We start from the raw sequence: 115,030 nt of genomic DNA, 5'->3' as shown, positions 1-115,030 counted from the left end.
TATTCTTATCTAGTAGTCTACGTTTGTTATGCAATAATATTTTTGGAGGTGATAAATCAAACATCTGTTGATGAAGCCGTGACAGCCGCCACATGGTTTAGTACACCCAAGTGTGAGGTGGCAGTTTGCTGAAGCCATCAGGGCCACCGCAGTTCTTTTCAACCCGGATGTGGACCATCAGCCGGTCCATTTACCCCGTTGAAATTCTGTGAGGCATGATGACCATCACGATGCTCAGGGTCTTTGGTCATACAGACCGCAGTAATGTGCTCTGACTTTCCACACAGCAGACCCCCCAGGACTGATTCCTGGAGCAGTCAAAGTCCTGCATCTCAAAGTCACATACAGCCATTCGGAGGCATTGGCCTGTGCTGGTTCTCTGTCCCACTGTGGCCTGTAATTGATCCCATCATTGCATTATGGGGGATCTAATAGGCCCTAGGTGAGGTGACCTACGCTCCACCAGGTCTTTAACGCCCCTTTTCTGCCTGTCAGTTCTCCACACCATCATTCGTCTATCCCTTTCACCATCTCCTGCAGTCCATTTCCCCCTTTCTTCTGCTTCACGCCTCCACTCTCCTTAGATTTAGCGGCCATGTTGAGCTCAGTGCCATCTCAGATTAATGAGCGAGAAATGACACAGTTTATCGAGATCAGAGACACGGTGAGAAGCAGGACTACTTTCATTTTTTGTTCTCCCCTAGTTAGGCTCCAGGATTGCAACTGGCCTGTCATGACGAACTCATGACCAGGATGTAGGGTTAAGCCAGTAACCAGAAACAACATGGAAGAGAAGGCATATCTATTTTTTTTTTTTAAGAATTAGAAACTTTATAGTGTTGAAGCCTGTATATACTTCCAACTTTTTCATTCGTCTTCCATTCCCGGTCGTTCAAAGCTGCATTGGGGTTTATATTAGAGTACTTTGTATATTATCTTTAGCTGGAGAGTCTTCCTAGAGACCTCTTGTACTTGTACAAAAGCCGAATGGAGCAGGCAGGGGGAAGGGTCACCTATTGCAGGGTGACCTCTGCTCTGCAGGGCCAAATGATAAGACACTTAGGGTCAAGGAGAGCACAATGGCGAGAGAGTGTCCACTCCAAAGACAACAAGCCGCAGAGCAGGAATTTGAAACTTTCACTTGGCTTCAGAAAATCACTTGAGGAAAAGCTTCGAGAAGAGACGTTATCCTTTCATTTGGTAAAACATGAGCCAGATTAAGGATGGAAGAAGCTCAACCTGCTCTTACAGCTTGCCTTCTCTTTTGGGAATATGAAAGATGTGAAAACTTGGAGAGTGACCTATTTTTTTGCCCTGCCACACACAGAGACAGAGTTTGTGGTCCCAGTTGTTTTGCTTTCTAGTTTTCACGGGACAGTTTGATTCTATTAGCTATTATCCATGGCCATGGATTCTCCTTGAATGTTTTCCCATCGTCTTGCCTTTGTGTCTACGGTTTGATAGATCTTTACAGTCTTTTCTCTGAGGCAGATACAGTGGAACAAGCAGAGCCTAATTGATCAAGGGAGAAGCAAATCTCAGTGCCACAGTCTGGGAGTCCAACCCTATTATATTTACGACGTGTGTCCAAACAGCGCAGCCTGGCAAGATCTCCGACAATCCCCAAGATCCCAGCAGATGGATGAGAAATTATTGCTACCATTTGTTGTTAGAGACAGACACATAGTTTTATTCATGCATCTCCTTGAAGTAAATCTGCACTGATCATTCATGCAATCTGAGAAACTGAAATGTCTGCATGTTTGCCTGGAAAAAAAAGACATTATTTGCAATGACTTTTATATGGGATGTTTGCAGCTTGTGAGGAATGGTCTGTGAAAGGAGGCTGGGGATGGGATGACAAACAGGCGATCACGGTATAATGAGAAATTAACAGAATAATGACACATATGTTCCAATTTTACACCATTCATTGAACTGGGACGATATTTCAAGGATTAGAGATAACAGGCCGTGATAGGTTGTGTCCTGAGTCAAGGGATCATGGCTGCATTCACATGCAAAGAGACTACACACGCACACGCACACAAACACACACACACACACACACACACACACACACACACACACACACACACACACACAGACTTTGAAGTTAATGTTTTTACTCCTCTTTCATATGAAAACGAATTTTGAATGACTGGCAAGCACAAAAATGGCGATCACAATCAGCCATTTCCCACCAAAAAATTCACAAGTTAGCAACGATGGCATCAATGGCACGCAAAAAAAAACGTAATTAATAGAAGCGCCATCAATTAATTCGCTATTGCAACATCTGACAAAGAGAGTAGAATGGCGAGTGCATGAGAGCAAGAGACAGTTGGCAAGGGTTGCCAGTTGAGAAAGCTCTATTCAGTCTCCCTGAGGTCCTTCATACTCACAGAGGGGATGACAAAGAGCACCAGTTAATTAGCAAGAAGTAGCATCTCAAGGAGGACTGGGAAGAAAACCTCCATTCAGTGTCTCTGCTCACCTCTCGCTTATGAGAAAGACTGAAGGGTTGGAAGGGGGGGGGGGGGGGGGGGGCTGCCTGCATGGGGCTGCCTTGCTTGATTTAATTTGGACAGTCATTCCTTTAATTTGCGAGGTCATTGTATCTAACGGGGAGTTTCTATTGAGGCCGGCGAACAAGTGAAGACCTTGGAGTGCAAGTCAACGATGTCTCCCTTCTGTCTGATGGACGAGATGCGGCTGCGGCGGAGGGAAGAGGATGAGAAGAGTAGGATAAAGTGGAGAGGGGGATTTGGAGAGAGAGAGAGAGAGAGAGAGAGGGGATGAAGTTTTAATTAAGTCACTTCTCCGTTTCTAAGCAGACTTAATTTAGCCATAGTTCCTCACGAGTGTACAAGCCGATTGAAAGAGGTGAGGGAGAGGGCTGGAGGGTAGCCTATATATTAGATCTATTGTGGGAGAAGATTTTGAAGTGCCTGAATGTGTCATTACAAAGAAAGTAACAGATGGAGAAAAAAAGACAAGTAATCAGTTGGCCCACTTTCCCTCAATAAAAAGAACTGAACAAAACCTTTACTTTCTATTTAAAAGATTCACTAGTACACCATGCAGTTTGATTTCAAAATTGCCAAAGGCAGGTAAACTGGATGTTTGTGGTGAAAGTGCAGATTGGAATATAATGTAAAGACCTGAGGAATTAGCATTTACCATCGGACCAGGAGCAGAAGGGCAACAGCTTGCAAATAAATCTCCAACGGGAAGGAAACCTGGTTGGTTTAAATGCTGTTTTTGTTTCACTTGTTTAAACGGAGGCCTGATCAGAGCAAAGAACTCCCCGAGGTCCACAGGCTGAGGTGCAGACAAAGGTGGGCCTGCCTGTGCTGAGGTCCCAGAGGACTGAGGAATATGCAAAGCCCTGCACCTCCACACTGAGGCTGAATTTGAATGGCTCAAACCAGGCTGCACCATAAGGAGGCAACATTCAGCTCCTCTAGCCTCTTAGCTTTACATTTAAAGGTTACAACATGTAAATGTAGGACAGTGACTGGGAAGTCAGGGGTTTAAGAATGGAAATGTGAGTATGTATAGTGTCACTGTTGGAAAAGAGGAAGGCTAATTATCAGGCAAACAAATGAAAAATGAATGAATAACGTAATTCATAATATGCTAATTCCTCAGGTCTACATTATTTTCCCATCTGCACTTTCACCACAAACATCCAGTTTACCTGCCTTTGGCAATTTGGAAATCAAACTGTGCATGGTGTAATAGTGAATCTTTTAAAAAGAAGGTCAATATTTTGTTGGGCCAACTGATTCTTTTTTTGGCTTTTTATTTAGTAGATAGACAGTTATTGGGGGACAGAGAGAGAGGATGACACGCAGCAAAAGGCCACAGGTCGGATTCGAACCCATGCCGCTGCCAAGGACTCATCCTACATGTGGCGCATACTCTACTGGGTGAACTAGAGGTCGCCCTTACAGTGCAACTTTGTTTTAAATTCCCCTGATACGTAACCCGGGAGCGAGAGGACAGTTAAAAAAGAATGAGAGAGTTGAGTTCATTGCCTGTGACAGACAGTGTCAATCAAACCGCTGTGTGGAAAGTCTCGCCGCCCAGGTCTTTGAGGACGCATTGACTCTCTGTTCATCTTCACTGAACAGTTTTACACCGTTGAGAGACGACCACATGGGAGCTGAGCTGCATTCAAAATATCCGTTGGGCTCTTTCCTCTGTTTTCTTCTGCAAAACGTATCAATCAACAGTATAAGAACTTTCTTTTTCCCTTTTTTTTAATTTCTTTGTTATTCCTCAAAGCTGTTTTGTATTTTGACCAGTTGCAGTACTGAAAGTTGTACACACCACTATGAAAAATATTCTATCGCAACTAAAAGTGTTGTATTACAAAGTACATTTAAAAAAATATATATCAGAAGCCTTCATGCATCAGAAAAAAGAAAAAAATCATTGTGAGAGATGCTTCTTTTCAGAGTGTTAAGAAAATAAAAGTCCCCACCCTCTGTAAAAACACCCCTCACAGCTCCAATTTGGGGATTTTCTGCTCTCAGATCAGTTGAAGGATTTGGGCCTTTCTCTAGTAAATTTAAGACTTTACTCCCATGAAAATCAACAGCATGAGTCGTTCCAGCAAATCCCTAGGAAATGTTTACTTTCAAGTGACAAAGCCCTCTAGCGGTGGTAGGAATTCTGACTCTTCTGCATCAGGAACAAAGCAGGAAGTAGTGGACGTTGTTATAGAGCCACCACAAGGATGGGCTGGACAGAGGGCTCAACAAAAACACCAGAGAGAGTTTCCTACCAGCAGTAAACCATTATCGTGTGGTTATTACTGTAACGTCTTGCATTGCCAGACCTTCCTCCACAGCGCTGCGGAGGAGGGACTGACTAGTCCACACAGCATTCTGGGATGGGAGAAAAACATACTCCGGTTTATTGGCATTTCTTTAAACCAATCACAATCGTCTTGGCCAGTGGAGCAACGGTGCCTCAGCCTCGGGAGGAACTTGTCATGGTGGAACATTTGTAAGGTTGTTTTAGTCGTGCTACAGAAAACTCTGATTGGACAGATAGTCTAGCTAGCTGTCTGGATTTACCCTGCAGAGATCTGAGGATCAGTTAACCATAGTCCTCTTAAATCAACCAGAGTTTAAAATTATAACACAAAGAAAGCAGAAGGTAATGGACATCCGAAAACGGACATCCGAAAAGAGTGAAATCCGGCAGAATTTCCGGCAGAATGAGAGCAATCCCGGAAGTGGAACGTCGTAGATACGTGTAGACTACTGTAACCATGAAGAAGGTCCCCCAACTTTAACAAAGCACATTAATCTGAAAAGTAATTTTAACCTAAAGCCACGATCCTTCTCCAAACCTTACCAAGTTGTGTCTAAACCTTAAAAGACACATTAGTAGGAGAATGTGTAAAATATGAGACTCAGACAAAAGTAATCCCTTTCAATCATCACTTATGACTAGAAGTGTGTGGCAGTGTACAGAGACCCTAACCCTCAGCCTGTTTTTTTATTTTTTTATTATTATTTTCATTTTCCCGTGTACGGGACGTTTCTGGGTGTCAATCTCTATAAAAACGTAGCGACCAGGTGCCAGATCGTAAACAAGCATCCAAGAGAAAGCTACAAAAAGGGCAGACACAGTGGTGAAAAACCGCAAATATAGCGAGGGGAAAAGCCAAGCGCACAAAGTGCATTCCAAAACGAGAGTGAATTTGGGGTTGGCTTTCAGCTGTTGGCGAGCCCCGTAAACACTTAACAGCAACCAACAAATCCTACTCATTCTGCCTTTAAACATAGGCCCTGTTTACACGAGAATGCTCGCAGGTGAAAATGTAAAAATATTTTATCAGATGTGCCTTTCATTTTTGGGGCTTAAAAACGCAAAAAAGCGAAACCACCCTCCAGAGCGGAAATCTTAAAAACGCTCCACTTTCACATTCCCGTCTAAAGGGTAAAAACACAAAAGTCTCTAGCCTCTATTGTTGTGGTGGCTGGCGACCCACCCCATATTTCGTTACATAAATCAAAATATAGAGAGAGTGATTACTCGCCCATGGCCACTCCGATGTTGGGTATCCACAGCCTGCCTATACTTGGTCCGGATGGCTTTCAGCTTTGATGATATCTGACTTTTACAGATAGCATCTTTCTCGTGTGGATATGCAACCTCCAAGTACAGGATACTGCTGAAGAAATTCAGTCTATTAGTCTATGTATTTTGACTGGCAGGACTCCCAGTACATGCCCTGTTGTGCAGTGGCGGATCTAGAAAATTTTACATGGGGGGGCAAAGGGGTAGCGAGAGATCTTGGTAGGGTGGCAGGGGAAGGCGGTACATGGGAACCCCCATATGTAAACTGCTATGCCCTACTACACCCCGCAACGCCCTGCTACGCCCTAAACTGCTACAACTATTATTTCTAGTCATAGTTCCATTATCTTTTTTGTTACTATAATTACCATTATTATGAATCATAATTCTCTGTAACTGTATATCTGTATCCATTTGTATCTAACCGGCAGCGGCCACCAAGACCCTGGATCTGTCTGATGTTTCTGCCCAAAAGAAAGTTTTTCCTCGCCACTGTTGCACCAAATGCTTGCTCTTTGGAGAATTGTTGGGTCTTTGTAACTTAAAGAGTGTGGTCTAGACCTACTCTATCTGTAAAGTGTCTTGAGAAGAGTGAACTGTTGTTGTATATGTAAATATTTACATATCTAACCCTATAACATATACAACAGAATGGAAATAGCCAAAAACAAAAAAAACACGTCATGTCACGACATGTTATGTTACTGTACTGCAATTTATATGTAAGGAGAATATAAACCAACCATATGGTCCAGGGGTAACTGCAGCCTCCTCTTCCTCTCTGTCATCTTCATCTGCCTCCTCCTGATCTCTCTCTGCCTCTGTCCCTCTCTCTGAAGCTGCAGCCTCCTCTTCATCCCTCACTGTCAATTCTTCCTTTCCCTCTTCTCTTTCACTCATTTCTGCAACCCCTTCTGTGGTCTTCTCCTGCTCTGACCTGCCTGGTCTCACCAGTTTCCTGTCTTCTCCTTCTTCATTTCCCTCCTTCTCTTCCTCCTGTGCACATCTCAGGATTTTCTTGGCTGGCAATATCCCCACTTTTAGGCTTCAGCTAATATCTCCAGCTACTCTGGCCTGCAAAAGTCAAAATGTGAAAAGCTCTTGTTATTCTTCTATTACATTACACTGTATGGCCCTGTAGCTAATATAAGTAGCCTAAAAAACATAACATCAGACGAGATTTATTACATGCACACATCAGTTATGTTTAGACTAGCCTTCTTAACCCCGTTGTATTTGTTGTTTTCCCAGTTTGACAGTAAATGATGTTGCCTGGTTTAATTTGTGCAGCCGTATTGCCGTGATATGTGAGAGGAAGTGGATTTTATAATACTCTTTAACTAATCATATACATATGATCGGTCTCAGCAAGCACTGTGTAGTGTGTTGTAACGTAACGCCACCGAAACGGCGGCCCTCTGTAAACGTTATGAATTCAAACATGCCAGTTTGTAATATTTTGTATTATGCTCTTCTTGTCTTTACTGAAATCAAACTAATCAAACAGCAGAATGTGCTTACAAACCAGGAGGGAGCGATTTGACTTTTGGCTAACGTAATGGACGCGCTGTTGTTGATGCTGACTCGCCTTTAGCAGACATTACATTTATTACAAATTTAACTTTTAATGAAACGTGTGTTTTAACTTCACCTGGGGAAGCTGACTTCACTTTCCGAGGCTCGGCTCGGTCGCTCCAGTCTTTGCCGGGATGCAGGGCCACCGCCCCGCAGCAGACTCGCTGTGTGTGTGCGAGCCAGAATGTGCGAACGCCGCTCTGCACGTTTGATGCAGGGACGTAGCTGAGTATTTGAGGGGCAGGGGGCTAAGATTACATCTACAATTATTATTTATTATGAATTAATATACATTAATTGTTTGTTTCAATGTTTTAAGAAGCCTGTGCACATAGTGGCAGTTTGTTTTTACAAGCAAAGTTTTTTGAACACCAAAGTTAGGGGGGCAGCTGGGGGGGCAAGGCCCTACAGTAGGGGGTCAGCTGCCCCCCCTTGGCCCCTTGTAGATCCGCCCCTGCTGTTGTGCCACCTCCTCGTCTGTCCAGACAAAATTGTCAGCTTTTGCTTCGCCATGTTTTGGTTTTGCGCTACTAGGGAGAGAAGTATAAGGAAGGTTCTACACAGGCGTGTGGACTTGGTGCTGATGTTAGGCAGTGCTTCACACTACCACCGAGTCGCCTGGTGTGCATACTACATCGAATTTCACACACTTTTGCATCACAATATGCATGCAGATTTCCCAGAAAACGCTCGTCTAAACGCAGAATAAAAAGTGAGAATGCAACGCCACTTTTGTGTTTTCTCTTCAGATCGTTTCCGTCTAAACATAGCCATAGAGTCAGATCATACAACTGATTCATTTTTGTCTGATGGTGATTTGTAACTGTTTTGGAAGACACAGACAATAGTGGGCTATCCAGAAAATCTTCTGAGATTTATTTTCCAATAACAGCAATATGCTTATATCATGTTGAGAGGAAAGTCTGAAACTACAATGGTTCAATATTGTCTGCTGAAATGGAGGAAAAGTAGACTATTTCCCAAAATGTAAAGTAAAGAAACCGGTACATCAGAACTGTGTTCCTATAGAGTACTTGGTAACTTAGTAAATGGATTTAGTAACTTCCCTCCTCTGATCAGTTAGGATGAATTAGTCAGCTCATCCTGGTGTGTCAGTAAGTGTCAGGCGGATTCTTCGTGCAGCCAGGAAACTGCTGACAGGAGCCACGACAGTGCTAACTAGGGTCTTTAGAGAAGCAGGCTAATGGTTAGCTTGCCATTTCAGCATCTATCTCTTTCATGTGTCGACAGAAAGGAAGACGACTGACAGAGTGCAGCACTTCTGTTTCCTGCCACTGCTTATCCTGGTAAACTGTCAAACTTTAAAGGGGTTTAAGGAGCGTGATATATGTTATGTGTGATTCTGTATCAGAAGCCAGTAACTAATACGAGAGAAGAGAAGATTAACAGAGGAAGCAAAATAAATAAAACAAAATACAGCTATTTATATCTAATTTCTTTTTTTCAAAGATTATTTTTTGGGCATTTTCGGCCTTTATTTTTGACAGGACAGATGAAGACATGAAAGGGGAGAGAGAGGGGGAATGACATGCAGCAAGGTCGGAGTCAAACCCCAGCTTGCTGCGTTGAGGAGTAAATCTCTCAATATGGGCGCCTGCTCTACCAACTGAGCTATCTGGGCACCCATTTCTATCTCATTTCTAATGTGAGATTATTGATACTGACGTGTCAAGTTCCTGTAAAGTTTTGAAAAGTATTTCGAAGATAAATTAATCCTAATGGTGTTTCAATTTGTCATGAATATCCAAATAGCAGCGTTATGCATACAATGGTCAATATGGAAGTGTTGACTGGCCATTTTGTGACTCATGAACGTTTGTAAGCTTGAAAAGGTTAGGAGAAAGGCAAAGACTTTTTTTTTTTTTTTTTCTGGAGAAGTGTGGAGACTTTTGGGGTGGGGAGGAGGGTTTGAGGGGTTGTGCTCAAATCCCCAGAAAATTCAAAGTGAGAGTGGAGGGGGTGGATCTGCCAGAGGAGGAGGGTGGAGGGTGATGTATGGAAGGGTAAGAGTAAGAGTTTATTCACTGGTGTCTGAGGGAGCCTTTCAGAGCCACTGAGTGAGTCTCTATAGCGGAGCAATCAACCATAGGACTAGGAGGCTTTATCTCTAAAATACAACCCCACCTCCACCACCGCGCTCCACCCCAAACACACACACACACACACACACACACACACACACACACACACACACACACACTCTCTCTCTCTCTCTCTCTCTCTCTCTCTCTCTCTCTCGCTCTCTCACTCTCTCTCTGGTACCTGTGGGAGCCTCTCATGTGCGGCTAAGGGTACCATTGAGGGAGACAGGAGGGAGAATGGCCCATGAGGGACAAACAATCATGAGGAGTCTATCATTCTGTGTGGTGTTGTGTTAGGGCTTGAATAGAGCCAGTGTGACCTGCCCCCCCCTTCTCTCTTCTCCATCAACCCCTCCTATCTCCTGCCACCCAGTATCCCCAACCGTACTGCCTTATCGTCAATTTCACTTTCACAAACAAGCGGCTATTTCTTCCAGCCAGGGGTCTCATTTGTATGCAACCAAATCAAATCACTAATTAAACTTTTATATTTTCAACTATGGATGTCGGCATCAAATCCTTTTGGCCCCGCACCCGTTCCAAGTCCTTTAATTTTTATTTTTTTTGCTGATATCGAGTCTGATCCAATACTTATATTTAAATGTTGATTAAAGAAAAGGATGCAAAGGTGTTGATCAAAGTGTGACTTTGTAACATTGTGGCCAATTTCAAAAAATTAAACATCATAAATAGAAAGCAACTTTTCATTTTTATAGTTTGTTACTTTGTTTTCTAAGACATCATTGGAGCTGTTTTCCCTTTGTCCGCCTTTTTTTATGTGGCCTTTTTTTATTATCTGTAAGTAGATTTTCCATTTGTAGAATTAAACTATCTCAGCTTTCAACTGGAGTGGTAACATTTTCAAAATCTCTGAATCAAAATTATATTCACCCAATTCAATTTACCGCTTCTTGTACATCGAATAGATGTTAGGAAGAAATTAAGTGAAATTGGCCATTAAATCAAAACTTAAAAGGCATGATTTGGAGAATTTCCTGAGATGCCGAGTAGTAAACACTGCACCATATGATTTTATAGATTACTGAAAAAACTCTTCAGACTTCTTTTCAGCGTATAAAAAATAAATAAATTCATAAATGGTCACACTTACTCAAATACATGAGAATTTAAAAGACTCAAAGTCTATGCTGCCCAATGTAGATACTGTCATTGATGATAAAGTGATGTAACTTTATCATCACTGACAGTATCTACATTTAAATGCTCATTAGAAGCTCAACTGCAGTTACCAAGAATTGTGGAGTGGACTGAAGTAGAGCAGCAAAGATGAATCAATCAATTGTCAACTAGTAAATGAATCGGCAACTATTGTCATTAGAAGCTCAATTGCAATTATAAAGGAACCTCATTTAAGGACTTTGAAGTTGCCAACATGGAAGGATAAAAAAACCTCCAGGCTCCTTATTTCCATACATTTACCAGCGTTAATGACATGCTACATAATAAAGTGGAAATAAAAGGAACAGTCTGACTAATAAAGGGAAATATAGCCTTTGTTGAGGTATAGTTAAAGCTACATTGTGTAAGAATTTCTCCCATCTAGCGGTGAAATTGTTTATGACAACCAACTGAATATTACTTTCTAGCCCCTCCCATTCCGAGCGTGTTTTAACTCCTACGGTGGCCGAACCCGAAAATCCATCGTTTACACACCTCTGTCCTCTAGCTGTAGCCTAGTCTGTGTTACAACTGCACATGACGTGAGTTGTCTGCCAGGGAAATCACAACGCTATGCACAACCATGCTATAGTTAGCCAAGCAACTATGAAACTTCGAATTTACACAAATACATGTACTAGAGAATAGGTGTGATCCTCCATTTTCAACGGGCTTTCAAGTCTGCCAGTAGTCGCGAATAATCTTCTCCTGGCATTTGTCACGGTGCCACTGAGTGTAAAGGCCCAGACACACCGACCAGACAGAAAAGGCAGTTAGACTGATCAGTCTCCCAGAGTTGGTCAAAAACGTGCCTCGGAACACACCAAAGCGACGAGACGTAATACGTCTCCATAACAGCAGGCAGCGCTAATCTGTATTGTCGCCCGAAAATGAAAACCGCCAGCTGATTAGACGAATGCGTCACGTGGGTCTGGTTTCTCCGGAAATTCAAAGACAGACTGTCATGGCGATGATCTCATATTGTACTAAAATAGTTCACCGAAACGTGTTTCTGAAAACATATCAAGCGAGAAATAGGCCGTGCAGTTGCTGAATCTCTCTTCATTTCAGATCGACAAAGGTCAGTTTAAAAGAATTTTGTCAGATTTTGAGAGACTCTAGTCACGCTCATCCTGCTCCTCGTTTCCGGGTTAGCACTCTACCAATCAGATTGGTCATTTGAGTCTGACTGCCGGCAGTGCCAGCCTTCCGATTCAACATGTGAAATCGGCCAAAATGAAGGCCGACGGCCCCTCGGACGGACGACAGCACGGAACACACCGAACAGACCTGAGTCACTGACCTCGCCAGACTGTCCGATGGCCGATTATCGGCTTAGTGTGTCTCGGGCTTAAAAGCGCGAAAGGCGGAGGTATGTCCCTCTTTGGCGAATGTATTTTAAAGATGGAGGCGCTACATGGCTGCCACCCTTCGAGCGACTCGCTCGTATGTATTCTGAATGATTCTGAATGGCAGATTCTACGCGTACGAGAATACTTAGTTGTTGGAAGTAATTACACATGAATGAGTACATATTTGTGAAAGACAACAATCAACTCAAAAAATTACACAATGTAGTTTTAAGGTTAGGCAACTAAAACACTTGGTTTAAGTTAGGGAAATATTGCTGTGATAACTTTCTTGCGTGTACATTCCTACCTCCTTCTAGTTTAAAAGTGCTGTGCAGTTTCTTGGTTTCTGCTGAGTTAAACTGGACTTTGTTGTTGTATTTCATCTTCTCACCTCTATCTGGAGCAACACACCCACACCTGCAGCTGCTTGACTTTTTCCGCCTGGTGTTCTAAGAACTAGGATAGAGTGTTGCGCTTTATGAAGCGAGTGCACTGGAGTAGAGCTGCATTTTTATCGATTAATTGTCAACCTTTAAATTAATCGCAAACTATTTTGATAATTGATTTGTTAGAAAAAAAAGTCAAAATCCTCTGATTCCAGCTTCTTTAATGTGAATATTTTCTAAAACAAGACATCTGACTGGCCTTTTTTCACAATTTTCTGACATTTTATAGACCAAACAACTAATCGATTAAACAAGAAAATAATCGACAGATTAATTGACAATAAAAATAATCGTGAGTTGCAGTCCTAGACTGGAGTGCCCCTTCACAGATATGCAATTCATGTTTTTGTTGTTGTTTTTTTATACCGTAACCAGGACACTTCCCTGATCCAAACCAAGTAGCATAAGTCACCTAAATTAGAGGAGGCAGATTAAAAAAATACTGAGTCCTTTTCTGAGCCATCGTTTTGGAAGGCGCTGATGGAATATCCAATTTTGTCCCTCAGGTATGGAGACTTAATAGCGTCAATACAGCAGCCTTGTTGAAAACAAATTATAAGGTTGCCTTTTTGACGCCATTGGTCAACAACTCTTCGGCCCTTCATGCATTAAATGCACCCATTTAGTTCACAGACTGAATGTACCAGAAGTCCAAATCTCCGTCGGGCAGAGACTCCTCCATCGAGCTCCACTGTGTGGGAAAGGCCGGAGGACCATGACTCATCCAAACATATGCTCCTCTGATTCCCTCTGAATGATCTGTCTGCAGCATCTGTTGCCAAGTGCACCACACAGACAGACACTGTGATCAACAACATTGTGTAGATGTGTGTGTTAGTGTATATGACACTAGAAGAGTATAGGCCAGGGTTGGGTGCAGGAGTACGGGGCTGGTGGCTGCTGGGGTATGGTGGGGGGGGTGGGCTACCAGAAGGGCATAAAGAAAAGGCAGAGAATACAGTCATTACCCACCCAGGGCTATTCCTCTCTGGCCCATTAGCTGCTGGCGGCCGTGACCAATTGGGTTTTGTCGCTCCTAGCAGGGTCATCCAGTGGTGTTCTGGGCCTTTTCTATAATGGACGCTCACTCAGCCGTCCTCACACAAAACCTTTAAGAGGGAACGAAATTCTCTCCCTGACTCTCTCTCTCTTCTCCCTCTCAGTTTAAAAAGACCCAGTCAGGCAGGAAAGAGAAAAGAGTGAAAAGTGATCATGAAAAGAGATTTGTCGCGATGTGAGGCGCGCAGGGAAGTGATCGTTTAGCCACACGTGGGGTGAAGGGACTCCATGGCGGCGGGTCTTGTTAACCCTCTTGACTCGTATGCCAGAAACCAAATCAAATTGTTCCGTGCCTCAAAGTCTGAGGACGTGGTTCCTTGTGGGAAAAGCTCACAACTTAACAACTGGCGGCGTGTGTAATTTTCAAAGTGGAAAGGAGGAATTTGAATAGGCCATAGCAGATTATCCAGTGTGTTTGAACACTGATCCTTGAACTCGGATGGTTACATCGTAGCCGCTGAAACAAGAAAGATGTTTATCTGCATTTCCAGTTGGATTCCACGTGGTGGCTCAACAGAAACAGGTGTGAGAGAGGTGAAAGTGAGAAAGGCTGGAGGTTAATCTTTGAAGAAGCTGAGAAGTATTCATTTCCATTTATCTCTCTTCAATGCAGATTTCCGTTACTGAATATTTAACTTGAATCATCTAAATCCTATTCATGATTTACATGTGAAAACCTTAAACATCTAGTTCATTGAAGTAATAAATGTTCCTCTAGCAGCTGAGAGATTCTCATCTTTTGGGCTTTAAAAACCTATCATTGAAAGCTGTTAATCTTTGTTCCTGAAAAGTAAAAAAATTGAAATTGAGAAATTTAAGGTTTCCATACTGGGATTTAACTGTTCCAACAAAAATAATTGTGTGCACATATATGCATATTCCATCCAGTATGAGTTGTGTATGTCTGCCTGTGTGTGGGTGTGTTTTTTTGTCCACTCCAAAGCTGAATAAAAGGCCAGTTAGCCACCTAGCGGGCTACTAATTCTCCATGTCAAATACAATGGCTGCAATTATATGGTAATCAGTGTTGGTGGCTCATACCTTTCTGCTGCTTTCTGTGAGTGTGTGTCTGGCCAAGCTGCTCCTCAGGGAGACGGTTAGTCACGGCTTATTATTGACCCATTAGACACCCGTCCCACTGCCAGAAAGAAACCAGTCGGCTCACAGGCTGCGCTGCATTCACTGAACAACAATAACGAGAGGGAGACTGAAAATGAAGTTAATCATTTTGTTATCTATGGACAAAATGAATGAACTCATCTGTGCCAAACTGCGAATCAGATTGTTATCTTTATAAGGACCATACCAGTGGGTTTGCATGTTGTACATCGTCACTAACCATAACTTAACTGTTCCAGACATCCGTTTATCTGTCCACAAAGACATGAAAATCAATAACAAAACTATTCAAAACACTTCTGTCTGCATTAATTCAAAATAAAAATTACTGTTGCAAGAGAGTCGTGAAGACTTTTCAAATCAAATGCACGTAAACTCCATTACCACTCAGCGATAATGTAACTTTGACAAAAAATTATAAATATAAATATGTTTTAAGAGTATTCAAATTTATTTCCATACAGAAATTACTGAAAGCCAATAGCTGCCTGGAACTGTTATAAAACGACATCTATTAATACATATGGAGGAAATGTACACTACAGCGTTAGTACTTACTTAAATAGCTAAAACACACTGGCTGCTGTTACCACAAATGCAAATCAATTGTTGCCAGATTTTGTTTTAGTGCTTAAAAAGTACTTGTTTTTTTGTTACGGTTTACACTTGAACATGAACTGTTTACTACAAGTTTAAAAAAGGATTATCATGCAAAGCACATTCATAACATGACGCAAGCCTGTGAAGATATTCTCTTTCAAAACATGTCCCCTCTTTGTCGCCTCTTCTCTTCGTCATATAATCGACAAATGTGTTGTTTTGATATAATCCCCCAGATCTGTCAACTCTGAAGCTTGCCCTCTGCTCCCCCATCCCTCTGTCCCCCCACCGCCCCGCAACACACCCACACAGACCCCTCTGCCACCTCCTCTCCAGTCCCCACCCCTGCAAAGCAAAGCTCTCTTTGTTAACCTAATGTGCTTTTACCAGTTGCTTTCTGCCAGGGAGACATCTGCTGTGTGCAACCAGTCAATATTGTGAAGACAGTTCAAAGCGGCCAGTTCATTATCTGTGTCAGCTTAACAACCCAAAGGTAGCGGTCTAAGGGACACAGGGAGGAGGAGGAGAAGGAGGAGGAGATGGGGTGAGGAGGAGAGGAGGGGTACACAATGTGTGAGGACACAATAGACTCCTCATTAACCAGTGATTTATCATGATAGGATGCCCAGTTCAACCTTTGCCCCCCCCCCCCCCCCCCCCCCCACCCACCGTCCACACACACACACACACACACACACACACACACACACCTTGAAAAAGATCTTATTGTTGGAAAAAAAAGAGAGGACTGTGCAAGTGGAGTTGAAAGTGAAATTATATAGTTAAAATGTCAAATGAAAAAAGTGAAAGAAATTCATCCATAGCTGAAGTGTGTCCTTTTTGAGAGTGTGTGAGAATAAAGGTTGGCGAGGACCAACACACAAAGACTGCTTTGCTTTTCAGCTTTTTTAACAGTGAAAAATATATTTTTTTTTAAAGAAGCTGGTAGCTTTCTTTCATTGTCTTTTTCACCGCTTTGATTTCATTACGCTCCTCTCTTAGATATTTAACATTTCACTATAAAAACTTGCAGAAGTGACTTCTCAGATAGACACATTTTCTTTCTTGTACCATTTAGTGAGACAGGCCCGTGGCCCCGAAAAGTCAACTTTATTAAACATTACAGACAATCTGATTCACACCGTAAAAATTAGCCTTGCAATAGACACACCCTCCCTTTCCGGAGAGGCTTTATGAAAGTCAAATCTCTCGGTCATGATGATATCATACATGTCAGAAAGCCTCTAAAGATGCTCCATGCATGCATATGCAGGGAGATCATAGTCTGTCCTCAGCCGCTCTGCCCTCACGGAGACGGAGCCTCCTCTTGCACAAAAAGGCTGTATAATGAGCGTTTAATGTATGGCTTCTCAAAATGCAAGAGAAAAGGGAATATTCAACGTGGCCCATGTGGTGGTTTTGTAAAGCTGCTGCAGGAACACACCTCTTTTCACTTTCTCCTTTTCCATCCTTTCCATGCAAACCCCCCCCCTCTCCATCCATCCCTCCCTCCCTTTCTGAATCCATTTGCTTAAATCAATCTCACAGGAGGCGGTCGTGGATAATGTACCAGCCAGGGTTTGTAAACCGTTTTGTTAACAATGCATTCTGAAAAGAAAAGAAAAGAGGAGGAGAGGAGAGAGATAAAGCGAGACAGAGAGAGAGTGAGAGAAGGAGAGAGAGAGGCAGAAACGGGCAGAAGGGTGCTGAAAGAGGAACAGTTGGGTGGGTGTGGTGTGCGGAGCTGTTTCGGACAGGCCCCGTCGACTGGTGACACCCCTGTCCCATCTCCTCCCTCCCTCAGCTAAAGCCTGCATCCGCCCAATTCGGTCCAGTCCTTGCTTTAGTCACACCACCTGCCTTCACCATTCTTCACCATACACCCACCCGTCCGCTGACAGGACGAACAGACGGCATAAACCCCCGTAACTCAGCCTAAACAACCGTCTCACACACACACACACACACACACACACACACACACACGCTACACATGCTACACAAGTTTAAACGCTGAAAGGGTAGTGTTCCCTTCATAGGATTACAGTGATCAATAATGGGCAATGAGAGAAGATCATGGTCAATTTCTCAATCCTGTCAATATTCTGCTCAGTGGAGACAGGGGGACACTACTTTGAACAGATCCATGTAGGAATCATACAAACAGTCTACAATTTGTTTTTACCTTTACTCATAACTCACAAGGGAGTGAGAGCGCTGTTTAAAAACCCAGCTTGCTACTGTGTCTAAACTGCCAAGAGATTTCACATTCTAATAACCGCGACACCAGATGAGGATGAGTTGGCTTTTAAAGGTCCTCATACCCACTGAAAGTAACTGCAAAACAAGTCCAAGTTGGAGACTGTCATTCCACTGAGGATACTTGAAGTACTTGCTTGCTGATATTCTTAATCATTTGAGATTGTTGTTTTGTGCGTGCCTGTGTGTGTGATGGCCGTTTGCTCTAAGTTGTCTTTTGCAGAAGAGATGTTGATCTATATGGGATGTTCTTCATGAATTCATAAATAGGATAAATAATAGGATGAATAACCTGGCAAAGTTGCAGCCTTTATAGCAGTTTGCATTGTTTATCGTTTGCTTTCTATTATTCGTTTTGCTTGTGTAAAAAAAAACGTCAATGTGAATATAGTGAATGCCGCAAACTTCCTATCAGCAGGGACCTGTTGGACTTTTACAGACATTTTCAAATGAGCTGATAATTAGGTAGAGGATGATCTGTCCATCATATCTCACTCTCTCTCACACACACACACGCACACACACACACACACACACACACACACGCACACGGAGCAACAGTGTTACAGGCGTCGGTACCTTGGTGATGCTGCTGAGGCTGTTGAGTCAGTTCTCACACCAATTTATGTAATAGTTTAAAATAAAATTGTGTCCAACTATACTACAAAGCAAAATCATGAGTGTTCATTCAAAACATTACATTTAACACAAAAACATTTCTGATCACTAAAAAATCCCGACTTACAAGTGTGTCTGTTAAGCAAGGGTTCAACTGCTTCTGTACAAGTTAGGAGTGACACATCCTATCAGCAGGGACCTGTTCCTCCATGTTCTCTGTGCCAAGCTACTTTGCCTATCAAAGCCGCTTTCAGCCTGAGGAAGCCTGGGCCAGTTTGACACTATATTCCCGTGGGTCCCTCTCAGATCTCCACCAAAGCACCCATTACTGGATCATAAGCTCCAGAATCAGGCTATACTGGACAGGAATCCCCAGTAGGGTCTCGCAGATCGGGGCTGATTTGCAACATAAGCCCCCCTGTGATTGCCCATTAGCCCCTGTCCCCACTGACAGCGGCTAGCAGGGTAGCATGTGTAGCTCTAACCAGCCCCTGTGCATTGCCATTGAAGGTTCGCTACCATTACATTCCCTAATTGGCTGTGAGGGGTATTAGGAGAGGTCGTGGCTTCAGGGAATTGATAGTGACATCTGATCTGATGTCCACTTAAAATGAAGACGATGCTGAGTCATAGTGTGCTGACAGAAGAGCATCCCCCTGGGATACAGCTTAGGATCTGATGATTGATGGGTTATTATAATACAAGTCCCCTGTGTCAAGACTGATTTTACTTTCGGTGCATTTTCTTTGGTCCACGCCACAGTTGAAATTTTTACTGTACTGCAGTTTTACATTTGGTTTGTTTAGGTTAGATTCTGACCAATTAAAAGTGAGCCATGGTCACCATGTAAACAAATTTGGACCGATTCAAAATTTACAAACTTATTAGGCAGCATTTCTGGTAACCTGTCATTCTGTCACAATAGAGACATTGGCAACAAATCTGATTCCAGCTAAATAAATCAATATGAGCGTTAGTCTGGAGTATAATGAAAAAAACTCTGAACATTGTGTCTATGCTCCAAGTATTTTGAATGTAAGAAAATGATTTCACCCATTTTGTGTAACATTTCATGCTGGCATGTTTTTTTTTTATCTGCACACAATTGATAAAATTAAAAGTATACACAATGTGCTCACATGTTAACTTTTAGATTAGATAATAAACATGTGAATCTCTGTGTACACCAGTGTTTAGGTGTCCTTTCTTGTAGCTAGCTGGATTTAGTTGTCACTGCAGCTGCATCACAGTTCGCTTTTGGAGGCAGTAGAAACTCAGTTTGGTGCATTTTCTGGAGTTCAAATAGCACTGTTTTCTTCTTTCTTTCTTTCTTACATTCTGCAGGCCAGAAAACGTCAGCAATAATACAATACGGTCAATAGAGGAGAAGCACGGTGTCTGCTTTACTTGCTGTAAAAAACATAATCTAATTTCTTTAACGTCATGTGAACAAGAACACTTAATGCTTGGTCATGTATACAGAAAGCATGACTGGGTTTATAATCAGCTGTTTACATGCATAGAAATACATGACATCCTGTACTTTGGAGGAGGTAAGTATTGCTGCGACAACTGTGTGAGGGATGAAAGAAAAGATCAGTACAATAGCAATGCATCATATTCCAAATAATTTCATTCTGCTGACTATTTGTAAAAAATTTGAGACATTCGTGTAGTAAAAACTGTGTTTCTCTTACTACAGAGCCTGTGCTCCCAATACTTGGAAAAAAATGTCATGGTTCCAAAGTCAGTCAGGTGTAGGAGAGAAATCTGGCTACCGACTTGCCAGATGTATACACCGATTTTACAGTATTCAGGTTACTACTGTGCAAGCAAAATCTGTGTAACCTGATTTCTCCGAGTAACCTTTCTTGTTTCAGCTTTGGGTCTGAGACAAGTTGGCCACCACTGAACTTTCATTAGTTGTCAATCATATATCCCTGCTTCTTTCCTTTCATACAATATTTAGTTTCATCCCCAGCTACTATAGGAAAGACTCCAGGAGAACATCTGAGAAAGGCTGCATGGATCAAGCGCCGCAGACAATGAAGGTCCATTGTAATATTCCTGCAGTTGTTTCTTCATTTTCCTGCCTTCCTGCAAACTATGTTAAAGTGCTCATATTATGCTTTTTGGCTTTTTCCCTTTCCTTTATTGTGTCATATATCTTTTTTGTGCACGATATAGGTTTACAAAGTGAAAAAGCCCAAAGTCCACCCCAAAGGGACTTACCATCTCCAACAGAAAACACCATTCACAAACTGCTCTAATCTCTAGGGGATAACTACTCCAGCTTTTACTTCCGTGACAAACGTGCGTCACTTTGTAACACAGGTTATAATGCTCGCCTAACTGCTAGCGTGCCACGCCCTCATACTCTGTTTCTGACTGGCTTGTAGTCCTTACCTAGTTACTGCGCATGTGCGACTCCTAACAAAGATGGAAAAGAAGTGTGGTGCCTCACTCAGTAGCAAAAACAGAGAGCTCAACACAAAGGGTGAAAAGCGGAGCTGCAGCAATGTGCGGTACAACAAAAATATGGTGTTTTTTGAAAATCAAACCATGTAAACTTATCCTGGTACAACCTCTAAATACAATTATGAACCTGAAAATGAGCATAATATGAGCACTTTAACTCATCATGCATGTTATGGTAAGACTGGCACTATTGGAGCAACAGCACACACCTGATTTAGCTGTTCAAAACGTTGTAGATCCACCAAAGAACACAACAGAGCCGCTCACTCTGAGCCTCTCTAAACACCCACAACCAGTCAGAACAGAGCGACGCATAAGCCAAGCTGCTCACAGTTTGTCTGCATGTGGTCTGCAGATCAGAGCGCACAGACACCGAGTGTGGTCCATCAAAAAGCTCTTCCTAATCAACCCCGGAGACCCCGGCCTTTTAGCCGCCAGCCCTCAACGTGTCTCGCTGTGTTTACACACGCTGATTAGTTTGGTAAGTGTACAGAATGTCCCGAGGATGGTGATCTCCGAATCAACGTGCCCCTCAGTCCCATCCTTTATCTTCCCATCCCTCTGTCACAATAGCCAGAGATCCTCTTGGAATCGGTGAGAGAAATTAGGGGATCAGAGTCGGCCAACTCCTGAGCAAACAGACTGAGCTAATGGACCAGCCGCTTTCTCCTCCCCTCAAATTATTAGCAGAGCGAGGGAATGTAGCCAGTCCAGTCATGATGTTAATGCTAAAGCTTGCTAATCCCTTACACACACACACACTGGCCTCGCACTTGCCTTGATGCACACATGGCTTCTGGGTAATCACTCCACCACCCAGGCAGTGGGAGAGGATGGGAGTGCAAAGGAATGAGACTGAAAGCGAACACATACATATGGAGCGGTTCCCAGGAGCTTGGAAAATAGTGTAGGTTGTTGGATGTGAGAAAAATATCAAAGAAGAGGATCCAGGACATACTTCGGAGCCTGAAACTTGAACATTCATTCATAGATGTTTCAATTTGACATTATGTTAAACATGTTTCGAACTCCCACGGTGTGGGATTTCCGTTTTGGGTTCATTTTTATGGTTACTTTTCCATCGTAACTGTTATTTTTTCTGTGATTTTCTGGAAGTTTGCTGTCATGATGTGTTACTTCCAAATATGTCAACTTTGAACCATTGAATTTCACAAAATAAGAGCTTCATAGTGATAAGAAAAGTCTTTAGACTCCCATGCAACCAGTGGCGTAAGGTTGTGAAGATGGGCCTGGTGCACATTACTGATGCTTTAATGTTTGAACAAGGCACAAGTGCTCTCTTGGCTTGCAGATGTGCTCAGCTTGTCAGTTTTGACAGATTTTACACCTAAACTAGCAACCGTATATCATCTAGTCACACGATCAAATAGAGACTTGACATCGGACAACATCAACATACATATTACTCAGCAATCATCATTGCATAAAGTACCAGTCAAAACTTTGGACACGCTTTCACATTCAAGTGAATCATAAAATGTGTCCAATCTTTTGACTGGCACTGTATCTGCATATGACAAAAAATACCAGAGAAATAAGAAAGTATTCATGTAATCAAATCGTTTTTCTTTAAATATAGTTTTTAAATTGCTACTAACTACTTGACTCTACAACCCCGCCCACACCCCACGGGCCCCAGTGCAACTGCACTGCCTGCACTGTCTATATTTACACCCCTGGATGCAATCTGACGCACATAGGAACACACAGGTAACCTAATACAAACTCACACAACAAATCTTCCTTCTCTTCTCCATCAACACATCTACTGTGGAAGCCTGTCTCCTCTGGTTTTTAGGTTGGCAACAGCTGGCTAAAGCAGAATATGCTAATGCCAGTTGTTGGGAGGAGCACTTTAGGCTTATGAGGGATTAGTGCTTGTTGGCCAGCCCTGACACCCTGCTGAGCGAGCACGCTAATACAGGTGTTAGTAAACTGGCATTAGACTCCAGCTAATTAGCTTCCATTCACCGAGTGATTGTCCGGCCAGCTCTGCCATTTGTAGTGATGTTTGCTCATCAGCAGGGAGGTCTCTGTGCTGTGGTGGGTCCGATATGATCCGACATGATCTCCCTTCTTCCTGCTTTCACTCTCCTGTAGTCCAAGAGACAAACTCAGCTTGTCTTATAAGAGCCAGAAGCCAAGACAGAGGAGCAGAGGAGAGCCAGCAGCATCACACTGAGACAGTGTCCATCATAAAGTAGGCTATACTTATAAATATGAGAATGCAACTTTGTTTTGGCCTTCCCTCCACGCTGAGCCAAGATTTCTCAACATCCGAAACAGTCTTGCATCTGATTATCATATGATAAAACGTTTTAAAAGGCAAACTTTCAGTCCGCAAGACTGTCAGTGTGATGATTTTGTGTTTCAGTGCAGCTGACTCAATACAGTTGTTGTCATTAAAGGATGATTCTGGTTTATTACAACAGGGGTTTTAGTTTTGTGGTATTGGCCATTATTTTTTATGATAACGTTTTACTCACCATGTAAGTGCTAAAAATGTAGAAATCACTACAACAAAGTATTACAGGGCTAGAATCACAATCAATCAAGTCAGATGATCTAAACCACTTTATGTGAAGGTAAAGCTAAAAAGTGAGCACACCTGAAATGTCAGTAATCATTTCTAACTACTCAGCAAATCTGTGTGTGTGTGTGTGTGTGTGTGTGTGTGTGTGTGTGTGTGTGTGTGTGTGTGTGCGTGCGTGTGCGTGCACACACTTACTAAGTACAGTAATACTTTTCTGTTTTTGTTATGGGTCTCAATGTAGCAGCCAATACATTATAATTAGCCTTCGTTAGCTGGTAGCATTTATGCCCCCTGATCAAATATCATTATGTCATCTGACCACAAAAACATTAAGACTTTTGAATATTGAAAAACCAAAAAATTTATATAGATAAATGTTGAGATATTGCAAATGTATGCAAAATTAAAGAAAAAGAACAAATTTAAATAAAAAAATTAAATCATCAAATTGATGTTCCTTCAATTCTTTCATTTGATTTACATCAGAAAAAAACTCCACAAACATGTCAAATAAAAAGCTTAATAACTAATTACAATATGCTTGGAATTATTAATTTAGACAACAAAAATGTATATTACCCAAAAATATAATTATTGCATGATATCACCGAAAGTCCCAATACGATAATACTGAATTACTGCCAAACCCTCTGTTCACCCAAAGTCCAAACAGACTGTTTACCAAACGGTGCCTGAAATGAACACTTAAGGTGTTAGTAGAGACATTTTTCTATTCAAAGATTTGTAGCAAATAATCATTTTTAGATTTACTGGCACATACGATTGCCTGCTTAAATCTACAGCTAACCCCAGATCCCTGTCTCTCTTTCCAAAATGTCACTATTTTGGAAAAAAGATCATGATCACCATGCATTTTAAATCATTTCAGAGGTGCTACAGGGTTAAAAAACATACAAGGTCAGAAAATGTGTTTAACCTATACACATTTAAAGCACCATAACTGCAGCTATTATGACATTTTCTGCATTTAGTCTTCCAGAGAAACTATGTAATTTTATAACTGCCAAGCAGTAAAAATGTGGTAGGTCTGTGTTCTATGAGTTTTATGCCATTGTGGCCTGTTACGATAATTGCTCTATGTTTGCATGGGATATTGTGTGATGGACAAAATGGATATCGGTGGTGGACAGGAGTTGAAAGATGGGTATTACGTGCCCTACACTGTTGCTAGATGTGGGAAAGAGACTAAAGGTTAGTTGGTTGACATTCCCGAAGCCATTCCGCTGAGGATGTCGGCAGTTCAAAGGAGTCATTAAGCTTCACCCGTCCTGCTACAAAGAGGAGATTTAAGACAGCAAATAGATCTAATAGTGAAAACTCAAAGCCAAACACAAATATCCACTAAGAGGCTTTGGTGTATTATGCTATTATTTACCCCATACAAGACCGTACAGATTTAACTGTTTCAAGTTTAATTTTCTCCTGGGAATCCCTCATCATAACTGATAATCCATCCTTTTCATGTTGCCCATTGAGATAAATGATGAGCAAAAACGAAATACTGATAACTAGCAGAAATATTGGCATTTCTTTAGGCCTTGGTGGTCCTAAACTCTGCGGTAAAATAATATTTGACTGAAATCAAACATATCGACTGACTATACTTCTGAAATATAGCTAATAAAGAAAAAGGTTGAGAACACCCTGACTAATGTTAGCATAACTTCCAACGACAGAAATAGGAATCTCCTGTCAATTAGTTGACTGACTTTAACAAAGCCATGCTGATGAAAAGGAATCAGCGGCCAATACACATCCATTCAGACAAGGGTTTGCAGCTCAGCAGTAAAACAAAGTCTGCGGTACACTTTCAGTACAAGAGCATATTTGTGGGGGGACAAAAAGCAAAAAGTGTGGTCAAGCTTCCTAATGGCCAACTATTGTTTTCTCTGCTTCCTCCGTCTCTCTCTTTCTCTTTTCCATCTCTGTCACAAACAACCCAACCCCTCATGCTAGCAAGCTTCTTATTACCAACATTCACTGAAAAGTTATTGGCACATTTTAATCAGCCATGTGCAAAGTAACACTATTTATAAAGTACACCTGATCTAATCTGACAAATACTGTATATATATATATATATATATATATATATATATATATATATATATATATATATATATATATATATATATATATATATAAAAAGGGAGTTTTTCCTCGCCACTGTCACACTGAATGCTTGCTCTTGGGGAAATTACTGGAAATGTTGGGTCTTAGTAAATTATAGTGTGGTCTAGACCTACTCTATCTGTAAAGTGTCCTGAGATAACTCTTGTTATGATTAGATACAATAAATAAAATTGAATTGAATTTAAAAAAAATTTATATATATATATATATATATATATATATATATATATATATATATATATATATATATATATATATATATATATATATATATATATAAAGGGAGAGAGGATGTGACAGTGGCTCTGTTTAAACTACACTGGGTGTCTGCATACAGTGCAGTGTTCACACATTTGTTGGCGCGGACCCACACAGGTACGCAGCAAGTGTCATTTGGGCTTTAGACATTCTAACCAAACCCAGATTCCCCCCCCACCACCACCACCACACACACACACACACACACACACACACACACTTACCTCAGAATGACAATGGCTTCTGTCAGACTTTTTTCCTGCGCTGGAAAAGTGCACAGGCATGACAGGACGGTTCTTTCCTTTTCACTCTTCATATATTCTGCACAGTCAGCATAGCTGCAGATGATGTATGAGGGCTTGGGTTCTTCCTATAAAAATAATAATACAAAACATTACACAACTTAATCACAGTAAACAATAATCTTTCATTTAATTGGTCATCACAAGGAAATAATCCTTCAAAAACATGTCACCTCACATTTGTCTGTCACATCCATGCCTTCTTATTTAGAGCATTTTCTTTCATCTTAAAAAAAAAACAGTTTATTTCAAGTCAGGTTTCATACTGTAAAGTTTGTGATTTCTAATTTAAAAAGGTATGTCTATTTAAATATTTAAATGCACAAATGAGGGGACCGAACTAAATTGAGGCGTGTAATTGACACAATTATAGACTGACAGACGTACTAGTTAGCAGCAGGTTGGCCAGATGTGCAAGTGCAGTCTTATCTCCACCTGCTGGGAGCTGCCCGGTCCCCCAGACTCTTTTTTTAGAACCCTCTATTGAAAAACCGTGATAATCTGTTTGCTCCTTTAATGAGCCCATTGTTCCTCAGAGGAGGAAAAGAAGGTCTCATTGCTGCTTAGTTGCAGCTCTTTGAGCAGGAAAGCTGCTCTGAGCACCACTGATACCCTGCTTCGCCTCGAACATATTGTGAAGGTCTGAGCCTCAAGTCTGAGCCAGCAACAAAGCCAAGTCTGAGGAAGACTCTGAGCCTCTGTCCTACTGTGGTGTTACTTTATTGTACCGCTTTTTGTCACCGCAGATCAGAGAATCTGACAGCTGGTATGATCTTTTTAACCCCTCAAACTATGAAAAAAGACCAGATTTTTTCCCCCCTGAAGTTCTTTTAAATTGAGACAAAACTGCTTCCACACTGTACATTATTATAATTATAAAATAATATTTAAGAAACAAGGACTTGATTTGTTGTATAACAAAAAGTACATTAAATATTAAAAATGGATACAAATCTGCTTAAAACACAACGCAAAATCTGTGGAAATCTAATGATAAATATATTACAATTTGCAACAACTCTAGTTTAACTAGATCTTTCTTTTTTTAATGCGTACTTATTAGGACTCTGATTACTTTCTAAAAACAGAAAACCTTTTAAACTGTGTTCATTAAAAGAGGACCTTATTTACTGTAAACTACAGCAATCACTGTCTTTTTAGAGGAGGAAACAAATACATTTTCAGTGCATGTCGACATCCAGGTGAACATTAGTTGATCTGATCTATTCCTTTAAGAAAATCTGTCTTTTTCAGTAAAAATCTGTTAAAAACACAAAATAATTCTGACGCTTGTATAAATTCTGTATCTGCTTGTTCTGACAAGTCACTGAAGCTAAATTAAGCGTACACACCACCTTACACACCCTGACTGTAAATCTAAAAAAATAGTGAATGTCTTTAACATGCTAAAAACTTGAAGTTAACAGTCTTATTAGTGACAAAATATGAACTACGCTCAGCAAAATTAAAATGGAAAAAAAAAAACGTTCACCTTGCTTTTTTAGTAATAAAACTGCCCTGTAACAAGTTGACTTCAAGCACACTGAAATATTCATGGATCTGTTATCATTTGGACGATAAAACACATTGGAGATTAATTACCATTGAAATGTATGACAATAAATGGAAAACTCAGCAGAAGGTCACAGAAAAGCAAAAGGCATCATCTTGACAATTGTTCGCACCAGCTGCATCAGACACAGCAACAAATAATGGCAACAGTCGGCTCTCATGATGGAGACTTCTCTCATAACACACACACACACACACACACACACACACACACACACACACACACACACACACACACACACTAGGTACCACCATCAAACCCTGCATCTTGATCAGACAGTGCCTCTCTAATTGAGCTAATCCCCACTTCAGGATCAGCGCTGTCCCCTGAGGTCTGACCCTCCACCCTGCTTGTCTCCTGCTCTCACTGTCTCAGCTTAAACCTCCCGTCCTTTCTGTGGCTCATGTGGACTGCAAAGCTGTTTATTGGGAGACAATGGGCAGCAGATTGTGCTGTCAGGCTCCATTAATTTCCATCATTAGCATCACACTCCAGAGTCTGTGGAATCAGGGTCCTAAGCCTTAAGCCATGTTTGTGTACAGCATGCATGTGTGTGTGTGTGTGTGTGTGTGTGTGTGTGTGTGTGTGTGTGTGTGTGTGTGTGTGTGTGTGTGTGTGTGTGTGTGTGTTCGATATGTGTACTTGTAAGCATGCATGTATACACATGTTTCAAATCAGGCAATTTTACAGAATTTCTGCATGCTTCAAAGAAATAAAACTACAATTCAATATGGGCTATCATATGGCACAACATATCACAATACAAAAATGTGTCCAGATCATGGAGCTTAAAAATAGAAATACTAACTAAATCTGATGAGTTGTGAATTGTGAAATGTGCTCAGTTTTGTTAAATGCCAGAGGGCGTAATCAAATGTCATCAATTAACACTCTGAACCGTCAGTGTTCACCTGCTGCTTGAAAATTCTAACAAGCTGTTGAATGGGAGTCTGTGGCCAAGTGAAGATTTTGGAGACTCCAACCAAGTTTGGACATTTTCTCTTTATCTTTAAATACATTCTCATCTACAGAGTTGTATTCCTCAGTTTTGTTTTATGTAAAAATCTGCTTTTCACACTAAAACTACAAGAAACAAAAAGTTTATTTGAAAGAAGTCAAAATGGTGAAACTTTGAACCAGTTGTATGCACATTTCAGAAGGAATGATGAGGAATTTTGTAATTTTAGTTTGTTTTCATTCCAGTTTAGTTACAAATATCATTAGGGGTCAATCCATAAACTCTGTATTGTGTGCAGTATTGAACTGTGAGCGGACTATCATTACAAACCCGATATTGTTTTTGGACCTATTCTCATCACAAGAAGTTTGGTAACTTTTTTGAGACTATAAACAATGAAGATACTGTATGGTTGAGTTACAACTGAACATCCCAGTTCTCTGGTTCAGCTGTGAAGTTTATTTGCTCTATAGCATCCAGTGTGAAATTTTATTGTTTGCGCATTTCAGCCTCAACTGCAAAAATTGCATATAACATAAGGTTTTGGTGTGAAGAAGCCATCATACTACATGTGTTTTTGAGCCAAGGTCTCTAATCAGACGCAGATCCTTTAACATTTGCAAATGTCTAAATATAATTACATAATATCTTGGCATTTGCCAGTACCAACTTTAAAGATCATCATCTGTTTTGGTCTACTTGTTTTTCACCAGCATCTGTAGTAAAAGTATCAATATTTGCTAGTACCAACCCGTTCTCACTCCGAACTCGTAAAATACTAACCTGAATCCGCCAGATGGATTGCTTCGCATTTGCGTTTGTCTATCACCTATGTTGGTGATAGACGGGCCAAATCAACCAATCAGATCCACGAAGCGTATGAAAATACAACCACAAGCCCACCCCTGCTGCTGCAGGCAAAGCTTAGCTTGTAAGCTCAGCATGCAAGCAACATGTCGGTAAAGGATATTTGCCGTTTGTGTAACGAGAATTTAGGAATAAAAGGCACCATTTCAGGTTCCTGGACCATATTCCAAAAGAAGGATCCAAGAGAAAAAAAGCATTAGCGAGCGGCTAACAGAATTAGGGCTACCGCTGGCTGATAATACTGGTTAGCTGATTGGATAAACCATCGGTCTATCATCACCTAACCCACCTCAAAACCAACGCTGATTGGCCCGGTCGTTTGGCTAACGGCTCCAAATTTTCTCTGCCTCAAGAGGCCAGACTGATCTGCGAGTGGAAACCTGGAGCTCGCGAGATCAGGACGGTCTCACGAGGCTAGTAAAATACGGATGCTTGGGCAGTGGCTGTCAGCGTCAGATATGACGCAAAAAGCTCCCTTCAGAGTGTGTGTAGAACGCACCGGGGAGAGCAGCAGCTGCACAGCGCTTGAAGATGACGTAGCATTAAGAGCGATAGTATACGGTAGGGAGTAGTATGAAAGCCCGAAAATCATAGAGAGGTTGGTTGGGGTGATGGATGGGTCAAACAACACAGGACTTTCACCCAGGAGACCGGGGATTGTGTCCCGCGTGTCACGTTTCCTAAACCCAACTGTCCCGTTCTTCTTTTCCTGAACCCAACTATACCGTTCTTGTCCCGCGTGTCATGGAAACGTACCTTTTTATAAGTCCACCCACGACCTTTTCCTTAACCTAACTGTGTCCAAAGTGACGGCAATAGTCCCGAACAAGCATGTTTAGATAAAGCGCGTTTAGATATGGCGCTAATGGAGACTTTTAGCGTCAATAACAACGCCAAAGGCACCTGGGAGTGAGAATGTGTTGCCAGTACAGGTGGGAACATATTGAACATTGGTATCAACTTCAAAGAACCTCACCATTGCATCACTAATTCATAATACATACAGTGGCAGTATGTCCTGTGTGAGCAACATTATGCACTGCTTAGGAAATACAGGAGGGACTGTGATGTAGGTATTAAGAATGTGAAAAAGCCCCCAAAAAACCCCAACTCTTTATGATCCATATGTTCTTTAGTGCGAACTAATCAATGGTCAAACACAATCGACCACTGACCACCATTGGTATTTCCACCTCCAGCAGTGGAGCTCTAAAAGGAAATTGAACAACGTTTCTGCCACGCACCCACTGAGGCCTAAGCCTTCTAACTCCTACTTCCTGTCTGATCAATGTGAAAAACAATGACTCAACAGGTGCAACAGACAGGAGCCCAGCAGCAGCTTTCCTCCCCGCCGCTAGGCCCAATTAGCACCCGCGGCTAAGGAACAAAGAGGCGACATTTCATTTCAGCAGAGTCCCAGTTTAAGGCCTCTTCTCTCAACCTCAGCCTCTTTTCTTTCTGTCTCTTACTGCTGACATCTTTAAAGGATCATCCCTGGCTCCATCATATTCTATTAGATTGGGTCGATGCCTTGTGTTCAAAGTGGCAGGGGTGTTAAAAACATGGGGTGTTGATGAATTCATTGCATGTGACTGGACTTGCTTCCTTTGTGTGTTGGTTTTTGCTAATGAAACCCCCTGAAGGTCTGGAAAAAGGCAAAGACATTTTTCAGGATTCAGTTCATACTCCAGGTCCAGGCTGAATTTCATGACCAAAAAACACAAAAACAAGTGCTGCCATCCCGGACATATCCCAGTTTGGAAAGTAAAGATACAATGTATCCTAAAATAAGTTGAAGGCCTTCTTATGATTTTTCTATGCAGTGCCTGATTTGTGTAAGGCTGGAGAGCCTCACTCTCTTTCTCTTTCTCCTCGTGGCTGCAAAACCCTGTTTTCTGTACAGCTAATAACTGTGCCATATTTAACCTAAGAGGCTTTTTTCATCCATAGAATTTTCCTCAAATAAGGCCCTCACACAAATATTTTGAAAGTGTATTTCCTATGTAAAAAATGCTCTTATTTCCCAGCAAGCAACTGCACTGATGTTGGTTGGCAAGAAACAACACTGGCTGAAAAGAGACTTGCATATAGCTTTGTGTAGTCTATATCAACAACGTTTCATTTCCTGGATTGTTGAGGTGGCGCCGGAAATTCCATTGGATGTCCCTCATTTTGGCCAGATGTCCGTCACCTTCCACTTTCTTTGTGTTGGCATTTTAAACTCAAATCCAGACAGCTAGCTAGACTATCTGTCCAATCTGAGTTTTCTGTTGCACGACTAAAACAACCTTTGAATGTACACGTTCTACCAAAACAAGACAATTGTGATTGGTTTAAAGAAATGCCAATAAACCAGAGCACGTTTTTCTTCCATCCCGGAATGCTGTGTGGACTAGCCAGACCCTCCTCCGCAGCACTGAGGAGGAAGGTCTGGCAATGTGAGACTAAGCTTTGTGAGATTGAAGAGGTTGCAATGAGTTTTTACAGTTCTTTTCCATTGTTTACATCTTCTGGAAGAATACCTTGTATTCTCAGAACTCTACAAAAGAATGCAAAAATGAAACTGCATTCAAAACAATGCCGTCTTCTTAAAATGGTATTTTATGTTCAAATGACACACACACACACCATCATATAAACAGAAATTTCTAAGAACAAATTGAACACTGGAGTGCTCAATGTAAAACATGGACAGTCTGGCGAGGTCAGTGACTTGAGTCTGTTTGGTGTGTTCCGTGCCGTCATCAGTCGCAGGAGCCGGTGGCATCCATTTTGGCCGATTTGACTTGTTGAATTGGCCGGTGGGCGGTCGGACTCAATGACCAATCTGATTGGTGGAGTGCTAGCCCTTGATTAGCGAATCAGTGCTTCTTCCACAAGAAGAAGCCCGAGAGCTGACAACGGCAGTATCTTCTTATTACTAGTCATCGTATTTTCTTCTGTTCAGCGAGTAATGACAACAATGATCCTTCTTGACTACTATCAACATCATCTGATGAAAACAGTGACTGACCACAGCATTCTCTGTGTTTACTAGGTCTAGAGAGATGTTCCGTCATTTCCGGTTTTCATTTTTTTTTTTCGACAATACAGATTAGCGGCGCCTGCTGTTATGGAGACGTATTAAGTTTTGCGCACGCGCAAAACGTACGCTCAAGTCGGCGTCGCGACGCGGGCCGACTGATCAGTCCGACTGATCAGTCCGACTGCCTTTTCTGCCGACAGTCGGCCGTTGGGTTGGTGTGTCAGAGCCTTTACTCTCACTCCTCTTGCTATGCCTCTCTCAAACAAAAACAAAACTGTATTCCTATTCGTCACATGCAATGAAATTCAAGGATTAGTATTAGGAGCATTGGACAGCTATACATACAGAAGCCGTGGAGGAACTTGTGGTTCATTGTCCTGCTCAGGGACACTGACATGGGGCCGGAGGAGCCTGGAACTTAACTACCAATTTTGTGGTTGAGGGGCGACCATTCTACCTCCGAGCCACAGCAACCTCTCCTTTGTTGCCATCCATTGCTCCAAAAACAGAGAAGCACACCTGATGCCCTTTTATTGCTAAAGCTCTGATTGCTAATAGAAAAAAAATGTGTGTGCTTTTCAATGTGGGCACAAGAGATTTTATTTTATGAAAACTGGGCGAAATGTAGAGAACTGTGTGTAGCGTTTTGAAAAAAGTGTGGTTTAGAACTGCAATCTGAGTGCAAAGCAGTGAATGTGCTTGTATTTTTTGAATTTTAATAAGTTCAGGGGGGGTGGTACATGAGTTACAGGTTGTGGTCATTGTGTCTCAAGAACCAGTGATAGAGTGTAAACATTGAGAAAAACTGTTAATGTAAATTGAGGCTCATCGTTTTCTTTTCGGTTTGAATCTCCATCTGCTTTAAGAGGAATGGAGATGGTGTAGAGTTAATTTAATCTGTGTAAGAAGGGGGTTGGGCTTTATATTTCAGCATTAAAACAGTCTGTCTAAGGGCATGGTGATAGTTTAATAAATGTAAATGATGTTTATACACACACAAAGTTGCAACATGTCCTGTAATGTTCATACACACATTGAACCCCACTTTAAATAAATGTGTGTAACAGATTCCTTTAAAGAAAAAGATGTGCATATTGGGAGATAATGATAGTGAGTATGAAACATCTAATAAATTAGATTACAGTTAACTTCACAACGGGGTAACACCAAATACAACAGCTTGACACTAATAATGCTGTAATGGGCCACGATATAGAAACTAGAGTGGGAGAAATATTAATAGCCCACAGAATATTGTAGGATTCTTTCAAGTGCGCATGCGCTGTTCATAAAGCGTTGTGTATGGTGAAAAATTAGCAAGTTCAAGCGTCTCTTCCTTTCTTTTGATTTAAGCCTACTATCATATCATACCAAACATTAACCCAGTACTGCTGTGAACCTGTGCCGTCTGTCTGTCGCATTGACAGTCTATGGTCTGTCGTTGACGGTGACGATAGTTTCCTCAGCCTATCACCGAAGCTCAATACAAAAAGAGCACCCTCTGTAAAGATGAAGCAACCAGGAAGTGATCCAGCAATTTAATCGTTGTTACGATGGGTGTTTAACATTAGCAATGTCTCTTATGCAACAACTGGTCACCACCCTAGGAAATGCGACCGGGCTCTTAACTGTCCTAATTTGTGTCATTGCAGCGGTTTTGAATTATTTCAACGACCCTGATCCGGTTAAATACACCAGGTAATGAACAGCGGTTGTCTCCCTAGCTTTTCTGCAAGCTAAACGTGACACATAACGTTACAAGCGACTCAACACCAATTACATGTCGCGTAATGTTAGCTAAATGCAACTATAGGTCATGTTTAATGCTTAATGTTGGCTACAATAGTCCTATATCTGTAGAACACCACTGTTAACGTCCGAGAGAGGCAAAGATTGACTTAACCTAAGAACGTAACGTTAGTCCCTGGGTCCTCGTGGGTAATCAAAGAGCGAACGTCAAACCAAACGGGCATTTAAAGTTACCTTTCTTTTTTAAATACATAGCTACTTATATGTTCTAAAACAAAACTACGACTGGATGTGGAATTTTATGCACTCTCTCATAAATTCGTCATGAATTTCATCCACTACATACTAGTTTTTTAACAATTAGTACACTCGATTACTGTCAACTACCAGTGTCGAAACATTGCTGTCAATTTCCCTCTGTCCTAACACCGTGCTAGCGTCCTGTCTGGAGATGGCACTACTTATCATGATAATAGCAGTCTGAATTTCCTATTTATGCCGAAATGAGTATGTAAAAACATGCCTTATGCCAAAATAGTAAACCGTGTTTGCACAGCATATTTCACATTTGCACATTGCCTGCAAAACCTTCCTGTGTTTACCAACAGTCAATTTCTTTTTTGGCACACAGCATGGCCGAGGACATAAAGACTCTGGAGGAAAACTTCCAGCAGCAAAATAAAAGCTGTTTCATCCTTGGTGCCTCTGGGGAAACGGGCAAGATGTTGCTTCAAGAGCTGCTGAGGCGCAACATCTTCTCCAAGATTACTCTCATCGGAAGGAGACAGCTCACCTTTGAGGACAAAGCATATGCAAACCTGGTCAGGGGGTTAATTCTCTACTCAGTTGACAATTCCCATTACCTGAGATTCAACATGTCGATAGTGACATTGTTATGTCTTTTATACCTCCAGGTACAAGAGGTGGTGGACTTTGAGAAGCTCGGCGATTATGCTGCAGCCTTCCGAGGCCATGATGTTGGCTACTGCTGCCTGGGAACAACCAAAGCGAAAGCAGGGACTGTAAGTTAAACTGTATAAATCCATATGTGGATACTTCACTGTTGAATTGATTACAATTTTACTGTGGGTATTGTAGCACACAATTACCAAAATATAGTATACAGTATCTGTACTGTACTCTTAAAGGTGCTCTAAGCGATGTCACGCGTTTTTTAGGCTACAACATTTTTCGTCACATACAGCAAACATCTCCTCACTATCTGCTAGCTGCCTGTCCCCTGAACACACTGTAAAAAAACGCGGTCTCTGTAGACAGCTCAGGCTCCACAAACACCAACAAAAACAAACTGCGCCAACCTGCACCACAAAACATAACAAACAGTCTTCCAGCCAATAACCGACAAGAAGGAGCTGGTTGAGCCATCACCGCAGCAGCGTTAGCACGTAGGCTACTTCCACAATGTGCGTTCATGACTGTTTCAGGAAACATGGAAGGGAGGGGACGGGATGAGGAGGAGGAGGGAGGGGCAAGCTAGCCTCCGTTTTGTTTGACAATACTTCAACAAGAAGTAACGTCACCCAACATCGCATAGAGCACCTTTTAAATATTTTTTTTTTATAGGGATCCCATTTAAATTTGTAGATATGTATATACAGTATATTCACATTAACACATGGATTGTTTTTTATAGAGATTCTGTTTAAATAAGCTTTTTTTTTTTTCACTGTGACCAGTGTTGGGAACGTTACTTTAAAAAACTAATTGGTTATAGTTACTCACTACTTGTTCCAAAAAGTAATTGAGTTAGTAACTGAATTACTCTATAATAAAAGTAACTCGTTACCAGGGAAAGTAACTATTTCCGTTACTGCGTTACTAAAGTTGCTCCTTATAAACTTATATGACACACATAGGCCTACTTTTAACAACATACCTGCCTATCATACGGTTGACTTCAGCCTGTGTCATAGGTTTTTGTTGTGAGGCAGAAAGATCTAGCTTTTGCTGCTTGGAGGACTTTGCTCCGAGTCCTTCTTTGCTAGAGGATGGCGAGCTATCATCTGTGGGGGAGGTATCGGTGTTTTGGCCACTAGCTTTGTAGATGCGTGTCGTTGTGAGATGCTTCATTAAATTAGAGTTGCTTACAACGGATGTCGACAAAGTCTTCACTCCTGGACATAATGTACACATAACATGCACGTTCTTGCCTTTGACCACAATGAATTTGAAGTAGTGCTTTTATCTCCACCTTGAAAATGCTAACTTTTCATCGAATTGGTCCTGACTCGCCATCTCTGCTGCTTCATCGAATCTCTGTTTAGCTTGCGTGTGTGCTGCCGTGTGTAAAAACACTGGCTCTGATTGGCTACCATGAAACATGACTCTGCCTTAGCCAATCATAATCGCTTACCTCGTTATTAACCCACCTCCTCACAATTTATTCAATCAATGCATAGTAACGCACCGCATTTAATGTCCAGTAACGTTAACGGCGTTGTAACGACAGGGAAAAGTAATTAGTTAGATTACACCGTTACTGAAAAAATAATGTCGTTACATAACGCCGTTCTTTTAAACGGCGTTATTCCAAACACTGGTTGTGACCAAGACACATGTCCAGAGCAGGACATTTCATAGTGACCAACTATGTAATAGTGTTGCTGTTTATAAATGAACTCAAACATGTTTAGCATTCTGCAATTTCTATGGCAGGGCTTGGTTTACACCTATCACCATTTCTAGCCACTGGGGGACTATAGGCAGGCTGGGGGAACTCATATTAATGTTAAAAAACCTCATAAAGTGAAATGTTCATGCCATGGGACCTTTAATTCTTTGGCAGACACATGTCAGTGTCAAATGCATTCAAAATAAATCTTCTCTTTCTTCTCTCTGTTATTTCAGGAAGGATTCATCCGCGTTGATCACGACTATGTTCTAAAATCAGCAGAGCTGGCCAAAGCAGGAGGCAGCACCCAGTTCCACCTGGAGTCCTCCAGAGGAGCTGATAAAGACAGCAACTTCCTCTACCTCAAAGTCAAGGTATCGATATTTTATTTTCTCCCTCTACTGCATGCCACATACTGAAGTATTGTTTTTTTTTTTTTTTTTTTTTTTTTAATCTGAAGTACTGTATACCATTGTGTATATCATTGAACAATAACATTGGGCAATCGCTGAAAGATCAACATGAAATGTTTTTTCTCCTAGGGACAAGTGGAAGCAGAGATTGAGGCGCTGAGTTTTGACAGATATGCCATTTACAGACCGGGGTGAGAGATCTATCTATTTACTCAATTCAGTCATTTTATGCGACTTCCAATTCACCAAATGAGACAAGTAAAAAAAAAAGTAAAAATATTCCCAAACAAAAAAATACAAACATGAATACATGATGTACAGAAGTGTTGTCTTATAGCGAAACTGTTAAACCGCATCTTGTCAACTTGACCAATACCAAATATTTGCACAGATGTGCCTGAAAATATGCGTCCTCTTCCAACTGAACTGCAGTAAGCTTTGTTAGACGTGTGACATTATCTAAACACACAAAATGCAATGGATTGTGGGAATGTGGAGAGGGATAATTACATCTGATAGCTGCTTGTAGTTCATCATGCTGATAGGAACGACGACTTTTCATCACTCCAGTCCTAAAACAACTCCACTGGCTTCCTATCTCCCACCGGATCATCTACAAAATCCTGGTCCTCACCTACAAAGCCCTCCACCATCTGGCCCCCTCATACCTCACTGACCTCCTCTCCCCTGTACCAACCCCCACGGGCCCTCAGATCCACCTCAGCCGGTCTCCTCTGCATCCACAAGTCCAACCTCCGCAATTTTGGGGACAGAGCCTTCTCCAGAGCATGCTCTGGAACTCCCTTCCCCTAGAGATCCGCACCTCGGAGTCCCTCACCATCTTCAGGTCCCGCCTCAAGACCCATCTCTTCACCTCTGCCTATCCGTAGCCCCCCCCCCCCCCTTTTCATCTGTGCCTGAAATTTGTTTTGTTTTCCATTGTTTTTATTTTCTAACTGCCCTGTAAAGCGACTCTGAGTTTGTGAAAAGTGCTATATAAATTCAATTTATTATTATTATTATTATTATTATTATTATTATTATTATTATTATTATTATTATTATTTTCAAGTGATCCCCAGTCTTTGCAAAATCTTATAGTATGTGACTAAAAAACTGACTTTTTAGATGTGTGGATTATCAGACTTTAATCCTTTAGAAAGTCTTAGTGTATGGTCGGCATTAGTCGATATCAACTCTCGAAGAAGGCAATGCAGCTTTATTTGTATAGCACATTTCAGCAACAGGGCAATTCAAAGTGCTTTACATAAAACATTAAAGAGTAGTTAGAAAACGATTAAAAAACAAATTAAAACATTAAAAGACAAGAATAAAATTGACAGTGCAGTATAAGAAGTAATAAACATTACGCTTTACTAATGTTTCATGGACTGGGATTGAGATTGAGACTCCCCTGCTGCTAATTTGGCAGTTCTGACAGGTTACCACAACTCCGTCCAGTAAACAAGGCACCATGCGACTTTTGTTTGAAGTGACATGTTGAGAATCAATGTTGTTAATTACCCCAGTGGAGGAAAAAAAATAATTCTTGTCAAATGTGCTGTATTAAGTGGTTGTTCACCATCAAATACCTCAACCCAATCCAATCTCTAAATCATCAATACCTTCTGTGTTTTTCTCCAACAGGGTTTTGTTGGTAGATAGGCAGGAGAGTCGGCCGGCGGAGTGGATCGCCAGGAAATTCTTCAGTGCTCTTTCTGCTGTGTCTTCCACGTCCATGGCCATCTCAATCCAAGCGGTGGCGAAAGCGATGGTGGCAAACACTCTGCTTCAACCTGACCAGAAGACGGAGATCCTGGAGAACAAAGCCATCGCCAGTCTGGGAGAGAGTGCAGGGACATAAGAGAGGGCAGGAAACAAACTGAGGTTAGAAATAGGGGTGCAAGATATATCGACTCAATATCGTTATCGCGATATCAAGTTGCGCAATATTATATAGAAAGTGTCGCAATAAGTATGCAATATTTTGTCAGCACACTGGTCCACTACGTGACAAACCCTGTGGAGCGTACCATGTGACGTGTGGGCATATATCAACAGAGTGACCATGTAAATGAAGAAATAGATAGAGACAACAAAATGGAAAAAATCAGAGAAGTGAAAGAAAAGTTGTCCTGTTTATTTATTTTACAACCAGTAAAACATGTCCTGTTCTGTAGACATGGTCGATATTTATTTATCCATGTTGAACCAGTCCAATCACAATTATGAAACTTATTTTTATGCGTTTTCCCATAACTTTTGTGATTTTACATATGTTTAAAAACATCAAAATGAATATCTCAATATCACATTTTGTCAATATCGTGCAACCCTAGTTAGAAACCTATTCCCCATTTATACTGATAACTCATGATCAAGCAATGTTTCCTGACATGGGACTGACCCATGTTGGACTCTACTCCAATCTGACGACTATGAACGTCAATCCATTTACACTTTGACACAGGACACTGGTGGGGTAGTGCATCACACAAATGGGTGGCTGCACAGTATTAACTTTTTTATGGAAGCAGAAGTTTGTTTTTTGTCTCCATAATGGTAATGCCCTAGTCCTGTAAACGTAAAAGAGACTTAAATGGCAGTGTGCACTGTTGAATTACTTAGATCTTAGATTCCTTCATGTTTTGACACAGCCCACTTACGGCTGTGGTAAAGATTTATAGAATGGACTCTCCAAATGAAACGCAAAACTGATTGAGCCATATTCCTTATGCTCTAAAGCTGTACCTGTGCAAAGTTAAGCCGATTCTTTGGACTTTGACAGTTCAAAGAATTGGCTTAATTGAATTTGACTGTGACTTTCTGTGTGACCTGTCCCCAAACTTTTTTTCTTTTCTTTTCAGGTCATTTCAACAGATATACAGAGAGGACTACATACTGCAAACACTACTTACATCCTCATTATCATCATCCTCATGATGTCAAAGGATTTTCACATTACTTAATCTTAAAATTATATTTGGGTTTCATTTCTTGGGTCTTAAAATTATTATATTTTCATCAGGGAACTGTTGCCAGACTTTTTGATGTGCACATTTGTGCTTGGAGACTGCCTTAAAGTAAATGCTTGAATTTATTTTACACCAGATTAAAATATTGGATGTCTTTAAACTTTTCATTAAAATATTATAAATATTTAACTGTGCGTGTGTGTGTGATTGATTGATTGATTGATTGATTGATTGATTGATTTATTCATTTTATTTGTTAGGGACCATGTACAATTTTTAACATAAATGTTGCCATTTGATGCATCGTACCAGAGTTAGCCTTAGGCTAATTTACATCTGCAGTCCCTAGGCAGGGCAAGGAAAATGTTTCCATAATGACTATGCATATTAATATCTGGTGTCTATATCTGTGCTATACTACATCAGTACGGCATACATTGCACACATTGACAATACCTATTGTCTACCTATGTTATATTACAGGTAAGTAACAGTGTTTGTTCATTTTGGATTTAACAGTATCTGTAACATGCAGATACAATGCAATCCATTGAAGATATGAATTTTTAATGGGATTCCAGCAATGCAACATTTTTGAATAAAATTGGTGAATTAGGGTTTGGTTAGTAATTTTGTCTACACGTCTCTAAAACTAAATTGTGATCCTAGAAGTTATGAATTTAAGGTGTTAACTGCTATACAGCCAGTTTGATTTCATCATGAATTTGAACCTATGATCTTACTTTTCTTGGTGAATTTGTTTTCTTTTAAGACAAATCATCTTGGAACCAAGTTCAAATATTGCATGTGCTAGCATGCAATGTCAAATATCCAGAATAACAATAACAACCAGCATGTGTGTTCATATTCAACAACCTCTTGTACAAACTACTCTTTTAGGATTTTGTTTTTGTGTGGCCTCTGTACATGGGCGCGCGCTCCACCAGGTGAGCTACCCAGGCGCCTACGAACTACTGTTTAAAGTATGTGTATTCCAGTTTGTGGGGTGACTTTGTGGATTGTAAACAATTAAATCAAACGGAGCCATAATATTAAACCGTTCAAAAATATGAAAGATTCAAGAAAACAATACTTGACCAATATATTCATACCTGAATATATGAATGGGAATGTATACAGTGTATAGTTGTATGTTGATTAAGGTATTGGATTATTGTATGACTTACAACTTTTGTTTGCTGTATATGCATATCTATTAATAGTAGTAGGGGCAGGACTTTATAAGCATTATGCTTCTGCCTGCTCCTTCTCTCCTTCTCGAGCTCATCCTTTGTTTTCTTTTTTGATGGATTTGGATTGATATGTGATTTTGTTTTCATTTTGTGTTTTTATCAGATTAGTTTTTCTTTTCGTCTTTTATAGTATGTTGATTGTTCAAAATAAATAAAACAAAACAAATACAGATGGAGTAAATGTGTATTGAAGGTAGACAGACCAGATAATACAATAATCAACTTGTGTCCCTAGACTTTATCTCTATTTTATTTTATTTTAACTTATTTCTTCCACTTTACTGAATTTTATTTCCCTATTCTTGTGTTTTGATGTATTTCATTGCTCTGTGAAGCACTTTGAATTTGTGTTTGAGATCTGATATTCAAATACGATCGCCTTTTCTTTCCTTGATCCAGCAGCACCGCCTTGTGACTAAATGTGGTTACATTCACTGGACTCTAAATACATGACATGGACTCATTCTTCTCCAGAAAATGTAGGCTATTTTATATCGTTTATGGGTTTAAGATAAATAAATAAGTAAATAAATAAATCTTTATTTAACTGCAACAACTGCATCTTATTTTAAACCGATTTTACCTCATTGCTGACCTATGCTCTGTTGCTTATTGCATGTTTGATTACTGATCCTATGTGATCTAAGATGACATTGAGTGCCATTAAAGGCACCATTAAATAAAATGTATTATTATTATTATTATAATAAATAATTACTAAGATGCCGATGGTGTTTCATCAAAACAACAACGTATTTGAGCACCTTGAAAAGAAAAGAACATCCCCAGAGTTATTGTTTACCTGTAAGCAGATAAGGCTACATTTATAGAACCAGCATTCTCAAATTATAATTAATATTATGAATAATAATGGTAAAAGTAAGCATTGTGTTGGTGGTAGAGGTTAGATGACTGTGGGTGGAAACTGAATAGAGTGGAAGATCTTTAATAGGTGATAATAAAAACCTGTTGATCTGGAGGTGTCATCATTTGTCACCTGAAGATCCGCTGCGTCATAACATAAACTTTGGCGACATCTTGTGGTGTTCATCTGGAAGGGCCTCTTCTGACTTCTTTACGTCACCAAACGTCATCAGGAAGTCCACTGACTGCTGCTGAAACCAAGGCGACATCATGGCAGAGTACACAGACCCACGTGAGTGTGGTAAGTAGCACATTTAAACCCCCCCAAACTGTAGCTGTGTGCTTATTTTGGCTAGCGACAATTTCCATTACGTATATAGTTAATGAACTTTGTCTTTTGTTGCGTCACACGGTGCGTTAGCAGCCTTTTTTGCCCCGCTGTAACGTTGATGCTAATGTGTCTGAGCAATGTTATTAGCTTAAGCTACATCGACACTGCCGAAGTGAGTGTGTACATACAGCTATAATAAGGGCTCCACTTTGACAGACGGTGATGGAGTGGCTGACGAGATGCCCGAGCTCTCTGACGGTGATGATGAAGACATTGATAATGATGAAGCGCAGTGGATGGAGGAGGAGGACGAGGAGGACAGTCAGCCAGTTACCGTTACCTGTCTGTTCTGTGACAGGTGAGATGACTTTGCATGTTTACTTAGTAGCCAGTTATCGGAACACAAATAATCCGAACAGTGTCTCTTCACTCTCGCTGGGTGTTTCTATTTGGAAGCTCAAAACCAGTCAAGAAGATTTCGATTATTTTGGGTAAGTCAGTCTGCACAGATGTTTTCATCCTTGCTTACAAACCCACGGGACTGTGACATGAACAGGTACAATAATAATTGGAAATCCAAACTCCAGAACCAAGCGTTTTAAATTCATAAAATGTTATCATCCAGTATATTTTACAAGGCATTTTACATGGTAAAAACTAGGGCTGCTCCCTCTTAGTCGATTAGTCGACTAATCGGTTGTTTTGGTCTTAGTCAACTTAGATTTCTTTAGTCGATTAGTCATGTTTGATGCTTTTTTTCATGCTGAATAACTTCTTTCCAAGAAACGTACGAGCACATCTCTGGTAAACACAAGAATTAAAGTGGTGCTTTTGCATGACTCTTTGCGGAGAAACTCAGATTTACAGATCTGTCGATTAAATCAACTAATCGATTAGTCGATACAATTGAATGAGTGTTAGTCGACTAAGAATTTCTTCAATCGAGCACAGCCCTAGTAAAAACAACATTAACAGAACCAGTCAAAGCAAAAAGGTGGGTTTTGAGTGTGGTTTTGAAAGAGGGGACTGAGGGAGAATGTCTGAGGTGTTTGAGAAGAGAGTTCCAGAGTGAGGGGGGCACTAATGGGGAAGGCCCTGTCCCCCCCTGGTCCGGTGCTGGGACCGGGTGAGGAGGATGGCGTGTGCGGGTAGGAGTATGTTGGTTCAGGAGGTCAGTGAGTTAGGAGGGGGGCTTTGTAGGTGATGAGGAGAACAAAGCAATAAAACTGGTTTTGGTTTTGAGAGATGACTATGTGTAAGCTTATACATTTTAATGAAACCGATTTCCCTGCCTAATTAGTAACTTTGGTTTTCAGGTTGCTGAGCTCTGTGCCTGCCACCCTGCAGCACTGCACGGCTGAGCACCAGGTCAACCTTGTAGACTTGATAAGGAAACACAGTAAGTAGACCCAGATGCTCTCTGCATCCCTTAAGAACCAGAGGATTATTGAGTTATGTTGAAATGGCGCACCTTTTTTTTTTTTTTTTATTAGATTTAGACGACTACGGTTACATAAAGATGATCAACTACATACGGTCAACAGTAAGTACTGTCTGTAATGAGATGGGATTTAACAGTTACACTATATTGTTACATTTCTCTGTTTACATTTTTTGTTCATACCTTTGTGTTCATCGGGATTGTCAATATTTCCTCCAAAACAAATCCACTGACAGTTACGTAAATGCAGTACGACTTATAAAAAGTGCAATCGGATTGATGGATATTTTTATGATCTGATATCTTTGTTTATAGAAATGTGTTGCATCCTGTCTGACGGTGCTGCCAGACGCTCCCTTACCCTGGGAGGGCGAAGACTACCTGCGACCAGTCCTACAGGACGACCCCCTGCTGCAGACAGGTACAGCAACTCCTTCAAGCTTCATCCCACAGATTTTAGTTTTTGAATTTTCAAGTAACTGACGGCAGTTTGAGTAACATTGTATGTCTATCATCACCCTAAAAAATAAGAATTCCTCGGCAATGCTCGCTTTGAATAAAGTGATTCATCGGATTAAATGAGTTAGCCTTTTTTATTAGATCAACTTTCAATATGTAACTCGTCAGTTTTATCAACATAAATACATTTAGGCAGCAGGCTGATCCAATTGGGGCATAAAATAATGACAAAATAACAATCGCACCTTTTAGGCTTATAGAAACATTATGCTACGAGAGGAAATGTTTGGATCACACGAGTTGGAAACAATCTTCCGCAGCCACCATTGGAATCTGTTTCTACAAATGGTATAATACTAATAATATTAGTGTAGCTTAATCTGCAACAGTGCAGAAATACCAGGTTTAATAGACATGCAAAAAAAGTAAATGAAAAGCATTCAAATGTTGATTTTAGAAGTTGAATAGCAACGTTATGGAAGCCCTTCAAATTATTCAGTACATAGTTGTTGGATAAGTTTTTAGATTTTAAAAGCCCCTCATGGAACTGGCTTGTAAGTCACTCACAAACACAAACTCACACACTCCCATTTAGCCGGCTGATATTTGTTGGTACTTGTTTGTCCCGGGTCTCAGCCGTGGTCCAGAGGAGAGAGGTGTAAAGGGTTCAGTACGCTTCAAATAAACTGGTTTATTTAAAGTGTCATCCAAACAATATTAAGGCATAAGCGTTAATATTTGTTCCAAATGGGCACACTTGGAGGCAGGGAGAAAACCCTGTCGCCATAGATAGGGGCGAGAGGTGCTGAATTGTGGGAATTCGGGATGAGGACGCACACTTTCTCCCGGAAGGCATTCACGGTGTATATGATGTTTAACGAGGCAGAACAACTAGTTCCGATTGCTGTTCAGTCTTGTTGTCCGATCAACTGTTGTACATCCTCATATAATATTTAGTATAGTTCACAAAATCATTTGTTATGGAATTTTGTTGTAAATCTTTTGTCATTTTTCTGGTGTAGCCTTTTTTAACTTACCTACAGTCAGTTATACGTTTCCCAGAATCCTTTTTAAAAGCCATTAGAGAAGGAGCAGGATTTAGTTTTGCATGTAGGTGCAGAGAGCATTAGTGGAGTGGAGTGTGACCGATTTATTCTGGGTCATTGGGTGGTGATGGCGCAGTGGATATGAGACATGCCTTTGGTGTGGGAGACCTGGGTTCGATTCCCACTGCGATAAATCAACCAATGTGTCCCTGAGCAAGACACTTAACCCCTAGTTGCTCCTGAAGCGTGCTCTGACATATAGCAATTGTAAGTCTCTTTGGGTAAATGACATGTAATGTAATATTCCAGTTGAGAAAATGCAGGAGTGACCTACCTGTTTCAGTCCTCTGTGCCTCCTCTGCAGTGCATTTTCTCCCTGTATGTTTGTTGAATGACGGTGCAAAATGGCAGCTCCACAAAGAAGCCCTTGCTCTCTGATGATATTTGAGCTTTTGCTCCATTTGTAGCTGATGAAAATGTGTGGCTATAACATAATTTCATGTTTTGCCAAATCTTGGCAGGAATCAAACAAGCACTCCAAACAAAAGCAACAACCATTTCTTTCATAGAGTTATTTTTTTATAAGGATTTTAAAAACACTGGAAGGTCTGAAAATCTGAATTTAGGCAGATTATTTTTTTTAGATATGACCTGGAAATCATCACATCCACTTTACTTCACTTCATTGTTCCTTCAAGGAAAACGTTTTGTGTAGCCGTTTAAAATGCAACAGAAAACATGCAGGGCATAAATACACAAAATATATACAATGTGCACTATTTTTTATTTGATTTTCTTTTTTGCATTTTTAACCTGTGTTAGTCACTGTGTTGAGCCTATATATTTTACATCTCCGTTTGTCTTCCCCTCTGTGTTTCTCGCAGACCCTGAGGAGCTCTGTGAGGGGTCAAGCCTGTCGATGTGCCCGTCGTCTGGGACAGAGTCCCACGATGCACTGCAGCAGAGGGCACGGGCCGCTGAGGAGAGAGCCCGAAACTCAGAGGAGGCCCTGGCCAGAGCCATGGATGACCTGCACAAACTCAAGTCAGTGACGTTTATGCATTTCCATTTTTTCTTTATTAATAACCGCTAAATGTGATGTGGTTGTCTATACGTTTATTTCATGTTAATCTTGGGTAGATTTGATTTCTTTCCATGTTCTCGAGAGCTTGCAGTACATACTCGGTGTGTTGCTTTGCGGTTGCACTACCCCCCTGGGGCCAGCAGGGGGACACAGTGAACCCAGTATTGTAGAAACACCAACTAGAGTACCTTGTGGAAGAAGTTTGGAGGAAGGGGAAAGATAAAAAGCAATGGGAAAATTCCACTGCAGCATGGAGGTTAAAGTGAGGAAGGGGGGGGGGGGGAGTCAAAAAGGGAAAATTACAGAAAGAGTGAGGTTGGGATGGAGGGGGGGGGGTTGGAAGAGAGTTAGAAAGATTAATGCCTCCCATCTTCTCCATTTACTGCTACGTCCTGCATGAAGGTTGTGTGTGTGCTTTCTGCTTTCTGGTTGGTGCTTTTGTCCCATGTCCTAATATTAGAAGTTAACCGCAGTTCTCTCCGGTGTTCTTTCAGGCTGCTGGCCCAGGGCTTGGTGCTGAACGCAGAAACCGGCAGATCTGGTAACACGGGCGCTGTGGCCGAGCTCCGGGAGGACGAGGACGAGGCCTACTTCAGCTCATACGGCCATTATAGCATCCACGAGGAGATGCTGAAGGTCTGAATTGTGCAAAAAAAAACACACACACACACACACACACACACTCTCTCTCTCTCTGACCAGGCCTGCAGGTCTCATTACAGTCTTATGAGTCACTCCCCCAGGCGCAAATGTGGGTTCATCAGCGTACGTCTTGGCTGAGAGATTTCCATGTAGCATGTAAATGAAAAATGATCGTCTTTATGCACACATTGATACTGAGGACAAGACATTTTCTCAAAAGTGATAAATCAGCAATAAGTGCAGCGTTCTCATGTGAGACACCAGCAGTGCTGCTGCATGGGGGATGCTCGCAACGTGGATATACAGTTTTACGCTGCTCAAATGCTGAAACCTGAAAGTGTCCGCAAGCGGTGCTGGGCAGGGTGGGGGGTTGGGGGGGTTGTCAGCTCTGTCTCCTCCCTTCCTGTTCTACTTACCGCAGTGCTTAGACATATTCCTGTTCGCTGTCCTGATTGGTGCAAAGCGCTGTTAAGTTTTGCGTCGTGTGTGTGCGTCAGGCTGTAAACTCCACCAGAGCCTCAGGAAAGCAGAGAACACGTGATGGGGGGGCTTTGCGGTAGAATGTGGTCAAATCTTTCACAAGTCGCTGTGAAGTGCATCACCTATGACGCACTCTATGTACTGTATGTGTGTGTGTGTGTGTGAGAGAAGAGGGCGTCGTGATTTCTGAGTATGACGTGAGTTAGACGTAAGTCACTACCGTATGAAATGAATCCACTTTTAATTTGTCACTGATTAATAAAACATGGACACTGGCCAATCAGTGTGACATGAAGGAGGTGAGAATCTTTTCAATGTAAACCGGCCTCACTTTGTTTGCTTTTAAGCTCACCTTTTGAGATTTTGTGGGAAGTTTTGGTGTGCCATCGGGGTGGCTGAACAGGAAGCTGGGACTCATTTTTCAATCTGCAATTACAGCCTTTATTTTACCCAACATTATCCTAATGGACAGGTTTAGATTTATCTAAAAAGAAACAATACCCACACCTTATTTAATAACAATATTTAATTTTCCGCTGCAGTGTTGGTAAAAAAGATAGAAATTAAATGTTTTCCCCAAATCATTCGACCGTAAGTTTAACTGATGTTTGATATTTTTCTACAGTATTTTTTGTTATGATTTTTTGTGTTTTCATGGTCTTTTAAGGCAATGTAATATGTAAATGGGCTGTTCTTGTATAGCGCTTTTCTAGTCTCAACGACTACTCAAAGCGCTTTAACATAGTACAGGAACCATGTAGTACCACATTCATACACTGTGGCCGAGGCTGCCGTACAAGGTGCCACCTGCTCATCAGATAATCATTCACACGCATTTACACTGCGCAGCATCGTGGGCAACTCAGGGTTCAGTGTCTTGCCCAAGGACACTTCGACATGGGACTGCAGGGCCAAGGATCGAACCACCAACCTTCCGATTGGCTGGCAACCTCTCTACCACTGAGCCACAGCCGCCACAGTGGTAATAGTTGATATCAGAGCTTATTTGACTGTTCTAGCTGAGTACAATGAACAGTGAATGAGTCTTGGTTATCATAGTCCCATTACTAATGATTTTTTTAAATTGTAAATATCTTCCAAGAGTTAACTATCGAATACAACCTCCTCAATTCTAAGGTATCTTGCACTAAGGCATGTTTCTGTTATTTTAATCAATTCTGTAGCTTTTCCTCCAGAGAGGAGTTGCTGGGGTTTGTGGGCAGATTTGATTGGCAGGTTAATTAGCGAGTCCTGACCTGGCCTTCACTAGAAATTTCAGGATCCCTCCCACTTGTATTTATCCCATAGATTTGCCCTGGAATTTCCAAGAATCCCTTGCAGTCTGTTTTGATCTGCTGTTATCTGCACCGGTGTAGAAAAAGCTTTACATGCCGTGCTCTGAGATTTTTTTTTCCCAAGGGGGCTGATAAGGCCCATGTTGAATTAAACTTCACAACATAAGCATCCTAATGCAAGCAGTTGTAGAACTGGAAAAAAGGTGTTATATTCTTTTCTCTCTTTTAACTCTTTTTTTTTTTTTTTTTTTTTTTTTTTTTTTTTTTTACTCAAGAAAAGTTGGTTTCTGCGTGTATCGTCTTCATTTTTGAATATTCTCTCCACAGGATAAAGTGCGCACGGAGAGTTACCGTGACTTCATGTACCGCAACCCCGAAGTGTTCAGAGACAAGGTGAGCCGGCTGAACCAATGCAAACAGATATTATGTTTATTATGGTATGTATACAGTATGCGCAGGGTAGCTGATAGGGGTGGGAATCACCAGAGGCCTCACGATACGATATCATCACGATACTTATGTCACGATACAATATTATTGCGATTTTAAAGATATTGCAATATTCTGCAATATATTGCAATTTTTTACCTTTTTTCCAACTTCAAATTTTTCCCAATTTCAAATTATGTCCCCAAAAGAAAACTTTGTCAACATCTGTTTTATCTAAAAAGATACATTTCTCGGTTTGTTCATCTCACTTCAATTTTATTGCTGCAAAATGGGACTGTCAAGCAGACAAACTGACCAACACATATATACTAAAAGATCTTGGAGTCTGTATATCGATACAGCATTGCCATGGAAAATATTGCGATACTATGCTGTATCAATTTTTTCCCCCACCCCTAGTAGCTGATGTAATGTGCAGCCAAGCCCATTAACAGAAATAGGCGTGTGCCTTTTGCAGGAAAGGCATTAGTAAGGTGATGGTGTCTGATTTAAAACACAGTGTGACTTTATTAGCGTCTTGAATGTCAACTGCAGAGTGCTGATAACAGACACATGCAATCCACCACCAAACCCATAACAGCCCCCACCCCCACCCTCTCCCTCCCAAAAACCCTTCCAACTCGCCCCCACCCTGTCTCTTTACCATTGCCGTTAGTTGCTGGAAGCAGTGGCCTGTATCATGACCATCCATTATATGGGCGGCTGCTGGTTAGTGCTGGGATGAGGCTGTAGAGGAGGGAGGCAGGTTTTGTTGATGGGAACGCACATTTTCCCTGTCACAGGCGAAACGTTCGGGCGAAAGGGAAGTGTCACCTTCTACAGGAACTAGATTGAGAACAAAACAGGACATTCTTGTTACAGTACTGTAAAGAGAGGGGGAGAGCAGTACAGAAATATGGAGAAAGGCATGAGGAGTTGTGTAGTGTCAGCAGTGTTTTGGCGACCCTCTGTGAACCCATAAAGGCAGCGGGATGCGTTCAGGGAGGTTAAAGCCTTAAATAGAGACCCATATAAACCCAGTGTTACATATAGAGACGTGTATAGTCACTGCAGCTGTGCCTCGGCCATTAAACACCAGTCGGGGGCGAAGACGAACAAATTAACTGTAACCTATGGGAACCTAAAATAGAAGGGTTTGTTTTGTTGGAAAAATGTACTTGAGGGAGCTGTTTAATCAGTAAAGGTGCTGAGGACAGCATGCATACACATTCAGACCTTTGATTTGGATGACCTGATGTCCAGATGTTAGTACAATCGGCTGAAATGTTATGCTTGGATAGATTTATAAAGCATATGCAGTATGCTGTAGGTATAAACATACATTTGTTTTCTGCATAGCAGTGTTCCTACCTCTTCCTAAAAATATAAAAACTGTCAAGTTGTGCAAGACCCGCAACCAGATAAGTTCTTAAATCTTATGAACTTCGGTCAAAAGCTATTTTCCCATTAATTGTTAGCCACTTGTAAATTGCTAACAAAAGTTTAGGTGACAAAAAAACAAAAACTGTGGAAGATGTTTTACCGGACAAGAATCTGACCAGCAGCCACGTTCACACCACAACGTCTACAGCCAACAGTTTTATTTCATGCTAATGATGCTACCTGAAATAATATTCAAATTAACTTTTTTCCACTTGTCATTTCTTGCACTTGTCCCACCTCCCCCCCCTTTCCCCTCCCATCACGCAGGTGGTGCTTGATGTGGGCTGTGGGACTGGCATACTGTCCATGTTTGCTGCCAGAGCTGGGGCCAAGAAGGTCATAGCAGTCGACCAATCAGAAATCATCTATCAGGCCATGGACATAGTCAGGTGATTCACACACATACACACACACTACAGTCAGTCACTTGTTTTCCAAAACCTGTTCCTCAGATATATATGGAATTTCATTTATGGTGCTCGCAGCAATGAAAAATGTGAAATTTAAAACTCAACTGCAACTCGTCTTTGAGTCGTGCTAGCCGGAGTTGAGAGTTTTACGGGTCTTCCCTTTGGGTGCAGCAGAGGATTGTGGGAGTAGAGGTCTGTGTGACCTCCAGCAACCTTTTATTTGTTGCAGCTGGTTGACTTCAATAGAGCTGCTGTCAGTCGCGTGGCCATAACGCACATAATTTACACCTGCGGTCGGACTCATTCACCCCTCACCTCTTCTTCTCCTCTGCAGTAGAGTAGCTACCGTCCGAGGCCTTCAGACTCACACACACACACACACACACACACACACACACACACACACACACACACACACACACACACACACACACACACACACACACATGCTCGCACGCGCACATGTTAATGACCCCCTGTTGGTACCTTTTTAATACAGTCCTCAGACCAATTTCAGGTGCTGTGTGTTTCCAGTTTTCCAGCAGCTGGTTCTCCACAGTGGAGTCATCTACCACCACCAGAGCCTCCACTTTCCCTACATCTACCTGCAACCACTTCCTCCATCACACCCCTGCCTCTAAAATGCATTTTTGAATCAGGGGCCATTATGACTGCTATTATTACCGTTATGTAAGAGAGTGTCGTATAAGCAAAACAACGGGGTTTGCTGAAGGAAAAGGATGTTTTAATTTTACAGCCCACTGACTCGCTGTTGGAGTGTGTGTTGGCATGCAGGCTGCGTCGCAGGTTCGCCAGCGGTGAAGATTCAGCTAAAGAAAGACGTGTAACCCCCCATCCTACACACTCACACAACATGTACACACACGCACACATACTGTACATACAGAAACATACACAGACTTGTGTACTTGGTTCCTTTATGTTATATTCCTACTGTTCGCTAGGGTTGTGATTTTTAAGGCTCTTGTTTCTCTGTGTATGGATGGCCATTTCCTCTCGGTGTTAATATCAGGATTGTAATTAAAGTGGCTCCTGTTGGTTGGGCAGGAGCATCCATCTCCTGTCTCCACTCCGTTGCCGAAGTTTAAATGAAAAGCTAGATGTGACTTCCTTCCTTCACAGTCACTTCCTTAATGGATAATGTCTTAATACGTTTTTTTTTTTTTTTTTTTTTTTTTTTTCTACTGGCTGGAATTGATGGATTATCCAATAGAATGCTTTGAATTGTGACAACAAAGTGGGAAAAAAAATTAGATGAGTGAAATTCAACTTTTAATTGTAAAGTAATCAGTTTGGATATTTATCAGCCAATAATAGAATGCTGATCAGACAGTAATACGCATTATGAATACATGTAATGTAGGACAATCTGGCAAATGGTCAAACATTCAGTATGGAAGTTTGTGTCGTTCATTATCCCAAAAACATGAGTAACATAAAACTTAAAATGTTTTTTTTTATTTTTTTTTTAGTTAATTGTTTAGTTCATTTGTTATTTTGATTCATGTAAAGATTCCTGTTAAGTAATTTTAGAAAACGAAGGTAATATTGGAAACAAATTTCATTTTTCTTTATTGTTTTTTGTTCTTTATTTACAAGTCCTGAAAGAAGCAACAAAATAAAAGTACTGTATATGAAATATATTTGACATATATATATATATATATATATATATATATATATATATATATATATATGTGTTATCAAAAAACAATATTGGAAATTTATTTTAACACAAATGCCTAAAGAGGCAAAAAATGAATTTGTATGACAAAGGATAGATTCACCATCAGAAAACAAATATTTACACCCCTCTCTCACTCTCTCACACACACACACACACACACACACACACACACACACACACACACACACACACACGCCTCAAAGCCACACAGATGCTGACTCTCTCCCCAGAGTCCTGACATTGTCCTCTAAATTACCCCAATAATGAGATTACAGTGTTTCCCTCTCGTGAAAGGTGTAGGAGGTGGGGTGGATGTGGGTGAGGGTGGGGGGGTGTTGGATCCTGGGAGGAGGTGATAGTGGCGGTTGCAGAGCAGCAGAGATGGGAGAGACAGTTCAAGATAAGGATCGCTGCCACAGAAATGCACTCTGGGCCGCTGTGAGTAATTGTTCTGTCCTCGGTAACATTAGCTGTCATGATAATGGAATATTCACAGAGATTGATACCCAGACCGGCCGGTCTGAAAGGAAGGATCATTTAAACAGCAGCACTGATCTTACAGTCCCTACCTGAGCCTGACACCTCTGCAGGCCCAGTTACAGTTTTCCCCCTTTCACACTCACTACACGGCTCAGGAAAGACTGGAAATATAATGTACTAGACAATTTGCTCAAAGCTGTATGGAAATTGCTTGCTGCACAGTGTGGATATATATATATATATATATATATATATATATATATATATATATATATATATATATATATATATATATAATACGTCCTCCATTTTCTGAAGTTTGTACGTAGTTAATGTGACTGTGATGTTTCTGTCAGAAGACTTTAGTTACTTAAGCTTCAGTGACTTAAAGGATCAATGAGGCTTAAAGCTACACTAATCCCTGTTTTTATATTAACAAGGGGTCGAATGACTACGTGTAATGTGAAAGGGGTCGCTCTCGTGATGAACCGACAGATTCACCATCCAACGCTGCAGTTCCCATCAGCTGTTTTGGTTTACTCTCACCTCTCTCATCAACCTCATTCCCACTCACAGTATACAGCAGTTTTCTGTGAAAAAGCTCTGCTAAAACCACTATACTGTCCAGCACCAAATGGCAGACAGACAAAGTTGACAAACAGCTGGTAGAGACCAAACCAGAGCCCAAAGCAGAGTGAATATTTAACTTAAAATCGGCGAGTGAGCTGAAGCACGAATCCAAATAAATGCTGATGTTGCTCTGTGTCTGTTCTATGTCTAAATAGGTGACTGTGGTGTGTTCACCATATCAACTTTATAAGATGATAATACATCAGTATTGTGTTGTGCCACTGCCAAGTCTGTAGGGAGTTGGGTTGGGAACCGGAGTCGCTGGTTCAAAGTACGGAGTGTGGATTGGTAGCTGGAGAGATGCCAGTTCACCTCCTGGGCACTGCCAAAGTGCTCTTGAGCATGTGTGTGTGTGGGGGTGGTGGTGTGTGTAGTGATTTCTAACTTAAATTGTAATTTCTTCAATGGGGATACAAAAATATTTATAAATTAAGTGGCCAACACATTCATTCTCCTATATTATGACATAATTTAGTTGCCATAATTGGGATTTGTAGTATCCACCTTTTTGAATGTGCACCACAGCAAAACTACTACCCCATTCTTGAACCGTTGGTTTGTCGGATGCTAGGTTTTTCTCAGTCATCTGACTCGTGCATGTCTCCCACAGGTCCAACCAGCTGGAGGACAAGATCACTCTGATCAAAGGCCGCATAGAAGACATCAAGCTCCCTGTGGAGAAGGTGGACATCATCATCTCAGAATGGATGGTCAGTACTTATTTACGCACACCTTTTACTCCTGAAGCCTCAATAAATCAGTGAATGAAAAAAGTGTTTTAAAAGTTCAATTCCCATTTCAAAATAAGTTACCTTATACTGATAGCTGATAGCTTGTTTGGCTTTCGAGACCTTGTGCGTTTGCTTGAGTAAGCGCTTTTCTGGCGTGACTGGTGTGGACAGCTCGGGTCAGACTCAAACCCCCTCCCTGTTAACCACTTTATGGCTTTTTTTATGACGTTAGTATAATTTGGTTTGAAAGAGAAGGTGTGTGTGTGAGATGAGATGTACATGGGGGAAAGTTAGTTTATGACAAATGGCTAAAGCCTGGACATCATCACAATGCATGTGTCCAACACATAGGTGTAATTTACAAGGGAGGGTTACAACACCCCCAATAATCAAAACTGGCCAGTGCAACCCAACCCAAAAACTTATTATTTCCTTTACATAAATAAAGACATTTGCACCATAAATGATGGTACAGAAAAGGCACAAATTGTTGCAGAAATATTCACCAGAAAGCAGAAAATGAAGTGTTTGACGCTCAACATCATTCAATTTTGCGAGATGTTAACCCCCGCAATGTTGAACCCAAAGTTAGGCCCTTGGTCGAACACATCAAAATCCATAGAAGATGTTTTACTTGTCGTAACAACAGGAACAGAACAGATATAAATAATAATGATGTTAATGATGGCTTCCGTTTCAGTTGTTCATGTCAGCCATTCCAGCCAGACCATTGTGCATAACTAGAGCCCCGACTGCAACCATTATCATCAGTGTTGGGAACGTTACTTTAAAAAAGTAATTAGTTATAGTTACTCACTACTTGTTCCAAAAAGTAACTAAGTTAGTAACTGAATTACTCTATAATAAAAGTAACTCGTTACCAGGGAAAGTAACTATTTGCGTTACTGTTAAAAAAAAAAAAAAAGTTGCTATATGTCAAAGAATTTGGATTTTTTTGAGCAGTTTTCACAAGTCAGTTGAAGTGAGTAGAACAGCAGGTGTTTGTACATAACTTTCGATATTTATTGCACGTTGACAGACAGCAAGAGGTTTGTCCTGCACTTCAAGTATTATCTTTGTAAGAAAAGTAAACAGTTGCACCATATAAAGTGCATTTAACTCTAGCAAATTAAATCAAGCTCTCTCAACCTGAGACAACTGGTCAAGTAAACAACCTGTACTTCCAAGTGTTTTGTTCACAACAAAAGTAAACTTTGCTCCGAGTCCTTCTTTGCTAGTGGATGGCGAGCTATCATCTGTGGTGGAGGTAGCCTATCGGTGTTTTTGGCCACTAGCTTTGTAGATGCGTGTGTTGTTGTAAGATGCTTCATTAAATTAGAGTTGCTTATAACGGAAGTCGACAAAGTCTTCGCTCCTGGACATAATGTAGGTCATTACATGCACATTCTTGCCTTTGACCACAATGAATTGGAAGTAGTGCTTATATCTCCACCTTGAAAATGCCAGTTTTTCATCAGAATCAGAAATACCACTTCAGGTATACAAACAACAAATAAAAACAACATCATATATTATCAAGACTTTTAACATATATAATAAAAACAAATATACAGTAATAATATATCAAATATGATATGTACAGTGTAAATGTGCAAATAGTGCAATAAAAAGAAAAATGATTGTTCGGATTGCTCCTGACTCGCCATCTCTGCTGCTTCATCGAATCTCTGTTTAGCGTGTGTGTGTGTGTGTGTGTGTGTGTGTGTGTGTGTGTGTGTGTGTGTGTGTGTGTGTGTGTGTGTGTGTGTGTGTGTGTGTGTGTGTGTGTGTGTGTGTGTGTGTGTGTGTGTGTGTGTGTGTGATCTCTGATTGGCTACCATGAAACATGACTCTGCCTTAGCCAATCATAATCGCTTACCTCGTTATTAACCCACCTCCTCACTAGCTGTGAGCCAGCAATGCGTTCGGATTACACAGTTTATTCAATCAATGCATAGTAACGCACCGCATTTAACGTCCAGTAACGTTAACGGCGTTGTAACGACGGGAAAAGTAATTAGTTAGATTACCCCGTTACTGAAAAAATAACGTCGTTACCTAACGCCGTTCTTTTAAACGGCGTTATTCCAAACACTGATTATCATTGCTGTTCTGTGTCACAGTTCAATTTACAGATACATCTACTTTTTTGGCCTATTCAGAGGCCAATAAGTGTGCTCACATGTGTGGTGTGAACAGTCTTCAAACTCTTCAAACACATACAGGCACTTATCCAAATTTTAGATGCTCAACTTAATCATAGATTGGTCCTTTACTAGCCAATGAGCGTGCAGAATCCAAGGTGCGGGTAGCAGTAATGCATGTTTTAAACATGGCTTAAAAGGGGCTAAACTCGACCATGAGCTTCTCTGAATACCTAAGCAGGAAGAGCAGTCTTCCTTTGCCTTGATGCCCATTTATCAGTGAGATTCTCTGTGGCGATACAGGCGGGACGGCCAAAGTTGAACGCACCGCTGAAGTCATCCCTAATTCATGAGCATCCCGTATCTGTCCCCTCTCCACCTCCCCCATCCATCGTGAAACCCCAGGGTCACGAGCAGGGGTTGCCAGCCAGAGCCTTCCCAACCCTCTCACCAGGGAAATTGAAATTTGGTGGTTGACGTGCTAGTGGAACGGTGAAGGATAGGGGGCGTAATCTCTGATGACACCGGCTCACAGAGCGCTAATAAATCCAAGAATCCTCCAGTCACTTCTCATCATGGCGCCGATGGCAGACATTTCTCAGAGTGGCCAGAACTTCAGAAGCTGCCCTCCAATCTGCCTCTATAAAATGGAAAAATGACAGTTGTCACGGGAGTAGGCTTTCTGCCCAGTGTAAATGGCTTCAGACTGTATGAAACTTTAATGGTTTCTTTATATAGCCAGGTAGTGTCTTATTGCCGAAGGGCAATACTGGAGATGTCATCGCTATAGTATGTCATTCTTTCTTTTTTTTTTTTTTTTTGCTACAGATGCCGAGTACTCTTTCCAATTTTCCAAAACATTGAATTTATTAGTTTGTAAAATAAATCCATTTGATAAAATGTTATTTTCTTTTTGAAAATACAGCTGTGGAATGGGGACTTCCCATGTAGGGATGCAAGATTCCTCACCCTCATTACCCACTGACTCTAAAACAACCTTTTTATTACGACATCTAATTTCAAACGTGTTTTACTAAAATATAATTTGACCTCTCTTGTTGGATCACAGAGAAACATTTTTTATGTTTACCTCTTCTGCAAAACTAAGAGAAACCATAATTTGACATTTCAAACACTTTTTTAGCAGCAGCCATTCAATGTATATAGCTTCAGTAATTACTTTTCTATATAGTAGTTTTTAATGTCAATGATGGAGTACGCCATCCCTGTACTGGATTCACAGGAAACGATTCTTGCATATAATCCAGCGTAACTGTTTTGTAATTGTACCTTATTAATATCAGCCTCACTGTTGACAGATAACTCTCTTCCAGCTGTATCCGAGCAGAATTAAGGTACTGCTAATGCAAACTGAACATTTCCTACTGCTGCTAGTTCACATTAAAAGCACTCATCTGGCTTTTATTGTCAAGCAGTTTCAGGAAACGCAACTGTGTTACTGAGGTTTACATATCTGAAATACGTAAACTATACAAGGCAACGGCCATTTTCAGCTATTTCTTTGACAGTGGATCAGTTTAATATTACAGGGAGTAATGGAACCAGACTGCTCAAGGAGTGTTTACTGTCCCACAGATTTCTAGGACCTGCAGGGCTCGACATTAAGGCTTGTCCGCTTGTCCGGGACAAGTGGATTTTTTGTAGGGCAAGTGGAAGAGAAATGTACCTGTCCCACTGGACAAGTTAAAACTCAAACAAACTAAAATGCCATTTTAGTTCACGTCATGTGCCACTCATTACGTCTATGTTACCGATTTGAAACTATAATTTCTTTCCCATGCAATCCCGGTCAGCGGACCGCTAACGTTAGACCCAGCCCGCTGTTCAGTTCGTTCTCTGTAAGCAATGCAGCATGAAAGCACGGTGAACCTGCCGGTGTTAGTTAGCTAACGTTAGCTTGCAACTAACTCCGCCTTAACGTTACCTCCTCGCCACATCGTTGACAGAAAAGGAGAGACCCGGTGCTAATACGGCACCGGTGCCTTAACGGCCGTTATCTACCGGACCGAATTGCAACGCGTTGCCACTGAAATGCCTGCGCTTCTCTCGGATGCTCCGAAAACGGACGTTAGAGGCAACCTAAACATCGCCGCATGTTACGCTAGTTTACACTACACTCAACAGCAAGTAACGTTAGCCTATCGTTAGCTAGCAGCTGGAGTAAACAGTTGAAATGCTGACAGCTAGTGGTTGTTTTTGTCGTTTAACAGGAACTTACTGGTGAAATAAGTTATTTTTATAAGTTATTGTTGTTACATTTTTAATAAATCATTTAAATTTCCCTTAGCAATAAACAAGCCGTTCTATAATGTCGGTTTTTTTTGCTCTTTTTTGAACAAAAATAATAAAAACAATATGCAGATTAAATATCAGGTAATAATCAACTGTAAAGTAGCTACACCTTTTTAAAAGGATCCTTTCGGTAACTCAGCCTCTGCCGGGTAGAAATTTGTGAAATTGTATAAAAAAAGTTAACACCAACATTTAGTGGCAAATTCCATTGTTATGTCTACAAAATTATTTTAGATATAGTAGAAGTTCAAGTCACCACTACCTCTGGTCAAAATATTGATTTAGTATCTCAGAATATAAACTAAGAATCTCAAAGTAATGAGAAAATGTCAAATATTGACTTAGAATCTCAATATATTGGCTTAGTATCTCAATATATTAATTTATCTCAAAATATTGACTTAGTATCTCAATATTGACTTAATATCTCACTATATTGTTCAGTATCTCAATATATTGATTTAACTCAAAATATTGACTTAATATCTCAATATATTGACTTAGTAACTCAGAATATTGACAAAGAATCTCAAACCAATAAGAACATTTAAAATATTGACTTATAATCTCAATATATTGACTCAATATCTGAAAGTATTGACTTAGTATCTCAATATATTGACTAAGTAACTTAGAATATTGACTAGGAATCTGAAAGTAATGACAAACTTTCTAATATTGAATTAGAATCTCAATATATTAACTTCTGCACACCGGCGTGCAACATATTACTTTGTATTATGGAGTCTCCTTTTTTCTTGTTGAAGGGGAAATCAACCTGGGGCACGTTTGTTTCTACTGTTTCAACAGAATTGTATTAATGTTGATAGTGTTTGGATGCTTTCAGTGGTTTGTTCAAATTCTGCATTAGCAAAACACTATTTTTTTTTATAAAATGATAAATCTTTACCCGGACAAGTGACTTTTATGCATGGACAAGTGAAACGTAAATGTCCTTGTCCAAAGGACAAGTGCCTCAAAAAGTTAATGTCAAGCCCTGACCTGTAATATTACACCTCACTTGTCATTACCACTGTAACCACGAGTGTCGCCAGATCGATCACATCTGAAACCTCAAGGATTATACCTTTTTTAAAGTCACTGGTTAATCTTGTCCCAAGGTTTGGACAGTTCCTCTCTGCATTATACCCAAGCATCCTGTCTCAACTGTAAATATGGCAAATAATGGAAGCAAAACAACATTCAAATGCTTTATCTTTGTGACTTTGATCAGGCTTTAATGCCTTGGCCGATATAATCTGACCCAGCTCAAAATGCCCATGCACACACAACACACTCTCTCTCTCTCTCTCTCTCTCTCTCTCTCTCTCTCTCTCTCTCTCTCTCTCTCTCTCTCTCTCTCTCTCTCTATTTCACTTTGCTTTGTTGGCATTACAAGAAAAAGAATATAAAAAAAGAATAGATATAATGTATATATATAATCTCTCCATTTTTCTTTATTCTTTCATGTTCTTTATATACAAGTCCTGAAAGAAGCAACAAAATAAATAAAATATATACTGTATATGAAATATATTTGGCAGATATATGTTATCAAAAAATTATATTGGAAATGTATCTTTTATAAGAACACACAAATAACTAAAGAGGCAAAATTAATTTGTATGACAAAGGATAGACTCACCATCAGAAGACAACACATATTTACACACCTCTGTCTCTCTGTCATTCTCACACACTCTAACACAGATTGAAGGCTTGCTAAAGCCAACTTAGAATTGCCAAATTGGGTCAAAGCAATTGCAGGGATGCACAGGAGGGAATTGTGTAACTAAGAATAGATTAGTATCCAGCATTTTTTCTGAGCAGAGGAGATGCACGCTTTGTAATTAGAGATGCACCCATTACAACTTTCTAGGCCGATTCCGATTTTCTTTGAGTTAGGCCAGCCGATACAGATTTTTAGCCGATTCCGTTTCATTTTTTTGAAACACTTTACAGCACACACAAATATTTATTTTCTATCTTTTCTTTAATAGAACATTTTGCACAGAACACAGAACATTTTTTGAACAGATAATGGATCACTATAAAATAGAACTATAGAAATGACTCCTGGTGTGGGAAATTCAAGTGCAATGTTAGAACCATTTCCTTCTTTTCACATCCAATATCCAACTAAAAAAATTTGATTTTGGTTTTTGGTGTCGTTCCTCTACGCCCTACTTTTTCCTTGCAGGTGTTGCATATTGCAATCTTGTTATCTTCTGCACACACACTGAAGAATTTCCAAACAGCTGACATGTTGCAGGTTAATTCTCGAGGTTCCCTACATGTGCGAGAATAGCGCGGACACGCGTGTCACGCCGCGAGCGGGTACGCTCGACACATGGTGGAAAGGTTGAGAGAAAGGAAAAAGAGACCGTGCTGTCGCGTCCGTGTGTGCGTGTGTCCTTGAGAACTGTAACTCGTATAACTTCTGTTTTCTGTAGTAATTCTTCCTCTGATTTGTAGGAGTATAGGGTTGGTGAAATAAAAAAGAGAGAGGAAAAAAAAAACTCAATTAGACATTTGCACAGCTACACTCTAGTAGTTAGTCTAGGTAGAAAGTATATTATATGATGTTGTTGTCACTGAACATTGTTATTAATCAGAACTTTGTAGAATGAATAGGTCTAAAAAACCATGCTCTGTGGATAGAGAGAGAGAGAGAGAGGGCAAGCTCCTCCGGCTTACTGTTGCAAAGAAAAGCATCATTCCTTTAAAAAAGAGAAAAATAAACTACAATCATCTATCATCACGTGTTGTGATTGAAAATGTTGTTCCCTGGCCTGGAAAGTAGACTATTTTGAGTGGAAGGCATTCAGTGAAACATGTTTGTGGCTTTGAAAAGGTATTAATTTCAAAAAGACTGTGAACAAACAAATGCAGTACGTAATTTCAAAAATAGAATATAACTAGAATGACAAGAATAAGAACACAACGGTTTGTTGCTACAACTTGAACCTGTTTATTAGGGATATTCACAATTAATTGACCAACTTTACTCCATAGTGCTACTGTGCTACCAATGACCAAAAACTCCACAAGGTTATTTTTTTCTTTTGAATATTGCTCGTTAAATTGTCTTCTAAATCGGTTAAACCTTTGTATGTTTTCAAAGAGGACAGGCACCGTCATATTTAAATACCTCTGAACACACTTTTCTTAGCTTGGAGCGTAATGTTAAATTATTTATCCAGTGTTTATAGAGATAACCTTTCAAGTTGTATCATGAAGTAATATGTTATTTACCTGACAATTAAGGCTATTAGGGAAAAAAAAAGGATTACATCACTGAAGTCCAGCTGTCAGAGTTGTCCAGCTGACCGAGCAGACGGACAGTGGTTACAGGGCTAATAGACAGAGATGGGTGATGGATGTGGTGTCTCGGTGGTGGTGGTGGTGGTGGTGGAGAAAGGGGCAAATGAGTGTCTGTCTGCTGTGGCAGTGTTTTGAGAGACTGCCTTTAGCAGCACCACTGTCATTTCATAACTCACAACATTGATCGGTTCTCTTTCTTAGCACACCGAAAGACAAACAGTCCAGTGCAGATAAGAGAGTGGGGGGCTGCTGGGGAGGAGGAGAGCCGAGTCCCCTCAAAGGCCAAATAAAGATTGTCAGTCCAAGATCAATCACACAGGTGATGGGCCTGCCAGCTTGACAGTGTTTTAAGAGTACGGACGCACAAATGAGGACGAGAGTAGACTGTCAGAGGAGAGTATGCTTTAACAAACTTTTCTTACATAATACTAGAGTCAGCATTAAGAACATGGAGCCTTAAGCTAAGTGTTTTTAAAAAAAAAAAACATGCTAGTGACAAACCCCAAACAAGACAATAACTTTACTTGTCATTGGCATTTAATGGAAAAGTCCAATGCATTAACATAGCAATTTGACATCCTGACTTCGCGTAAACATACACGCCACTTTCCTAAAGCCAAGTGCGTGTTATCTGTACACATTTGGATTTAGGAAAAGAAGAACTGGGTTGGGTTTAGGAAAAGAAGAACGTGGTAAGGAAACAACCCACCGGACGCGATCCCTGCCCCCCTGTGTGAAAGTCGTGTGTTTTACCCATCCACCACTCCGACCACCGTCCCTTCGCGGATTTTCGCCATTACGTACTACTCGCTATGGCGTCAATTCACACGCAAACGCAAGGTAATGTAAGTAAATGGAGGACAAACGGTGTTGATAAACACGTCTTCATAACATGCCAATAACGCCATAACAATTGGCGTGTCATACATACGCCACTTCATGAGAACAGTCTGAACATGGACACAACTTTGCATTTCTGGACCTCAACTGACACCTGTCAAATGACTTGATGTGGCGGATTTTTATCCCATATTGATGCCAGTCCCTTAGACCAGGGGTCTTCAATGTTTTTTAAGCCAAGGACCCCTTTAACTGAGAGAGATGTATCAGGGACCCCCTACTACATATATTGTATAAAATTAAGTTGTATATTACACTGGGCCTACAATAATGTGTGGGTGGCCTTTATACATACCTTTTTAGTGCATAGAATACTAAGATATTAAAATAATAATTGTTGGCATGATGTTTTACTATACATACATGTACCACAGTGATTATTTGGGATTGACTGTATATGTGGATACCTTTGCAGTGGTTCTCAAAAATGTATTTTTTTTTTTAAATGTAAGCACTTTGAATTTTTTTTTAAGTACCAGTTCTTACCAGTAAGTAAATAACTGGTACCAGTTCTTATCAGTTAAGTATCAGTTTGAGTTTTTTTTAAACTACCAGTTCTTTACTTTTCGCAGGTTTTGTTAGCAATTGTATAGGGAGAAATCCGAAAAGAGAAAACCTCAAATTCCAAAAAATGTTTTTACTGTAAATGCAGCCAGGACTGAAGAAACAAACCTGGATCTGGAACTAAAGTATTTGGGCCAAGTGTGAAATTGCCTTTACAATTCTTCATTACATGGAACACAACCAGATGATACAGAAAGCTATGATAGAAACTAAGTGTTGACTTTTCCTTGAAAAAACATGTAGTCTTTTACTGTGGATGTGGAACCTGCATCACATACTCTATTGTCTTCTCAATAACAGTTTGTGTACTGAGGCGAAGGCCGGTGTCCCTGAGCTTATTGAGGTATGTGGTAACTCACCTTGGTAAAAAACTCTCCCAGAATGTCCAATTGGTCTTTAGCAACAGTGAGTCTGTTTCATTAAAATGTGAAAGGAACCCTGAACAAGAAAAGTGCCAGAGAGCCCTGTTCAACTTCTCTGTGCCCACACCTCTGATATTTTACCTTGAAGTGAACATAGTTTGACTACCAAACAAGTATAACTGACACACACACACACACACACACACACACACACACACACACACACACACACACACACACACACACACACACAAATCATTGTGTGTGTGGTAGAGGTTTGAAGTCAAATGAATGGCAGCTCTTCCGCTTTAGCTTCATTATCAGTTCTGGGAGACTCACCTGCCCAAGAAGAGGGCGGTAGTCATCAGTCATCCTGTCCTTCAGTCTGACTGACTGTCAGTCAAACACACACACACACACACACACACACACACACACACACACACACACACACACACACACACACACCCCAACTCACACTCTTAGAGTTTTAGGAAGTGGTTTTCAGCCAGCTGCCTGTGTCCCAAAACCACTGATGCATCTAACCCATCCCATTTGTTATTTGGCAGGTTTTTGTTGCTGTGGTGTAGATCAGGCAGTTTGATATGTACAGTAAAGTTATTGTTTCCTGCCGCAAAAACATACAGACCACTTTTGTTAATGGTAAATGATGTCCTCGTGCAGCAAGCTCTGCTCAAAACATCTTATGGGTAAATCATAGACAGTATATGAACTGGACCAACAGATCCCGTGTCTCTGGACGGAGACCAGTGAAGGATATTAGAAGCACTTTTCCAACTGAGCTTGAAGACGTTGATGTGACGTGAGCAACCGGTCTGAAAGTTGTAAGTCTTCTGGTAGCTGTGCCAAGAGAAATCTCAATCATTCCCAATCTTACAGAGACGGAGAGCGTAGGTATATGTAAGGAGATAACATAGGCACAGGCTAATTATTGCTAACTAAAATGCTAGTTAACATTAGTAATTAAACTTAAACGGCTAATGTAAGTCGAAACTGCCTGCGAACTTCTCCTGTACTATACGGTTGTATGATAGGATGGTAATTCATCTACTATGCGAGAGTAAGTCGCGTGGTTATGACACAATCGTTAGGCTATTTTTACAAAAACATCTGCTACGGAGCCATAACGTGAGGTACAAGGTAATGGAGCCTTTTATACATTGTCGTGTTTCTTAAGAAATAAACAATGGACAAATAGTCTTTAAACGCTTCAGATGTAAAGTTATTTGCTGTCAAAGTGACGCCAAAATGAATGGCAATCAATGCTAAAGTCAATACTAATGTGAGGTGATGTCTTGGTAGCATCAAAATGGCGCCATAGGAGGTACACGTTGTGGAGAGAGGCTTACCCCCTTGGGTTAGATAAAACAGGGCAGCCATGTTGTAAAATTAGGAAGAAAATGCAAATGAGCTGCTTATTATACATTTTTATAAAAAACAACCCTTGTCTTTCTACAACAAGGTGCAGTAGGTAAGACTTATAAAACTAACTTTCTGTCATATTTGCTGAAACTGACCCTGTGTTCGAGTAGAACTAAATGAAGCAGGTAATATAAAAAGAAATCCGGCTCGTCTGGCACCACCTACAGCCTGTAGTGCGATTTGCACCGTGTCTAACTGCTTGTCAATCACAGCTCATGCACACGCATTCATTCTCCCTTGTGGGGGGAGGGGCTTAGGAGACCGTTTTGGGTGTTAGCAGAAAGGGGGGAGGGACTGAGAAGTTGTTGATGTTAAAATTTTTTGGCTAAGTCCTGGATCTTCGCAATCCTACCTACAGCACCTTTAACGCATCTCTTGGTTTCCCCCTTCGCGCCTGATGAAGCATTGGCATATGGCCATATAGGCGTTTACTATGTGCAGGGTGTTATGTAAAGGCCCACAATGCAATTCAATACAATAATATCTACTATATGTATCTAAAATGCAATGTTGCATTCCGCTCATCTGGTCAAAACATCACAAGGAAAGGGATAACTGCTCACTGGTTTGAATAACTGCTACATGCAGAACATGAACCTGACAACCTGAAATATCTCCCAAACGGACATTCTCATAAACACAAACCCATAATCCTGCACTGCTCAGTTGACATTGTTTTTGTGGAGAGAAATAGCCACCACGTTTACTCAAAATGATGAATTTAATAGCGGCTTGTGAATGCTTGGACCAGTACACAGCCGAATACAAGTATATTAGGATTTTTATAGTGTATGTGTCAATTCACAGCCATAACTTCTTTTATTTTGCAAAGGCACACAAAGGCAGACATTGTTTTATTTTTATGCTGCTGACTTTGACCTTAAAACCAAGTGAGTTTTAATGCAAAGGTGCCTTTCTCAAATTCCAAACAGTAAATCCAGACGTTGGGAAATGATGTGTGCCTGTATTTAATATCAGATTATCTGGTCTTTACATCTACTGCTGCAAAACATGACATCATGACTTTGCGTAAACCTACACTCCCACTTTCTTAAGCCAAGTGGCGTGTTATAATGGCATACGAATTGGCGTGTCATACATATGCCATTTCATGAGATCAATCTGTACATTACCTTGGGATTGCGTGTGAATTTACTAGGGATGGGGGAAAAAATCGATACAGCATAGTATCGCGATATTTTTCGTGGCAATACTGTATCGATACACAGATGCCGATCTTTGTATATATCGATACATGTGTTGGTCAGTCTGTCTGCTTGACAATGCCATTTTGCAGCCATAAAATTGAAGTGAGATGAACAGACAGAGAAATTTATCTTTTTAGACAAAACAGATGTTGACAAAATTTTCCTTTTGGGGACATCATTTGAAATTGGGAAAAATTTGAAGTTGGAAAAAAGGTAATACATTGCAATATATCACAGAATATTGCAATATGTTTAAAATTGCAATAATATCGTATCGTGACATAAGTATTGTGATGATATCGTATCGTGAGGCCTCTGGTGATTCCCACCCCTAGAATTTACGTCGTAGCAAGTAGTATTAAAGGGGCGAAAATCCGCGTGTAGGAAGGTTGGTCGGGGTGGTGGATGGGTAAAACACAGGACTTTCACCCAGGAGACCGAGGATCGTGTCCCGCGTGTCACGTTTCCTAATCTCAACCGTTGCTTTCTTCTCGCGGTTACACGCCAAGTGGTGTGTATGTTTATATCCACTGTATACAGTGTAGATATACACGCGGATAGCTCAAAATGCGTACAGATACTTTGGCTTAAGAAAGTGGGCGTGTATGTTTACGCAAAGTCTTGATGTCATGTTGTAATGGAAGTCAATGGAGGCCAAACGCCGTTGATAAACAGGCTAAAAAGTGAGTGTGTGTCTTGATAACACGCCAATAATGGCATACGAATTGGCGTGTCATACATACGCCATTTCATGAGATCAGTCTGGCTGCTGACATGACTGAGCTTCTGTCCTCATTACAGCCACCAACAGCCTTCACAGTATTCCACTGCCCTCTCTGGTTTAAAGTTTCCAGTCTGCACATTGAGGCGAAGACTTAACTACATGAGCTGCACAGCAAATGTCTGCATGACGAGATAAAATTCGGGAAATATAGATTTCGTAGCAAATAATTGAAAAAAGATAAATATAATGGATACAAGCACATCCAAGTGAAAATTTGCCATTTTCCTAATGTCTTAAAATTGTTTGCGTACTTGTTTGAGATGTTTTACCGGCCATGGAAATTACTGTACAATCTTCTAAAAACACACGATGTTCTTATCATTGATTTCAGAAGAGCCACGACTTCTAATAACCTTGTAGCTTTACTGCAAATTACTTTGCTGTTACACTATCTTCCCCCTGGATCTCGATTCTCATTTGCATGCCTTTAAATGGAAATTAGGCTGATATTGGAGCCTCACCGAGCATTAACACACCAAAATCTATTACTCGGATATGCGTGTTATGTTTATGCTAATTTGGCAACACCTGACCATCTATAGATGGATAGATAGGTCTTTATTGTCATTGTATGTGATGCAATCTAGACTAGTACAGAAGAGGCATGTTGACGAAGAGGCGCCTTCAGTATTCAGTGAAGCGTGAAAATACTGCCAGAAACACACACATTCGTACATGCACACCCGTCTCCTTTATGTTGCCTTGGCCCTCCTGGGATTGGAAGTGATGATGATCTGCAGTAATTGAGGAAGACGTACTACGTATATGTTGAATGCAGTAGGAGAGAGGAGGTACTAGAGGGTGAAGGAAAGTGTAAACTGCTGAGGCAGATTTTGTACCAAAAAGTCTTTTTCTAGAGTTGCCACTGCCCTTGATTTTACACAAATGCTAAAAGGTTTGAGTTTTTTATTAACTCCCACAAATAACTCTTGTAATTATTCCTGCAACGTTTTCCTGTCTTTAGTTGAGTGGAAAAAATGGCTTGCTGTGCTACAATTTACAGATGAAATTCTACACATAAGTAACACAGCTGTAAAAGTGTATTTGCAATTCTTACTTTGTGTGTGTGTGTGTGTGTGTGTGTGTGTGTGTGTGTGTGTGTGTGTGTGTGTGTGTGTGTGTGTGTGTGTGTGTGTGTGTGTGTGTGTGTGTGTGTATCTGTGTCTGTATCTGTGTGTATCTGTGTGTGTATCTGTGTGTGTCTGTGTGTGTGTGTGTGTGTGTGTGTGTGTGTGTGTGTGTGTGTGTGTGTGTGTGTGTGTGTATTGGTGTATTGGTGTATTGGTGCATATGTAGATGTGGACGTGAGTTTGTGTGGTAGCCCGCTCAGGGGAATGTATATTATATGCTAATTTTGTTAATGTGTATAAGCTGCTCTATCCCATTCTCATTAGGTTTTCATTAGTGTCTTTTATGGAAATGCACAGTGACTATACTGCAGAGCATCATCTGCACCAGCCTGGCAGCTGAGCTGCTTCCTCGCACTAACACCTCGGCCCGTCTATGTCACTGAGCACATAGACAGACAGATCGATTGGAGGAAATGGTATCCAAAAAAAAAAAAAAAAAAAGTTAGTCTGGTGTTGAGATTTAATCTTGTCTTTCTTAACACAAATGAATAAAGATAAAGTGAAGTGAGATAAAAGAGAAAGCTAGGCAGCGGAAGTTTTTTTCTTGGTGCAGTTTTCACCTGAAGGAAAAAAAGCACATACTTTTAAACCAGACTGATCAGTCTACTTTGATTTACTGGTATCGATCAACCAACATGTTGGCGACAGCAGATACATAAAGATCCTTTTGTGATACAGAGCTGTAAAATGGCATAGGTATTAACCCTTTAAGGGAAGTTTGGGGTCCCCTGCTGGAGCTGCTCCCCCCGCGACCCGACACCGGATAAGCGGACGAAGATGGATGGATGGATGGAGGAATGCTTCAATAATTTGCTAACTCAGTTTTGAACACTGCTTCAATTAACCTCATCTGACTTCCAGTAAGATAGCAAATAAGCAAAGTTCCTAAAATGTCAGAGTATTCTTTTAGGACTCAATGCATCGTTAAATGATATGGATATCGTTTGTGGTGTTTACTCTCAGGTTATTTGGCACCTCTTCTATGCCTGCAAGCAAAACTTTTCAAGCAAATTGGACATTAAAATTCATGTTGTCCCTCGTGCAGTAAATTGGTCTGGTGCTGGGTCTTCTCACTCTCTTCTTATTCACTCTTAACATTTAAAGCGTTCTACAAATTGAGCTAATGTGGGTGCTACAACTGAGTCCAAACTGTGGAATACAATTAACTTAAATCACAAACTTTACCGGTCAGGCATAGATAAAACGTGAAGGGATGACTCATCTCCGCACTGTCCTGCAGCATTTTGCTAACTGTGTAGTAACGGTAGGAATTATTTTAAAACTTGAATGAGAATGCTGAGACACCGTTGGACTGAGTCGGATGAAACTGTGAGGGATATTAAATATGTGTTCTCGTAATTAAAATATCAGCACTGACTGGCTTGAAAGATGCCTGTGTAGCATTAAAGGTCCCATGACATGCTGCTTTTTGGATGCTTTTATATAGGCCTTAGTGGTCCCCTAATACTGTATCTGAAGTCTCTTTTATATAGGCCTCAGTGGTCCCCTAATACTGTATCTGAAGTCTCTTTTATATAGACCGTAGTGGTCCCCTAATACTGTATCTTAAGTCTCTTTTATATAGACCTTAGTGGTCCCCTAATACTGTATCTGAAGTCTCTTTTATATAGACCTTAGTGGTCCCCTAATACTGTATCTGAAGTCTCTTTTATATAGACCTTAGTGGTCTCCTAATATTGTATCTGAAGTCTCTTTTATATAGACCTTAGTGGTCCCCTAATACTGTATCTGAAGTCTCTTTTATATAGACCTTAGTGGTCCCCTAATACTGTATCTGAAGTCTCTTTTATATAGACCTTAGTGGTCCCCTAATACTGTATCTGAAGTCTCTTTCCCGAAATTCAGCCTTGGTGCAGAATTACAGCCACTAGAGCCAGTCCCACAATGAGGTTTCCTTAGACTGTGCCATTTCTGTGTCTGTAGCTTTAAATGCTATTGAAGAGGAGAGAGGGGGGCAAGTTGGAGGGTGGGGGTGTGGCCTTGACCAACTGCTATTTTGCTAGTTTGAAAGCCATGATGTCTCTCTCTCATGGGTGGGATAAATTCTCTGGGCGGGCAAAGCAGAGAAAGGGGAGGTAACCTTCCTGCTTATGACCTCGTAAGGAGCGTGAGCTTTCATTTTCTCAAAGGCAGAGCAGGATACCCAGGGCTCGGTTTACACCTATCACCATTTCTAGCCACTGGGGGACCATAGGCAGGCTGGGGGAACTCATATTAATGTTAAAAAAACTCATAAAGTTTTCATGCCATGGGACCTTTTAAAAGTCCAACTTTGCAACACCATCCTTGTTATACCATACAGCAGTTGTGACTGAAACATAGACATCTAGCTGTCTGTGCACTGATCGTCTACACTGATACAGACCCAAACTGCTACATCATTCAGTCTTAATTTAACCTTTAGTGATGACACATAGCACAGGGTTACCTGCATCGTTCAGGAGTGACAAGACATCCGACTCAGTCGGACAGAAACTCCAGCCCTCCCCACATCCTATTCTAACCGCAGAGAAGTTGGTCTATGTTTCTGTGTTTTTTTGTTTTTGTTTTGGTAATTAACATTGCAGAAGTATAAATTAGGGGTGTGTGCTACTGTACATGCTGCTGGGAGGATATGGAAGGCAGCAAGAGGGGGGGGGGCAGTAATTCTGGAGCATTGTTGACGATAAAAGTAAGGTGTGACTCTGCTTTCGGGCATCTCTCTCTCTCTCATATCCTCTTCCCTTCAAGAAGAAGCAGTGTTGCGTGAAATTGGGATCTAAATTACGAGGGTGGTGTTCTCTGTGTGAGGGTTTTTAAAACGACCCGCTTGGCTGCTAAGGACACCGACGGGACCACAACAGTCAGCAGCAGATGATTCGAGGGCCTGACTTTAGTTCGAGACCAGTCCATTCTTGATAAACTGAGAGAATGTTTCCCTTTATCGCCTCGCCGAGGATGAGTCGGTTATATCAGCTTCATCGCTGTCACCATTATCAGCTCGGGCCCGTGACGATTTTGGAATTTAGTTCTTAATCAGGGCTGTTTCCCCTGTTTGTCTGCTGCTTTCTCTGCTCTTTATTCCCCAATAAAAGGTTGTCTTTATTTGAATAATAGGCCTCTTATCTCAGAGGATTACTATTCTGCTGGCCACGGCATCTCCTCCACCCCACGTCCTCTCATTATCTTTTGTCCTGGCCCTCACCTCTCCTTGTCCCTCTTTCCCCCCACTGAAGAGAAAGTAGAGATATTGGAATCTCAAACATAACTCAGGCCATTTTGTTTTCTCATTTTGTAGTTTACACTTCAAATGTCATCAATTATGTCACCGTAGAGCTGCTTACATCTTGCTTGGATGGGTCCAGCTTTGCAATATAGTGGTAGTGAGCCATTTTCCAATTATTAAACTTCCCAGAAATTAAAGCTCTTTGTTATCATGTTTATTGCTTGCTCTGTAATGAGACATTTTGGTTAAAAAGTTGTACATTTTCCTTTATTCAGTACTTGTATTGGTCATGCCCTGATAAAGGCCAGTATATTAACATAACATTAGCATATACAGTAGTCTTAAGGCCATCTTAGTCTTTGTTTAACTTTTGCTCATTACTTTGGTGTATTATAACTTGGACTTTATTTCCATAGCTGAGGCCATCGGTTCCATAGGTTATAAATATAACATTGCACTCACAAAAGTATTGCCAAGATCTTGAAACGTGGTGGCATTACGAGCTGTAAATCCAACACGGTTACAAACCGTAGCAGTCAGAGGATCTGGCAGGCTGTAAACAAGACAACAGGTAAATCAAACGCAATTGGAAGAGAAAACAAAGGAATTTTAAAATGATAACCCAAACACTCCATTGTAAACATCCAGCACAGCTTACAGACCAACTTCCTGGATTCCAGCTGTACATGGTGTAGTTATGCATTTTTCCTGTGCACTGGGGGATTATTAACACCATTATCGTTGTACTCAGTATAAAGTGGTTTAGATAATCTTAAACGGTCAGCTTGTTTACAACCCGTGTGACGATTTGACGGTTGTATTTGTTTCCCTTTTTGCACTTGCTTTTCCACCCTTGTGCACCTCCTCTGTCCTACATGCTGGACCTGTAAATCTGTACAAATTACAGAATAACGAACATTGTCAGGTCATGGGTAAACTGATGATTAAGCACTGATGTGATTTATTCCAGAATGAATGTCTGTATCAGGTAGCCCATCAGAACTGCACCAGGAATCCATATCAAGGCACGTAAGGCTTCGTAGATCTACAGTTAACATTAGGACAAATTTATCATTGTGATGGAAAACCATAGGAGCCAAATATCTAGATTGAAAATTTAAGGGGTTTTACTTTCAACATTCTTTTCCTTGTGCTCTTGTTTTGATCGTAAAACACAGATCTGCAAGCATTGATGGGTGTTTTTGTTCCTGAAGGAGCCAGTCAGTGTGTTCCTCAGTGCTTTGAAATGACTGATATGGGCCATCAGTTACAGTAAAATGTGCATGTAGTGATTTCGCTTCACCTCCTTGTCCCAGATGGACGTATGCCCTCCCATATGTTTGAAACCGCCCAAATGTGGTGCACATAAATACCATAGCGAAAAGGGCCAGCGTTGCAGCTCGGACTTATCCGATTGGTTGATCAGCTGGTTGGAGGGGTAGGAGGTTGAAAAAGCCATTTGTCAGCAGTACCTGCCACTCAGGTCGAAGCCAACAAGATGTGGACAAAACTCAATTTCAGCATTAATGGAATGATACCACGGTTAATGTGCCATCTACCGGAGCAGAACAGGAGGTCAACACAGTGTCAAACCTTTGGATGTTGGGTGGAAGACCACGTGGGCACATCACTCAATTCACAGTCATGGCTAATGCAGATTTCCACTACAGTGATCTTGAATTAAAAAATAATTGAATTGTCCAGAGGTTTTGTAGTCTTCTCCTTACACTCATTTATTACCTGCCTTGAGTTGCCAAAGATACCAGAGAATGCTGTATGAACGGCTGCTTTTCTCAGTAAACTTGTTCCAGAAGATACCTGGGATATAATGTGTCTTTCCTCTCTTTCCAGGGTTACTTCTTGCTGTTTGAGTCCATGTTGGACTCTGTCCTGTATGCCAGAGACCTCTACCTGGCTGACGGTGGCTCAGGTAGGTCCCATCTACTCCTCACCACAAAATGAATGTAGCACAAAGAATTGATACATCGGAGTTGCAGATTGTCTCTCACATATATGACATATTCCACGTAAAAGAAACTGCACAGAAAAATATTTACCTTAGGCATTAGGCATTTTTCCATAATGTAGTTTGGGAATTAATGCTTAATTTTAAGAGTGATGAAACACTGCCTCCCAGGCTGTTTCTGTGTTCTGCACATACAGTATTTGAAAATCAACCAAAGTTGCATGGGGAAGCAGAAGGAGGGTTAGGGGGGCGTTGGCTCTGCTTTGTTAACACTATAGTGACACAGACAGCCAAACCCATTCCACCATATGGGGGATGTGAACATTCTTTGTACAGTAGATCGGACTACCTCGGGTGCGCTCCAAAACCCTCTTGTGCCGACCTGAATCAAAGGCTTAGTGCAGCAAGTTAACAAAATATCACGTGGACCAGCATTGTAGCCAATACAGACTAATAAACACGCATTTTACATGGCTTGCAGTAGCTGAATTCAAATTGAAAAGCTACCATACTGTCTGTGCCAACACTAAAACGCCGTGAAAAGACTAAACTAAGGTGTACTACAGCATCGCCACTAACTGCTGCTGTGTAATTATCAGCTGAAATAGATTCCACATCAGACCTGCCGCCTCATGTTCCTCCTGCACTCCATTAAAGTGAGCTTCCCTGTCCTTCTCCATGATGTAACAAGCAGCAGGCTGCCACAACCAAATGGAGCATAACCCTTTGAAAATCTTTGGTATGATCACATTTTTGGCAGGTCAGCTTTTCAGCAGCGGTTACATTTCCAAAGTAGGAAAGTTTCAAACCCCAAAAATGGCATTAAAGTTTTTTTCTGCAAATCTAACAACATTTATACTATTGATAGAATTCTCCACATACAGTATATACGTATATGATTTGTGTTTTATTACTCAGTAAAGGCAGTTTCCCTGCCTTTTGAATAGTTGGGGTGATACAGCGCAGTGTGAAACTAAGGTTAGATTTACTCAAAATGTCATCTTGTCAGCAGGGAGAAACTGCTCGTGCCAGCCCCCTGTGGTTATTACAAGTAACAAGTTGGGATGATTGAACCTTTTCGACAATCAAAATTACATTTTGGGATGTACAGTAACTCCTAATGTGCACAAATCCTAACAAAAAAGAAAAAACCAAAGGCAAGCAAAATGTATAATATGCATATTTCAAATGTGATTTTAAACTATTGTTGTCAAAATAATAAGACCAAATCATTTTCTTAAGGGGTGTGTGCGTGCGCGCACGTGCGTGCGTGCGTGTGTGTCAGTCTGATCCCATCCCTGCCACTGACCCTGATCCCTTCCAATTTAGTGGCTCCTTGGAACACAAGGGAGAGGTCGCACACACACACACACATAGATTGACAGCCAGAATGACCCCACCTACAGAGACAGATGTGTTAGCGAGGGAGATTGGACAGGCGAAGGTGCGACCAGAGCAAGGCAGAAAGTGACAGGTCAGAGGACACCGTATGGTTCGTCATGAGCCTTTAACCCTGAGACCCCAGAATGTGCTGCTCTCTCTGGATCTACTGCCACTCAAAACCAGGAGAAATTGACATCAGCCAATGGGGCTGCTTTGATATGGGTACATTAAATCAAAAGAATTTTTTTAAGCTCTACAGCCTAAAACACTCACTGCATATTCCCCGTACAAATGATAGATTCCTCCAGGATGGCTTGTTTTTGTTTATATTATGTTACACCCTGTCTAAAGAGAATATTGTACTTTCGTTGGCCAGTTTCTAGAGTAACATTGATGAGCACTTTACTTAGAAAACTGGAGGACGTTCAGCAAATGGCTGGAAAAACTGTTTCAAAATCTCTGTAATAATAAATCATGTCTCATTCATGTCAATGAAGATAAATGTCATAATATCTATTTTTGTAATACAACAGTGTGCACCATCTCTTTTCTCATGTTAGCTCACCCAGTGAAATTATATAAAAATGGAGACAGTTCTTGTCATAAAAATCATATATTTAGGTTCATAATTTCAAAATTCAAAATTTGATAAATTAAGTTTATTTCCCATGCCTAATTCAGCGTGCATGGCGCCAGGGGTTAGTTACCTGTGTCAGTGCTACGAGTCAAGCATCCGCCTCCTTTGCGAAGCAAATATTCCTGAATTTCAGTACAGCCAGACTGCACCTTAATGCCATAACCAACCAACCTATTTAAATGTACTGAATGTTGATCCTAATACAGTTATTGTGTCACATTAGATTGATCAACTTCTATTCTTTAGTTTATTTCCAGGTTTTGAGTGTGTGTGTGTGCGCGCGCACATGGCCGGCCCTGCAGCACTGCTGCTGTATGTGTGTTTAAGCTACATTAGAAGAGGGCTACAGCGGCTCCCTCATTCTCCCCACTACATTAACCTCCCCTTCATCCTTAAATGTGTCCCTGCATGCCTGGCACAGCCCAGCGTCCAGGGAAAAGGGATCTGTTTTGTCCCATGCCCCCTGCAACACCGTCTTTCCCTCTCTCACAGCCGACCAATGGGGGAGATGGAGGGAACAAGAGTAGGGTGAGAAGGGGGTTGGTGGGGGCCATGACAAACGGGCTGTGAGCAGCGAGTCGAGAAGGACGCAGATGTCAAAGCCATGAATCTGGGGACGCCAGCGTACCCCCACCACCACCCACCCACCCACCCACCCCCACCTTCTTCCTCTTCGTCTTTCTCTCTCTCCAACCACAACACCCCCTCCACTGCCAATTCATCTCTCTGTCTCCATTTCTTTATCAGTGTGTCTCTCAGACGGGCCTGTCACGATTCTGCCCAATCAGCAGCCGCCCCCCCCCTCTTCTCACCTGGCCCTCGTAATTACTCACTCGGTTCAGTAATCAGAGTAAAATGAAGTGACAAATCTGCAGTTTGCGTGCGTATGCGTTTGTAAATATGCGTGTGCACTGTCATTAGGTGCGGTGACACTCACAGGGTCACAAGCAGGCTTTAGCCAATAATGAGAGGCCATGAGTTGCCCATCACTGTTCTGTCACCATCCATTCACACACTTTATGGTCCGATGTGTCGAAGGTCATGTGAGACTGAACACTAACACACATGCCAGGTAAAATAAATAACGTGCTCACTGGAAGGCTTATATTTTTTTTAAAAGTGCAGTAAAATGAAGTTTATTAACCCTGTTTTGAAGGTGGAAAAGGTATCAAAACGTTCACAGAAACTTCTCAAACCACTCTTGTAAAGCTCATGGTAATATCTGTGCTGCCTTTGAGAGGGAACTGATCAGCTTGTTAGCTATAGCTAGACATAGCATCTGGTAAGCTAACAAATGGAGTTTAGGTGTTCCTTCAGCAAGAATATAGCATCTACTGTATTCAAATGACAGATGTCCGTTAAAGTCCCTACTGATATTTTTTTACATTACATGTCATTTAGCGGATGCTTTTATCCAAAGCGACTTACAATTGCTATATATGTCAGTCGCATGCCTCTGGAGCAACTAGGGGTTAAGCGTCTTGCTCAGGGATACATTGGTTGTTGTATCTCAGTGGGATTTGAACCCTGGTCTCCCGCACCAAAGGCATGTGTCAAATCCACTGCGCCATCACCTCCTCATTTTTCTGACTGCTATTGCTTTATGCTTATTGGCTGGCATGTGAGTAGGTGAATGCTGCTTCTAAGAGTTATTGCTGCTGCTTGCTATTGCTACTGCTAACTGCTTACAGTTTATGTGCTATTGTTGCTGCTAACAGTTTGTCACGGCTGTCTGCTCTAGCTTGTGCTAACTTTCTTACGGTTTCTATCTCCTATTGCTGCTGCTATGTACTTTCTGTAGCTTTATGCTCATATATGTATACATTATATGGGATTTCTTTACCTTCATTTTTGCTCTCTTACTTGCTCTGTATAATTGTTTGTATTTTGTGAGCAGTTAAGTTGTGGCCTATATCTTAGGTTATGTAACCTTGGTTCCTATGGTGGCAACTATAACTGACTACATGATCAAATGTTAGATGGACTTTATGAATAGTTTCCTCATGTTAAGAATATTACTTGGCAGTCAGCCAAACATCTAGCTAAGTAGTATTAAGCGATACCACGGATGTAGTAGGTTGTAATTAGCATGACGTTAAGCAATATAGTCAAATGAACAAAAGTAGTTTGTTTTCAATTATTTCATTTACTTACTTACTGTAGTTCCTCACTTAGAGAAAAACAAAGTGGCGGAGTGTCATCCGATGCACTCCGGCAGCACTACACCTACATTTGAATTGCTTAATAAAAGCAGTACTTGCTGTATCTGCTGTTGCTGCTGCTACTAATGCTTTTCTGTTGCTATCTGCTTAAAGCCACAGCTAACACCTTGCCAACCAATCTGCTATTGCTACAGCTTACAGCTGCTACCCAGATTAATGATTTTCAACCATCTGATATATTGTCTTTGTTGGCTGTATTCAGACTGTTCGCATTGGACAGGTTGCCTTGCTCATTGGATTATCATAAGTTATCATAATGCCACAGTCAGGTACATTCACTGTAACAATACACCGTGCAGATTTTTCTTTCTGGCTCTCCTGTTATGAACATCTCTAATTGGTACATATTCTTACATTACTACTAGTGGCATGAAGTTGTATGTTAAAATATTCCCATGAGTGTATTCTAAACTCTACTTTAGGCCCTAGGCCTCTGTGTTGGCTAATGTTACTTCACAGTAGGGATACCAATGGCTTCAAGCTTCTCAGCTCTGGCTTAATCACTAAGCATATTAACCATACAAAAAAACCTATTCAAATGTGAAAACACAATAGAAGGACATTAAGGCTTATGTTTAATGCTCATTTAAGACATGGATAATGTTCGTTCAATAGACACTGTTATGTAACATGAGGAGTGACCATAATCACTGCCTATGCTCAGTCTTGAAAGCTTTGGAAAAGGAAACAAGAAAACACATTTCCCCAATGACTGACTGACATCTTTTAAGAAGAATAGTTTTTCTGAGGCTAAATCCAAAGCTTGTTTGACCAAAATACAACCAGGGTCATTTTCAGCAGCAGTCATTTCTCTCAGGTGATAGAGACACTGTCAACTGTGATACCATCTGTTCTGGCCACTGGCACAAACTTCAAAAATGATTCCAAATCACGTGTTTTCACAACAACTTAGAATCTATTCCCCCCACCAAGTAAGTCTGTTAAAGGCCGGAATCACATCATTTTTTTTTCTCTCTCATTGTTTACCACAAAGCATAGTTATCAGTGTATTTAAGAGAGGGCGCTCAATCAAGTTCAGGCAGAGTAACAATATTATTGATGCTGTGCAACTTTCATTAGCCTGTCTACCTAAAGTAATAAAGGGGATAATGGAAAAAAGGATGTTGGTTGTTGCTCATGTCTTTTTGTTTGCTTGAAGAAGAAAACGAGGCAGCGATTTTTTATCTCCTCTGTTGTAATGTAATTTGTGCAGCACAGAAAGTTGACTCATTCAACTTGGAGTGCCAGTGAAGTGGCTCAAAATGCAATTTAAGCTCTTTTAGGCTCCGAGCACCAAAGAGACCTACCCGCCATGACCATCCCATTAAAAAGGCACCAAAAGAGTTCTCTGTGATCACAGCTTCGGGATGGGGGAGGGGGGGCAATGGAAGCATTGACATGCATATCTGCTGATCAAATGTGTGGCGTATATGAATGCAACCAGTCCATCTCTGAGATTTGACCCACTTTATTTGTTTGCGTCATACACTATCAGGTAAACCTACTTTTTATGTACATTTGCACATGCTCTGGGGATGTTTTCATATTATATTTCAGACCATACATACATACAGTGCCTCCAACTTTGTAGCTACAGTCTGGGGAAGCCCTTCGCCTGTTTCAACATAAGATCACTGTGCACAAAGCCAGTTCCATTAACAAAGGGTTTTCCCAATTTTGTGTGGAAAACCATTTGTGGCCTGCACAGAGCCCTGGCCTCAACCCCATCCAACACTTTTGGGATTAACCAGAATACCAACCTAATTGCTTGACTTCACTGATGCTCTTGTGTACGGGAGGAAAGCCCTGCAGTCAGGTTCCAAAATCTTGTAGCAAGCCTGTTCTTAAGAATGCAGGCTGTTATATTATGTTAGCGTAGTAGTGCTTATAGGACAAAATATGATTTTGAAAATCCACATATGGTAATATTTGAGTGTCCGGATGAGGGAGAGGAGGAGCGTCACACACCAGTGTTGGAGAGGTGGTGACCACAATGAAAGTTCAGGCGTGAGGGAACATAGTCGCACACTCGTAGCCATGATGCAAATTAATGTACCAAAACTATTTGGATGTTCACATTTTATCCATTGAGTGAAACGTATAAAGTATTAAAGTAGGACAAAATGGTCATCAGGCCATGTTTTGTGCACGTGATGGATACAGTCATTACAGCAGCATTATGAAATTGATGCGAAGCTCCACACCCACAAGGTGTTAAGGAGTTCTCTGATTAAATTTGTTGAATGGTTTTCAAGCCATTACATTTGTTGATATTAAGCACGTCTCAGCAATGAGAGTAGAAGTTTATAGGACTAGGATCTGTCCACCCTTTCCTTTAGTTATGATTAATGATCTTTAGTTTAGGTGAAAATAAGTCCCCGAAGGGATTCACTCATTGCTGACCAGGCAACCGTACAATAGTTGAGCCCACTGAAACTGCATCATGAGATGCAATGACCTCCAAAATATGGACTTTGTTTGGTGCTCTTGTTTCTTTTGGATATGTAGTGCATTGTTAGGAGGTTTAAGAAACAGTAAGGTTCAATTTAAGTGCATTGTCAATATGGCTGTAACTAACGATTATTTTTAATGTTGATTCATCTGTCATTCATTTTCTCGATTAATCGATTAGTTGTCAGAAAATGGTGAAAAATGTCGATCAGTGTTTACCATAGCCCAAGATGACGTCCTTAAATGTCTTGTCTTGTCCACAACTCAAATATATTCAGTTTACAGTCATAGAGGACTGAAAAAAACTAGAATGTTAACTTTTAAGAAACTGGAATCAGATATTTTGTACACTTCTTTTTATAAGAAATGACTCAAACCGATTAATCGATGATCAAAATAGTTGCCAATTATTTTAATAGTTAACAATGAATCTTTTAATCGATTAATCTTTGCAGCTGTAATTGTCAGTAGACCTTGGTAATAACACAGTTTATGTTAACTGATGGTTAAAAGACTATGAATAAAAATTAGCAGTGTGATTAGTGCAGACAGACACAGATGCAGAAATAGATAAATTAACTTTCCACTGCTCATAAAACGGCCTGCAATAACTATAGGAACAAAAAACTGAGAAACTACAAAGCATCACAGGCAGGGACTGAAAAAAAAATGTTTACTGAAGTTGCATCTTTAGTGACAAAATGTTCCAGCCAAGAGTCCAGCTACTCCCAGGTCTGAACGAAGCTTCTCTGCCAGTTTTGAGAGGTACTTTGTTAATCGTTGGTTGCCGGCGTCCTTTCTCTGGTTGTGGGCTGGCTGACATCACTAACAGCATTGCCAGCTCTCTCTCTCTCTCTCTCTCTCTCTCTCTGTCTCTGTCTCTGTCTCTGTGTCTGCCTCCACATCCCCATTTTCTCTAGTTTCTGGTTCCTCCTGACGAGGGCGTTACAGTTATAACTGAAAAACAGTTATTTGTCAGTGACATTAAGACACCTGAAGTCACCCACATGATTGCAGTACAGAGAAGGTTTTGATGGAAATATCTTAACCTTGGGACTTAAATGTCAGGACTTGAGGCGGACTTGTGACTTGTAAAACAGTACTCGTGTATACATATTATGATCAGTCCTTGACTCCCTTTGCTCCTCTCGTTTCTCCAGTATATCCAGACCTTTGTAACATCAGCCTGGCAGTGGTCGGAGACACACAGAAGCACCAAGACCACATTGCATTCTGGGATGACGTGTATGGCTTCAACATGGCGTGCATGAAGAAGGCAGTGGTGCCTGAGGCTATGGTGGAAGTGGTGAAAACAGAAACACTCATCTCTGAACCTACAGTCATACAGGTAAACATGTCTATAGCACTACACACATAGATGTATAGGTACTGCAACATTCAACCTACAGTGTAGTGGCTTTGGAGGTCCAATAGTAATACTGGTATGTGAAACCGCAAGTAGCTAATATATTTGACCAATGGTCAGCATTTCTAAAATGACAATTAGATACAATAGAGTGACTTGTCTCTATGATTTGACATGTTACTGGTTGTTTTGGCTGGATATAATGTGGATTTTTTGAAAGTAGCAGATGGAAAACGCCATATTTCTAATGGTTATTTCACCATTGGAAATATGGTGTTTTCCAGGAAGTAAAATTAGTAGTTGGAATATGTGTTCTGTATTTATATAAATAAGAACGCAATTTACTTGCATAACTTAATACTGTAAGTCAGCGTGTGAAATACTGTTAACTTAAAGTGATTAAAATCAAACCTGAAAAGGCTAAATCACTTCTTTAAAGGTCCAATGTGTAGGAATTTCTCCCATCTAGCGTTGAGATCATATATTGCAATCAACTTTCTCGCACCATGCAGTTCAAAGTACGTATTACAGCTACGGTAGCCTTCAATCTCTTGCTCTTTTCAATATCCTTTTTCTTTTTCTGGGCGAAGAAGAAGACTCCTGTTCCTGAAATTTGGATTTTGAATACGTGTGGTCCTCCACGTTTCCTTTTTCAAACTTGCCGGAGCCGGGAAGCTACGATACCCATTAGCAGCACCTGTGATTTTATCACGTGACAGCGAAAACGCAAAAAGCGGAGCAGTATGACGTATTTCAAGATGGCGCATAAATATGGAGCGTCTACCCCAGTTCATGCAAATGCAAATGTAACATTTCAAGCCAAAAGGAATACTTGGAATTGATGATGGTGGTAAATATTCATGAAAAAGGACACTAAACACGTTACACACTAGACCTTTTTTAAAGGCTGAGTTTGACAGGCCACAATGCACCTGGGTTTGCATAGCACTTGTTGCACAAAGATGACAGATAGGGAGCCAGATCCAGCCCTCAGGATGTTTCTGCTATGCTTAGAGGACATTGACCATTATGATAAAACAAAATAAAAAAACAAGCATCAAATGTTTCTGCCAGAGGTTGCCCCGAGGCTCGACCTTTAGCGCAAACTCTTCAGTTTTATTTTTTTCTGTAGCAGTGATCGGAGTGGATCCTCAAATTTTGTCACCTGTGGATGACCCCAACTGCCCAACATGTGATATCTAACACCTGTATCAGCTGGGTATTGGCAAACCAATATGTGAGTCTGATCCTAATGTACAAGGATCTTGGAACCTACAAGTAGGAGAAATAGAGTTTGTGGGACCCAAGCTGTTAGGCTTTAGACAGGGAATGAGAGCAGGAGTTCTCTGTGGAGAGAGAGATAGGGGCCCCAAAGGTGTGTGTGGTCCGTGGTGATGCTATAGCCCTGGGTGATTGATCTGTCTAATCCTTGTTTAAGTTCCTCTTAAGGTAACTTCATTACTCTCAGCCCCCTGTGGATTGAGATGTTTTCCCTGATGCGAGAACAGACACATAACACAGAGATAAAACAAAACATACACCCACACACACGTAGTCCAACATATAAGAGCAGAGATACCTCTTCTGAATATTTGTGTGTAGGAATGCTCTTCCCTCTTGTCTCTCATGCCATCGTGTGTTTCTTCGCCGGTTGTTCTGTTTGCTAAGCAGCATGTCATCCACCCATCTGTGGATGTGATGTATGAGGGGGAACTTGATATAATGGAATTTGAATCCTCTAATCGATAGTTTCTCCCCTCCAGTGACAAATAGACAGCCCCTCTGCCCAAATTACATGGACTCTCATCTATTGCCTCCCGTTGATACGATCCAATAACATTCCATTAAGGCTGACTGCTATTCCGTAAAATTGAGAGCCCTTTCTTGGAATTATAAATTCCTGCAAAACAGATGAGTTTTTTTTTCTCTCAGTGAGAACAGATAGGAATGTTCAACTTGAAGAATATTTAACCATTTGAAGCTGCTTTAAACCTGCCTCATTTTACCCTAATGCCATAATTCAAACAGTTTAAAAAAGTAATTTAGCTATAGTGTGTTGCTCTAAATGGTCTCTTAAAGGCACAGCCTGTGATCCACATGTAAGCCAGGGATTAAACATATTTATTATGTCGGCGCAGTTTTTCTGCTGATGTCGATGGATTTGTTTTACTTAGACCAATGTATTCACCAGGAGTAGGTTTCTGAAAGGTGTTCTGTTGCTTGTAGCATCCACTGCTGGCACATTCCTATAGCAGTTGCTGCTTAAGTGACATTGTTACAGCCACCATTTTGTCAAATATTGACAAGCATCTTTTATCTACTCCCCCAAATGCCCTTGTTAGAACATTATCTGTAGGTACGCTTTTATTACCTTCACCAAAGAGGTCTTTTTTTTTTTTAGCTTGGTTTGTTAGCAGGATTACGGAAGAACGGTTGGCCAGATTTTCATGAAATTTAGTGGAACGTTGTAGCATGGGCCAAGGAAGAAACCATTGGATTCTAGAGCCGATCAGAATCACGGGGTGGATACACCTTTCATTAACATTGCGATATCTTTGCGCTTTCCGAGTGCCCATCTAGTTGTTTGTTTTGTGTTGCTTGATCACAGTCCATATTGTCATCAGTATTTATTTATTTTTAAGTTCATCATTTTATGTGGGTGTTTTTGAATTTCAACAGACAATTGACTGTAACAGAGTGTGTCTGTCTGAGCTGGAGTTTGCATCCGATTTCTGCTTGAAGATAACAAACACCACAGACTGCACGGTAAGTACACACAGACGCTGCCCACTCGCACACTGAGACATCCACAATGCTATTGATATGGAAACATTTGTAAAGTTGATCTTGTTTGACTTTTAGCCTTAAAATGATCTTGAAGTTAAATTATTTGAAGTGGCGCCTCTGCAGTTATAAGGCACCACCCTTGTGACACTGGGGCTTAATTGTGTGAATAACAACATATGGTCAGCATGTCATACTTAATGTTGCTGAGATCTTAAATGCAAAAGAAAAACTCATTACATATGTTTGTCTAATTGGGATAAAAACTCCCCTGGGGAAACAAAAACTCTTCCCAGATGAGTTGTTTTTTTCTCTCCATCCACTGTTGCCACCTGTAATTTATCAGAGATGCTGTGCAAAAGGAGTGAGGCAGTACAACCAGCAGAGACATCTGTCAGCTCATGTTGATGGATTATGTTTCGGTATTTAGGAGGATGTCTGTCAGTTTGATCTTTAATCGAGTTTCAAATCGAATCAGAGCAGTGAGGCTAATGTGACTTTGAATTACATGTCATACGACATGGTGAATGTTCACAGCCTGCTTGCCCTGTCATTTTCTCAAACGCCAAAACACACACGCTTAAACAATCACAAGCCGCCTCTCACACTGGACTGGAGCCGGAAATAGTTGCGGCGTGCGCCTTTGCTGTAGATACCTGTCCCGGGGACATATCCACTCAACCAAAGCTGAGTTATTCTTTATGCTTCAGCCTTGTCCCCTTACATATGGTACATACTTGTCCCACATGTCAACGTACTATAAATTGACTAACTTCATTCAGATAAATAGGTAGCCAGGGCCAGTTTATTCAACAGATTGTTTGTGACCTCAAAGTTCAACTCTTTCAACCGTTACAGGAAGTACACTCATGGGAAAGGTTAATGTATGTAAGAATGCAGAGAATGTTGATGCTTTTGAAAGCAAACTAAATACCTACCTTTTTAGTCAGGCTTTGAACTGGGCTGCATTAATTTATCTCTTTATGTATCTGTCTCTTTATCTATGCATTTTAGCCTGTTTTACTTTTTGGGGTATGTTGGTATATACCAAGTTGGAGTTTTTATCTATTTCTAATCCTGCCTCTGATGTTTCCTCACTGTAAATTGATGAGATTTATGATAGCGTTTCCTCAGCTCCGTTTTTTATTGTTTAGTGAATGCTGTTATTAATTACAAAGCCACTTGTCACTGTAAAGCACTTTGTATTCAATTGTATATGTATAAAAAGTGCTATACAAAAAAAGTCTGGTTGATTGATATATGTATCTTTCCTGTGTGCCGTTGAGCAAGGCACATAAAGCTCCTATTTCACTTAAGTATTGTTGAAGCAGTTGCTGTTGAGCCTGCAAATTGTCCAGAGTGACCAGGAAATTGTTTCTGGAACGAGATATCGCTGTTCTCAAATGCAGGGCTTCAAGTACTCAGGCACTATACCTGAATTCAGGCATGGTGCAGTTTTACATTTATATAATACAAAATAATTCAAAACATTGTACACATTTTCTCCAGGGCAGCATTTCAGGCTCACTAAGGGTCTTTTTACAGTCGCCGCAATGTGACGCGCGCCAATGTGACGTCAAAATGACACAGATCTCGCTGGCGCGCCAGGATTTTAAGTGACCTTAGGTCGTGCAGCAATATATTTTTTTTCAGCGGCGCGCGACAAAGTGGAAACAGACTCTCAGAGTGACTGCAAGTCTCTCTTGTAAACTTACTGGGTTAAGATGAGTTCTTTCATGGTTAATGAAAGGCGTGATCCGACGAAGTAGTTCATCAAATCAAATCGAAGCATTGACGTCAATGCTGCAGCCAGTTCTTTCGTTGTTTACCTTTTTCTTCTTCTTCTAGTCCGTAGAAATAGCAAAGTCTGTAGCCTTTGCTCATTAGCGCCACCTCTGTTCAGGAGAAGACTGCAACTAGTGTCACGACCACCACGCGCAAGTATAAACCGTTACGGCGCTCCAATGACGACATTTGCGCACGACAGGTCGGCTGCGGCGAGTATGCCGCACGTTTAATGGTTCCTGCATATGTAATTATCTGCATTACTCAATACGAATAGGGCTAAGTTGTAGGGGTGGGGGAAAAAAAATCAATACAGCATAGTATCGCGATATTTTTTGTGGCAATACTGTATGGATACAAAGACGCCAAGTATCGATCTTTTATGATAAATGTGTTCGTCAGTCTGTTTGCTTGATAATCCCATTTTGCAGCAATACAATTGAAGTGAGATGAACAGACAGAGAAATGTATCTTTTTAGATAAAACAGATGTTGAGAAAATTTTCCTTTGGGGACATCATTTGAAACTGGGAAAAATTTGAAGTTGGAAAAAAGGTAATAAATTGCAATATATCGCAGAATATTGCAATATGTTTCAAATCGCAATAATATTGTATCGTGATGATATCGTATCGTGAGGCCTCTGGTGATTCCCACCAAAAAAAACACTAAGTTGTTTGTTCTTGTTTTTGTTTGGGTGTGACTGTTCCTTTAAGATAACTTATTTTACTGTATGACTAAAGGTGGAGCATGCTTCTGATTTAGGGGGTTTCGTATGCAACGTGAGGATGTTGTGTAGCTTTGTTGAAGAAAGTGAAAACCCTCAAAAATAAAGATACATGCAACTACACATTGGATCTACAGAGGCTATGTGGAGCCAACAAGAAGTGTCAATTTTCACCATGGCCTACTCTGTGTTCATCCCACATGATTGTGGTGCTGGTAATGTTTGCTGATTGTGAAGACAACATATAGGAAGTTGAAAACAAGCTCAGTATTTTTTCCATTTTCTTTAACGCTAGACACGTTCGTATTTAATAATGTAGCAGAGTCATTTTCAGTGCAAACCTTCTCCTCACTGAGAAGTTACTGGATGAATGAATTGTATGACAATAATGTACAACGTATCCATCTAGTGTTTTCATGGTGCTCAAGTTTAAACAGATTTTTACACAGCCTGATAAGTCCTAAAGCGTAACTCTCGCCAAAATGCAACCTAGGGTCTTTATTTGAATGTAACCAAGTCAAACTTTCGTTTAAAAGCATAATTAAGACGTAAGCGCCACTTTTAAGATTGTCCGTATTTTTATTTTCGGTCAAATGGCCTTTTGAATGGGAGTGCTAGGGGCACTACTATGATCGCATCAAAATGACTATTTTTGAAACACTAAGAAGGCTTGACACAACATGAAACTTTGCTCCAAGTATCACCAGGGGCTCTACACATGAACTCCAGCATTGAGAACATTGTTTGTCTACTCATTTATTTTCCATCACTGAAAAGAAATGCGGTTAATTAACCCAAAGACAAAAATAAAGAGTCCTGTGTAAGACATTACACGAGTCATCTGAAACCTGGCTGAACCTTTGAGTTGTGGTGTGTAGGTCAGCTCGACCAACGGCTGCAACACAAAGCTGAAGTGTGTGTCCTCAGTGAGGGTCAGCTACAGGCCTCTAAAGCATGGAAGAATGGTTTATGAGTCTATTTGGTGAGGTGCTGGCAGCCACCATAAACCCCCACACACACACACACACGCACACACACACACACTTCCCCTGAACTTCCTCCAGTGTCTGAGCCACATTTCTCTCTGTGATACCAGCAGCAACCTGCCGACTACAGAATAGCCTCTGCAGGCTCTGACGCTCTGCGCTGTGAGAAGTGATCTGTCTGTAGAAAAGCCCATTGTGTTAGAGCAGCTTTGTGTTGTGCTGCAGTGTCACTGCACTGTCTGGCGTATTGGTTTAATGGATAATCAATAGGTGGTTATTATCTGGCCTGTGCTCCCTGGCCGGTGAGTTTAATGGGATTTGTAAACATCCTCTCATTTTTCCTGTCTTTTCTGCTCTGTAATTGAAAACATCCAGTTTCTAGATCTAGAATGTAAGTCCAGTCATGTTAGGGGTCCTGCAGCAAAACAGATGATGGGATTGCATGGTTTTTTATTTTGAGGTTTTTAGATGCACAACCACTCTTTCCCTGCTTTCTTCCTGCTATTTCACGCTTCTAGTAATCTATAGTTGGCCGGCTGATATGCAAAAGTGCGTGTCTTTCTATCTCCTGTGTATGATTTATCATTAAGTCGTGCTATCAGGCTCATTTTATCCAGTTGTTTCTAGCTTTTATAATGCAGGTCTTCTGTGTGGAATGTATCACTTTTGTACACATTTGTAGATACTCGCCTCCTCCATCCAGCCTGCTTGTCCCAGGATTTACAGATGGGATTATTGACCTGCAGGAGTAGGGTGATGCTACCATACTAAGATACTGATCTGTAGTCAGTATTGGCTGCAGCTCCTCAGTATTAGTTAAGGTTAGGATGTGTGAAGGGTAAACCGCTCCTGGACCAGTGCTCGGGGGATCGGTGAGGGAGAGCTGCTGCGCCTCCTGTGATGGAGCGCCTGCTTTTGTTCTCCTGTCGACAGTCCATTCATCAGCTCAGTCTGCCTAACCTTGCATTAAATGAACAGCACAACCCATGCGTCTGCGCCGATCATGCACAAGACAAATCCTCTCACACACGTGCTTTTTTCTAATCCCTCCTTTCCTTACCTCCCTTCTACACCTCACATGCTCTACGTCTTGTATACATCGTGTCTGCCTTTGCAAACCGAGCCTAATACACGATATATACACTACCGGTCAAAAGTTTGGGGTCACTTAGAAATTTCAATTCTACTCCATTATAGACAGAATACCAGCTGAGATCAGTTGCATAGTTTTTTTTTTTAACCAGGGCAGCAGTTTTCAGATTACATTATGTGCTTACATAATTGCAAAAGGGTTCTCCAATGTTTTCTCATTTAGCCTTTTAAAATGATATCAGATTAGTAAACAGAATGTGCCTTTGGAACATTGGATGAATGGTTGCTGATAATGGGCAATGTAGATATTGCATTAAAGATCAGCCACCCACTCAGATCAGCTGGTATTTTATATAATAATATAATGGAGTGGAATGGAAATTTCGAAGCGATCCCCCAAACTTTTGCATGTGTATGTGCTGAAACTTTCATTAAAACTTGGATCAGAAATTCTCTCAGGGCATCTATACCCTCGCCTTTTTTTGTCCTTTTTAGCCCCTAGAGCTCCATGATCCATTTACCTGAACTGTAGAACAGGTAGCAAAAATGCCTCACCCCCTCCTAAAGGCTGAAAATGATGTATGCTGATGGTGTTGCAGGAGAGAATAAGTTTCTGTCTGTAATTAATTTTAACACTGCTGCTGATGTAGTTACTGTAGCGCTGCAGAGAAAAATGTCTTTGCAATCCATCTCGAACCTGCTTTCCATCAAATTTAAATTGTGTGTGGGGGGGATGGCCTTCTGGACTGACGGGGCAGGCGCTCGTCAACTTCAAGGACGATTTTCAGCACATTAAGAAGGGGACTGTTGATAAAAAAAATAAATAAAAAAAAGTCCACTCTTTAACTCTCAGCAGTGTAAAGTACATAGCATTCACAGTTAGGGGATCTTGACTGTCAACAGAAATTGTTTTCGGCAGGCTTTTTTTAGCTTTAGCTATTTTGTTTTTCTCAACAAAAAAAATCCTCTTTCATTATAGACCCGTCATCAACATGAGCTAGATGCATCAATTTCAGGCACACTGAAGGTTGTCTAATGGCATTTTGAAAAATGTAGGCAATCACTAAGAGGGATAGTGGTTACACCAAATTCAGGCACCAGACATCCCAGATTATTTATACAATATACCGTATAATCGTATAATAATATTAACGGCAGCATGGTGGCCCAATGGTTAGCACTGTGGCCTCACAGCAAGAAGGTTCTAGGTTCCAATCCAGGTTGTTCCGGGCCTTTCTGTGTGGAGTTTGCATGTTCTCCCCATGTTTGCGTGGGTTTCCTCTGGGTGCTCCGGTTTCCCCCACCATCAAAAACATGTACTAGGTTCTCCAGTCAGTGCCCGTGATCAAGGCACTGGCTCAGATCTGGAGTTGGTCCCCAGGCGCTGTAAATGGCTGCCCGCTGCTCCCTTGAGGGATGGGTTAAATGCAGAGAATGAATTTCGCTACATGTATGCGTATGTGACATTAAAGTACCTTTTACCTTTTTTTTTACTTTAATCACATATGATGGTTGACCTGGTCTTCTCTACTTGTTTATCAGCAGTGCTTTTCTTAATGGGGGGATTTTGATAGTGCTACAAGCTGGCTGTAATTCCCATATGTTATGAGTATGAGTATTGGCCTTGACAACATTTTATTGCCACTACCTGGTGGGGCAGGGGGCATTTATGTGTGCACCATTCCCAATTAGAGAGTCGAAATCAAAGCAAACATGAAACAGATACTTGAACACAAACATTCTAAATAAAGCAAATATATTATTGAAACTAAACTGGATCTAAAATTAAATGATAAATGCATGTTTTAAACCACATGTCAAGATTTGGGCCACAAAGACTGTCATCGACTGGGGGAAGCAGCATGGGCCACCAACAACTTTTTAAAAAGTTGAATGCAACAGAAATGTCACACAGTTCTGTTTTTTAGTCCAATCAAAAGTAATCATAGAAAGTAGTCATCTGGAAATCTGTGTAGCTGTAGGAGCAAAATGCATAGCAGCAGTAGGGCAATTAGCCACTGTCTCTTTATTAATAGTGGCAGTTGAGGAAGACCTTGTCATTTTATTTTTGCAGTTTGGAAAATGTGCTACTGTTTGCTTAGCTTAAGATAAATCACAAACTAGCCCCAGCCACTCACATAAACACCAGAGAGCTCTCATCGATGCAGCAGGTAGTCAGCTGGAAAGTTGACCATGAAGTAAGAACCGCAATTCTGCTTTATTTGTGTTTTACTTTCGGTAGCACTCAAAGGCAAGTGTTTGAGATTTAAATAGAATTTTTTTTGGGGGGCGAACAGCTGTAGGATGATTGTGCTCCTTGCCCTGATGCCAGAATTTATGTTTCTCAATTTCGACAACAGAGGTGAGTAAACAGTTATTATGACCGATAGTCATAAAATGGGGGGTTGGGTTGAAAATGTGTGCGTCTATGTTACACCACCCGTTTTACCAGCGCCCACCTTGAACTTAAATCTGTGTTCAGTGTTTTTATTTCTATGAGATTACCTAAACAAAGCTCAGTGATGCAGCTAACCACAGTCCGTATTGCACAGCGTGAATCTGTTACAGTACTGTGTGTGTGTGTGTGTGTGTGTGTGTGTGTGTGTGTGTGTGTGTGTGTGTGTGTGTGTGTGTGTGTGTGTGTGTGTGTTTGCGTTTGGCATCATGAGTGAGAAACACCGACTGGAGGTGCAGCAGCCAAGCCTGATTCATGCTCCACCTCGCTGGAGTGGCAGCAGTCGGGTGGAGAGGCTGAGGGGAGAGATGGGGGAGGGAATTCACACCAACCATGAGGTGGTCGTGCTTGAAGCCTCCACGCCTGGATAAACCCCATCAAAAGCGAATTAGCCCACTCTTCTGCCGCCCCCTTCCTCCCTCCCCCCTCAGTGCCCCCTCCCCCTTCCTCCCCTTAACCTCCCCCCTTACATCGTATAATAGTATCTGGCCGGGCCACGCAGCTCGCTGACACACAGCCGGGCGAAAGGAAAGCAATGATGAATTGCTCCCTCTTGGTGTTATCCATGATGATAATTATTAATTTTCCCCCTGCTCTTCCTGGAGAATGGGGGCCGGAGAGCCGCAGTGTTGCAGAGCCTCCTCCGTGGGCCGCCAGGAAGCCCGCTGTCATCACTTATCACAGACAGAGCCAGGGGCCCAAGGCTAAACGCTGATGAAAATGAAAAGCATTCTGATTTGTCCTGTTTTTGTTGTGTGGGTGTGTGTATGTGTCTCTATGCTTTAAGTTTACCCTTTCTCTTCCCTTGTTCTCTCGGTTTGTCGTTCTTGCTTCTTTAACGCCCCTTCTTGTGCCGGGATACAGAGGCCTTGATCGGTCAGGGATTACAAAAAAAAATCTCAGATACAACATAACGGGCTTGTTAAAATGATCCCAAATTAATAGAACATACATTTTGAACGCAGGTCTGTGAGGGTGCAACGTTTTTAATTTAAGGTTTCTGATTATTCAAGCGCAAGATGACAACCGAGCCTGCATTCATAATTTTTTTTGGGTTATTTAATCTAATGACTTTGTGTAATGTGAAAGGGGTTGCACATATAGTGCAGAAAATGACTGCCAGCTCTGTATCTCTTTGGAGATTTCTAGCTTCTGTTAGTCATACAGCACATTTACTGCTTAGGCCTACTTCAGTTTCAGCACACTCACCAACCTTATTTCCAGCAAACATGTGGCTGTTTTTAGTTAACAAGCTCACATAACCCACTGTTCACTACCTGCTTAGCACCAGACAGCAGACAAAGTTAGCAAATAGTTGGTAAAGAAAGCCAAATATGTAGCAGCTGGAGACCTTGGTATTTTTCTCAGAAGTTGAGGAAAAACAAAACCATTGCATATCGTTGGGTTGACAACGATGTGACTGAATGCTATTTCTGTGTTTGATGAATGTAGATGGAAAATGTCTGCTAACATGTTAGCCATAACAACTCAATAAGCTGTGATATGTTGAAGGTTGTGTTATCTATCAGCTTGTGTTGATAGTTCTCTGTCCCCAAATGGCCAATTTTATTTTATTTTTATTATTATCAAGTAAAGATGGTGCTTGCTCTTGGGGGGGGGAATTGTTGGGTCTCTGTAAATTGAGAGTGTGGTCTAGACCAGAGATCTTCAACAGGGGGTCCGGGACCCCTAGGGGGTCCTCAGAGTCACTGCAGGGGGGCCTCCAAATTATTGTCAAAAAGTTGTTTTCATAAATTAAAATGTCTAAACATAATTCTGACATATTATTAGCAAATAAAACCACCTATCACCACTGATGATAGGCTCACTGGCCTATAGGTAAGGTAGTCACTAAGACAGCCATTTACCCATACAGTTAATCCTAAGATCCTTGTGCCACATGTTTAATATTAAAAGATGATTTATAAAATGATGCCAACAATTATTGTTTTAAAGGTCCCATGACACGGTGCTCTTTGGATGCTTTTATATAGACCTTAGTGGTCCCCTAATACTGTATCTGAAGTCTCTTTTATATAGACTTTAGTGGTCCCCTAATACTGTATCTGAAGTCTCTTTTATATAGACTTTAGTGGTCCCCTAATACTGTATCTGAAGTCTCTTTCCCGAAATTCAGCCTTGGTGCAGAACTACAGCCACTAGAGCCAGTCCCACAATGAGCTTTCCTTAGTATGTGCCATTTCTGTGTCTGAAGCTATTGAGGAGGAGAGTGGGAGGGGCAAGGTGGAGGGTGGGGGTGTGGCCTTGACCAACTGCCACTTTTCTCATTTGAAAGCCATGATGTCTCTCTCTCATGGGTTGGCCAAATTCTCTGGGAGGGCAATGCAGAGAAAGGGGAGGTTATGACCTCATAACAAGCAGATTCTAAAACTGCTCATCTGAGCTTTCATTTTCTCAAAGGCAGAGCAGGATATCCAGGGCTTGGTTTACACCTATCGCCATTTCTAGCCACTGGGGGACCATAGACAGGCTGGGGGAACTCATATTAACGTTAAAAAAACTCATAAAGTGAAAATGCTTTAATAGCTTGGTATTCTATGTAAAAATATATAGGCTTTAGGTTGCCTACACGTTATTGTAGGCCCAGTTTAATATGCAACCTCATTTTATACAATATATGTAGAAGGGGGTCCCTTCTCAGTCTCTTTTTTAGTTAAGGGGTCCTTAGCTTAATGAACGCTGAAGACCCCTGGTCTAGACCTACTCTCTGTAAAGTGTCCTGAGATAACTTCTGTTATGATTTGACACTATAAATAAAATTGAATGGAATTAGAAAGCTGCCCTCCTTTTGCTGCTGAATAATAGTTTTCAGTTCCCATCTTGTGTTAAAGTTTAAATCTTGCTATACTGTTATACTGGGTGTCGTAAAAGCTTATTTCCTTTCAAAGGGTCCCAAGAAGTTTGATAAACTCTCTTCCCCCAGCCCAGTTTAAATCAGAAAGCATTAAAAGCCTGTGATCAGCTCGGCCTGGAACACTCCATATCAGGTGTGAGTCATCAAGATCTTTATTGCTTATTATAACAACTTTTGTGTTCCGTGCATGAGGCAGTTACATTCCTTTTTTATATCTTTTTCAAATGGGAATTTCAATGGAGCAGTGAGACGACGAGCTCCTCTGCCAGTTTGGTATTTGCAAGTTTCACTCTGTGGCCTATATTTTAATTGCCTGTCTCGCTGCTGTGTGAAAGTTGCACAACACAGAAGTGACAATCAATCTCGCTTACGAGGCGTTGTCATCAGCGAGGCGCGATGAGGATGATCTCTGCCTCTCCGGCTGAGAGAGGTGAATCCGCTCTGCCTGACGAGTAATTACGGCTAATTTCCTAATTACCTCAGTACCGAGCGTCTGTGTAGCGTTCATTAAAAGCCATAATTGCATTGGGTTGACATGCTCTTTCATCCACTTTGGGTTCTTTTCTGGCTTTAGTTGTGAGCTAGCATGCCGCCCCTGCCTGTCTCGGTCGATAAAGGTTGATTGAAGCCTCTGTGCGCAGAGTGTGTTAAACACAGCTTCTGACGGCAGCACGGTTATCAAGTCTGCGTATGTGTATCTTTGTGTGTGCTGTGTGCAGATGCATTATGAAAAAAGATCTTTCTTTGCCAGTTTAACTTGCAGACGATATTTAAATACAATTTAGGAGACGTTTACAGAAGCTGTGAACAGATGGTGCTTTTGCTTCTCCAAGTGATACAAATCAATTAAAAACCTCTGTAAAAAAGAAACCTCCTCCCCAGCTTTTACTTTATGTTACAGCCACTCTCTCTCTCCAGCTCCTTCTCTCCTTTTCAACTTTCTACCTGTTTTTTTCCTCTCTCTATCCTCCCTTTTTCTCTCTTCTGTCCCTCTGTTTTCCTCTTTCCCACTCTTCCATTGATCCGGCTCTTCTTTGTCTCAGAAAGCTGGCCTCCAAGTTGTCAGCTGCGTCAGGATTAAAAGCTATTAGTTCTGCATCATTGCTACTACAAGTGCGCTCCTGAGATTGATAGAGTGCCTCTCTTCCTTCAGTGGGGGGAGAAATGGTAGGAAAACAAGCCTGGGGGGGTGTTTTTTTTTCCTGGACTTTACCTCAATTTGTTTCAGATATGTGAATTTGTTTTTACTCCGTTGTGTTCACAGCTCCGTTAATCCATATCAGCAGACAGTATATAATATTTGTAAGAAAAGAGTGCATTTCCATGCAGGCATTTAGTGAATTGAAAACTAAATATGAAGGAAAAGAAGTGTGTTATTTCTGGCCACATCTGAGATCTAGGTAAGCTTTAATGAAGCTTCAGGCTGGCTAGTTTCTTCTTCTTTGGTTTGCAAAACATAACAATGCATTCACTGAGAGACGAGATGTGTCAGTCCCCTAGTGGGCATTATTCAGATGAAGACACATTCATATTCAGTTGGACCAAAATCACATTAGTGTTTATTTTCCTGAACCGATTCCTCCTCTGTGCTGTTTTCACAACACTGTCACCAAAATAGCCACCTTTGCTAATTTCATGTACCAAGCTGGATTTTTTTTTTTTTTTTGTCAGCAAAATTGCCTTGATGTTGTTGGTGGCTGCCTCATAATTTATTTCTTTTGTCCGGTGACAAGTCTCCCAGTAGAGGTGAGGGGGAGCACATGGGAGGTGCTGTTGACTCAGCCTAAAGGAGAAACCAAGTTGCTTTTAAGAGGAAGGAGGGTTGACGAGGGCAGTGCTCACATGAGTCATATTGATACCCAACTGTCTCAGTAAAAGGGTAGCCATTACTTCAGTTCTCTAGACCACACACACACGACAATGACATGGTAAGCATAGCAAGCAAACTAATTCAGTGTGCTGATGTGCTGCAATAGCAGCAATCGGTACAGTGACTAGTATTCGTCATACTTATAAATAATAATAATATTCTTCATCTTCCGCCACATTTTTGTCCCGCTACTAGTCACGCAGCGTTGCCAACACATGCCCTAAAAATACACAAAAATGTGCGGAATGATCGTGAATGGTGTGCTATGACTTTTCTAAGATTTGCCTAGCGGTTTTCATGAAATTCGCTAAAAACGACAGGAAATCACACATACACCCTCCTCCTATCATGGAGCCGTCTTTACTGTAGGCCATGTTGCCCTCACTTTGCAGGACATGTCAAACAGCAGATTTAAGGTATCTCAGCACAAGTGTTACTAATGATGTTAACTATATAACTGTGGTGATGATGGCCTTTTCTCAACCATTGTATTTTCTCTCTCTCTCACACTTAAGCCACTGTTAATGAGATGTGCACCACGTAGTCGGCACACTGTCAAATTTCTTCTGGAATTTTCTAGTTTAAATTCTTGTCTCATGTAAGTACTGTAAAGATACCTGGAAATATTTGAACAGTAAACGTTAGTCCCAGTTTGGTTTTACTGCCATATTCCTAAACACAGCTGCTCATTTTGCTCATTAAAACCCTGAGACTTGTTCTGCCTCCTGCCTCTCTCTCAGCTCTGCATGTCAGAGTTGCAGGCTAGTCAAACAAACCCAGGGGTTTATTGTACTGTCACATTCTAACACGGCCCTCGTATTTCATTGCAGGCAATTGTCGGCTACTTTGACATTTTCTTTGACAAAGGCTGCAGCAACAAGGTAAGCAGCGGCGGCAACAGCCGAGCCATTTAACAGAAACTCAATTATGTTCACGCTTTAGCGTGTTCCTCCTCCCTGAGGCGTTAGCTGGCAATCGACATGGCGTCCTAGCCTACTGCTGATATAAGCATTTACCCAGCAGAGCCGGCCAGTTGGAACAGCTGATGCCGAGCTCTGTGAGCAACACAGATATGCCTTTTGATTGCACTTCCTATTGTACCTGAGATGCAAACTGCATGCTATGGATGATCCAGTAAATGTCCATCTCCTCTAGGAGCTAAGGCTGGAACAATGTAACATGGGATTCTCTGTTTGCTTTATAAATACAGTGCAGGTAGTTTTCATTTATAATGCAGACTAAGCTATAAATGGAGGAGTGAAGGAGTGCATTGACTTCTTGATTCCAAGATTTTGTGCAGCTTTATTTTAATCTAAACAAGACTCCTTCAGGATCTCCAGTAAGTTTTCCTTGTTTTTTTTGAGAATGGGGAAACATATCCAGAATGTCTTTTTTAAAAGTAGTGAATCGGTTTAAACGGATTCAAAAGCAGATTTCATGTCCTTTTATGTTTAGTTTTTTTGCATAATGCTACAACATGACATGGTGCTCCTTCCCACTGCTTTGTGATGTTTATGCTCTTTTTTTTTTTTTTTTTTTTTTTTTTTTCTTTTCACGTATTCACACACCAGGTGATGTTCTCCACGGGTCCTCAGGTCACAAAGACCCACTGGAAACAGACTGTCTTCCTACTGGAGAGGCCTGTCTCTGTCCAAGCAGGTCAGTAACACACAGACCACCACATGGCTAGGAAACACTCTGCAACACTAGTTTTGTATTTAAAGGTCCCATGACATGGTGCTCTTGGAGGCTTTTATATAGACCAGTGGTCCCCTAATACTGTATCTGAAGACACTAGAGGACTGGCTCTAGTCCACAATGAGTTTTCCTTAGTATGTGCCATTTCTTTAACTGTAGCTATTGAGAAGGAGAGAGTGGGGGCAAGGTGGAGGGTGGGCGTGTGGCCTTGACCAACTGCCACTTTGCTCGTTTGAAAGCCATGATGTCTCTCTCTCTCTCATGGGTGGGCCAAATTCTCTGGGTGGGCAAAGCAGAGAAAGGGGGGGTAACCTTGCTCCTTATGACCTCATAAGGAAGAGATTCCAGATCGGCCCATCTGAGCTTTCATTTTCTCAAAGGCAGAGCAGGATACCCAGGGCTCGGTTTACACCTATCACCATTTCTAGCCACTGGGGGACCATAGGCAGGCTGGGGGAACGCATATAAATGTTAAAAAAACCTCATAAAGTGAAATTTTCATGCCATGGGACCTTTAAATACTATAAGATTTTGGATCAGCTTTTATGTACATAGTCCTAGGCCATTCTGTGTGTCATTTAGGTTTGCGTTGTGTATTTACTTTCTTTGATGATTTAATTTTTCTCTCGCGGACCTTTTGCGGTGCGTCATAGCGAGCTGTGGCGGGTAATCTGTCTGTGGTGGAGATGTAGTCAGGCTGGTTGACACCCGTTATCTGTCACCCGCAGAGACAGCGAGGGATCAAAACAAATCACATCTAGCCATCAGAGACAGCATGTAAAACTTCATCTGATAGCCGGTTGCAGGCCTCTGAATCATGACACGTTACAAGAGGAGCGCTTTGTAACTGACCAGTGAAATATTTATAGAATCAGCAGATAAAAGTATGTTTAAGTGGTGCAGCTTGCTGAGAGGAGTAGCTGTATGGATGCTCTCTGAAAACTCCAGCAAACATGACAGAGCATCTTGTATCGCTTTTTGTGACATTCACCTTACTGTTGTTGCTCTATAGTTTAATAAATGTCATCGACCGGCCATACACGGGTTTACTTTAACACAAATATTTATTCATTTTTTACCGTAGCGATTAAATCAGACAGCTGTGTTATCGCCAACTTGACAGGTACGATCCAACAAATCCAATCAACTTTTAAAAATGATCTGTAATAATTTAAAATTGTTCTGATATTGACATTCAGCGTATCTGTCAAAGTACAATCTGTACAGTCACTAGTGTGTCCAACACATTGGAAAGTGACACTATGTAACTTTTAAAAGAATCAATTGCACTTTTTTTTTTTACCAATGAAAAGTGAATTCCACTTATTAGTAGCACTAAAAAGCACCTTTGCTCAATTTAATACACTGAAGTGTTTTGCTGTCACAGCCTTACTTGGTCTGGTAAGACAAACATTAGATAACTGACATTACGGAGTCAACTTGTGCTATTGTTATTACACGATGTTTTAGCATTTACCGTTGTCCTGCTGTTTAGTAGTTTCGGTTTAATAGGAAGTCAAACAAACAAACAAAAGCAAAAACTAGGAGGCGACAAAGCATCAGAGTCTTATCCTGCTTTTTCATCTTTGGGACCTTTTCATCTCAGACAGACATCACGCTCTGTTGAAGAACTTTGAGATTTCAGGAGGTTTTCTTCATCTGTTCAGCCATAGTGTTGCTACTCATGCTCACTACCCAGTTCTTCTTCTGTTTATTCCAAAGAAAATGGAAACATGTAACACTACTTAATGTGTGCCAGTGCATTTATCCCAGGAAAGACCTTTCTGAGTTTAGATCAGTACATGCTTAAGCTTTTATTAACTAAATATAGGACAGATCTCTATTGCTATTAGTACTGGTGTTGTGACTCATAGCAAAAATGTATGATGATTACTTTTCAGTGGTCCCCACACGCTCAGTCATTATATTTGTTGTGTGAAAGATCCTGTATTACTGCTTTGGCCCTCTGCGCACGTTATCATAATGGGAATCGCAGATGTGTCTGCTGATGTGGGGATGGATGAGCCTTCGGAGCCGGCTGTCCCCTTGCTGACTAGATGTTAGATGATAGTCTACTGTAATAAATGACCTGCGGAGGGACGGAGGCGTTTGTTGTCCGGCGGCCCTTAGCCACGCTCTGCCAGGACGATAAGAACGTCAAAACCTCTGACGCTGCCCAAACGCTATCGCAGGCTTCTCGCTCTGCTGGGTCAGATAAACAAAGCTGAGACCGAGAGCTGAGGACGACAGCATGCTTACGCAATACAGAAGTGGGAAACTGCAGAGTGAAACGGATGGATTTCATTTGATTATCTGGTGCAGAATGTCGGGCTCTGTTCCCTGTTTCACCTGTGCAGAGCGGAGAAACGTAACGAATGCTGATGCTTCAGTACAGGGCTCGGGGGGGCACTGAATGGTTTCATGAAAATGATGTGAATCATATGGTATGGCCTTCACAGTCACATCTCAAAGCAGTGGAACAGAGTTGAACACCTATGGGTGATATTGGACCAAGGTGTTAGACAGCCCTCTCTACCATCATCACAATAACACCATATGAGGGAATATCTTTTAGAAGAGTGGCGTTCATCCCTTCAGTAGTTTCAGAGACTTGGACTTATGTCTACACATCACAGAAGTAAACCTGGAATCCCTTATTTGCCCCGTTTATCTATTCTGTCCATTTTCGGGGGCACTTTTGTGTAAATAAGAATCAGTACTGTGTATTGGGTTTTTCAAGATAAACTAAATTAATCGTTAAGGTTTTATTTTAACTTTACCTTTTTACCACTACCAAGCTGAAAATTCCCCGTTGGTCAATGACAGGATATATGGGAAACTAAACACTGGATTTCTGTTGCATTTACTGTCGATATTCACACTCCCAACTGGACGAATCGTCCTGTTTCCATGACCCCCACACATTGAAAACATCTCACATAGCTGTAATTTTAGCTGTTCAAAACTCTCATTGTCTGGTGTGCTCTCCCTTATTATACATCTATTGTTTCCCTTGATTTGAGGTTTGACTGGCGCTCTTTTGGTCTGACTGTAAAATAAAACTTCCTAAAGTCAACTTTTTTGCACACACATTAACACACACACACACACACACACACACACACACACATAGCCTAAACTTAAAACGAGCCAGTTTCAATCCAGCTGAGTCTAGCTCAAGCTGACGTTGACTCTGTAAAGATCCATCAGTCTGTGCTGTATATGCGAGCCAAGTATGGGAAGGAAAAGTTTAAAAGAAGAACAAAATGAAAGCAGAAGAGTGTGAGTAAGGGAGTGAGCGGCATGTTATTGATGTGCTCGCTCCACCCCGGCACCCTGACGGTCCCCAGCCTCATCCAGGGGCCGTAAACCAGAAATTGAGTTTTTAACAGCATTCACCGGCTGCCTCCTCGGCTTCTATGGGGTACTTTACAACACACACATACACACGCCGCTCCTTTACACACTCAAATTCACAAGAGTACTTGCATACTTGTATACTAAACTCCCCTCTGGCTGTAAGAGAAAACTTCCTAAAGTCACCTTGAAGATGACAAAACTCTTATATACACACACACACACACACACACACACACACACACACACACACACACACACACACACACACACACACACACAGACTTAAACACACACACACACACACAGTGTGGCCTCTCCTCCTAGGTATTGACTGAGAAGCACCTTCAGCTCTGATTGGCTGTAGTGACCGACTATGTCTGTGGTGATTTATCATGGCGGAGACCGAATCCTATTTGATGTGTTTGTACGAGTGCAGCAGTAATTAACTTCGAGGCTGCGCTTCTGTGGGAGGTACCGGCAGAAGAGAGAGAGAAGGCACGCAGCAGGCTGGAACAAAACATCCCTGCAAATCCTCTCGGCTGGCAGCGTAATAAATTAAACAGCGAATCATTTGTCATGCTCTGGTGTGTTTGTGTAGCGCGGCTATTGAAGAGGATGGTCCTTTTTTCACAGCTTTACCTACTTAATGTAACCAGAGAAAGCAGGTCGCAATTGTTTTTGCAACAAAGTCCCATGATCCTCTAGGTGAAGCGGTGGCCTGGATACTGTACCTGCGCCTTGGGCGTTTGTTATTGTCTGGACTTTGATTGGACAGTCAGGTGTTTTTTGTTTCCACCCACTTTCATGAGTCCCCTCCTCCTGTCCCGAGTGGTGCTGTAGCTCTTCCAAATCTCCTTTTTCCCCCGCCCTCACCTGTCCAAGCTCATTTCACCCCCCCCTCATCCCCTCGGTTGAAATCCGAAGGTCCTTGAGCTGGCAAACAGCAGTGGCCGAACCAACCTTCAGGTTCCTCAGGCCTGTAATCTAACACACTGGTTTTGTGTCTACACACTGGTGCTTGGGATATACCGCCAATCAGCTCTGCTACTTAGCTCTGTACTGAACAGGATACGGCCTGAGTAAAGTAAAAACGGATTAAATGAAGGTAGACTGGAGCAAGAGGGAGGATGTCAAGGAGGTGGGGCTGAAATGTGGCCATGAGCCTTACTGCAGTGTCAGGGAAGGGGCTGAAGTGGAACTCTGCATCCCTGTGTCTCATCCAAACTCTTTTAAAGGAATACGCCACCATTTGTTGAAATAGGGCTTATCAAGGTCTACCCTGGCTGTAGATAGGTGGGCCAATGCATTTTTTGTCTCAGTGCAAGTAATTAAGTTGTTTTTTTTGTCTTTTGTTGGCTCACTTTTACTCACAACATGCTAACCGGCAACATAGGATTCCATTCACTACGCTAAGCTAACTAGCGGCGCCGCTGCCGGTGTTGCACCGGACTAAAACAATGCATGCACAAAAAATGCGTTGGCCCGCCTATCTACAGCTAGGGGAGAGCGTGATAAGCCCTATTTCAACAAACGGTGGCGTGTACCTTCAATATTTCAATGAAAGTTGGAATTCCCAAGAGCATTGTAACAAAGTTAACATTCCTCAGCTCTGTTATATCGCTAATTGTATTTCTTTTCCTTACACTTTTAGAGCCACTGGAATGATATTTTAAATGCCCCATCAGGCTTATGCAGCTCTGTCTTGCACTCCTACTGCTGGTATAGTACATTAACTTCACATGAAATAATTGCCTTCTACTTTCATAAGGACATAAAGTTTAGGTAAAACAGTTTAAACCAATCTGCTCCTTTCAAAAATGTCATAGTATTTTGCTGTGAAAATCCGTAAAACTTAAGGAAAATGAGCCTTAACATTGAAGTACTTCAGCTCAGCCTACACTTGCCCTCGCTGTATGGAGCTGCAGATACTGAAGGAGTGTGAGCTAAATGGTTGAAATGTAAATGACAACAGTCTAAATGAATCACTAATGCGAGCCGTGTATTTCCAATGTAATTTCATGGCGCAAGGCTGCATTGGGCTGTTTCTGTGGGCCTGGTAGTGCTTAATGACACTGGCATGTTGATGTACGACATTGTGGTGAAAGCCCCGCTCCATTCCCCGACTCATTTCCACACATGGTTAACTCTTCCTCCCGGCATCTGAGTGGCCAGTTTACTGAAGCCTCTTCCATGGGGGACTTTGGTCTGACTGATTACAGCAGAGCTGCTGTAGTCGCACCGCGACTGTACAGACATTCGTTGGGTGGTTCTGTTCCTTAATGTGAAACATGAGGGGTTAGTCGGATTGTTTCTTCTTTTGTTCCCGGTATTTTGAGGGCAAACGTCTTTGGTCCCACATCTCCTTTTTTTCAAAAGGTCTCCAAAAGTCAAGCAATTATTCCTTTAACCTTTATCAGCCTTTTGCCAACTTGAGTTTGACTGCAGCCGTCTGCGCTGCCCTCCGGAGGCGCCGCGAGCAGTCGCTGCCATTCAAGTCAATGCTTGATATTCCACCAGCTGCGCCACGGCGTGTCCCAGAAGCGCGCGTGAAGCGGCTCTCCGCTCCGCTAAAGATACGCGGCAGGTCTAGTTCCACGCTAGCCGCTGAGCTTTCGGATAGCCAGGCAGGAAGTGAAACAGCGAGACTATCCAGTCAATTTATCAAAAGACCCCCCGCCCCCAATACTGTTATGTCCCCTTTACAACATCACCGACAACGAGAGATTCATCTTGGAGGTTGAAAAAAATAATACGACATCGCAGATCTTTTTTTTTTTTTTTTATCAGGACAACACCAGAGTTTCATTTCAGGAGTGCCTGGAGTGGAAGGTAGATACTAGCTTTATAAATACGCAATTGTTCTGTAAAGTACTTGTAGTGCAGAATAAAATCTGCAAATCGGGCAGCAATACGCCGCGCTTCTGATACGCTCCCCGTGTGGTATGGCACGTGGCGGAACAAAACCGGAACGCAGCACAGGCGCGCCCAGTGGAAAAGTCGGCCTACATGGGGAACACACTCTCCCGGGTAAGCTAGAGGTCGCCCCGAAAGCGGAGACAGTTTGTTTTGTTTTATGGGACATCCTTAACATCGGCCTTTATACAGAGATCACCAGGGTTTAGCCACACAGAAAACACAAACCAGGCATGTGTGTTAGTGACCTTCTATGTTCCAGCTGGTTTGTCTTGCGTCCAGTGTTGACCACTGACCTAGTTCGTTAGGTTGGTGATGTAGTGGGGGACAGACGGTGTCTTTTACATTCTATTTACGAGCTACATCTTTTACCAGCCTTGCGACATTTCTATCTGTTGGGTGCAGCAACAAGCTGCTGGTCAAGGATCGGACGGTGTTTTGCAAGTTATAGAAGAAAGCCAGAGATTTAACTGTTCAGTTTGATCAGGACTCTCAGGATCCTCAAATTGTTTCGGTTGTCCGATGATGCCAAAAAACAAGAGCCATTTCTTTCGTATACTACTTTTTTGCCCTCTGTTTTTGTCGTCTGTTGCCCACCTACAGTGAATTACTGCTGCAGCAAGGCTCCTAAGTAGAACTAGGAAGAGAGGTTTCAGTATCAGCATCACCTTTACACTCCGTAGTGTGTTTTAAGATCAATTGTGATATTTTTCTAATTACTCTCGAGGCATACCATGGCCTGGCTCCTCGTTATATTTCCAAATTGTTAATTCCTTATGTCGAAACACAGTCGGAGATCTTTGGGCAGGTCCCTCTTCACAGCTCCAATGTCCAGAATCACGCTGAGGCTTTTGAAGAACCTGGTATACCCCCGTCCTCCCTAATATTTCCCCTGCAGGATCGGCGAATGCGGCTGCGCTGTTAGTTTGCATGGCTTTGGTTAGGTTACTTTTACTTTAAATGGCACCTTGTGACATTATTACCAAAGCTTGACTATACTGTTTGTTAAGTTTCCTCCTGTTCTCTTTTCAAACACAGGAGCGAGTCTAGCCCCTCACTAACAGATTTTTCTCTTCACCACCCAAATCTAAAAATGGACAGATTTTCCTTTAGAAGAGGCGAGTTCAGCTCTTCATTTGTTACCCCCACCCCCCGTGTAAAGGCTGCGTCTGTCTGTCCTCCCTGCAGTGGACTGACAGACCCAGAGAGCGCCGCCAGCAGCAAAGACTCTGTGACAGCGGCGTTGGCATGGTAACTAGTGAGACGTAACAGCAGCGATGGCGAACGCTTCGACGGAGAAAGCGCCACAGTCAGCGTTTTCTCTCTCCTCGTCCTCCTCTAACCTCCAACGACAAAGAGCGCGTAGCACAGCGATGAGCGTGGTTTGGGGGTGGAGGAGGGGAGGGGGGATGCTTGTTTGCCGTGTGGGTAAACATTAATTTACCTCCAGCAGTCAAACGTGAAGTTAATCAGTGTGATTATGCGTCATAATCATCAGCGCCTTCTCCCGGCCTCCCGATTTGCTCGCGCGTCGTACTGTAAATTCACTTCCTTCTCGCTGCCATCTGGAGATTTCATACACACTCACACACACTCTTGCTTATTAACATACATTAAACCACATTGCTTTTTCACACATCATGGTTTCTATAAGAGCCAGTGTGTGTCTCTGCTCACGCAGAGGCCTGAGCTCAGCAGCTCTGTCCTGCTGCAGGGCGTCAGGAAGATTTCTTTTTATGCGCAGTTATTCATTTCTCTTTTATTATGAACACGCCGATCGATGTTGTCTGCCTTTCACCGTTGTACTTTTTTTTATATCAGAGTCTGATATAAACGCTCAGACATTATGTTCTGGTCATGATATACTGAGGATTGTTATCAGCCGTAAATCAAATGCATACACGTTTTATTTTCTTGTACTTTTCTCTAAGGAGAACAAAAACTCACTTCTCAAGTCACTTCTTCTCAAACAACCAGTTTGGGAAAATAGTGCACAGGAGAAAACATGAATAACTTTACGTACGAGCTCACATGACGTGGTTTGCCATCCCCAAAACAAATGCAACTGGTTTCCAAGGAGAGATATGAAGGAAAAAAAAAAAAAAAAAACGTAATTGTATAATTATAGCATCATTAATGAGCCACACTGGGTGCCATGTTGCTTCATAACCATGAACACACACACTGTGGTTTATTTTGACTCAATCCCACACACACCGTCCTGCTGCTGTAAATACTCACACTAGATGTGTATTCATCCGCAGCTGAAAATAGCCAACAAATGTTTTATTAAGTCCTGTTTGAGTAACGTTTGCTAACACCTACAGTTACCAGCCGTTTAAGGAAAATACTGAGCCTTTAAAAAAAATGAAACTATATATTTGTGACCGTTTTTTTATAATTCCAGTAGGAACCAACATTTTGTTCAGTTTGGGGCTTTTTTTCACCTCCTGCAGAAGATGGTGGAATATGTACTGCATAGTTACGGCAAGTTCTAATAATATTAGTCTCTTTACTTTGCTGTGAACCATTTGCAGTGCATACAATCAGATGGTAGTTTGATCCTGAGACATGAAAACGGCTTCTCTTGCCTTTGTACGGTATTTTTAATTCCATTGTAATTTTTTTTGTCATTTTGTCTCGTACCGTAAAAAGTGGACAACCTCTATTTGTAAAAGAAAAGAATCAGTCCGTTCAGAGAGTTTTTCTTCCACTGTAGTCCTGTGCTTTTGGGGCTTCCCACCGTTGATAGAAACGCTACTTGACTGGAACCCTTCAAAACTAAACTTCTCTCTGTCTTATGGTCTACCTCGCTTATATGCACTTTTGCTTATTTGCAACAGTTTTGTGTTTATCTTTGTGGATTTTCAACCTTTCTTCATCATTTTCTTTCTATTTCAACGCCTGTTTATGTTTTATTGTCAAATGTCTTGAGAAATCTTGGTGTGACAGTGAACTATAAATAGCCTTTGACTTTAAAAGCCTTTACAAGCACGTTTATTTCTAGCTGAACTGAAGACCTGCTTCTAGTTCAAAGGGAAAGTTTCGGCACACAGGCAGGGATGGCCGACTGCGTGCCAGATTTTCATTCCAACTAAACCAGCTGATTTCAGTGATTCACACAGAGGTTTCCTGTCTCCGATGTGAAACCAACTGTGCACTGATATTGGTGTTTCTCTATCCTTTCTTCAGGAGAGGAGCTCCGGGGAAAGATCATCGTGCGTAAAAACAAGAAGGACCCTCGCTCACTGTTGGTCACGTTTGACTTGGGTGACAGGAAGCTTACTTACAGCCTGCAATAGCGTCAGCCATCGCATGGTCAACATCCAGCAAATGTATTCAAATGGTTTTCATGTTTTGAATGTAAGGATTGTTTCTGTCTTGTAATAAAAAAAAATAACGTATGAGATTTTCTCCTTGTGAGTGTTTTAATAATATATTGAAACATGATTAAACTCCATTTAATCCTTGTTTCAAGGGCATTCCAATTACTCTGCACATTGAAAAGCAGTCATGAAACGCTGTTGAAACATTTATGAGTAAACTGTAGTAAAAGTAAATCCTCAACTTTTAAATCTAGTTTGGCCCAGTTTTAACCTTAAAGCGTAACTCTCGCCAAAATGCAACCTACGGTCTTTATGTGAATGTACCTGAGTCAAACTTTCGTTTAAAAGCATATTTAGGACGGAAGCGCCACTTTTAAGATTGCCCGTATTTTCGTTTTCGGTCACATGGCCTTTTGAATGGGAGTGCTAGGGGCACTACTATGATAGCATCAAAATAGCTATTTTTAAAACACTAAGAAGGCTCGACACAACGTGAGACTTTGCTCCAAGTATCACCAGGGGCTCTACACATGAACTCCAGCATTGGGAACATTGTTTCTGTACACAGAGTTTACTAAAAAAGGTTTTGAACAACTCACTTTAGCGGTTGGTTTTTTCAATAGTCAGTAAAATAAATGGACCAATAGACCCCGTTGCTCTGGACGGAGACCAGTGAAGGATATTAGAAGTACTTTTCCGGTGAGCGCTGAGCGTTACTGCGCAGCCTCCAACTGAGAGAGACAACGTAAATGTGACGTGAGCAACGTGTCTGAAAGTTGTAAGTCTTCTGGTAGCTGTGCCAAGAGAAATCTCAATCATTCCCAATCTTACAGAGACGGAGAGCATAGGTATATGTAAGGAGATAACATAAGCACAGGCTAATTATTGCTAACTAAAATGCTAGTTAACATTAGTAATTAAACTTAAACAGCTAATCTAAGTTGAAACTGCCTGCGAGCTTCTATGTGACAGTAAGTTGCTTGGTTATGACACAATCGTTAGCCTATTTTTATAAAAGCGTCTGCTACGGAGCCATAACGTGAGGTACAAGGTAATGGAGCCTTTTATACATTGTCGTGTTTCTTTAGAAATAAACAATGTACAAATAGAGTCTTTAAACGCTTCAGATTTAAAGTTATTCGCTGTCAAAGTGACGCCAAAATGAATGGCAGTCAATGGAATGCCAACAGTGGGCGATGGCTTGTTAGCATCAAAATTGTGCCATAGGAGCTACGCGTTGTGGAGAGACGCTTACCCCCTTGGTTTTTCCACTCGCCGCCATCTTGCCAGTCAAAAAGAGTCGATCTCCGAATGTGAATGACCGGACTCCGTAGGAGGAAATGTCATCCTTATATGAGGCTCCTTTTTCAACTACAAGGGTAATATTGGTTTTCACTAACGACAAAACAACAAATTATCCGTGCATTTATATGGAACCAAGCTTTAGGAGCTTTCCATCTTTACTCTCCTCCATGTTACATCGCATTCGGAGATCGACACTTTTTGACTGGCACGAAAGTTTGACTTGGGTACATTCACAAAAAGCATTTTGGTGAGAGTTACGCTTTAAATGTCATTAGACCTGCAAATAACCAAAACCACATATACAGTACTGGGAGAGTCCACTCTCATCATGCACCTTTACTCACATGCATCCCTGTCCGATCAAAATGTCCAGCAAAACAACAAACGCCAAGAGGAACTGGCTGCCAGCTCTTTGGTAAAGATATATATTATTTTGCTTTTGCCAAGTATTTCTCTTGATTTTCCTCCTTATTGTCCTACTGTGAGCTGCGAGATATCTCGCCGGGAGTATCATCCATCGTCCATGAGTTTACTGGGACAATGCGAAATGAATTTAAGCGTTTAAAAAGGCTGACTGAAGCCTCTTTACATACTTCATTGAGCAGCTCTCCTCACAATTAAAGATTTTTTTTCTGCCTGAGATGATGAATCCTGGACTCGGGGACAGTGTAGTGGTCTGTAAGGAGGAGGAGGAGCAGACTGGCTGCCTGTATTATTGGGGATTTGACAGTCCTCTCTTCTGATGTATTTCCACTGCTTCTGTGTCCTCTCTGCCATTATATCATTACATTATGGTCTGCGTGCTGACATCAAATAGGGCGTATGCTCACATGGACAGGCTTTTCTGTGCAGGAAAAGGCAATGTGTGCATGTTTTTGAAAGTTAAGTTGATAGGAAACTGTACTGCAGTTGTATCTTAGATGTCCTGTCAACTCTTCAACCACACAGTCCATTGAATAGTGTCATGTTATACCTGATGTGTGAGATTAATCTACACAGACTTTTTGAAAGCCTAGCATGCTGAATTCCCGCAACACCATGCTGTTTTTTATTTTCTAGGGCTGTTCTCGATTGAAGACATTCTTATCAAATGTCTGTAGCGGAGCACTTCCAGGACTCAAAAAGTTAGCTTGAGGTGCTCTTTGGATGGGATAATCATAATGTAGAAACCAATAGGGAAACTCCAAGGCAGTCTCTTTTAGAAAAATACAAAGCCTTTATTTACGGCTTGGTCATCATAAATCTTTAAAGTACTCCGACGCGTTTCGGCATACAAGCCTTCGTCAGTGAGTCAATCAAATTCTTAGTCGACTAACACTCATTCAATTGTATCGACTAATCGATTAGTTGATTTAATCGACAGATCTGTAAATCTGAGTTTCTCCGCAAAGAGTCATGCAAAAGCACCACTTTCATTCTTGTGTTTACCAGAGATGTGCTCGTGCGTTTCTTGGAAATAAGTCATTCAGCATGAAAAAGAGCATCAAACACGACTAATCGACTAAAGAAGTTGACTAAGACCAAAACGACCGATTAGTCGACTAATCGACTAAGAGGGAGCAGCCCTAACATTTTCTGGTGTCAAGCATGTTGACATCCTTTGACAAGAATTCATCTCATAAAGATGAAACTGTTGACTTTATAGTGCTTGGAAATCTTCAAAGTGCTTTTAATAAGCTGTCTTTGTTTAGAATGCAGATGTGTTCATTGTCTCACAGGCAGTTGTTCATATTCTGAGGCACGATGAAAGACTATACTTTAAAATGCATTCTATTTTCATAAATAGTCAGGATTATAAACAACTGTGCCTCATAGCGTATTCATAAGGAATATATTCTTATTTATCATATTAAAAAGTCAAAGTATTTGCCACATTTTGTTCAACTTTGCTTATAGTGTCCCAAACAGACTCGGATTGTCTTTAGATGGGTAACATTTCTTTGAGGTGCAGCACGTTGGCCTACTCTCTGAACCTTTCTTGAAAACCATATTGTCAACTAATATATGTATATATATATATATATATATATATATATATATATATATATATATATATATATATATATATATATATATATATATATATATATATATATATATATATATATATATATTCTTGTTTAAAACGAAACAGCTGCATGCAAGCACTATTTAATAACAGTCATTATTAGTACAAATACAATACTTTTTTTGCTTTTGTGCAGTTGCATAAATCGCACGAACTTAAATTGTAGGCTGTGTGGCTTTGTCAGCCAGGAATGATGATGATGATGATGATGATGATGATGATGATGATGAGGAGGGCCGCGGGGATGACGACCTCCGCTGAATCACTGCTTTCCAGGCGCTTCAGATGGATGCTGCTTCTTATCACTCAGGCGACAGTGGGAGGGATCAATTAATTACACGAGCTCTTGTAATTAACGAGCACGAGGAAACACCGTAAAAGAACCCTTAAGTGTGCCTGTTAGTTCAGCTGCTCCACCAGGACTTCAGATCTCCAAATCTCCACTCTTTCAAAGGATCGAAAGGTTCCTGCGATACTGCACTCGCTCATCAAACCATGTTCTGCTACAACATTTAAAATCCTCATGAGAATCAAAACTAGATATATGCTAGACTATTGTGCGTGTGTGTGTGTGTCTGTGTGTGTGTGTGTGTGTGTCCGTGTGTTAAGCGGTCTCTGGAAGACGAGCAGAAATCAATTACAATTGTTCTCTGTTGACAATGTAATTAAGCTGAAGGCGGCGGCTAATACACCCGCCTCAGCCTCTTATCGGCGCCGGACGGAGAGTTAACAAGGAGAGGGAGCGCAGCGCGCCTAGCGAGGGAACGTCCCCGAGTGGGAATCTGCGTGTCCCGGGCTGACCACACTGATCCCAGCAGGGACACTCTGCCTCAAACCTCCTCAGCTGTCGTAAAACCAGCGCAGGTTAAACACAGGACATCTAGTAGGAAACTGCGTTGGCTACTTTATTTTAATGAGCCTGGAGAAAAACGCAAATGAGGATTTAGATCTAAAATTATTTTAATTGTGTTCTTCTGCCTTGTAGCCTAACGTTAGGCCTATAGCTTATGGATGAGCAGTTGCAGCGTAAAAAAAAAAAAACTTAATTATTTTAGCTATGGCCTATTTTATGAAAACAGAATCAGTTACAGTAAATAGGTCAATGGTTATATATAAGCCTTTTATAAAAATGTAGACATTCCAACAGGCAATGGGTTTTCATTATGTTATTATTATTATTATTATTATTATTATTATTATTATTATTATTATTATTATTATTATTATTATTATTATTATTATTATTATTATTATTATTATTATCATTATTGGCCTATCTATCCTATGTTCTGCCTGGCTTTATGGCCTGTAACAATAGCTAGCAAAACAACGTTGTTGCTAAGCAACTAACTGGTTATTTTCTTTAACACATTTATAATTTGACTGTCACGTCTCAGATTAGCGTCCAATGTACAGCCAGTCTGTTTGAATCAGCCAATCAGAGGAGAGGAGTGGGGCTACACGTGGCTTTATTAAGCACAAATATTTCAATGTTGCTGCAAAGTGTCAAGATTAAACATGATATAGGCTACGAAATAAATGTCCCTTGCTTGTGTGTGTGTGTGTGTGTGTGTGTGTGTGTGTGTGTGTGTGTGTGTGTGTGTGTGTGTGTGTGTGTGTGTGTGTGTTTTGTGTTCAGCTCCACCACCACTCACCAAACAGTTTATAATGGACGTTTTGAAAGTTATCCTTAATTAGTGAGACAAACGAGGTGGCTTGTGTCTTTTTAGTTTTTGGGATAAATCACCACACACAGGACTTGCATATGCACTATCCGCTTAAAGGGAGACTTGGAGGCTGGTATGCGCAATGCAGTGTTTTAGAATCTAAGGCACCTTTTCTTCCCTCCGCTGTCACTGCTTCCAGTCCAGGATCCAGTGGTTGGCTCCGGTTCCTCCTGACACACGTGATTTAAGAAAAGAAAAAAAAGAGGCCTCCTTCTTGCGTAAGACTTTAACAAATGAGTAGCTTTATAAAGACCTCGCCTACTTTTCTTCTTCTTTTTTTTTACGTGATCAATGCTCCCATCGGTGACGCACGAAGGAACCTATAGAGCCTGTAGCGAGCGTAAAACCCGCCAAGTGGAAACACTATTTATAGTTCAGACCATTTATAGCACATAGTCTTTAACCGTCTATTTTACTTCTACAACTTAAAAATATGTACGTAGGCCTATATTTATGGTATGCCTATGGTGTATGTATAAAGAATACCAGCCTGGTCTTTGACATATTACAACTTGAATGAACACGTCTACAACTAAAGCGCTCTTTGCTTCCATATAGTTTCTGCATTTTGCAGGCCTAAATGTTATTGACGGAAAAGAACACATTTTTTTTTCTATAAAACCAAGAATCTTGTGGACTGGAAATGACTCTTTCTTAGGAGCGGCTACCGTGTAAGTGTAACTGTATCAAAGAAACCCGACTCAGCACAGTACAAACATTATTAAGACCCACATGCACTCTGGTGTATTAGATCTTCTCCAATAAAAGCCTAAACCTGGAAATCTTTATCCCAAATGAGCTGTGTGCGTGCCCGTGTGGGATGCGTCCGTGTATGTGTGTGTGAGCATCCTACACATCCCAAGAGACAAGTGTATTAATCAGTTTTGAAAGAGTTCGTCCAGCGCTCACGCATGCCCTGCGTAACCAGAACGCACACAATTCACGCACGCACACACGAGCCCCCGTAGTCTTGGCTCCGGTTGTCCCTTTAAAAATCCGAATCCAAGGCCAATGATTTATCAAACTCCTATTATCAAGAAAATGTCACGCGAAGGGCACCTTGCTCCGCACTGACGCAAACTCCGGTCTTTCCCACGGAGATATAGAAAAGCTTTGCACTTGGAGCTTTGCGCGGCTACGACCAGTCCGCTTCCAGTCCTCTCTCCGTCTTTGTACAGCTGTTCCCAGCCTGCCAGCTGACATCTGCGAAAAATGGTAAGTGTCCTGAAACACTTTCTTTTACTTTTCCAACTGCATTTTGATCTGTTTAATGCACTTGTTCTGAGCGGTTTTCATGTTCATTTCCACACTTCTTTTTAAATGCAGTTTGGCACGTTGCTGTTCTGGCGCTCTCCGTGGTGCTGAAATGCAGCTGCGGCTCCACATTGAAAACTTTTCTCTTTTCTCACTTTTCTTTATTCTGTTACCAAATAGCATGCTTTTTATTTGGTAAAAGACTGTAAGGTGGCTTTTCAGAAGTTTAAATGGCGAAACGAGAGTTTAATTTTAGTCTAGTATATTGCACTTTTCCTATTTTTGTATGCATTGTTTTTTCTATTTAA

The 115,030-nt window shown here is 41.2% G+C and overlaps 2 protein-coding genes across 2 annotated transcripts; both read left to right on the top strand.

Moving 5' to 3' along the window:
- The first annotated feature begins 33,884 nt into the window (after positions 1 to 33,884).
- htatip2 (HIV-1 Tat interactive protein 2) lies at positions 33,885 to 40,543 on the top strand. The gene is made up of 7 exons (XM_028579536.1): positions 33,885 to 34,278; positions 34,961 to 35,150; positions 35,244 to 35,351; positions 37,198 to 37,335; positions 37,504 to 37,565; positions 39,022 to 39,261; positions 40,242 to 40,543. The coding sequence occupies exons 1-6, from the start codon at positions 34,154 to 34,156 to the stop codon at positions 39,236 to 39,238; spliced, it is 840 nt and encodes a 279-aa protein (XP_028435337.1). The 5' UTR covers positions 33,885 to 34,153; the 3' UTR covers positions 39,239 to 39,261; positions 40,242 to 40,543.
- Positions 40,544 to 42,641: 2,098 nt separating this feature from the next.
- Positions 42,642 to 108,451, top strand: prmt3 (protein arginine methyltransferase 3). The gene is made up of 16 exons (XM_028577953.1): positions 42,642 to 42,767; positions 43,014 to 43,155; positions 44,114 to 44,196; positions 44,291 to 44,340; positions 44,554 to 44,659; positions 46,628 to 46,787; positions 47,322 to 47,463; positions 49,572 to 49,637; positions 51,384 to 51,505; positions 54,955 to 55,054; positions 74,325 to 74,403; positions 82,293 to 82,480; positions 85,178 to 85,264; positions 97,902 to 97,952; positions 98,643 to 98,730; positions 108,235 to 108,451. Exons 1-16 carry the CDS (start codon positions 42,737 to 42,739, stop codon positions 108,342 to 108,344), a joined length of 1,605 nt encoding a protein of 534 aa, XP_028433754.1. The 5' UTR covers positions 42,642 to 42,736; the 3' UTR covers positions 108,345 to 108,451.
- The last annotated feature ends 6,579 nt before the right edge of the window (positions 108,452 to 115,030 follow it).

Source organism: Perca flavescens, chromosome 1 (assembly GCF_004354835.1).
Source record: "Perca flavescens isolate YP-PL-M2 chromosome 1, PFLA_1.0, whole genome shotgun sequence".
In the NCBI taxonomy this organism is placed as follows: domain Eukaryota; kingdom Metazoa; phylum Chordata; class Actinopteri; order Perciformes; family Percidae; genus Perca; species Perca flavescens.
The sequence above is the reverse complement of the archived record's forward strand: the minus strand, read 5'-3'. Positions and strand labels throughout refer to the sequence as shown.

Bases quoted from the DNA above. Each gene is read 5' to 3' on its own strand.
- htatip2 (XM_028579536.1), top strand. From the start codon at position 34,154: ATGTCTCTTATGCAACAACTGGTCACCACCCTAGGAAATGCGACCGGG. The intron at 34,279-34,960 runs GTAATGAACAGC...TTTGGCACACAG, and splicing joins GATCCGGTTAAATACACCAG to CATGGCCGAGGACATAAAGA. The intron at 35,151-35,243 runs GTCAGGGGGTTA...TTATACCTCCAG, and splicing joins ACAAAGCATATGCAAACCTG to GTACAAGAGGTGGTGGACTT.
- prmt3 (XM_028577953.1), top strand. From the start codon at position 42,737: ATGGCAGAGTACACAGACCCACGTGAGTGTG. The intron at 46,788-47,321 runs GTCAGTGACGTT...GTGTTCTTTCAG, and splicing joins GATGACCTGCACAAACTCAA to GCTGCTGGCCCAGGGCTTGG. The intron at 74,404-82,292 runs GTAGGTCCCATC...TCGTTTCTCCAG, and splicing joins CCTGGCTGACGGTGGCTCAG to TATATCCAGACCTTTGTAAC.